Source organism: Hyla sarda, chromosome 3 (assembly GCF_029499605.1).
Source record: "Hyla sarda isolate aHylSar1 chromosome 3, aHylSar1.hap1, whole genome shotgun sequence".
NCBI classification, from domain to species: Eukaryota; Metazoa; Chordata; class Amphibia; order Anura; family Hylidae; genus Hyla; species Hyla sarda.
In genome coordinates this window covers 141,951,040-142,095,218 of record NC_079191.1, presented here as the reverse complement: position 1 = coordinate 142,095,218, position 144,179 = coordinate 141,951,040, and the positions used below count along the sequence as shown (strand labels likewise).

The 144,179-nt window shown below is 42.4% G+C and overlaps 2 protein-coding genes across 2 annotated transcripts; both read right to left on the bottom strand.

Annotated features, from left to right (window-relative positions):
- Positions 1-7,037: 7,037 nt before the first annotated feature.
- Positions 7,038-52,970, bottom strand: CLDN11 (claudin 11). Its single transcript, XM_056563197.1, has 3 exons — positions 52,647-52,970; positions 34,844-35,008; positions 7,038-9,260 (listed from the first exon to the last, which is right to left on the bottom strand). Exons 1-3 carry the CDS (start codon positions 52,870-52,872, stop codon positions 9,025-9,027), a joined length of 627 nt encoding a protein of 208 aa, XP_056419172.1. The 5' UTR covers positions 52,873-52,970; the 3' UTR covers positions 7,038-9,024.
- Positions 52,971-71,979: 19,009 nt separating this feature from the next.
- Positions 71,980-133,576, bottom strand: SKIL (SKI like proto-oncogene). Its single transcript, XM_056565165.1, has 7 exons — positions 133,163-133,576; positions 129,706-131,279; positions 105,086-105,180; positions 91,164-91,405; positions 85,012-85,172; positions 82,059-82,283; positions 71,980-79,958 (listed from the first exon to the last, which is right to left on the bottom strand). Exons 2-7 carry the CDS (start codon positions 130,750-130,752, stop codon positions 79,797-79,799), a joined length of 1,932 nt encoding a protein of 643 aa, XP_056421140.1. The 5' UTR covers positions 130,753-131,279; positions 133,163-133,576; the 3' UTR covers positions 71,980-79,796.
- Positions 133,577-144,179: the final 10,603 nt, after the last annotated feature.

The following is a 144,179-nucleotide window of genomic DNA, read 5'->3' as shown; positions in this document are numbered from 1 at the left end:
TTTCTTTGTGGGTTTTAATTCCCTACAATTTATTTTCCACGGTATTTACTAAGGTTTCCCTACATTTTCCCCTTTCCCTACACTTTGCTTTTTTTACACATGCTCTGATCTGTCTGGTTTTCCTCAGCTGAAATCCACCACATTTTCTGTGGAAACCTTAGTAAATATGTTGTTGTTTTTTGTGAAAATGTCGGGAACACGCCCCTTTTCTGTGACCACACCCCCTTTTCCTGACGGCCACGCCCCTTTTTGGATTTTCTTAGCAAAATGGAGAGTTTGTCGGGGCTTTTTTCAATTATGGCACAAATTATGTCGCAGACAGAATTTCTAGCGCAATTCTGGCACACAACCCAACAAAACATGTCAGGTTTGCAATAGTAAATGAGGGCCGTCACGCCCCCTCCCATAGAGTTGCATTGAGGGGACGGGGCAACTGACGTCCCAGACTTCCGTTCCCGTGGTTGCGACCGAGACCCTCCAGCGCTTCTGGACAATAAACAGGTGGGTACTGCATGCAACATTGCGGGGGTCCCCAGCGGCGGGCCCCCCGCGGTCAGACATCTTATCCCCTATCCTTTGGATAGGGGATAAGATGTCTAGGGTGGGAGTACCCCTTTAATCCTTCAGTATATCAATGCTCCATGAAGAAAGTTGTGCCACATTAATTTGCCCAGTCTATTGAATTGGATTTCTCACTGTGACCCTGGCTTTAACGCACATTTCCAAAATAATATTTACAAGAAAAGTAGATTTTGTTAGTTTTCCAAAATGGGGAATCAATTCTGCAATGCTCATTGGTTTTGAATTACTTTTGTTTACCAAGTACAATTAGTTGGGAAATTCATGTGTTCACATATAATTTTTCGCCTGAGGGAGATTTATCAAACTTTGTGCAGGGGAGCAGTGGAGCAGTTGCCAATAGCAACCAATCAGATTCCAGCTTTTATTTTTTAATAATTTAATTAATAATTTTTTTAAAATAAAAGCTGGTTGCTATGGGAAACTGTTCCAATGCTCCTTTTCACAAGATTTGATAAATCTCCCTCAGGCGAAAAATTATATGTGAACACATGAATTTCACAACTAATTGTACTTGGTAAACAAAAGTAATTCAAAACCAATGAGCATTGCAGAATTGATTCCCCATTTTGGAAAACTAACAAAATCTACTTTTCTTGTAAATATTATTTTGGAAATGTGCGTTAAAGCCAGGGTCACAGTGAGAAATCCAATTCAATAGACTGGGCAAATCCCCTTTGCTTACATGCACAGTGGAGAGCGACTACCATTACCTTGTTAAGGTTAGCATGTGGGACTCACTTTAGTGGGCCCTCAATGGGTAATAAACAAGGGCAACAGTTATCACAGTTATCAAAGCAATGCAGACACATGAGGTATTTACAGTAATGAAATTTAATTTCACATAATTCATTGACTAGACCTATTTTCCCTAATAGGGACATTAAAGGGGTTATCCAGGAAAAAACTTTTTTTTATATATCAACTGGCTCCAGAAAGTTAAACAGATTTGTAAATTACTTCTATTAAAAAATCTTAATCCTTTCAGTACTTATGAGCTTCTGAAGTTAAGGTTGTTCTTTTCTGTCTAAGTGCTCTCTGATGACACGTGTCTCGGGAACCGCCCAGTTTAGAAGCAAATCCCCATAGCAAACCTTTTGTAAACTGGGCGGTTCCCGAGACACGCGTCATCAGAGAGCACTTAGACAGAAAAGAACAACCTTAACTTCAGAAGCTCATAAGTACTGAAAGGATTAAGATTTTTTAATAGAAGTAATTTACAAATCTGTTAAACTTTCTGGAGCCATTTGATATATATAAAAAAGTTTTTCCTGGATAACCCCTTTAAATGTCACAGACACGTCAAAATTTAATCAGATGGGGTCTCAGTACTAAGTCTCCTTCTGATATAGTCATAGCTGGGTGGCGGACTTCATGCCCGGGCTTGCTGCTCTTTTATCAGATGGACTGAGCACCAAGCCAGGGAGAGATAGCACCTGACTTTAACTAATCATTGGAGAGGGGGTTAGCACTGAGCCCCTGACCAATGTAAACTTTTGATATGTCCATGTGACCTGTCAAAATTAAACAAAGCATAGAACAAGCAAATAGAAAAACTTTGTAATATATCTTATTAGACAAAAATGCTTGTTTCACCTCCCCAGCTCAGCTTTGTTCTGTGTTTGCAAGACAAGCCAGTACAAGACTATAAATTGCTGAGGAGGGAGCTCTGCCCACCAGCTCTAGGAGAACTGCAAATTAAAGGCGAAGCCTGCAGAGCAGAAATTTTCTAAATAATACCATATACAAGCTATATAATGGCCAGACATAGTACTCCTCCTCATGTAGACACACTGGACGGCTTATTCCAAAGTCATCTGAAATGACAGGTATGCTTTAAGTGACAGAAACACTTAAAATTTTTTGCAAAACTGAAAAGCCTGCTGTTATCTTCAACCAACAAACATGGTTACATAATTTAATTACAGGCCTAACTAAAAAAACAAGCTCCCCGTAGTGCTTATCCAAGCCAAATCTTTTTCTGTGATGGACTGTTGCCTTGAGCCCATCACTCTTAGAAAATAGCACCAATATAATAATTCAGCCTATTTAACTTAATCCCTTAATGACCACAGACGTAAATGTACATTCTGATGCGGAGGTACATTGCACACCAAGACGTACATTTACATCCTGTTCATGACCGCGAGCATCAGATGGTAATGCTGGACATCAGCAATCGCGCATCTGCGTCCCCTCCCCTGTCTCCGGCTGTCTCCAGGGGTCTTCTGCTCTGGTCTGAGATCGAGCAGACCAGAGCAGAAGATTGACGATAATACTGATCAGTGCTGTGCATAGCACTAAACAGTATTAGCAATCAAATGATTGCTATAGATAGTCCCCTATGGGGACATGAAAAGTGTAAAAAAAAAAAGTAAAAATAAATAAATAGAAAAATCCCCTCCCCCAATAAAATTTTAAATTGTCCATTTTTCCCATTTTGCCCCCAAAAAGTGTTAAAAAAAAATAATTAATAAACATATTTGATATCGCCGCATGTGTAAATGTCTGAACTATCAAAACATAATGTTAATGATCCCGTACGGTGAATGGTGTAAACGTAAAAAATTAAAAAAAAATCCAAAATGTTGTCACATTTAAATTTGTGATTTAAAAGTTTCATATACAATACATATATGGTATCGATAAAAAGTACAGATCACTGTGCAAAAAATTTGCCCCCATACAGCCGCATATATGGAAAAATGAAAAAGTTATAGGTGGTCAAAATAGGGCGATGTTAAACATAAATATTTTGTACAAAAAGTTTGATATTTTTTAAAAACAGTACAATAATAGAAAAGTATGTCAAGATGGGTATCATTTTAATCAGATTGACCAACAGAATAAAGACAATATGTCATTTTTTACCATACAGTGTAAAAAATTTGCAAAATTGTGGTTTTCATTTAAATTTCCTCACTAAAAAAATTATTTTTTGGGTTCGCCAAACATTTTATGGTAAAATGAGAGAGTTTCATTACAAAATAAAATTGGTCACGAAAAAAAACAAGCCCTCATATGGCTCATTTTTAGCTAAAGAGAAGAGAGGTGAAAAATACATATGCGCATGTATTTTGGTGCATATGTGACTGAATTGGTATAAACCTTTAATATGGCACAAGTAAAAATTGTTAGGACATTGGTGGGATATAAAACATGTAAGAGCTACTCGGAAAAAGAAAGACACCACATAGTACTTAGAAGGATTTTATTAGACCTTATATAAGGTGACTTGTTACAATAATTGTGCTTTAAAAAGTGACAGTATAATGGTTATACAAAAAGAGCACAAAGTAATGTAAAAATATCATTATTTTGTTATTTACAATCATTATGAATACGCATTTTACACCTGAATTAAAATTCCACAAGTCAATATTTTAACACAGATTTTTAAACAGTTTTAAAGAAAAGGTTTCAACCGTATGGTGAGATATAGGTTGATACACATATGCGGTGTGAAAAAAAAATCTAACACTGGTTGTCTACAGAACATCTTTTGGCACACACGGCACCTCTCATCTCATGGCTTATCACACATCATAACATGCACGACCAAAATATATTTCCATATTAAAGGGAAGACGGCTTCATATTGGTTGACCCAAACACATAAAATAAATGCAGATAGAGCTTCCACTTGGGTTCAAACTAAATATTCATACAAAATAACAATATAAACAAATAAAGAAATTTTCCAAAAGTTTTGACATCATTTTGGAATGGTGATATGACATCTCATACTCCAGCTGCAATACACACATTGGCCCTGATTTACTAAGAGTGTTGTGTAGGTTTCTTTGTGGGTTTTAATTCCCTACTATTTTTTTCCACAATATTTACACATTTTTCCTACATTTAGATTTTTTTTTTACACATGCTGTGGGGTTTTCAAATCCACTACATTTTCTGTGGAAACCTTAGTAAATATGTTGGGTTTTTGTAAAAATGTTGGGTACACGCCCCTTTTCGGTAGTCACACCCCTTTTTCGGGTTCTCTCAGTAAAATGGAGAGTTAGCTGTTTTTTTTTCTCAATTCTGGCACAAATTCTGGCACAGACAGAATTTTTTGGTGCAATGCGCCAGAATCTGGCACACAACCCAACAAAACATGTTGTGTTTTCAATAGTAAATGAGGGCCAAAATGTTTCTACTGCAAGAAGATATGAAGTAGAAGTAGCACAGACCTTTGTACAGCTGCACCATGCTTGCAGATATAAAGAGGGTACTGCTTACACTAAGTTCTATGTTAGCAGCTCGGTCCCTAGACCCACCAGCACAGAAGTTGCCATATACCCTTCTGTGCTACCTTTTTGCTCCCCTTCACTTAAAGTCTTATAGAAGGGATATTTTTTTTCTGTTTTTATCTATAAAAATAGTGCAGATTGTATGTTGTGAACATCAAGTTCCTTAAAACAGCCCATGATCATCTGTACTGTCATTCACAACGTTTTTAGGTATAGGCTTGCACAATTGTAACTTAGAGACACTGTTAAGAATCAGATTCTGCATGGGTAAGATAGCAGGCTTTAGGACACATTGTACAGTGACCCCCCCCCCCGACCTACGATGGCCCCGACAAACGATCATTTCAACATACGATGGCCTCTCAGAGGCCATAGCATGTTGAAGGCAGCATCAACATACGATGCTTTTGCATGTCGGGGCCATCACATAAACAGCTATCCGGCAGCGCTGACTGCTTCAGCTGCCACCGGATAGCCATTTACGGTGCCTTGTGTGGTCTGCTGACGATCACTTACCGGTCCTCGGGGCTCCGGCATGTCCTCTTCGGGATCCCCTGCATCGTCGGCGCTCTCCATCCTAGTCATCACGTCGCTGCGCACGCTGTCCCGTCATCTAATAGGAGTGGCGTGCGTAACGATGTGATGGCGGCGATGGAGAGCGAGAATGCCGGGGAAGCAGAGGCCTTGCCGGAGAGTCAGGGACACCCCGGGGAAGGGGCGACAGCAAGGGACATCCTGGGAAGCGGTGATGGTCCGGGGAGCGGCGGGGACAGGTGAGTACAACTTCCTCTACCAGTGGTCTTCAACCTGCGGACCTCCAGATGTTGCAGGTTGTAGACCACTGTCTTATACTTTACATTGCACGGATCCCTCAACAAACGATGGTTTCAACAAACAATGGTCCATTTGGAACAGATTACCATCGTATGTTGAGGGACCACTGTACACTAAAAATATTTGTTCCCTATTTCCATAGCCCTGGGTGCCATGCGTGGTCAATCATAAATACTGGTAAAGTTTAATTGGCCTAAGTTCATTCACAGACTGTTACCATTGAGTGGGATCATGTGTTTTTCATAAATTCTAAAAAATTACAAAATTTGGAATGTTTATCTTGTAACAGTAACACTTAGCGCAGTATAGTATGCACAACCGAGAACAATTAAACTGTAACATATATTATTTATACCAAAACTGTACAGTTCTATAGAGCAAGTGAAGATGATGACATCTCATCCACAACACTTCAGTGAATATGTATAGTGTAGTAGATGGTCTGTCGGAGAATAAAATCCATTGTTAGTTGTTCAGTCACAGGGCCTGGTACCATTTATATGTTGGGCCTCACACTCACATACTGAGTAGTCTTTATTTAATTTCTTTAGAACACAAAACATTGTTTAAATGAAACAAAGGGCAACAAACATCCAAAACCTTTAGCTAAATCCATCTTTGTTTCTCTCTTTCTATACATTGGCAAAAAGCTGTAGATGATACAAAATCTATGTAATTCCCACATCGAGACCTCTGGAAATAAACACGTTTAAGTCTTGTTATGTTCACACATCATATTTTTCACAAGTATTCCAGTGAGTGTTCTGTGTTGAATATGCACTGTAGTTATAATATAATAGAATAATAGGTAATAGAAATATACACTGCGGGAACGTAGCTTTAACAAACATATGATGCCCTCTTCAAGTATAATACATCTGTTTTGGTTTGTTGGCATATTTTCTGTACTATAATCTCTGCCATATGAAAAAAGGCTTTTTTTTTTGGTTGGCATATTTTGTTGTTGATTTTATTTAATACTCAACAGTGCCACATTTTCATGTAGATAACCAGTCAAGAACAGAGTATGTTAGCTTTCTATATAAGAAAGCTTACCATATATACTCGAGTATAAGCCCCAAATATAAGCCGAGGCCCCTAATTTCACCCCAAAAACCCAGGAAAAGTTATTGACTCGACTATAAGCCTAGGGTGGGAAATACATCATCCCCCCCCTTCATCATTACCCTATCATCATCCCCCCTTCATCATCCCCCCCTTCATCATTACCCTGTCATCATCACCCTGTCATCATCATCATCCCCTCCTTCATCATCCCCCCCTTCATCATCCCCTCCTTCATCATTACCCTGTCATCATCACCCTGTCATCATCCCCCCCTTCATCATTACCCTGTCATCATCCCACACCACCCCCTTCATCATCACCGCTTGTCATTGTCTGATTTAACAGTGGTCTTCAACCTGCGGACCTCCAGATGTTCCAAAACTACAACTCCCAGCATGCCCGGACAGCCATCGGCTGTCCGGGAATGCTGGGGATTGTAATTTTGAAACATCTGGAGGTCCGCAGGTTGAAGACCACTGCCCGGGCTTTCGTCATCATCCAGTACCCCCTCCCCCCTTTAGTTTTGTACTCACCTCCGCTCGGCAGGACGTTCGGGTGAGCTGGTCCGGGCCATCTGTGCTGCAAGACCGTCTGGTGGGGAGGGATAGTCGTTCCGGGCTGTTCATCTTCATGGGTGGGCCTCTTCTCCGGGCTTCACGCCCGGCCCCGAAATAATGACGTTGCCTTGACGACGATGCACAGGGACATTCAACGTCAACATCCCTGTGCGTCTTCGTCAAGGCAACAGCAGGTTGAAGACCACTGAGGGCAGAGAGTTCACTTGAGTATAAGCCAAGGGGGGTGTTTTCAGCATGAAAAATCGTGCTGAAAAACTCGGCTTATACTCGAGTATATACGGTACACCTAATGGTCCCTAAAATCTCCCAAGGTGTGCCTTTCAACACTGTTTTAGGGTACGTTCCCACACGGCGTATTTGCTGCGTATTTGCTGCTGCGTATTTTATTTTCCCTCTTGAAGTCAATGGGTAGGAAAATACGCAGCACCAAATACGCAGCAAATACGCAGCAAATACGCAGCAGAATACGCCATGTGGGAATGCACCCTTAGGGTGCGTTCACATGCTCTTTGTTTTTGTGGGTTTTCCGCTGCGTATTTGAAAGGTTGCAGGCTCTACTCGGCTATCCGTGGCAGATTTTCCACCGAGGAATTTACGCCGCGGACAATCTGCTATGGACAGCCGAGAAGAGCCCGCCATTTTCAAATATGCAGCTGAAAACCCGCAAAAACAAAGAGCGTGTGAACGCATCCTTAAGCTATGGAAATAATTTTTTCTACGAAAATTCCCCAACTCTATACATGAATGGAGTGGCATGGCATGAAGTGCTGGCCGACATGCCTACTCCATGCATCTCTATTGGAAAGCCAGAGATACAACGTTCATGTATCTCTGGCTCTCCCATAGAGATACATGGAGTTGGCGTGTTGACCACCCCTCTGTGCTGTGGACAACATGGCTTTTTTCATGCAGAGAAATGGGTTGCCGGAAGGGAAATTGCAGGGGGTCAAAGGTCGAACCCCCTGCGATCGGATACTTATCTCCTATCCCTAGGATACGGGAAAGATCACTGTAAACAAGAGTACTCCTTTAAAATGACATTTTTTTTAAATGTTACGTAAATACTTTCTGTTCTAAAATGTGTTTTGAACAATTAAAATTTTTTTTAAAGAAATCTTATAAATATTGAAAATTCTGTGTTAAAATTGTTTTAAAGAAATGTACATGACTTACATACAGATGTAGCCATGGTGCATTAACCTGACACAGCAATGTGTTGTGTTGGGATATCCTAATGCACCAGGGATGAAGATAAGGCCAGTAATTGAGGAGTAATAAACTTAGGTCTGTGCAACAAGTTAAGATAATTTATCTCATCCTCAGGAGTACAGTACAATATCTTAATGTGCCAGGGACCAACCTGAGGTTATTTTACCCTCAAGTTGGTGTACGAGTGGATTGCGCTACAAGTCCGGTTTTCTAAAGCCCTGATTCACCAGGGATCAATTTGAGGCTGGCTACATCTGTATTAAGTTAAAACATTCTACAAATCATGATTTTTTCTGTTCTAGGCATCCTTTCCTGAGCACCAATAACATTTACATAAGGTAGACAAGAATACAATGAAGACCTGTAAGAAAACAGTACTCAACATTTGTCCACATATCCATGGCACTTAAATTGTAGAACAGCATACATAGACACGTAAAAGGCACATAAGTTATATAAAAAGTCCAAAAATGCTGTACAGTCAACCTGGTCTGATCACTTGATCCTTACACATTGGCACTTTTAGCATGAGTAGGGGAACCGGACCCCTGAGATGAATAATAAAATCGGTTCTCCATAAAAGCTTGAGATTCCCCAGAACAGCAAACAATAACTATTCCACCAAACAAGCAGAACGCTGCCCCAATCCATCCAGCGTACAAGGAATAGCCAAAAGTCACAATGGTTGTTTCTTTGTGTGTAGACACTGGAAACCATATGGTGGCCATGATGGAACTCAATGCTATGAAAAAGAAGACCAAGACAGAACAAAGTTAGTAGAATGATAATGAATGTGTTCATACATGATACAGTACTTTTAAGTAATAGACTAATCTTTTGATAATTTGAATATGTTAAAAAAAAACATACTTTAGGTACAATGTATTCTTTCTTCTTCATTTGGATAAACACTGTCAGAATCAAACAATTTTTATATATCGTACATCTTGGCAAGACATTTACCTTTCTAATATACTTCATTAAAACATGTTATCTCCTTTTTTGATAGAAATTACAGCTTATAAAAAAAGACCACTAGGGGTCCCCATACCATTCAGAACATAATCCTGGCTGGCTGCAGCATCATCTTTGTCTCAGCTAAAGCACCGGCAGTACACATTGGCACTTGCTAGTCCCACCCTCAGTAAGTGAGGGTGGGACTAGCAACCCTCTGTGTTTACTCCTCTCCTATCAGACTCCTGTCTGAAAACAGAGAGGACAGGGTTACAGAGCAGCCTGCAGTGATTGAATGAAGAGACCCAGCACTTCACAGCAGACTCAGGGAGGAAATAAAGGCAGGGTGACACGCATCGGACACGCCACCTCCTGAGCAGTGGATGTCAGAATGAGTGAGCAGCAAACTGACGGGATTTGTGCTCCAAATACAAAAGCTAGAAATTTAAAGAATCTGCATGACCCAGTGAGCAACATTCATGGGCATTTTTTTTACTGTGATAGGTACACTTTAAACAAGCAACCAATCTATTTGATTGGCACTTCCATTAGGCACAGGTCTGCCCGTGTAATACTACCCTTTGTCCGCATTGTAGATGCCCAGGTTTGGCATTTTAATAAAACGGAGGAGCTGACAAGGATCACCCCAATAACTTGTGGTTCAGGCAGCATGAAAGTGATGATAGGTTCCCTTTAATTCAGTGCCTTTATGTGACTGTTATTATGATATGATATCAACAGTAGATTCTGTGTTTCTTTGTGTGACACATTTTTGAGCTTTGTTCATGTCTGTAATGTAAGGAATTACTGAACTAAGGATTTTACATTAATTCACATATATATATATATATATATATATATATATATATATATTAGGGGTGTGAATCGCCAAGAATTTGGCGATTCGATTCGAATCGCGATACCAGTGTGGCGATTCGATATATCGCGATATATCGCGATACCGTCTAGGTGACGATACATCGCGATATATCGCCCACCTGGGAGCATTCATAGATCCCAATAGACGCCGCTGTCAGCTTTGACAGCGGCGATCTAGTACTCCGGTGCTCACTTTTCTCATGTTATCCCGTCCGGGCTGCAAAATAAAATAAAACGCACTTTATCTTACCTGCCAACGAGCCCGCGGAGCTCCGGTACAGGTGTTCGGTCCCCGGGCTGTATTCTTCTTACTTCCTGTTAGTCCGGCACGTCACATGGAGCTTCAGCCTATCACCAGCGGAGGCGGGACATCGCTGCGGCCGGTGATAGGCTGAAGCTCCATGTGACGTGCCGGACTAACAGGAAGTAAGAAGAATACAGCCCGGGGACCCAACACCTGTACCGGAGCTCCGCGGGCTCGTTGGCAGGTAAGAAAAGTGCGTTTTATTAAAAATTCCACATCCCTAAAAGAATCGATTCAAAAATATTTTGAATCGATTCTGTATCGGCAAATGAAAAATCGCGATTATCGCGAGAATCGATTTTTTTCTTACATCCCTAATATATATATATATATGAATTTCATTTTTATAGTATCTTTTTTATAGGTGGTAGAGAAAGAACCGCTTGTAAAATCCATTTTGTTTCATTGCTTTTATAAAAGGTTAGTTATCCTTGTTCTTACAGATGCTTAGACCCACATGCCATAATTCGGAGAACTGATATCTAGTGTATTAAAGGTCAATTGGCAGATGTGCAGAACTGTATTTCAACAGGGATTTCCTACTGGTCATATATGAAGTCTTGACTATTGTTAGAATTGCTTTTAGATCTAGTAAGCCTAATTAAACTTTCATATCGTTGGTTTCCGTAAGGGGTAAGAAATAGGTCATCTATATTCTTTTTTGAGGGCACGAGACAGACTGGATCAAACCAGACAACTGACTTTGATCATAAGAAGGAAAATCGTAATTCAAGCACTGAATACCTAATCTAAATGTTCTATAAACCTCAGGGTATTGAAATACTCACGGTCTTTAAAAGTCAGACATTCAACAGAGAGTTATTTAAATACTAATGCATCTGAGGGGAATGTATTATACTTACTAATACATGTCAAACCAAATCAGCGAACAAATATCAACTGTATTCACACTTGTCTAACAAGGGAACAGAGGTAGTCACTTTACAGTGTCAATAATTTTGGAAAAACACTGGCTTTTCAAGCAAAGTAGAGAATTTATTATAACTGCTATCCATTTATACAAAGGTTTATAGAACCGAAGGGTCTTTTGTTGGGGCTTATAAATTCTTCAAACCATTAACAGTGAGTGATCTGGGTGAAATACATTTGTGATGCACACAGGATTGGGTGGGTATAGTTGGTAGGCAGGTTCTTGTCCACTAGGAGTAACTACCCTTCATGGCCGCAATTTTCCTGCTCATGTGACATATGTAAATGAATCAAACCTGGCTGTACTGTTCACAGAAGGTAGTGTATGTGAGTGGTAAATAAAGTCCAGGAGGCAGGGAGTGGGGGGTTAACAACTTGATAACTTTGCTGTTGCAGTTGCTTGGTGGTGACAACTTGTGTTTATACCCCCCGGTGTAGTCATCAGGGCTTCTCTACTTGTTAGGTTGGGCTAACTAGTGTGGCTAATCTCAGGATATGCAGCGGACTCTCTCTCTCTCTCTCTCTCTCTCTGCCTATCTGTCTGTCTCACTCTCTCTGTCTATCTTTCTGTCTCTCTCTCTCTGTCTTTCCCTCTCTCTGACTCTCTCCCTTTCTCTCTCTGTCTCTCTCTCTCCCAGGACCTCTCGGGACCTCACTCTCTCCATCTCCAGACCTCTCCCTCTCTCTCTCTGGACCTCTCGGGACATCTTTATGTCTCTATCCCTGTGGAGCTGTTCCTCTCTATCCCAGTTTTCCTAGGTAGGCAGCAAACCAACACAATGAGAAGTATTGGTGTACCCACTTAGCAAGCTGTCCCTGAAATCTCATCCACTCTACACTGCAAAGCCTTTATCTAACCTAACTGATACCAACTCTCACAGTTAATAACAGTCCTGTCTAGATTAATAGACATTTCTTACAAGTATGTGGTGGCCCAGTACGGGAGGTGTTACCCCATACCCTTGCTGCCCTGTCAGGCAGCCTCCTGCAGTGTCCCCTGGGCCTCCCTTGCACTTGTTCCCCCATGTACATATGTTTCACCAATTGTTGTATTATAAAATATGTAAACAGCTGTTATAACTGAAGGTTGTCATGTGATTGTTACCCAGGAGGTATCGGTGACCAGATGACCCAAGGGTGGCCTATGGACTCCCTGCTAGTCTCCCCCATATAAGCCCTGGGAGGAGCTAGCTCTCTCTCTCTCTTGCTTCCTACTGAGGTCCAGTGCAGTCGAGTCTAGGTGTGTGTCCAGAGTCATTGGAGGCCTCAAGTCCAGTCTGCAGCCACAAGCCGCTACAAGTAAGCCACAGTCTCAGTATTGTCAGTCACCAGTCAAGTCAGTCACAGTCATCATTTGTCAAGTCAACGTGGCCTGCATTAAATTGACCATATCTACTACAAGTCCCAGCAAGCCCTTAAGGTCTCTGAGTCACTGGTCCCCTCCGTGGGCCCTGTATAGACTTTTCCACCTGTCTAACCTCAGTAAAGCTACCATTGTCCATAACTTGGAGTCGGAGTCATTATTGCCCCCGTGCCTAGCCCAGGATCCAGCTGTATACCTTCGGGTGGTATTGAGGACAAACCACACCCCGGCATCACAAATACAAGGGGTTAATGCCATCTGCCCCTAGGGTAATTCATCTGCCCTGCATTGCACCCCATACCACAAGTATTTCTACTACAGCCCTGTGTAAGGGATCCATCACCATTTTAAATGTGTATAAGTATATTCTTACAGAACAGGCTATGTTACAACAGAATTCATTATAATGAAAGCACAATATGGCTATGTTCATGCATAGTATTTTGCTCAGTATTTTTACCAAAACCAGAACAAGGTTTTGGTTGAAAATATTGAGCAAATTCCTGACCCAAAATACCATGTGTGAACATAGCCTTATGACGTTGTAAAGGCATCATCTCCTATTCACCTTTATTGTAAATGCAATCTCAGGTACAATATTATTTTTTCATATCTTTACTACAATTAGAAGATAATAATGATGACAATTAACATATATTATTGTTATTATAAATAAAAACTGAATGGTACTAACACTTATGTGAGATGCAAGTGCAATAAATTTAGCAATATTACTGTGTGGTGTCCCAGTACTGTATTGCATCCAGTACCTAGTGCAGAGGTCCCCAAAGTCAGAGTAACTACATTCAGGTAGGGTTCCTCAGGTGGGACAGCCCCTAGTCGCCTCTCCTTAATTCTAACTTTCATGTTAATAAATGTATATATTAATAATTATATCTATAATTGTATAGGAATTTATTGGAATGTATAGTACTTACCTTGTTCAGCGTCGCAGGACCTTCGGTCATGTGACCATGCTAGTAACCTCTATGGTATGTTGCAGGACCTTAGGAGGTCCTTGGGTCACATGTTACCCAGACATCTCTGTAATGGTGATTGACATCCGTTTGAACCAATTAGCGTTAATCCAGCCCCTGCCCATCTAAGGGAGCTGCGTCCAATTATCGCTCTCTTGGGTTGCTGCTCTCGTGGATGCCGGACTAACAGGACGGTGTGCTACACAACTTTCAAAGACACGCTAGGCCTCAAAACCTACGGCCTCAGCAGAACCAAAAATCGTGAGTCATACTCTAATTCCTGCTAATACAAGCCTGACTACTGGACCGCAACTAATTCCCCTAAATCCAGTGGAACAGCGCAATAGACTAGAGACTCTTAAAGCTAAAGTCCCGACCATTGCCAATCTCCAAAACAAAGCTGTATTGATGAGAGACTGTTATATTAATGAAGTGTGCAGAAAATCTTCAGTAAAGTTAACGCTGTTTGCAGAAGCTTTCCGGTTGTGGACAATCCATTATTACTCTCTACTAAACTCAGTATCATCTACCTCCCTATCGTTCCTGGGAAGGGCAGCAGTAGGAAAAGCTTTATTGAGGAGCCCTCACCCTGGCGTCACGAATAGCAAGGCTTAACAAGCACCCTTTAATACCAGGACAGCTACACTCCCCATACCCTACACCCCCCAAGCTACCACAATTGTAAAGCAGGATTATGCCAAGGCCAAGATACACCCACTTGGGGAATATTGGACAGATGTTGCATTACATGACACCACTTCCTAATGCTGCTTTTGTAAAGAATTATAAGCTTTTCGTGAATCTGCCTAGACCTGATTTTTTCTTAAATAAATCTTATTTAAAGTATCTCACAGTAAACATTTTCTGGAGCATTCAAAGTGATTCACCTATGTCCTTCCTAAGCATTTGCTGCTCTGACTCCATGATTGGAGCCTTCACTAGATGTAACACCTATTTGTCATAAATCAAGGACAGCGCTTTCAAGAACCCAGACACAAAAGTAACAAGACGTAAACTTGCTTGTTTCGTGAACATCAGCTTGTTATGATGAAAGCATCATTGTGTTGTGCTTGTTGTTATCAGGGCTGTATATCCACCACTGAAAGCAATGACTATAGATTCCATTCAAAATGCCAGACAGGATAGCACAACATACAGCTCTATTTTGTAGTAAAAGCGATCTGTTGCCACCATTTTCTGCTGTATTGCTTCTATGATAGAGCAAAGTGATGGAACCAAAGACAGTTGTATGTAGCCTTATGAATAAATTACAATAATCTACTGAGGTGCAGTTCTGTTTTTGTGGAGTTTCACATGTTGCAGTCATGGGCATTACCTTAGCTGTAGCTGCCATAGCTGCTGTTGGGTCATAAGAGAGCCCATTTGGGTGCCCAAATGTTCTATCTACTGTCCAGCTCTATTATGTGGCTTGTCCTTTGTGGAGAAGATCTTACACATATGACACTGCTATCCATTCTGCGCTGCTGAGACCCCCTGCGATCTCCCTGCAGCACCCGCATTCTATGCGGGTGCTGAATCTCCAGTTTTGGAAACCTCTGGATTTCCGGACTGGGGACGTGACGTCCCGCCACGCCCCCTCCATTCATGTCTATGGGAGACATGAATAGAGGGGGCGTGACATGACGTCACATCCCCAGTCGCGGAAACTCAGAGGTTTCCAAAACTGGAGATTCATCTGTAGGGAGATCGCGGGGGGTCTCAGCAGCGGGCCCCCCTCAATCAGACATCTTATCCCCTATTCTTTGGATAGGGGATAAAATGTTTTTGCCCGGAATACCCCTTTAACCTCTAAGGCTCTATGCATGTGAAATGGTCTAGTTTCAAATGTACATCAAAGCTATATAGATATAGGGGGAGATTTCTCAAAACCTGTGCAGAGGAAGAGTGGTGCAGTTGCCCATAGCAACCAATCAGATTGCTTCTTTCATTTTCCACAGGCCTCTAAAGAGGCCTGTGGAAAATGAAAGAAGCAATCTGATTGGTTGCTATGGGCAACTGCACCACTCTTCCTCTGCACAGGTTTTGAGAAATCTCCCCCATAGAGTTTAATGACTACATCTAAAGATGATGGACTCAATTCGTCGGGTTCAAAATGAGCATTTTGGTGAATGAGCATTATTTTAAAGATTTGTATGTTAAATGTAATGTAAAGCCTATTTTTCTGCAATGCCTTCTGTTCAAGATAGAGCTGCAACAACTTTCAGACCGACTAATAGTGAAGAGGTGAATTTACAGGCTCCAGGGACATGGTAACCTATTCAGACAGTATCAATTCTACGTCAGCGCTGTATGTGACTCACAGATGAATCATTCTGTAAATTGTCTTGGACATTACTCATCTGTTTCCCAAACCTATCAGCAAACATAGGCGCTGCTTAGCGGATGGATAGTCAGAAACAGACACACAAGTCACAGCAACAGCCAAATAAGAGCTTTCAATGTATTTGGATAGGTATTTATTCCTAACTCTGTACTAAATGGAAGAAAAGGCTGTGCTCTTTTTTGAGGATTTTTCATCTTTTCTTGCCATGCTTGAGTGAACTGTAGTCAGTTATACTGAAAATTGATGGGTTTTTGAGATGATGAAGTAGATAATGATATTAACAGAGGACTGACTGGTGCAGCCGTGGAGAAGATGAATCTATTGTTTAGTGAGTAGCTCACATACATTATGTGATAGCCTGGGGGAGTAGAGTATATGGGGTGTAGCTGTGCGGTGACTAAAGGGTGTCTGGTTAACCCTTTCTATTCGTGATGCCAGGATGAGGGCTCCTCTGTAATGCTTGTCCTACCGCCACCCTTCCCAAGAGCGATAGTGAGGTATAGAATAATTGAATGTCCACAACCGGAGAGTTTGCTGAAAACAGTTGGAACTTTACTGAAGATTTTATGCAAGCTTCACAACAGGAACAGTCTCTATACAGGCAAAGTCTCTTGGAGATTGACAAAGGTTGGGATCTTAAGCTTATAGAGTCCATAGACTGATATGTGCTGTTCCACTGGATTTAGGGGATTTAGTTGCAGCAGTCCAGTAGTCACGCTAGCTTTAGCGGGGATTTAGTTTAGAACTCACGGTTTATTTTAGGCTGAGGCCGGTAGGTTTTCTGGCCTAGCTTGTCTTTGAAAGTTGCGCAGATCCGTTCTGCTAGTCCGGCATCCACGAGAGCAGCAACCCAAGAGATCGATCATTGGCAAAAGCTCCCTTATATGGGCAGGGGCTGGACTAGAGCTAATTGGTCCAATACTTCGGTCAATCACCTTTACATAGGATTATGGGTAGCATGTGACCCAAGGACCTCCAAAGGTCCTCTAACATTCCATAGAGGAATTAACATAGTCACATGACCGAAGGTCCTGCAACACTAACAAGGTAAGCATACTGTACATTATATTAAATGTACACATTGTTATTAAATATGTACATGTAAACTTCACAGAATTAGAATAGAGGAGAGGCGACTAGGGGCTGACCCACCTGGGGGACCCTACCTGAGCGTAGTTACTCTGACTTTGGGGACCACCATACAAGGTACGGTATGCAATACGTTACCGGGACACCACAATTGTTTAGTGAGTAGGACACATAGCAACAAGTAAATTATAAGCACTGTCAATATGATTATTGTCTGACTATAAACCATGGCTGTTTAATACAATATTACATTTCTCTTAAAATAACCCTGAACCCAGACATGTCAAAAGTTTAGATTGCATCAGGTCTCACTCACACTGAGATTCGCTGCAATTGTGAGTTCCAACAGGGTGAAGTGCGTGGCCTTACTATCCGGCTGTCACTTAAACCTGTCTCTTTACTGCATGCGTCTATAGAGTAAAAGTGTTGGACGAAGCAGCTAGTTGGGGAGTGAAGAGCAATGCCACGATTTTCACAGGATTATAACTCACTATTTCACAGTCTCAGGAGTAAGTCCCAGTGCAATCTAAACTTTTGGCATGTCTGGATTCAGAATGCCTGGATAACATCCATAAAATAAACAGATAATACAAACAATATATGATAATAATGCCTTTTTTGCATGTTTTATGGATGTATCTATAATACAGAGGCAGCATAGTCTTTTTGTGACGTCACTTGATGTAGTTTTTTTGTGTGTTTTCCTGGTCACTTTTCCTGATAAATGAGGGAGATTCAACAAAACTTGTGCAGAGGAAAAATTAACCAGTTGCCCATAGCAACCAATTAGCTTGTTTCTTTCATTTTTAAAAAGGACACTGAAAAATAAAATAAGCAATCTGATTGGTTGCTATGGGCAATTGGTAAACTTTTCCTCTACACAAGTCTTGATGAATCTCCCCCTTCCTGAATCGGCCATCGATTTAGTTAGTCTGGCAAAGGTCATTCTGCTTTCAAAATTTTCAGATTTCCTATAAAGTTTGGAATGAGACTCTGTCTCATTCTAGACTGTTTGGAATCAAAACACCCCTGTGGAGCTGTCCCTTTCTATGCTCATTGCCATCTATCCCTCTATTCCTTTATCTGGGTAGGCAGCAAACCAACACATTCAGGCATGAGAAGTATTGGTGTACCCACTTAGCAAGCTGTCCCTGAAATCTCATCCACTCTACACTGCAAAGCCTTTATATAATCTAAATGATACCAACTCTCACGCTTAATAACAGTCCTGTCTAGACTAATAGACTTTATCTACACATATTTCTATTACAGCCCTGTGTAAGGGATCCATCACCATTTTTAATGTGTATAAGTATATTCTTATAGAACAGGCTATGTAACAACAGAATCCCTTATAATGAAAACACAATATGGCTATGCTCACGTATAGTATTTTGGTCAGTATTTTGCTCAATATTTTTGGGAATTGTAGTTATGCAACAGCTGAAGGTTCACAGTTTGGAGACCACTGTATTAGATTGTATCAAATAGAGTACAAATTTTAAATGCGTATTGTTTTTAATGGCCCTGTCTTGTATATCTTTTTGATATTTCTTAGCAATCATCTTTATTACAATCTATACCATCTTTATTGTCATCTATATTGACTGCATCATTCAAGTGACAGTAGGGAATCTCAGCTTGGCTTGGAACACACGTCCTGTATCCCAAAAAAGTAATCTATGAGTTAATTATAACCACAAGGGAATAGATGTGACCTATGATGGTGCAAGAAATATAATAGCACCACTGGTGAGCTCTTTCCACAGCAGAGCTACCTTCTGGAGACGAATACTGCAAGAAATATCAATGATATTGGACCATATGGTGCTCAGTAGGCAGGAATATTGTGTTAAAGTGAGTACTGCAGGGTTTGGGGATGAGTTAAAGAAATGACTGTAGATTTAGCAAACAAGATTTAGAATTTTTACACATGAACTGGATTGCATAACATTATTTTCATGGGCTTCTCCTCCTCAGTATTATATTCACAGTGTTTAAATATGGAATCAAAGGCGAATGACCAGGGAGTCAGGAGTTTGTCTGGCGCAGAGAGGAACCATCAGACAGCCAAGTAAAATCAATGGATTTATTAGATGCAACGCGTTTCGCTGCGCATGCGCAGCTTCATCAGGCATGACAAGGGGAGGCTGGTAATTATAATTATATTATATATATTTATATATATGTTTATAGGATTGCATTGTGCTTTCATATTGCTGTCTTATTACTATTTTTGTGATTTCTGTTTATATGTATTTATATATCTTTTTCATATATTGTCATATGGAGATGTAACTCTATGTAACAACTCTTTTCAAAAAGCACTCTAATGGTTAATTCCTGGAGGTATATATACCTGTTACCAGCCTCCCCTTGTCATGCCTGATGAAGCTGCGCATGCGCAGCGAAACGCGTTGCATCTAATAAATCCATTGATTTTACTTGGCTGTCTGATGGTTCCTCTCTGCGCCAGACAAACTCCTGACTCCCTGGTCATTCGCCTTTGATTCCACACCTATCCAGGAGGGCTGCAGTGGACCTGCCTTCATATCTCTTCTGCTCCTAACCTTGTTGTGTGTGGGCGCACAACCAACTTTGGTAAGCGGCTTGGGAATCACTTTCCCCTACCCCCACCTGCAAGATCTACTGATCCCGCACATGAGGCGCCTTCCTTCCATTCTCTAGTGTTTAAATATGATCAACCTTGGTATGGTAATCTCCAATAAATCCATGCTGTTTGTTAAAGGGGCTGTACCACAAATTATATTCATTTGTAAACACTACATTTGAAATGTTTTTCTCTCAAGATTTTAATCTTATTATACCACCATAGTACCAAACATCTCCTTACTATAGTGAGTGTTTAGGCGGACATGAATGTGCTATTTCACTGCTCCTTTTGTCTCATTGCCGGGTTTCCTCGGTGTGGAGGGATGTAATACAGTCCAAAACATAAGGTCTCAATAACAGGGTTCTGTGCACTGAGGAAAAGCAGGACTCTGTGCAGTGAGGACAAGCAGGGCTCTGTGCACTGAGGACAAGCAGGGTTCTGTGCACTGAGGACAAGCAGAGCTCTGTACGCTGAGGACAAGCAGGGCTCTGTACACTGAGGACAAGCAGGGCTCTGTACACTGAGGACAAGCAGGGCTATGTACACTGAGGACAAGCAGGGCTCTGTGCAGTGAGGACAAGCAGGTCTCTGTGCAGTGAGGACAAGCAGGGCTCTGAGCAGTAAGGACAAGCAGGGCTCTGTGCAGTGAGGACAAGCAGGGCTCTGTGCAGTGAGGACAAGAAGGGCTCTGTGCAGTGAGGACAAGCAGGGCTCTGTGCACTGAGGACAAGAAGGGCTGTGTGCACTGAGGACAAGCAGGACTCTGTGCAAAGAGGACAAGCAGGGCTCTGTACACTGAGGACAAGCAGGGCTCTGTGCAATGAGGACAAGCAGGGCTCTGTGCAATGAGGACAAGCAGGGCTCTGAGCAGTAAGGACAAGCAGGGCTCTGTGCAGTGAGGACAAGCAGGGCTCTGTGCAGTGAGGACAAGAAGGGCTCTGTGCAGTGAGGACAAGCAGGGCTCTGTGCACTGAGGACAAGAAGGGCTCTGTGCAATGAGAACAAGTAGGGCTCTGTACACTGAGGACAAGCAGGGCTGTGTGCAGTGAGGACAAGCAGGGCTCTGTGCAATGAGGACAAGCAGGGCTCTGTACATTGAGGAAAAGCAGGGCTCTGTGCACTGAGGACAAGCAGGGCTCTGTGTACTGAGGACAAGCAGGGCTCTGTACACCGAGGACAAGCAGGGCTCTGTGCAATGAGGACAAGCAGGGCTCTGTACACTGAGGACAAGCAGGGCTCTGTACACTGTGGACAAGCAGGGCTCTGTGCACTGAGGACAAGCAGGTGCTCTGCACACTGAGGACAAGCAGGACTCTGTACACTGAGGATAAGCAGGGCTCTGTGCAGTGAGGACAAGCAGGGCTCTGTACACTGAGGACAAGCAGGGCTCTGTACACTGAGAACAAGCAGGGCTCTGTGCAGTGGGGACAAGCAGGGCTCTGTGGAGTGGGGAAAAGCAGGGCTCTGTACACTGAGGACAAGCAGGGCTCTGTACACTGAGGACAAGCAGGGCTCTGTACACTGAGGACAAGCAGGGCTTTGTGCAGTGAGGAAAAGCAGGGCTCTGTGCACTGAGGACAAGCAGGGCTCTGTACACTGAGGACAAGCAGGGCTCTGTACACTGAGGACAAGCAGGACTCTGTGCACTGAGGCTCTATGATTGACAAGCCAGGAGCCTGTACAAAGCCCTAATTGTCCTACCCTCAATTCCTGCATTTGGACTCCTCACAGAGACACACAGGCAATAGCTGCAGGGATGAGACCAAAAATTTTCACCCAAAAATTTACACATTTTTAACCAATGTATATTACAAGTATTTTCACCCAAAAATATACAAATTTTTTAACCATTGTATATTACAAGCATTAAGGCTAATTCATTAGCCTGCATTTGTGGGAGGGGCGGGGAGTCTCTATAAGAACCCACGGCCTTACCTGTTCCTGACGCCGTGGGTTCATCACGTGACAGTAGATCAGCTGACGCTACGGGTCAGCTGACTGGAAGCAGCTTCGGGCGGCATCGCGTGGGTAAGTGGTCGGGGCTGGCCGGGGTTGCGGCGCTCATCGCCGCCCTCACTCCGGAGGTAAGCTGGAGTTCGGAGGGTACCCTGGCCAGCCCGGCCCCGGTTGCATGTAATGTAGGGACATGCGTCCCATGTTGTGTTTTTTCAGGCGCTCCCGTTTTCGGTGTGCGCTCCCATGCTCAGCGAACCAGCTCCGGCAGGGCACAGTGAGTCAGCTCCGGCAGCCAGACCCATGACAGGGACACGCCGGCAGTCGCATGGGGATGTCTGCTGCGAGACTTCGCTCCCCCACGAGCCGGTGGTGTCGGGGGGCGGGGGGAAATTTTCCACGTCAGCACTCACTTGCTTGATCTTCCCCCCCCCCCCCCCCCCCGTGTCACACTTTCTGACCGCTAGGTCACTCTTACTGGCCTGTCTGCAGCCCATCACAATATTTGGGCATATGGCTGTGTTATACTGGGCGAGCAGGCTATATGGTACGTAAACTGCATGGGGCCAGTATTAAACTGTATTTAACTGTATGTGGTCACCAGTATTTCACGGGCTTGCCGTGCCTCATGCTAGTTAAATAAATAAAAAAATTTGTATAATCCAAAACATGTGGTTTCAGATGATCTTGCTATGTTCATGTTATTTTCAGTTATCTATGCCGTAGCATCAATACTGTTCACACGCTCGCAGCGTGTGCCCGCACTTGTAGCATTTGTGCTGTGCACACGGTCGCAGCGTGTGCGCGCTCGTAGTGTGTGTGGTACACGCGCTTGTAGCGTTTATACTATACACGCTCGCAGCACGTACACACGCTCGCTGTAGCATTTATACTGTATACACGCAGTATGTACACACGCTTGTAGCATTTACACTGTACACGCTCTCAGCATGTACACACGCTTATAGTATCCATATTGTACACGTTTGTAGCATTTATACTGTGCACACGCAGCATGTGCACATGCTTGTGGCATTTATACTGTACATACGCCAGTGGTGTTTGTTCCGTGCATGCGCCCGTGGCTATTGTACTGCGCATATGCTCGTAGCATTTGTTCTGTTCATGTGCCCATAGCATTGATACTGTTTATACGCCCATAAAAAAAAAATGATATGCCAGCTCGCTCTCTGACTGCTCCGCTCTGCACATTACTTTAAGGGGTCATTTATATGCCAGAGCACGCTCTTTGACTGCTTCGCTGTGCACATTACAGTAGGGGTTAGTTACATGCCAGCACGCTCTCTGACTGCTCCGCTCTGCACATTACTGTAAGTGGTTAATTAGATGCCAGCACGCTCTCTGACTGCTCCACTCTGCACATTATTGTAAGGGGTTAATTAGATGCCAGCACGCTCTCTGACTGCTTCGCTCGGCACTTTACAGTAGGGGTTAATTATATGCCATGCTCCCTGACTGCTCCGCTCTGTACATCACAGTAAGGAGTCAATTATATGCCAGCACGCTCTGACTGCTCCGCTCTGCACATTACTGTAAGGGGTTAATTAGATGCCAGCACGCTCTCTGACTGCTCCACTCTGCACATTATTGTAAGGGGTTAATTAGATGCCAGCACGCTCTCTGACTGCTTCGCTCGGCACTTTACAGTAGGGGTTAATTATATGCCATGCTCCCTGACTGCTCCGCTCTGTACATCACAGTAAGGGGTCAATTATATGCCAGCACGCTCTGACTGCTCCGCTCTGCACATTACTGTAAGGGGTTAATTAGATGCCAGCACGCTCTCTGACTGCTCCGCTCTGCACATTATTGTAAGGGGTTAATTAGATGCCAGCACGCTCTCTGACTGCTTCGCTCGGCACTTTACAGTAGGGGTTAATTATATGCCATGCTCCCTGACTGCTCCGCTCTGTACATCACAGTAAGGGGTCAATTATATGCCAGAGCACGCTCTGACTGCTCCGCTCTGCACATTACTGTAAGGGGTTAATTAGATGCCAGCACGCTCTCTGACTGCTCCGCTCTGCACATTACTGTAAGGGGTTAATTAGATGCCAGCACGCTCTCTGACTGCTTCGCTCGGCACTTTACAATAGGGGTTAATTATATGCCATGCTCCCTGACTGCTCCGCTCTGTACATCACAGTAAGGGGTCAATTATATGCCAGCACGCTCTGACTGCTCCGCTCTGCACATTACTGTAAGGGGTTAATTAGATGCCAGCACGCTCTCTGACTGCTCCGCTCTGTACATCACAGTAAGGGGTCAATTATATGCCAGCTCGCTCTGACTGCTCCGCTCTGCACATTACTGTAAGGGGTCAATTAGATGCCAGCACGCTCTCTGACTGCTCCGCTCTGTACATTACAGTAAGGGGTTAATTATATGCCAGCACGCTCTCTGACTGCTCCGCTCTGTACATTGCTGTAAGGGGTTATTTATATGCCAGCACGCTGTCTGACTGCTCCGCTCTGTACATTACAGTAGGGGTTAATTATATGCCAGCACGCTCTGACTGCTCCGCTCTGCGCATTACTGTAAGGGGTTAATTATATGCTCCACTCTGCATATTCAGTAAGGGTTAATCATATGCCAGCACGCTCTCTGACTGCTCCACTCTGTTTTTTACATTAGGGGTTGTTTATATGCCAGCACGCTCTCTGACTGCTCCACTCTGCATATTACAGTAGGGGTTATTTATATGCCAGCACGCTCTCTGACTGCTCCGCTCTGCATATTACAGTAGGGGTTAATTATATGCAGGCACGCTCTCTGGCCGATCCGCTCTGCACGTTACACTAAGGGGTTAATTATATGCCTGCACGCTCTCTGGCTGTTCCGCCCTGCACATTACACTAAGGGGTAATCATATGCCAGCGCGTTTTCTGTCTGTTCCGCTCTGCACATTACAAGTAAGGGTTTATTATATGCCAGCGCGCTTTCTGGTTGCTCTGCACATTACTGTAAGAGGTTAATTATATGCCGGCATGGCACGCTTCCTGGCTGCTCCGCTCTGCTCATACTCGTTGCAGGGGCTTTGTTACATACATGCAGCGCATGGATAGCTACGTTATGAAAGTTTTGTGATATATGTGTTTTCTTTACAGGTAAAAATAGAAATAAGAATTAAAAGATAAAGGGGAGGGTTTACTTCTAGGTATCAGGTAATCGAGCTTATATATATATATATATATATATATATATATATATATATATATAAAAATGGTGTCTAAGTGAAATGTAGATAAATTATTTTCTTTAGGTGCTACAGTCCCCATTTAGGCTTTTAACTGATCCTCCGTGACAAACACTTCTCCGTGACGTCAGCGAGGTTGGTCCATGGTACATGGTAGTTGAAGGGTCACTCAAGGGTATGTGTATATTGTCCTCACGCTCGCAGGATATATACTGTACACACGCTCGCAGGGTTTATACTGTACTCACGCTCGTGGGATTTGTATTGTTCTCTTGCTCCTAAGATTTATACGGTACACACATTCATAGGTTTACAGCATACATGCTCGTAGAATTTATATTGTACATATGCTCAGAGGGTTTATACTGTACACTCGCTGGCAGTATTTATACTGTAGACATGCTCGTAGGATTTATAATTGTACATATGCTCAGGGTTTATACGATACACTCGCTGGTAGTATGCATACTTCACACACGCTCGTAGGGTTCATGCAGTATACATGCTCATAGGAGTCATACAGTATACTTGCTCGTAAGGTTTATGTGGTATACACGCCCGCAGGTTTATGCTGTACATACGCTCAGGGTTTATACGGCACACTCGCTGGTAGTATGCACACTTCACACACGCTCGTAGGGTTTATACAGTATACACACTCATAGGAGTTATACAGTGTACTCGCTCGTAAGGTTTATGTGGTATACACGCCCGCAGGTTTATGCTGTACATACGCTCAGAGGGTTTATGCTGTACAGTCGCTGGTAGTATTTATACTGCACACACGCTTTTAGGTTTCATGTCGTACATACGCCCGTAGGAAGTATGCAGATTTATTTCACACTGGACTTGACAACACTCTTCATACATACGCTCATAGATTCATGTTGTACTTATGCTTGTAATTTATTCATGCTGGTATTAATTACAGTATACCGTTTTTACGCTTGTGTTATACGTTACATCGGCTTGTTACTTTTATACTGTGGATAAGTGTTTATTGCCATGGTAGTATTTTCAGTGGGCGTTCGTTCATATAGTTCATTTGTATATACGCATACATAGTTCATTTGGTCTATACGCTCAGGTTTTTTTATGCTAATGTCAGTTTATTTAGTTCTTACACTTTATAGTGTTTACAGTGCACTTTTGTAAATTCATTGTAGCGTCCGCAGTGCATTTAGTTGCATAGCATTGGGGCTCATGCGTTCCTCACTTTAGTATTTAAACAGCTGTTGCGGTCGGGGCATCATACCTACCATGTCAGCAGGGGGTGGTACTCAGTAGTTTTCTGACACGTATTCAAAGTTACAGCTTCACGACCCTTAGGTGGTTTATACCTTTTATACCTGCCATGCCTGCAGGGAGATACATGGTGTAGTTGCTGTTATTGATGCGTTTTCAGATCAATATCCAGACACATAGGCGGTGTATACCCATTATGCCTGCCACATCTGCAGGGGGGTACATTGCATTATTGTTGTTACTGACGCGTATTCAGAACAACAATATCACGACACATAGGTGGTGTATACCCATAATTCCTGCCATATCCGCAATAAAAATAAAAAATAAAAATAAAAAAGGGAAATATGCTTCAGATCAGTGCTTTCTAGTTATTGTACAGTAGGACAGACATCGTATGTATAAATTCATGTGTTGTATTATACATCAGTGCGTTATGCAATTATATAGTTGTGCTGGGCTTATGTGTGGAAAAGTTGCTCTGTGCATCTGCTCATATAGTTTGTTCAAAGCATATGCTCGCTCGTACAGTTTATTCTAGCCATACGTTCAGTTTGTTCGATGCACGCTCTTAATGTTTTGTACCTATATAGTTTGTCTGTATATAGTATAGCCTACAAAGTTTGTCTGTGTATACGGTCGTGGGTTGTTTGTGCATGTGGTCGTGGTGTTAGTGAGGTACATATGGCCTTGATGGTCATGCCGGGCCCTCGTTCATACTGTCATGTTCTGCATATGGGTCAAGGAGTCATGCTAGACTTACATTTAGATTGTTCATTTGTGGTACACATTCATAGGTTCATTAGGCACACACGCTTCATGATTTCTTACTGTGTTATGTTATGGTGTTTAGACCTTACACCCATGTCTTTGACACTGCGCAGGTTTTTATGGCATTGGGCGAATCTGTGCACGGATAATCCGGTGGGTCACCATTTTGTAAATATTGAGTTGTGCATACGTGAATAGCTGGGGTTCGGTCTATTACGTGCCAAGTCGCCAGGTCTAGCATGGTTATGACTTGTTTTAGCTTTGAGTTCGGCTAGACCAGTCACGTTTACAGGTCAGCCCGGATACAACCTGACACGACTTCAGGTTGGCGACAATGTCATCATATACGTTATGTTATTCAGCTGGTGGGCTATGCACAGGGATTTAGCGTACTTTTCCATTGTGAATTGACATGTTTATAGGCCAATCATGGTTACAACCTGTCTCGACTTAGGTTTACGTCGATACTAGTAGTCATACATGTTGGTCGAAGCTTTTAATTTGGCTAGACCAGTCATGTCTACAGGTCAGTCCAGATGCAACCTGACTTCAGGTTGGCGATAACATCTTTGTATATGTTGTGTTTATTCAGCAGTTGGGTTAGGCCACAGGGATAGTTTATGTATTCATTGTTAATAGGTCTGTCATGGTTACAACCTGTTTTGGTTCAGGTTGACGGTCATAATATTAGTGACAGATTTGGTCGAACCTTTAACCTGTCACGTCTACAGGTCGGTTCAGTTACAACCTGACACGACTTCAGGTTGGCGTCACGTTCTGGGTGGTTGGGTTTGTTCGTCTCGGCTTAGATTGACGATGATAGTAATTACATGTTGGTTGAGTTTCACGTTTGCTGCATAAGTGGTTTCATTGCCGGACACATCCACCTGTTGGTTATAGTGATAACCTCACAAAGGTTTAGGTTGGCGATTAGGTAGTCATTTGTATACACATTGTTGGCACTTTAAGGTGTGCATACAGGCATAGGGTTGTTCACCGAGTCTTTCCACATCTACAGCTCACAGTGAGCTTCCAACAGGCAGCCTGGAATACTTACACAATATTTTACATTAGAGACCCAGGGGATGTCTCACATGCCATTTTATTCCTATTTGCATTCATCGGGTTCTGACACTCTCCTTTACATCTAGCATAATACTATCAAAGTGTTTCTGTCAGGTATCCAGCATAATATCACGTTGTCTTGCTCTGACAGGGTGTCATTGTTTGCATCCCATGCCATCGAATCTGCTCTGAAGTGTGCGCAAAGAGGGAGGTTCGCAAGCCCTCTAGCCATCAGCCCTGGCATCTGGCTTAGTTAGTTGGTTAGCTGGCGCTTTAGGTGATTCCCCATTAAGACATCAGGACAGCTTGACATTAGTAGCCACGCTGTTCTGGAGTTGTCGAGGTTTCCTAAGGTTCAAGGGAATTACATGTAGGTGCATGGCAGTAGTTACATTAATTTCGTTAGGATGCAGGTTTTATGCATGGAAATTGTATAGGAGAAGAATGTCATTGTCTGGTCAGGTTATCATCATACGACATTTCCCAAGTCCCTTGAGTGATGCTCTGCTTGAGTTGGCTATCTTTTGCTTCCACATGTTTAGGATCCATTGGGATTAGTCGCTGCTATTCTTTAGGGGGCGGTACTCACTACTATGTTGTTTGTCAAACACGTACGTATTCTTGTCAAATCCTTTTGTAGTGATTCGTCCATTATATTCAGTCTTTCTCTAAGCATTGGGGCTGCTGCACCGACGTCACATCATGGTGGCCAGCATACGTGGTTAAGAAATCCGGGTCGCTGGGAGTTCAGTGCTATGTGCACTGTACCCCTATTCCATAGTCAGTATTGCACAATGCATTTCAGTCTTTGCTCACGTGGTCATTACACATATTAATAGCGCTTTGTTCTCATTATGAGTTTTGCCCTCTATTTTTCAGGTGTTCTCCTACGCGGCAGTATATGGCATAACTATAACTGCCTAGATAGGTTACAGGATTTAGTAGAGAATAGGAGTTTAGTAAGAGGTTTAGTTAGGTAGGCTCGCTATACGATTGAGCACCGACCACAAATATACATATAATTGTGTTATTTACATTATATAAAAAGTATTTGCTAACGGCAGGTACACTTTAAAAGATTACTTTCAACCTGTATTCCAAATTTCTGAATAACAAAAGTTTTTTTTACAAAGCTTCTTACCCTAGTATTATAGCTGCTATATGACCCGTCATATTTGTGCTTTGGTTTATGCTTATATTCAAGCGTAGGGCTTGGAAAGTCACACTCAGATGTGAAAGGAGAAAAAAGAAAACAGCTTGTCCATGATCCTTCCTTTGCTTGACAGATTGTTACATCCTATCATTAGTTGTGATTTAAGGCACAGGAAAGTAACAGATTACTTATCATTCACTTGATGTATGAGCAGCCAACTTCCTTGCAGAGGGACATGGCACAAAGAGATACTGCCATTAAATAGCTAATGCCAGTAATAGTTCTCTGAATAAAAAACTATCATTTATTTCATTTTTACTTGTGGTCAGTAGATTTTTAAATGGGTATATGTTTGGCGTGTGCCCTTTTGATCAAGAATTCATATGACTTATTTACATTACTGCATAAAGATCAGAGAGTCAGATGCCTAAAAGGCAAAGATTAATAACCAATTGCAAGTTTGGGTGTTACTCATAAAATTCTGTGAATAAGAAAAGATGCGTTTCCAAGACAATCAGAGTGAAAATGACTATTAAAATGCAGATTTGTCTTTTGATTTGATCCTTAAAGGGGTACTCCAGTGCTTAGACATCTTATCCCCTATCCAAAGGATAGGGGATAAAATGCCAGATCGCGGGGGTCCTGCCGCTGGGGACCCCCGTTATCTTGCACGCAGCACCCCAGTTTAAATCAGCTCCCATACACAGCAAACATAGAGAAAAGGAGATTGGGCTTCCCTGTCTCAATCTCTCTCACCTATACAGTGGCATGGAGGATATAGTGTACTAGTACAATTACAAAATGTATTGGAAGAACATTACCAAACTAATTGCTTAAAGGGGTACTCCGGTGCTTAGACATCTTATCCCCTATCCAGCGGCGGGACCCCCGTTATCTTACACGCAGCACCCCAGTTTAAATCAGTCCCCAGAGCACATTCGCTCCGGGTTTGATTACCGGCGACCACAGGGCCGTCGGCGTGTGACGTCATGCCTCCGCCCCCATGTGACGCTCTGCCCCTCAATGCAAGCCTATGGGAGGGGGCGTGGCAGCTGTCACGCCCCCTCCCATAGGTTTGCATTGAGGGGCGGAGCGTGACGTCACACGGGGCAGAGGCATGACGTCACACGGGGCGGAGGCGTGACGTCACACGCCGACGGCCCCGTGGTCGCCGATATTCAGACCCGGAGCGAACGTGCTCCGGGGACTGATTTAAACTGGGGTGCTGCGTGTAAGATAACGGGGGTCCCGCCACTGGATAGGGGATAAGATGTCTAAGCACCGGAGTACCCCTTTAAGCAATTAGTTTGGTAATGTTCTTCCAATACATTTTGTAATTGTACTAGTACACTATATCCTCCATGCCACTGTATAGGTGAGAGAGATTGAGACAGGGAAGCCCAATCTCCTTTTCTCTATGTTTGCTGTGTATGGGAGCTGGTAAAGTGGTTAAAGTACGGGACATATGCTCAGGAAAAACTGATGATTAAAGATTGAGCCTGCAGAGAGAAAAACTGGTGATGAATGCCAGATAAAAGTCAAATAATTATTAGAACTGCTGTTCCTTGTTATGCCTATGCACACTCGTATGATAGTTTATTCTAAAAACTGACCTAAATTTATTCAACTTTATAAAAATAAAAAAAAAGCTGTGAAAAATTGCACCTCCGCTGATTCCTATTGCATGCACTTCTGAGTCCACAGTATTTTGCATCAGTATTTGTAAGCGAAAACTAAAATCCTAATAGAAAGACTGGATTTTTTCCATCATTTGGACCCACTACTGGTGTATGCTTACAAATATGATGCAAAATAGTGAGCCAAATATGGTCATGTGAGGCTAGCTTCAAGAGGAATTTTAGCACCATAGTAGTTCATGGTTTATTTAGTGGGCACTCCATTGTCTAGAGGAATGATCCTATGATCGGTGATCCATTCAGGGGCTGAGGCTGAGCAGAAAGCAATCATCACATGATTTGTCAATTTCCAGAGGGGAAAGGGGACATATAGTGAAAATATGAAATAGCATAGATATATGTTTATGTTTACAATGGGCTGGTGATCCCCTAACCTGAATGCAGACTGGTGTTCCTAGGTATTTTGGAGGTGCAAATGATTGCATATTAGTCTTTTTATTATTTCTGCATATTAAAACTATACATAGGTATACTTTTTAATCTACACGTGTGACCATATTGTTTTATCTAAGGCCATGTTTACACCTTAGCAGAGTCCCGTTGAATTCAATGGGATTCTGCTGCTCTGTGCACACGGGGAAATTTCCATGCCAGATATTTCTGGCACGGAAATTCCGATTTCTGTGTCCTCAAAAAGAATGAACCTGTTTATTCTTTCTGCGGACTCCGCACGGAATGCATAGCCGTCAATGAGATGGCCCCCGCAGTCTCCGGAATGTCCGCATGGAGACTTTTTGTGCGGACATTCCAAGGTCTGAACGTAGCTGAGGCTATGTTCACACCTCGTAATTTCTGTGCAGGATTCCGCATTGTAATTCTCCACTGAGATTCCGCTGCAGCAGAGTCCCATTGAATTCAATGGGATTCTGCTGTGCTGTGCACACGGCTGAATTTTGACTTCCGTGTCTGCAGAAAGAATATACACGTTCATTCTTTCTGCGGACTCTACACGAAACGCATTGCCATCTATGAGACGGTGCATTCCCATGCAGTCCTATCACCGGTCCAACACGTTATGCTGATGCACGCAGTCGGTGGAGTGAGAACATAGTCGTGTGAACATAGCCTAAGGGTTCCAATTTGTCATTTAGCCTGGGGGTAAGAAGAAGAGAAAAGGAGGAAAAAAGGAAGATAAAAATCGAATATATAATTCTATTCACTTTAAACAAGGGAAATGAATCAATACTCCTCAATACTGACATTCTAGCCAAAGTTGTATAAGCCACAAAAAAATATACCAGCAAACATATAGGATCATCGGCCTACTGTACTTGTTGGTCAAATGAACTGTTCTCAGTTTTGTGCACATCCATTAGACATGGAACACGATGTTTTCCTGATTTCAGCTCTTGACCTTATGGAAAGGGACCATGTACCACCCAATTTTAACATATCAATTTCTCATTTTTCTATTTAATAGTATACCACTAATGATCCAATACTTTCTTCTTATAAGAAGCTAATTTTAAAACATGAAGATTAATATATATATAATCTTCATATTATCATATATATATATATATATATATATATATATATATATATATATGTATAAAACTCAATTTGTGTATGTGTATGTGTGTATGTTCCAGCAAGTCCCATGCAAATCAATGGGAAATGTATGTTCCCACATAACTTCCGTACGGCTGGAGATATTTCAATACCTGGTACACATATTACGGGTCGGGATAGGATGTTGGGATAGGAGTTTGGAATAGGAGTTTGGGATAGGAGGACAGGATTGGAGGATGGGATTGGAGGACGGAATTGGAGGATGGGATAGGAGGATGGGATAGGAGGACGGCATAGGAGGTTGCGATAGGAGGTCGGGGATAGGAGGTCAGGGATAGGAGGTTGGCATAGGAGGATGGGATATGAGGATGGGATATGAGGACAGGATAGGAGGACGGGATAGGAGGAGGGGAAGGGGGAAAGGATAGGAGGTTGTGATAGTAGGTCGAGATAGAAGGTCGAGATAGGAGGATGGGATAGGAGGTCATGATAGGAGGTCAAGATAGGAGGTCGAGATAGGAGGACGAGATAGGAGGTCGGAATAGGAGCTCGGGATAGGAGGTCGGGATAGGAGGATGGGATAGAAGGACAGGATATGTGGATGAGATGTGAGGATGGGATATGAGGTTGAGATATGATGACGGGATAGGAGGTCAGGATATGGGGTTGGGATATGATAACAGTATATGAGGACAGGATATGAAGTCAAAAGCTTCCTCCTATGTTTATTTTCCTCCCCAACAAGGATTAGGAAGGAAAAACCGGGCAACGCCAGGTATTCAGCTAGTATATATATATATATATTGTTACGCCGAGCGCTCCGGGTCCCCGCTCCTCCCCGGAGCGCTCGCTACACTCTCTCCGCTGCAGCGCTCCGGTCAGATCCACTGACCCGGGGCGCTGCGATTCTGCTTCCAGCCGGGATGCGATTCGCGATGCGGGTAGCGCCCGCTCGCGATGCGCACCCCGGCTCCCGTACCTGACTCGCTCTCCCTCGGTCCTGTCCCGGCGCGCGCGGCCCCGCTCCCTAGGGCGCGCGCGCGCCGGGTCTTTGCGATTTAAAGGGCCACTGCGCCGCTGATTGGCGCAGTGATTCCAATTAGTGTCTTCACCTGTGCACTTCCCTATATCACCTCACTTCCCCTGCACTTCCCTGCCGGATCTTGTTGCCATTGTGCCAGTGAAAGCGTTCCTTGTATGTTCCTAGCCTGTGTTCCAGACCTCCTGCCGTTGCCCCTGACTACGATCCTTGCTGCCTGCCCCGACCTTCTGCTACGTCCGACCTTGCTTCTGTCTACTCCCTTGTACCGCGCCTATCTTCAGCAGCCAGAGAGGTTGAGCCGTTGCTAGTGGATACGACCTGGTCACTACCGCCGCAGCAAGACCATCCCGCTTTGCGGCGGGCTCTGGTGAAAACCAGTAGTGACTTAGAACCGATCCACTAGCACGGTCCACGCCAATCCCTCTCTGGCACAGAGGATCCACTACCCGCCAGCCGGCATCGTGACATATATATATACACGCATACAGAGATTTTCATGCTAACATTGGCCTTGGCCTTTGTGTCCCTGAATAATGCTGATACTCTATTTTCGTTTCCTGCCTATGAAACATATAACAATTGTTAGCACAGAATGCATTAACCATTTTTAATAAATCACCATTTTTTTTATTGCTAAAACTGAGAATTATGTGTTCATTATAGTATTATACTGTATAAAGTTGAAATGCATGATCTTACTATGTATATCAGGGCTGATCACTTGAACCATTAGTTACTAATATTTGGTATTTGCCATAAATATATAGCCAAATTCTCTGTTGTCTCTTCAGCTAACCTTAGCTACAGCAGGATAATGATAGTGCCCTTTACTGTAATTCAGCATAGAAGTAATTAAGCACTTTTAAGTCTAAAACAACATCATCTATATATTAAAAATGTATTAGAAGTCTAAAGGTCACATCCTTTAATATAAAGACAACTTCCCGGTGTCGACTTAAGACTCAATAAAAACATTAGTTTCCACTTCAGACTTTTAATAAAAGTCCTTATTAAGCAAAATGTACAAAAACAGAAAGAAGAAAAACTATGATATAATAAATATAATTCATATATGGCAATCTACATGTGTCAGTGATAAAAGATGACACATATTTTACTGGCTATTAAAAGTACTGAAACCAAATTAGTTCTGCTGTACATCCCAATGGAAAACCATCATAAATATTCCCCACTGAGCATTTCTTTCATGTCTTACCCAAAATGACGATCAGCACTCCACCCAGGGTAAAGCGCTTGTATTTCTCGGTTCCAGGGTCATGGCCCATTCGGATGCAGGGCATGGCAGAGAGAAGCAGGAAGACAGCAGGAAGCCCCAGGAAAGATCCAGTTATCATCAGGGCACGGGCGGCTTGGATGTGAGCTGTCAACAGCAACAGGATGCATTTTATTGAGTGATAAGCTACACATTTACAGGCTGAAAAAAACATGTCACAGTGTTTAATAATGATTGAACATAAAGTAAATTATATGAAAAGTGTCAATAATAAAAGCAAGTTGGTCTCCCATTATGCCCTTTGGAAGTTTGGAAATTTGAGCTAAAAAATAAAAAAAAGTTATGCATCATGTACAAGGTCTTGGAAGTGCACAGCAGCCACAAATGATGACACAAACGATGAGAGCCAGATGTAACATTAGAAATAAAAGGGCTTTGTCTACTGAGATATAAAAACACTTTGAGGAAACATTTTTCCTTGAGTAGAACTCTATTTTTAATTATTTTTCAATAATAGAGAAATATACATGACAATTGCCCAGATTTATTAGATAATGTAAACTAGGGGCCATTTTATACAGACAGGCTGCAGATGATGAGCGCTGATCACTGTGTTTCCTGAGCCTTCACAAGACCTGATCAATCTTGTGGACCTATATATATATGTATATATATCACTGTCAGATGCACAACACCTGTTTACAACGGATAGAAATATATAATGGGTGCAGAACCAATTCAAACAGCCAATGAACATGCTTGCTCATTCGCTGATCACTGAACCTCATTTGACTAATAAACAAAACAGTAAAAGGGCCTTTAGGCTGGATCGTCTAAGAATGTGACAGATCGATCACAGTAGCCAAGGCTGTTTGATAAATCTGTCACATTCATAGACGATCCAGCCCAAGTTTAGACCAACTATTATTTTGTTTAATCATAACAAATGAGAGAAAGAGAGTACAGGGGCACTCACGAGTCTTCTCTAGTCCAGACTTTTATTGGATGGATACAGCAGTGGGGATGCCAGGCAGATCTTAAACAGCATCAGACCTTAAAGCATTTTTTGGCACACACTGTCACATTTTAAAGGGGTTGTCCAGCAAAAAGTAGTTTTTAAGGAAATGTGCCCAGGCTGTCTGATAAAATAAAAAAGTATCGACTTACCTTGCTCTGTAACACCCCAATGCATATGGACTCGCTTTGGCACTTACCAGTTTGGGAGTAGAGTCTAAGGCTATGTTCACACGTCCGGAAGATTTTCCGTGCGGACATTCTGCAGACTAGGACCGCACGGCAATGCGCTGTCTCATAGACAGCTATACATTCCGTGAGGATTCCACAGGAAGAATGGACACAGAAATTGGACAGCGCAGTGGGCACTGCACAGCAGAATCCAATTGAATACAATAGGACTCTGCTGCTGTCGAATCTCTGGTGGAATTCCAATTCGGAATTCCGCATGGAAATTCCAGACGTGTGAACATGGCCTAAGTGTTCCCCTGGTTTTCACCTTTATCCCGCTCCAGGTTGTGGAAGCTGGACTTCAGCTGCAGGGAAGACACCGGGTCGCTACCCCAAGAATGGTCCCGGTTAAGTGGCAGCTGGCCAGGCTGGCCAGAACGCCCCAGTGCACGTTCAGCAATAGAGTCTGATGAAGCACAGCTGACTTGGTGTATAGCTGAGCTGAAGCAGTTAAAATAGCAGCTCTGAGGAGCTCAGATGCAGCCAGACGGAGTAGGCTTGATCAACAGAGGCCTGGTCAACAATCCAAGCAGAGTCAGGTAACAGGCTTGGTCAAGGATGCAGGTTCACAGAAAAACAGACAGATACATTTGGTGTGGAGATACACAACATTGCTCAGGCACCACAGGAAATGAGGAGTGTTCTCATATAGGTGGTGCCTGGCAGGGATTGGAGAAGGACAGGAATCAAGGATGTGCACGGATCCTTGAAGTGACAGCCTGTGCACATGTGCGGCCCCTATGGGGTGTGCTGGAAACCACTGTCGCTGCCTGCAACAGTGCAGAAAAGAAAGTCCAGAGCCTGCAGCGAGGAGTGTGAACCGAGTGTGTGGCTCAGCTGAGGTAAGCAGCCAAATGCGCAATCCCCTGCAGCCTCTTGTATCATAGTGCCCAGTCACCACTGCTCTGCACTTTCTGGTGCTTTGGTTAATACATTACAATGCAGTTCAGCCAATCACTGGATGCAGCAGGACACCAGTAATCGGCTGAGAAGTGTATCATAGCACTAGGAAGCAGAGTTCTGCAGAGACTGGGTGCTGGGGTTGTCGTGACACATTGCTGCTCAGCCAAAGCCAAACAAGTTATTTTACTTGAACATGGTAGAAATACCTCACCATCATGTTTTCTATTTTTATCAACAAAAAATACATTATTTTGATTGGAGTTCACTCATGTGCCTTGTATCAGTTGTTCATTCAGAAACCAATGTTGCAAAGCAAGAGATCAACTAACCTATGAGCAGTATATGGCTTTAACTAGGTAAAACTGTATATAAATCACTTAAAGGGGTACTCCGGTGAAAAACGTTTTTTTTTTTTTTTTTTTATCAACTGGTGCCAGAAAGTGAAACAGATTTGTAAATTACTTCTATTAAAAAATCTTAATCCTTCCTGTACTTATTAGCTGCTTAATACTACATCAGTAATTATTTTCTTTTAGAAACACAGAGCTCTCTGCTGACATCACGAGCACAGTGGTCTCTGCTGACATCTCTGTCCATTTTATGAACTGTCCAGAACAGCATATGTTTGCTATGGGGATTTCCTTTTACGCTGGCAGTTCCTAAAATGGACAGAGATGTCAGCAGAGAGCACTGTGCTCATGATGTCAGCAGACAGCTCTGTGTTTCAAACGGAAAATAATTTCCACTGTAGTATTCAGCAGCTAATAAGTACAGGAAGGATTAAGAATTTTTAATAGAAGTAATTTACAAATCTGTTTAACTTTCTGGCACCAGTTGATTTAAAAAATAAAAAAAATAAAAAACGTTTTTCACCAGAGTACCCCTTTAACCTTTTTATTATTGGCTTTTTTAAGAAGGCACACAATATGCACACTGCTGTATCACACATTTTATAACATTCATTCTATAATTTTCCTTCAAAGCTCTTAGTGCACAAAAAAATCTAAGAATACTGCTAATAGGACAGGAGTGTTTATTTAGTGGGATGCCCCCATACATTCCATAAAAACACATCTTGTCTCCTCACTTATCATCTATCCAGAGAAGCCTTTGTTCAGTGATTTTGTATATATTTCCTTTTGGATTAGTTTCCTGTTCCATTTGATTTGATTTTTAAAGAAGAGGGAAGCAATGAATGAATGTTTCTTGACTGAGGTATTTCCACTAACTGGTTTAGGAACAGGAAACCAGCGCCATCATTTAGGCTTTAAATCAGTTCCAGACAAAGAGCAATCAGGTGAGCGGATATCTATCCATGTATAGGAAAAGTAACAGGCACAGGATCACCACTTAGTATAGATAATTGTTGGCTTTGATGACACTGAATGGTAGAAAACCACCTTCTTATACACTGAGTACAAAAAACATAAACAAGACTCCTCAAAGCTGCTGAATTCAACATTTTATTTCACATTAGCGACTCTTTCAGCCTTCCTAGTGACTTACATGCTATGATAGGTACGCTGTTAATGTTTTACTAAAATTGGCTCCCGGAATTTAAAAAAATAAAATAAAATAAAAAAGCATCATCACCTGTTTTACCTGCATTCTCAAATACAGTGTTCCCAATATGTTGACTTGTGGCTCTTAGGTCCCTTCCATGTGTTTCTCCAAGCTGTTAGAAGCTGCAGACACTATTGTGTACTAATCACACCATTTTCTATCGCATAAGTTGTACCATACAATGTATTATGAAGCCAGAAAAAAATAATATTTGTAGGTCAAATTGAACAAAAAATGAAACTGCATAATTTAGTGAATTGGTAAAACTGACATGTTAAATTTATTCTACAGGTAAGCACGATTCCAATAATACAAAATAAATATAACAAAGAAAAAAAAAAAAAAGGGATATTCCGGCTTTATACATCTTATACCCTATGCAAAGGACACAGGATAAGATGTCTGATTGCAGGGGTCCCATTGCTGGGGACCCTTGCGATCTCGGTGCAGCCCCTGGTATTCTGTGCAAAGATCATGGGGGTCCCCAGCAGTGGAACCCCTGCGATCATACATCTTATCCCCTATCCTTCTGACTCCTATACATTTTTGCCTCCTGCCGAGCTGTAAGAGGGCTAATTTTTTAGGCCGTGAGCTATAGTTTTATCATTATCACTATATATATATATATATATATATATATATATATATATATATACACACACACACTTTTTTTGCTTTCTTAAACACTTTTTCTATGTGATCTATACCTGTATCAATAGCCAAGCCACAGCATATACCACCTAGGCCTAGCTAACACCTTGGGCTGCACTGACAGCCCATGGGTTTATGCCCATGCACCACCAATGAAGCATCTAAAAACTGATTACATGCTGCAATTGCTATTGATTGTAGCATCTAAACAGTTATGGTCATCAGAGTGATCTCCTATGTCTGTCATTAGTCAGCAGATAGCAGCAAACACCACCTGGGTAAGGCCTGGGCATCGGTATCTTCCCCGGGCTATACTCCCTTACCCAACCTATAATGTAAATGTACATCATGGGTCGGGGGGTTAATGCTGATAAAAATAGACAATTTCCACCAAAACAACTATTCTTTGATTGAAATTCAACAGCGAATGATCAGTTTAGTTTGTCATCCTCTACAAAGAAGTCGGCTGTGTTTCAAAATTTCTGCCAATAGTCAAATGAAAAATCTTTTTATCCAGGAAAGATCTTTAGTGTTCAAACAATCTTTCAGAATGTTCTCAGAATGTTCCAGAATATTCCCAGAAAGACCATTCACTCTTTGCCTGCTGTCAGTGATTATGTATGTCCAGTCTGAATAACTATAATGGCCAATATGGATTTAATGCTGCAAACTGATAATTCCTCAGACGATCATTCATCATCCTACTGCTGTCTAATACGTATGAGCGCTTGAGAATGGCAGCGTCCTGCAAGGTGAGGGCACAGACCTGTCAGGGGTAGATGTTATTCCCCTTGATGCAGGGTGAAGCAAAGAGACCACACAGTAGTTCTAAGAACTAGAATGCTTTTATTTGAGGCCAGGAATTTAAACAACACAGCATGTACAGCCTGTCATCTCACATCCAGAAGAAAAACAACCCCCTGGTCCATCTAGTCTGTCCTTATATTATCTCTCCCTATATGTTTAACCCAGGCAGGTTTGCATTTACTTACAGCTGATTTACCAACCACATCTGCTGAAAGTTTATACCAAGCATCTACTACTCTTTCAGTAAAATAATATTTTCTGAAGTTGCTTCAGATCTTCTCCACCACTAACCTCAGATTGTGCCCCCCTGTTCTTGTGTTTAGTTTCTTACTTTTTTAATAACCTTATGAACCCCTTTAACATGTCTAAAGGTTTTGATCATGTTCCCCCTTTCTCTTTGTTTTCAGATTATACAGATTTAGAGGGGGGGAGGGTAATGGGGATTTTTTCTTAGGGTGCCATCACATATATGTAGTGATCTAGCTGGTGATCGAACTGATCCAGACTGATTCCATTGAGCAGCACATTTTCCAGCCTACAGAAATAAGTGGGTGCCAGACCATAGACAAGTCATGTGCTTGGCCATCAGTTGTGGCCAGTTTACTCAGCTGAATCGCTGCATATATTGGATGGCGCTCCAGGGGCGTCGCCGGGGGGGCTATCAGGGCTATAGCCCCGGGTGTTACCCCAATAGCCCCAGGCAGGGGTGGACTGACAACACTTGGGGCCCCCAGACCCCAAAAAAAGGCAAGGGCCCCCTGCAAAGCTCCGCAGCTCGTCAATCGTCTGTCACGCCCCTATTCCACCCAAATCCCAAACACAATAACCAAAAATTTAGTTATGTATGAAACACTTTAATGTAGGTAAATTTCCATGACCAATAATACTGGTATACAAGGAGTAAATATATACCACCACACAATAACTGGATAATACTGCCATACTGTACTGAATAAAACCACTATACACAGACCAGTATACTATAAAGAATCTGTATACAATATAAGTGATTATATACAGGATCATATGGAGGTAGATAACAGCTGTGGAGGCGAGCAGCCGTGGAGCAGAGGGAGTCTGCACAGGATGTGTACACCATATAACTGATTACAGTTACATTTTGGGACTCATAATTACGTCTTTTCTGATCAGCGCCATCCTCTTTCATTTTCTTCTCCGTGCGGATCAGACCGCCATGTCAATCTCTTAACACCTGCAGGACAAACATGTCATACTCTAAATTTTTTCAGTGTCCTCCCCTCCTCTACAAAATCTGCCCATCTATAGGCCCACAAACTGTAATAATGCCCTCCTTTGTGTCCTGCACAGTAAAAGGGCAGGTAGGTAAGTAGCCAAGCAAATAGGTAACTAGGTAGGTAGATCAGGAAGCTAGATATGTAGGTAGGTGACTAGCCAAGTAGGTAGGTAGGGGGCTAGCTAGGCAGTAAGCCAGCTATGTATGAAGGCCAGGTATGTACATAGTTAGGTAGCCAGGTATGTAGGTAAGTAGTTAGGCATCCAGGTATAAAGTTAGGTAGCCCCCCCCCCCTTCCCTGTAGGTATAGGTAGCAGAGTTAACCCCCTCCCATGTAGGTATAGGAACAGAGTTAACCCCCCCCCCCTTTCCCCATAGGTATAGGCAGCAGTTAATCCCCCCCTTTCCCATAGGTATAGGCAGCTGTTAATCCCCCCTTTTCCCATAGGTATAGGCAGCAGTTAATCCCCCCCTTTCCTCATAGGTATAGGCAGCAGTTAATCCCCCCCCCTTTCGCCATAGGTATAGGCAGCAGTTAACACCCCCTCCCCTTTCCCCGTAGGTATAGACAGCAGTTAACGCCCCCTTTCCCCATAGGTGTAGGCAGCAGTTAATCCCCACCCCCCTTTTCCCATAGGTATAGGCAGCTGTTAATCTCCCTCTTTTCCCGTAGGTATAGGCAGCAGTTAATCCCCCCCCCCCCTTTTGCCATAGGTATAGGCAACAGTTACCCGCCCCCATTTCCCTGCAGGTATAGGCAGCAGTTAATCTCCCCTTTCCCCATAGGTATAGGCAGCAGTTAACCCCCCCCCCTTTCCCCATAGGTATAGGCAGCAGTTAATTCTCCCCTTTCCCCATAGGTATAGGTTGCAGCTAATCCCCCCCCTTTTCCCATAGGTACAGGCCGCAGTTAACCCCCCTTTTCCCCATAGGTATAGGCAGCAGTTAATCCCCCCCCTTTCCCCATAAGTATAGGCAGCAGTTAATCACCCCCCCCCCCAGCAGATAATCCCTCCTCCCTTTCCCGCCATAGGTATGGGCAGCAGTTAATCCCCCCCCCTTTCCCCATAGGTATAGGCAGCAGTTAACCCCTCCTTTCCCCATAAGTATAGGCAGCAGTTAACCCCCCTTTCCCCATAGGTATAGGCAGAAGTTAACCCTCCCCCCCCCCTTTCCCCATAGGTATAGGCAGCAGTTAACCCCCGCTTTCCGTATAGGCAGCAATTACCCCCCCCCCCCTTTCCCCATAGGCATATGCATTACAGCAGTTAATCCAGGGGGGGAAGGGGGTTTCCCCATAGGTATAGGCAGCAGTTAACCTCCCCTTTCCCCATAGGTATAGGCAGCAGTTAACACCCCCCCCCCCTTTCCCCATAGGTATAGTAGGCAGCAGTTAGCTCGCCCTTTCCCCATAGGTATTGGCAGCAGTTAATCCTCCCCCCGCCTTTCCCCATAGATATAAGCATCAGTTAACACCCCCCCCCCCATAGGTAAAGGCAGCAGTTAATCCCTCCCCCATAGGTATAGGCAGCAGTTAATCCCCCCTTTCCCCATAGGTATAGGCCCCAGTTAATCCCCCCCCCTTTCCCCATAGGTATAGGCAGCAGTTAACCCTCCTTTCCCCATAGGTATAGGCAGCAGTTAAATCCCCCCCCCCCTTTCCCCATAGGTATAGGCAGCAGTTATTCCCCCCTCCCCCTGTCCCCATAGGTATAGGCAGCAGTTTATCCCCCCATTTCTTTCTCCATAGGTACAAACATCAGTTATCACCCCCCCCCCACACACACACACACACACACACACATAGGTGTAGGCAGCAGTTAAGCCCCCCCACCCCTTGAATGGTTTAAAAAAGAATGATGCTCACCTGATATCCCACGCATCGATCTCCTCAGCAGCAGGAGCCCACATCTTCTCCCCTCCACAGTGCAGGCGGCAATGAGTGACGTCATCGGCGCCTACACTGCATGGGGGTGGAGGTTACGTCTCCTCTGTGTGAGCTGTAGATGCGGATCACACAGAGTAGACGCATTCTGCTGTATGTGCGTGTACCGCACATACAGGAGAAACCAGCACTGTCTGCTTGGGATCGAGTGTCCTGGTGCTCATTAGCAGCGGCTTTACCCAGCCGGGCCCCTGGACAACATCCGATCGAACCGGCCGGTCAGTCCGCCCCTGGCCCCGGGTCTTAGCGCTGCCGTTGCTCACTGTTTTAAAGCGGCTGTGGTGCAATAGCGCAGCGGCCACTTTAAGACAGTGAGCCTGCCGGCTGGCCCGGGTCTGGCGAGTGACATCACACAAGTGACGTTCCTCCGCTGACCCACGCAGGAGGATGTCAGTGACGTCACTCGTCAGGCCTCCACCGGAGAAAATAAGCGCTAAGGTGAGTGTGTCTGTGTTTGTGTGTGTATATGTGTCTGTGTGTGTGTGTGTCTGTCTGTGTGTATGTCTGTGTGTATGTCTGTCTGTCTGTCTGTGTGTCTCAGTATACAGGATTTGGTCAGTAGCAGTATGATGGTAATATGTATGGTGATAATATTCCTCCTTGCATACTGGTATTATTGGTAATATGGGTCTCAGTATACAGGATTTGGCCAGTAACAGTATGATGGTAATATGTATGGTGATAATATTTTCTCCTTATATACTGTTATTATTGATAATATGGGTTTCAGTATAAAGGATTTGGCCTGTATACATTTGTCCCCTCCCCTTTGTGGCCCCGCCTTTACATAGCCACACCCATGCCTGCAATGGGCTGCTTAGTTTACAATGGCCGGGCCTATTTTCGGTCCCAGTCTGGCCCTGCCAGGGTGCCTCCAGCTATTGCAAAACTACAACTTCTAAAGGCTGTCTGGGCATGCTGAAAGTTGTAGTTTTGCAACAGCTGGAGGGCACCCTGGTTGGGAAACACTGGTATAAAGGCAGGTGGTCTGTTGCTTGCCCTCAATACACCCACTAGCCCCTTCTGGCTAGACCATTATCTCCACTATACTCCAGTCTCTGCCCTGTCCTATAAGCAGATGCCTCTCCGATTAACCCAAACAGTCTTTATCTGCTACAATGCACCACTGACTGTGACCTATCCCTGTAGTCTGACTTTCAGCGCAGACTGACACCTCAGTTTCCGCCAAGATCCCTCTCTACTGCAGAACTTTTGTCTCAAACGTGCACACAATCCTGTACTCTGATGTGAGCACTTAAACCATGTCCTCTGCTGAATTTATAATATACAGCGCGGCATTGGGCGAATGAAATTGTACACGACCAGTGCACGGAGCTACCCAGCCAACACTGCAGGTTGTCATCTCTCTGGAGGCAAACTCTTCCAGATACCAGGGCAACCACCACCAACCTGCAGCACATACACACCTAAAACACATGCAAACACTAAATAATTACCCTTATAAGGGTTCAAAACTGGGGAGGGCTCTACCATTGTATTTGTGAATATAAAGCCAAGTGCATCTGAACAGGGTTGCCAATGTCTATAATCCACATCATTTTACAGTTCACAGTAAATGTGTTCTTATCAGTATTCTGGTGTGCAGACCTATGTTACTAGTAATCTTTATACATGAATTCATTATGGTTTTCCAAAACATCCATAAAAACATTAGCCGTCTGCAATATTGTTCTTTATTCTCTCCAGCAAAAAATCAGGTGGCAACTCTGTGCCTGATTCTAGTAATGTGACTCAAGTGAGGAAACAATAGAGATACTGTAAAGTAATGGAGATAAGGAAGGAGGCAATGCGATAGCTTCATGCACAGCACAGAAGAAGCCTGAGGGTATTATGCCAGCAGTATTTAGGGATCCTGATGGTATTATGCCGGCAGCATTGAGGGATCCTGATGGTATTATGCTGGCAGCATTGAGGGATCCTGGTGGTATTGTGCCAGCAGCATTGAGGGATCCCGATGGTATTATGCCAGCATCATTGAGGGATCCTGATGGTATTACGCCAGCAGCATTGAGGGATCTTGGTAGTATTATGCCGGCAGCATTGAGGGATCCTGGTGGTATTATACCAGCAGCATTGAGGGATCCTGATGGTATTATGCCAGCAGCATTGAGGGATCCTGATGGTATTATGCCGGCAGCATTGAGGAATCCTGATGGTATTATGCCAGCAGCATTGAGGGATCCTGATGGTATTATGCCAGCAGCATTGAGGGATCCTGGTGGTATTATACCAGCAGCATTGAGGGATCCTGATGGTATTATGCCAGCAGCATTGAGGGATCCTGATGGTATTATGCCGGCAGCATTGAGGAATCCTGATGGTATTATGCTGGCAGCATTGAGGGATCCTTGTGGTATTATGCCAGCAGCATTGAGGGATCCCGATGGTATTATGCCAGCAGCATTGAGGGATCCTGATGGTATTATGCCAGCAGCATTGAGGGATCTTGGTAGTATTATGCCGGCAGCATTGAGGGATCCTGATGGTATTTTGCCAGCAGCATTGAGGGATCCTGATGGTATTTTGCCAGCAGCATTGAGGGATCTTGGTGGTATTATACCAGCAGCATTGAGGGATCCTGATGGTATTTTGCCAGCAGCATTGAGGGATCCTGATGGTATTATGCCGGCAGCATTGAGGGATCCTGATGGTATTATGCCGGCAGCATTGAGGGATCCTGGTGGTATTATGCCAGCGGCATTGAGGGATCCTGATGGTATTAGGCCAGCAGTGAGGGATCCTGATGGTATTATGCCAGAAGCATTAAGGGATCCTGATGGTATTAGGCCGGCAGCATTGAGGGATCCTGATAGTATCATGCCAGCAGCATTGAAGGATCCTGATGGTATTATGCCAGCAGCATTGAGGGATCCTGGTGGTATTATGCCAGCAGCATTGAGGGATCCTGATGGTATTATGCCGGCAGCATTGAGGGATCCTGATGGTATTATGCTGGCAGCATTGAAGGATCCTGGTGGTATTATGCCAGCAGCATTGAGGGATCCCGATGGTTTTATGCTGGCAGCATTGAGGGATCCTGGTGGTATTATGCCAGCAGCATTGAGGGATCCTGATGGTATTATGCCAGCAGCATTGAGGGATCCTGATGGTATTGCGCCAGCAGCATTGAGGGATCTTGGTAGTATTATGCCGGCAGCATTGAGGGATCCTGGTGGTATTATGCCAGCAGCATTGAGGGATCCTGGTGGTATTATGCCAGCAGCATTGAGGGATCCTGATGGTATTATGCCAGCAGCATTGAGGGATCCTGATGGTATTATGTCGGCAGTAATGAGGGATCCTGATGGTATTATGCCAGCAGCATTGAGGGATCCTGGTGGTATTATGCCAGCAGCATTGAGGGATCCTGGTGGTATTATGCCAACAGCATTGAGGGATCCTGGTGGTATTATGCCAGCAGCATTGAGGGATCCTGATGATATTATGCCAGCGGCATTGAGGGATCCTGATGGTATTAGGCCAGCAGTGAGGGATCCTGATGGTATTATGCCAGAAGCATTGAGGGATCCTGATGGTATTAGGCCGGCAGCATTAAGGGATCCTGATAGTATCATGCCAGCAGCATTGAAGGATCCTGATGGTATTATGCCAGCAGCATTGAGGGATCCTAATGATATTATGCCAGCAGCATTGAGGGATCCTGATGGTATTACGCCAGCAGCATTGAGGGATCCTGATGGTATTATGCCGGCAGCATTGAGGGATCCTGGTGGTATTATGCCAGCAGCATTGAGGGATCCTGATGGTATTATGCTGGCAGCATTGAGGGATCCTGGTGGTATTATGCCAGCAGCATTTAGGGATCCTGATGGTATTAGGCCGGCAGTATTGAGGGATCCTGATGGTATCATGCCAGCAGCATTGAGGGATCCTGAATATATTATGCCAGCAGCATTGAGGGATCCTGATGGTATTATGCCAGCAGCATTGAGGGATCTTGATGGTATTATGCCGGCAGCATTTAGGGATCCTGATGGTATTATGCTAGCAGCATTGAGGGATCCTGATGGTATTAGGCCAGCAGCATTGAGGGATCCTGATGGTATTATGCCGGCAGCATTGAGGGATCCTGATGGTATTATGCCGGCAGCATTGAGGGATCCTGATGGTATTATGCCAGCAGCATTGAGGGATCCTGATGGTATTATGCCAGCACCATTGAGGGAACCTGATGGTATTATGCCGGCAGCATTGAGGGATCTTGGTAGTATTATGCCAGCAGCATTGAGGGATCCTGATGGTATTATGCCGGCAGCATTGAGGGATCCTGATGGTATTATGCCAGCAGCATTGAGGGATCCTGATGGTATTATGCCAGCAGTAATGAGGGATCCTATTGGTATTATGCCAGCAGCATTGAGGGATCCTGGTGGTATTATGCCAGCAGCATTGAGGGATCCTGGTGATATTATGCCAGTGGCATTGAGGGATCCTGATGGTATTAGGCCAGCAGCATTGAGGGATCCTGGTGGTATTATGCCAGCAGCATTGAGGGATCCTGATGGTATTATGCCAGAAGCATTGAGGGATCCTGATGGTATTAGGCCGGCAGCATTGAGGGATCCTGATAGTATCATGCCAGCAGCATTGAGGGATCCTGATAGTATCATGCCAGCAGCATTGAGGGATCCTAATGATATTATGCCAGCAGCATTGAGGGATCCTGATGGTATTATGCCAGCAGCATTGAGGGATCCTGATGGTATTATGCCGGCAGCATTGAGGGATCCTGGTGGTATTATGCCAGCAGCATTGAGGGATCCTGATGGTATTATGCTGGCAGCATTGAGGGATCCTGGTGGTATTATGCCAGCAGCATTTAGGGATCCTGATGGTATTATGCCAGCAGCATTGAGGGATCCTGATGGTATTATGCCAGCAGCATTAAGGGATCCTGATGGTATTATGCCAGCAGCATTGAAGGATCCTGGTGGTATTATGCCAGCAGCATTGAGGGATCCTAATGGTATTATGTCAGAAGCATTGAGGGATCCTGATGGTATTGTGCCAGCAGCTTTGAGGGATCCTGATGGTATTATGCCGGCAGCAGTGAGGGATCCTGATGATATTATGCCAGGAGCATTGAGGAATCCTGATGGTATTAGGCCGGCAGCATTGAGGGATCCTGATGGTATTATGCCAGCAGCATTGAGGGATCCTGATGGTATTATGCTGGCAACATTGAGGGATCCTGGTGGTATTATGCCAGCAGCATTGAGGGATCCTGGTGGTATTATGCCAGCAGCATTGAGGGATCCTGGTGGTATTATGCCAGCAGCATTGAGGGATCCTGGTGGTATTATGCCAGCAGCATTGAGGGATCCTGATGGTATTATGCCAGCAGCATTGAGGGATCCTAATGGTATTATGCTGGCAGTAATGAGGGATCCTGATGGTATTATGCTGGCAGTAATGAGGGATCCTGATGGTATTATGCCAGCAGCATTGAGGGATCCTGATGGTATTATGCCAGCAGCATTGAGGGATCCTAATGGTATTATGCTGGCAGTAATGAGGGATCCTGATGGTATTATGCCAGCAGCATTGAGGGATCCTGGTGGTATTATGCCAGCAGCATTGAGGGATCCTGATGGTATTATGCCAGCAGCATTGAGGGATCCTAATGGTATTATGCTGGCAGTAATGAGGGATCCTGATGGTATTATGCTGGCAGTAATGAGGGATCCTGATGGTATTTTGCCAGCAGCATTGACGGATCCTAATGGTATTATGTCAGAAGCACTGAGGGATCCTGATGGTATTATGCCGGCAGCATTGAGGGATCCTGATGGTATTATGCCGGCAGCATTGAGGGATCCTGATGGTATTATGCCAGCAGCATTGAGGGATCCTGATGGTATTATGCCAGCAGCATTGAGGGATCCTGGTGGTATTATGCCGGCAGCAGTGAGGGATCCTGATGGTATTATGCCGGCAGCATTGAGGGATCCTGATAGTATTAGGCCAGCAGCATTGAGGGATCCTGGTGGTATTATGCCAGCAGTATTGATGGATCCTGATGGTATTATGCCAGCAGCATTGAGGGATCCTGATGGTATTATGCCAGCAGCATTGAAGGGATCCTGATGGTATTATGCCAGCAGCATTGAAGGATCCTGATGGTATTATGCCAGCAGCATTGAAGGATCCTGATGGTATTATGCCAGCAGCATTGAAGGATCCTGATGGTATTATGCCAGCAGCATTGAAGGATCCTGATGGTATTATGCTAGCAGCATTGAGGGATCCTGATGGTATTAGGCCGGCAGCATTGAGGGATCCTGATGGTATTATGCCAGCAGCATTGAAGGGATCCTGATGGTATTATGCCAGCAGCATTGAAGGATCCTGATGGTATTATGCCAGCAGCATTGAGAGTTATGTCGCAGCACACTCTTGCTTGCTCAACTCTGGACGAAGCCATCCAGGTGAAGCCCAGGGTCAGTAGAGCAAAGGGTGAGTCACAACATAACCTGTGGACTGTAGATCTGCTTTATGTATTGGCATACACACATTGCATCACAATTTCATGATTAGTTGAGTCAAATGCTAAACCTATAGTGCTTCTAAATGTTAAATGTATATATATATATTTGTATGTGTGGTTTTTGTGTCACAATTTCTACTACAATTCATTGGGGATCGACCAATTATCGGTTTGGCTGATATTATCAGCCGATATTCACGATTTTGAACTTTATCGGTATCGGCAATTACCTTGCCGATAATCTGATAATGCCCAGCCCATCGCTTTAAATCAATGATCTGCAGCGGCGTAGCGGGGGTTGGGTGGGGGGGAGAAATAGCCGAGAATTTATATCGGAATATCAGTATAAATTAACGGCTATCGGCCTTAACCTCCACAGATTATCATAATCGGCCCTAAAAAATCGATATCGGTCGATCCCTACAATTCATATGACTTAGGCAAAAAAGTTACCTACAAGGAAATGTGCAATAAGCAATATCCTAATTCGCATTTAAATAATTAATTTCAGAACTAAAGGTCATATTCCAGGGGAAAGAAAAAAAATTATGAAATTGAAAATAGCTGAACTCTAGTGCAATGTACACCATTTATCAATATGTCATGAGCATACGTGTGTAGTATGGGGGTTCAGAGGCAAATATATATCCATTTTGCATATGCTAATTATATCTCTTAATATTCCACATTCAATCTGCAAAATAAACTTACAAAGCAGTACATAGCCAATTTTGTACATACATACTACTTTTGTACACCAACTGTAACCAGAGACCCTATATTATGAATATGCAGGCTATAAATATAACAAATAATTTATAAATGTAAATAAAAATAAAGGTCAAGAACAAGCAATGACTAAAATGGACAACTATCCATAGAAGTCTATTTATGTGTCCATCATTTACAGCTCTTTATGTCTGATTCTGTATCTGTCTCTATTTGTCCTTATCTTTTTTATCTGTGTGTATTATATTTGTGTCAATCTGTGTAGGAATCCACTATTTATCTAACCATTCATGTATATATGTGTTATCTACATACCTACATAAACCATACATATAACTATGTCCATGGATTAATCTATTTACATCTTTGAATATATATCAATCTATGTTTATACATTTCTATCCATGTCTATCTATTTCAATACTCTTCATGGATATCATTTTCTATCTATCTAGCAGACTGAATGCACAATGAAAGCACCCTGGCACTGGTGCTATCCACATACCTATGTTCTATCTGTCTATCTATCTATCCGTGTATCCTCTATCTATCTATCTATCTATCTATCCATGTATCCTCTATCTATCTATCTATCTGTGTATCCTCTATCTATCTATCTATCCATGTATCCTCTATCTATCCGTGTATCCTCTATCTATCTATCTATCTATCTATCCATGTATCCTCTATCTATCTATCTATCCGTGTATCCTCTATCCATCTATCTATCTATCCGTGTATCCTCTATCTATCTATCTATCTATCCGTGTATCCTCTATCTATCTATCTATCCGTGTATCCTCTATCTATCTATCCGTGTATCCTCCATCTATCTATCTATCTATCCGTGTATCCTCTATCTATCCGTGTATCCTCTATCTATCTATCCGTGTATCCTCTATCTATCTATCTGTGTATCCTCTATCTATCTATCTATCCATCTATCCGTGTATCCTCTATCTATCTATCCATGTATCCTCTATCTATCTGTGTATCCTCTATCTATCCGTGTATCCTCTATCTATCCGTGTATCCTCTATCTATTCGTGTATCCTCTATCTATCTATCCATCCATGTATCCTCTATCTATCCATCTGTGTATCCTCTATTTATCTGTCTATCTATCCGTGTATCCTCTATCTATCTATCTATCTATCTATCTATCTATCTATCGCTACCAATATCTCTCTATGTATATAAATCAATCTGTCTGCCTGTCTATCTATCTATCTGTGAATATATCTCATAACTAATCTAATCTATCAATATCAATCTATATATCTAGCTCATATTTATCTATCTCTCTATGTATCTATCTCTATCTGCTTATCTATCTGATATCTATCTGTCTATCTCAATCTGCCTATCTATCTAAATCAATCTGTCTGCCTATCTATCTATGAATATATCTAATAACTAATCTAATCTATCAATATCAATCAATCTATATATCTAGCACATATCTATCTATCTATCTCAATCTGTCTGCCTATCTATCTATCTATCTATCTATCATCTATCTATCTATGAATATATCTCATAACTAATCTAATCTAACAATATCAATCAATCAATCTATGTATCTAGCTCATATCTATCTAGCTATCTTCCATTCTATCCAGACAAGCTTTCGGGAGTCCTTCTTTTAAGAAGTTCAAAGGACTCCTAAAAGCTTGACTCTTTAAAATACTGTTGGCCCAATAAAGAAGGTATTACAAGATTTTGCAACATTCTATGATTTTGCATCACTGGACGTATATAGATACTTAAAACTATTGTTTCTATCTAAAAAAAACAACAACAAAAAACTGCTAACAGTCCAAAGGCAGATATTTATGAAAGCACCCTGGCATGGGTGCTATCTACCTATACAACTACGCCCATCTATTAGTTTTTCTATCTATTTAAATCTAATCTGACAATCTTTTTATTATGTATCTATCTATCTCTATCTATCTCTATCTAAATCAAATCTATGTATATGTATATATATATATATATATATATATGTCCATTTATTTATCTATCAATCTATTTCTAAATAAATCGTATCTATCTGTCTAAAGAGAACTGCTAGCAGGATGGAGGCAGATGTCCATGGGCACCCTAGCACTGTAAAAAGTTTAGAAAGACCCCTGTAGAGGCACAAGGTGCTTACCAGGCAGTGTGAGGATGTCAGCCAGAGGCTTGCAGTGATAGAGTCCTATAGAGATGACACAATCTGCCCATAGTCCCCTGGAGCCCAGTTCGTCCAGTTTTCTGCAGGTGTTAATGCTGTAGTCGCAGGTCAGCACCCAGTCATTGGTGGTGGTGGCAACGACAACACCAATCCATCCTATAAAACTTGAGACAAACCCAAAAAACTGTAGGCATGTGCCAGCCATGACAGATAGTGCCCTAGAGTAGATAGCAGTAAAGAGCTCCTAATGTTCTATCTGTCAGGACTCTGGAGGAGGATGTGTCCTTTACAAGAAACAGCCAGCATCAATGACCTCCCCTGCCCACTCCTCCTCTTATAAGCTGGGGACCATGAAGCACTTCCAGCCAATAACAGGGAAAAAAGGACTCACTATGGGTGAGGGGCCAATGACATGGAAGAGGGGGAGGTGTTACACTGCGGGGGTCCCTTTACAGCAGATTCAACTGGGGACTTTCCCTAAATCAGTGGTCTCAATCCATGGCCCTCGGCCTTCGGCTGTCCGGGCATGCTGGGATTTGAAGTTTTGCAACATCTGGAGGGCCACGGTTTAAGACCACTGCCCTAAATACTATACCACAAACTTTTATAGTGAATCTGCTCTTTGATCATTTTGTTGACACAATACAAAAAGACAAAATGCAACAAATGTAAACAAATAAACAAACAAACAAATGTATTCTAAATACTCTGTATATGAATTCACTAGATATGTTCAAAACGTTTTTCCTAAAGCGTAAAGAGTTTGGGGGAATTTATCAATTCTATCTATCAATTTATAATTTGTGCGGTGGTAATGTTTACGTGCATCAGATGTATTAAATGGACGCATGGCATGTGATGGTTATGGAGCTAGTACACATTTTTTTAACACTTTAGTACACCATTTTGTATGGTTCCTCCTCTGGAACTTTTTTAATCTGTTGCGCCAAAATGTGCAACTGTTTTTAAAATGCTGTCCACAGCCACATTTGTAATCCAGGTCAGGGCTGGTGAATATTTGTAACAAATTGAGGGTTTTGTGACAAATTGTGCAACAAGACACACATAATAAAAAAATTCATGACTACTGCAAGATGTTAACCATCTATAGTATAGCAAGACCATTTTAGAAAAAGCTTCTAAAAGTCTCTAAGCAGCAAATCTTGCAAAAAAAAAAAAATCAACAACAAGAAAACAGGGTAAAACCAATGATACATTCCCCCCCTTTTGTCCCTGCATTATTACTAACTTGTCATAACATATTATAATATTCAGCAAAGCGAACGTGTCACTGAGGCTGGAAATGTCGCCTTCTTTCTCAATTAGCATGCCTGTAGAGACCACTAGTGGTCATTTTCGGTAATGCAATGATACACACAGGCTATTGAATAAACTGCACGCGTAATCCAATAACAAAATTCCAATTTAGAAAAAAAAAAAGGATGCAATCAGTCATATAAAATACTCTCTGTCATCATATTGTAACCTGGTCTTTTTAATATGTAATGACTCTGTTTATTATTCTATGTACTTTTATTTTCTTATTCTCAAATATCTGTTTTAAAGAAAAATTCTTTAATAAAAAAACAGTTATAAAAAAAATACTCTCTGTCTTGATGGCATGTGCGAGACATGATGTCCCAGATGTGCTCAATCGGATTCAGGTCTGGGGAACGGGCGGGCCAGTCCATAGCATCAATGCCTTCCTCTTGCAGGAACCGCTGACACACTCCAGCCACATGAGGTCTAGCATTGTCTTGCATTAGGAGGAACCCAGGGCACACCGCACCAGCATATGGTCTCACAAGGGGTCTGCGGATCTCAGGTTACCACTGGCAAGCACATGGAGGGCTGTGCGGCCCCCCCAAAGAAATGCCACCCCCCACCATTACTCACCCACCGTCAAACTGGTCATGCTGGAGAATGTTGCAGGCAGCAGAACGTTCTCCACGGCGTCACCAGACTCTGTTACGTCTGCCACATGTGTTCAGTGTGAACCTGCTTTCATCTGTGAAGAGCACAGGGCGCCAGTAGTGAATTTGCCAATCTTGGTGTTCTCTGGCAAATGCCAAACATCCTGCATGGTGTTGGGCTGTAAGCACAACCCCCACCTGCAGACGTCGGGCCCTCATACCACCCTCATGGATTCTGTTTCTGACTGTTTGAGTGGACACATGTACAGGTCTGCTGGAGGTCATTTTTCAGGGCTCTGTCAGTGCTCCTCCTGATCCTCCTTGCACAAAGGCAGAGGTAGGGGGTCCTGCTGCTGGGTTGTTGCCCTCCTACGGCCTCCTCCACATCTCCTGATGTACTGGCCTGTCTCCTAGTAGCGCTTCAAGGCTGTGAACACTACGCTGACAAACACAGCAAACCTTCTTGCCACAGCTTGTATTAATGTGCCATCCAGGATGAGCTACACTACCTTAGCCACTTTGGTGGGTTGTAGACTCCTTCTCATGCTACCACCAGAGTGAAAGCACCGCCAGCATTCAAAAGTGACCAAAACATCAGCCAGGAAGCATAGGAACTGAGAAGTGGTCTGTGGTCACTACCTGCAGAACCACTCCTTTATTGGGGGTATCTTGCTATTTGCCAATAACTCCCACCTGTTGTCTGTTCCATTTGCACAACAGCATGTGAAACTGATTGTCAATCAGTGTTGCTTCCTGAGTGGACAGTGGGATTTCACAGAAGTGTGATTGACGTGGAGTTACATTGTATTGTTTAAGTGTTCCCTTTATTTTTTTGAGCAGTGTAGTTAGTGCTTAGACAAGCAGGTTTGATTATGTGCTAATGTGAATCCAGCTGTATATTTAGTTTTAGACAATAAAGTGACTGTCTCTAACTGATGTTTACCCATCTCTAGTACACACACTAAGAATGTAGGGATGAAGAAATGTTTTTACACATGGGCCAATTGACTTAAAAAGCCAGATTGTAATCAATAAGTGACTACATATTTTTTTTTTTTTTTTGCCATATCCCTTAAAGGAAAACTGTCAGCCAGTTCCCTCACACTAAACCCAATACACTGGGTTATAGTGAGGGTGAACAGGAGTCTCTAAAGGGTTCACTTACTTTGTAAAGTTTTGTTGTCGTGAGAGTTGTGGGTCGGGAGAGCCGCTCTGCGCTGCGTAACTGCGCATGCGCTGGTCCTTCACTACACCCGGATGTCGGGAGTAGCGAAGAACCGGAGCATGCGCAGTTACGCAGCGCAGATCGGCTCTCCCGAAGCACAGCCCTCACATTATCAGGACATGAGAGCTGGGTAAAAAATTCAGCGCATGCACTCAGAACACAGAGCGCTGCGCTCAGGGGGCATATAACTCCACGTCACTAGGACATGGAGTAGCATTAAATGAATATTCAACAAGGGGGGCGGACTTTGGCGCCTTCCCCGGAACCCAAAGAAAGACTGGGGGGGGACACGCCTGCAGAGCGCAACACAGGAGGTGAAGTACTACACTTTAGAGGACACTAACTCAGCAGCAACAAAACTTCACAAAGTAAGTGAACCCTTTAGAGACTCCTGTTCACCCAGACTATAACCCAGTGTATTGGGTTCAGTGTGGGTGAACTGGATGACAGTTTTCCTTTAAGTATAGGTGTATTTTCTGGGTCTCAAGAGGTATAGTCTGCTGTGCTTTTGAGTTCTGAAAAACACATGTAAACATGCAGGAAATTAGCCAAATGTAGTGACTAGTTGACCATATTCAGGTCAATAAAGTCTATTGGACGCATTCTGGTACATAAATGTTTCCAACATATACATGAAGCATAGGGCACAATTGTTATGTAAATGAGCCCTAATATGGCTAATGCTACATCTATGTGGAAACAATTTTCAGAGGAAAAACTGTTTTAATAGCCAACTCAAGTTTTGGGCCCCACCATTGAAATTAGCTTTTTCATTCAGTCCTATTGCCACGGTCCCTACCAATGCCGTCTGGCGTAACAGACATTTGTGAAAGAATGGGTCATTCTAAAGAGCTCACTGAACTCCAACGTGGTACTGTAATAGGGTGCCAACACTGCAACAAGTCACTTCATGAAATTTCTTTGCTCTTACTGTAGATCTTTCAACAACACTTGTGACTGGTATTAATAAAAAGTGTAGGTGTTAGGTACCACAGCAACTTGGCCACAAAGTAGAGACCACTTAAAGCGTACCTGTCATAGTGCAAAATAAAAAAAAAAGTGATGTTACTCAGTACCTAATCCTAATCCTCAGTACCGAATATATCATGTTTGTGTGACTAGGACCTTTATATCCCTAACAAATAGCATTTATATGTTGCTCACTTGCTTTTTCTTCTTGCCTTATGGAGGGGGCGTGTCAATCTCTCTCCTTCACTGTGGATTACTCATCTGCAGTCTGGGAGCAAATTGGCAGTCTGCAAATCACTGCACAGTCGTTTTTATGCATACATTTTCTATCTGTTCCTAGTAAAGCTGGATGCTAATCAACATAGCGGTCACTATGTGTGTGATTCAACTTTCACAGACTCCTGAATGTCAGATCAGCTTCTTTGTCATTCAGGAGTCAGAGAAAGCTTTGGCTGTTCAAGCATGCTGGGAGTTGTAGTTTTGAATTGCAACAGCTGGAGTTGCAGTGTTTGTAAAGCAATATGTTAGAGCAGTGTTGCTTTTAGCTGTTGCAAAACTACAATTCCCAGCATGCCCACACATTCTTTGTAGTTCTGTAAGAGCTGGAGACACACAGCTGGTGAATACACAGCTCTAAAACAAAGTTTTACAAAGATTGTACCCCAAGTTGTTGCAAAACTACAACTCCCATCATGGGAAATGTAGTTTAGGAACAGCTGAAGGCTGTAGTGGTGCAATGGTGTTCTCCTATACTGGATACCAACACACTTTATGGACGGTATCCAGTATGCTGCAAAATACAGAGTAGTCTGTCTGCATAAAGACAGATGACCCCTAGTGGCGGCTATTTTCGTTTTAGGTTTTTTAGTAAAATTGAAAAAAGTAATCTTATCAGCAGTACTAGAAAATATAAAAAGTTTTTCATAATGACAGTGCCTCTTTAAGGTTACAGAATGGGGTCCCCAAGTTCTGATGCATAAAACTCACCAAACATGCACTGGAAGCTTAAACCCTTAAGGACCCAGCCAATTTTCACTGTAGGACCCGGCCATTTTTTGCACATCTGACCACTGTCACTTTAAGCACTAATAACTCTGGGATGTTTTTACCTATCATTCTGATTCTGAGAATGCTTTTTCGTGACATATTCTACTTTGTGTTAGTGGTAAAATTTTGTCGATACTTGCATCATTTCTTGGTGAAAAATTCAAAAATTTTATGAAAAAATTTAAAATTTAGCATTTTTTAAAGTTTGAAGCTCTCTGCTTATAAGTAAAATAGACATTCCAAATAAATTACCGTATTTATCGGTGTATAACACGCACTTTTTAGGCATGACGTCATGCGCTGCGCCGTGCAGCGCATAGCAACGACGCAGGGGACGCACGCCGGAGGCCTGCAGCAGCGCAGACCCGACCCCAGCAACAGGTAATTATGCCACCGGGGATGGGGGGAGGCAACGGTGCGCCGGTAATGGGTGCCGCTGCCCCTTCTCTCCCCCTGGCTGTCGGCGCCGCTTCTCTCCCCCTGGCTATCGGCGCCGGCAATGGGGCGCCGGCACTGATAGTCAGGGGGAGAGAACGGGCAGCGGCACCGATAGCCAGGGGGAGAGAAGGGCCAGCAGCAGGGCTCTAGACCCCAGGAAAGGCAGGGGGAGAGAAGCGGGCAGCGACGGCCTCTCTCCCCCTGCCTTTCCTGGGGTTGTATCGGGGTATACACGCGCACACACGCACCCTCATTTTACCATGGATATTTGGGTAAAAAACTATTTTTACCCAAATATTCTTGGTAAAATGAGGGTGCGTGTTATAGGCCGGTGCGTGGTATACCCCGATAAATACGGTATATATTGATTCACATATACAATTCCTACTTTATATTGCCATCATAAAATTTACATGGTTTTACTTTTGGAAGACATCAGAGAGCTTCAAAGTTCAGCAGCAATTTTCCAATTTTTCACAAAATTATCAAAATCAAAATTTTTCAGGGACCAGTTCAGTTTTGAAGTGGATTTCAAGGGCCTTCTTATTAGAAATACCCCACAAAAAAAACACATGGCATACTATTTTGGAAACTAGACCCCTCAAGGAACGTAACAAGGGGTACAGTGAGCCTTAAAGTTGGATGTGTAAATTATTATTTTATCACTAAAATGCTAGTTTTCCCCCAAATTTTACAATGGGTAATAGGAGAAAATGCCCACCAAAATTTGTAACCCCATCTCTTCTGAGTATGGAAATACCCCATGTGTTGACATCAAGTGCACTGCAGGCGAACTACAATACTCAGAAGAGAAGGAGTCACATTTGGCTTTTGAAAAGCAAATTTAGCTGAAATGGTATATTGGGGGTATGTCCCATTTAGGAAGCCCCTATGGTGCTAGAACAGCAAAAAAAAAAAAAACTATGGCATACTATTTTGGAAACTAGACCCCTCAAGTCTTAGTCTTGAGTCTTAACACCCCACAGGTATTTGATAAATGTTCATTAAGTGGGATGTGAAAAGGAACATTTTTATTTTTTTACACTAAAATGCTGGGGGGGGTTACCCCAAATTTTTTATTTTTACAAGTGGTGACAGGAGAAAATGTCGCTATAAATTTGTAAATACATTTCTTTGGAGTAAGGACATACCACAGATCTGGGCGTAAACAGCTCTGAGGGTGCACATCAGGTTTCGGAGGAGCAAGAGTGCAGTCAGGGGCCTTGAGCTTCTGCATAGCTTCCTATGGAGCCAGAACAGTGGGACCCCCCTCAAGAAGCATTACATGGGGTACATTAAATTACTAAAGCAGGGTACAGTGGGACGTAAAATCATAAAAAAGGTTATGTTCCCAGAATGATGACCCAGAGCATAGCCACAACAAAAAAAAATATGCCCACGCCAAACCCTATGCTCTGAATCATCATTCTGGGAATGTGATGTGTGTGGCCGTCCCTAACTTGTTGCCTCAAATGCGCACCCCCGCTCAGGTGGAAAGAGAGCACTGCGCATTTTAGGCAACATAAAAAAGTCCCCGATGATAGTGACTCAGTGACCCATGACCCATTTTTGGAAAAAAATACCCCCAGAGGTCTTATCAGGTTTTTTTTATAAAATATTTTTTTGGGCAATTTAGTGGTTTTATGGGGTTAAAACTTGGAATGTACTCTGGACTTTGTACATTGGGGTCAAATTATGGGAAATTTAAATGAAGAGGGAAAATTTAGTACTGCATGGAAGTGTGATACTCCCTGAAGCAGTTTTTAATGCAGAGGCCCGGATGATCGGGGTGTCACATTTAGTGGTGGTGTCCTTCCGTATCCCCCTCTTGTAACACACTCTGCATTTTTTCTGGGTTTGTCCCTTCTTTCCATTGGGGGGGACTTCACCTGGAAAGTGTTGGCATGGGACGATCCTGGCACCTATAACTTCGGTTTCTTCGGAACTCCGGCCTGCTCTTTCCCAGTTGCCAAAGATCAGGACCTTTAGGACTTCATCTTAGAACTGAAGGTATGTTCCTGTGTTGCCAGCGTGCTGGGACAGTACAAAAGAGTTGTACATGGCAACCTGTGAATTCATACTGGGCATTTGTGTGGGGTGCCTGCTGATCGATATCAGCAATCACCCCGGTCCAGTCCCTGCCCCCTGCGTGGCGGGGACCGAAATTCCGATGGGCGTACATTTACATCCTGGGACCTTAAGTACCAGGGTGTCAGGAGGTAAGTGTACTCCCTGGGTCCTTTACTGGTTAATGACATGGGTTTCCATAGCTATACTGCTGCATTCAAGCCTTACATTACCAAGTATGCCAAGTATCAGATATTCTATATCACAAAGGAAAAGCACAGGGCCTAAATTATTCTGCCATGTTAAGATTTTCATCTATTGGTTGAATGCAATTGGTGGAATTATGAAAAAAGAAAAATCTTACAATGATCACAATTTCATAATTTACTTTCTCTACCTAGGTAAGGGAGTCTTCGATTTGCCATTGTAGTGTGCAGGTATATGTTGGGAGGATTTCTTCATGTATACTTTGAACAGACGCCTCTGATGATCTCTCTAAGCACATGTAAAAAGACAAAATGGAGACCGCACTGTATCTTTCTCTTGTTGTCCAAACAAAAGAATTACAACAGCACACTGCTTGCGTTAAGATATATAATTTAACAGTTTTTTCATTGGAATACTGCTATAGAGAAAAATAGAGGTTCTTAGCTTACCATTTGGCCAGATAGTGTATACCATCCCACCATGATAAGGTGACCTCATTAGGGATGGACCCTACACTATAGATATGCCTCACTTGGGCTAGCACTAAGCTTACAGTTTCTGGGAATGTAAGATCCAGCTATTCCCTACTTAAAAACACCTAGTGGAATGGGTGGAGTGCACAAAACATATGTAACATAATAATTGTAGGCTTACTGCTAGCCCAAGAGAGGCATATTCATAGTGAAGGGTCCATCCCAAATGAGGCCACCTTATCATGGTGGGATGGTACACACTATTTGGCCAAAAGGTTAGCTAAGAACCTCTATTTTTCTCTATAGCAGGATTGCAATGAAAAAAGTGTTATATTACACACATATCTTAGCGCTAGCAGTGTGCTGCTGTAATTCTTTTGTTTACACTTGTATTTCACCCGCAGCAGCTTGCACCTTTGTATTTGATATATATAATAGTTGTGTAGGATGTGCCTTTGGTTGTCACCATCACTACTGTATTCTAAAAAAGTTTGACATATAAACTAGGGCCTTTCTCTGTATATATTAAACTTAAAGGGGTTATCCAGGAATAGAAACACAGAGTTAATTTCTTTCAAGAACAGCTCCCTGTCTTTCTCCAGGTTAGGTGTGGTTCTGCAGCTTAGTTCCATTGAAGTGAATGGAGTAAAGTTGCAATACCACACACAACCTGGGGACAGACATGGAACTGTTTTCAAAAGAAATTAGCTCTGTTTTTCTATCTTCTAAAGGGGTACTCCACTGCTCAGCATTTGGAACAAAATGTTCCGAACACTTATAGCCGGCGCCGGGAGCTCGTGATGTCATAGCCCCGCCCCTCATGACAGCACGTCCCCTCAATGCAAGTCTGTGGGAGGGGGCGTGAAAGCCATCACGCCATCTCCCATAGACTTGCATTGAGGGGGCAGGGCTTGACAGCTTTGGGGCAGGGCTATGAAGTTACGAGCTCCCAGCACTGGCTCTAAGCATTCGGAACATTTTGTTCCAAACGCTGAGCAGCGGAGTACCCCTTTAAGGGCCTTTTACATGATCCAGTTATCAGCCAAATTAATGTTTGTAGGAACAATCTTTCCCAATTAGTGACCCACGTTAAAGGGTTGAGAAAATGCTGATCTTCAAATTATTGTATTATTCATGTAGGTTTTGCACCTACAGACCCCTATAAGGGCTTGTTTTTTGTGTCACCAGTTGTACTTTGTAATAAAAACAATAATTTCATAACAAAATCTATGGTGCAAAAAAAAATAAAAAAGAAGAAAAAAAGATTTGTTGGGTGAAACTGAAAAAAAAGCCATTTTGTAACTTTTGGGGGCTTCTGTTCCTACATAGTGCACTTTCAGTAAAAATGACACACACTCTTTATTCTCCAGGTCCATACAGTTACAAGGATACCCAATTTATGTAGGTTTTTTATTTGACAACTTTAAAAAAATGAATTATAACTAAAATTTATATGTTTAACCTCTACAGGACCCATGACGTAACGTTAAAGGACAAGTCTCACAGTAAACAATTGTTCAGCTTTTAGTGCTGAAGGTAAAGTTATACAGGTTTGTAAATCACTTCCATTACCAATGCTGCTTAGAAACAAGCTTTATCTGCATTCTTCTGTCTGACAGGAAATTCAGCTGTTCCAGGTTTTCATGACTTTCGACCCCCTATTCAGGCTGTTATCAGCAGCATCCAGGGGCCGTGACGTGACAATTACCCAGAAAACCCCTGTGCTGCAGAGAGCTGCCTGAGCTCGGCCTTAGCCCCTCCCATCTGATGAATATTCACACTGTCCTCCCTCTGTTCTGCAGTGATTGGCTGAGCAGCACTGCTTATATGTCGGCTGATTCAGATCATAGTTCTCTCCCCTCTCCTTGCTAATGTTTTTACACTGATAACGGAGGAGAGGGGGGAGGGGAGGGAGCGTAGGGCTGTCACACTGAGAATGGAGGGGAGGGAGAGTAGAATTGTCACACTGAGCACTGGGGAGAGAGGAGTGCAGGGCAGAGGAGGGGGGAGGTGATTGTGCCACTGTAAAGCTGTTTCATTGAGAGGAGGAGGGGGAGGGAGTGATTTTACAGTGTAAAACTGCAGCTTCAACTCCAGGGTCCCTCTCTCTGAGCACTGAGATTACATTTTGTTTCCTCGTGGCCACCCTGCTGTATAGGGCTATGATTGGAGCTCAGTGTTATGTGGGAGTGACTAACATAAGTTAGGGGTGGTAACAAGCTCTCTGCTCAGGCAGCTGAGGGCAGGAAATGTGAGCAGTGCATGCAGGGAAATGTAGTCTTTGAGATCACAGGCATAGCCACCATAACCAGGAAGTAACTGCAATTTATGAGCTGAATAGCCAGTGAATGGGGGGCTGAAAAAAAATCACAAACATGTCAGAGAGGTGGTAGGTGAATATACTATGGAATGGCTAGGTATTTTTTTTTTCTTTGCTGCATGGGATATCTTCTTTAAGTCCCGACATCCTGGGTCTTAAGGACCAAGGACGTACAGTTACGTCATGGGCAGTCCTGGTCCCTGCCGTGCACCGGGCGGGGATCGGACCGGGATGCCTGCTGAAATCATTCAGCAGGCATCCCGTGCAAATGCCCAGGGGGGTCATCAGACCCCCCCATGTCGGCGATCGCGGCAAATCACAAGTGAATTCACACTTGCGATTTGCACGATTCCGGGTCATTCCGGGTCTATGGTGCCCGGAAAATAAGGGGGATCAGGGTTGTCTAAGACACCTACGATCCCCCTGAAGGGATAGGAGTGAGGTGGCAGGGGTGCCACCCCTCCTATCCCTGCTATTGGTGGTCTAGACGCGACCACCAATAGCAGATCGGGGGCGGGGGGTTAACTTCCGTTTTCCCCGTCCTGCCCACCCACAATAGGCGGGGCAGAACGGGGAAACGACGGGGACTTGGCGCTGAAGATCCACTTACCCATCCGGGCGGGCGACGGAGATCCGCGGGCGTCAACGTCGTGCAGCTCGATGGTACGGAAGCCGGTGAGTTGCCTAGCAACTATATAGTGGTCTCTAACTGTATCCCTCCAGATGTTGCAAAACTACAACTCCCAGCATGCCCAGACAGCTGTTTGAGCATGCTGGAATATGTAGTTTTGCAACAGCTGGAGGGCTACAGTTTGAGGCCACTATATAGTGGTCCCTAAACTGTAGCCCTCCAGATCTTGCAAAACTACAACTCCTAGCATGCCCAAACAGCTGTTTGCTGTCTGGACATGCTGGGATTTGTAGTTTTGCAACAGCTGGAGGGCCACAGTTTGGAAATCACTTTGCAGTGTTCTCTAAAACTGTAGCCCTCCAGATGTTGCAAAACTGCAAATCCCAGCATGCCCAAACAGCTGTCTCGGCATGCTGGGAGTTGTAGTTGCGTACCTCCAGCTATTGCATAACTACATCTCCCAGCATGCCCTTCGGTGATCAGTACATGCTGGGAGTTGTAGTTTAGCAACAGCTGGAGGCACACTGGTTGGAAAATAATGAGTTTGGAAACTGAAGGTTTTCCAACCCGTGTGCCTCCAGCTGTTGCAAAAGTACAACTCTCATCATTCACGGTCTGTCAGTACATGTAGTTTTGAAACAGCTGGAGGTTTGCCCCCCCCCCCCCATGTGAACGTACAGGGTACATTCACACAGGCAGGTTTACAGTAAGTTTCCTGCTTCAAGTTTGGGCTGCGGCAATTTCGCCGCAGCGCAAACTCCTAGCAGGAAACTCACCATAACACGCCAGTGCGAATGTACCCTAAAAACACTACACTACACTAAGACATAATAAAAGGGTAAAACACTACATATACACCCCCTTACACTGTCCCCCCCAATAAAAATGAAAAACGTATTGTATGGCAGTGTTTCCAAAATGGAGCCTCCAGCTGTTGCAAAACAGCAACTCCCAGCATTTCTGGACAGCCACTGACTGTCCAGGCATGCTGGGAATTTAGCAACAGATGGAGGCACCCTGTTTGGGAATCACTGGTGTAGAATACCCCTATGTCCACCCCTATGCGATCCCTAATTTAGTCCTCAAATGCGCATGGCGCTCTCTCACTTCGGAGCCCTGTCGTATTTCAAGGAAACAGTTTAGAGCCACATATGGGGTATTTCCGTACTCTGGAGAAATTGCACTACAAATTTTGGGGGGGCTTTTTCTCCTTTTACCCCTTATGAAAAGGAAAAGTTGGGGGCTACACCAGCTTGTTAGTGTAAATATTTTTTTTTTTTTTTACACTAACATGCTGGTGTTGCCCCATACTTTTTATTTTCACAAGTGTTAAAAGGAAAAAAAGACCCCCAAAATTTGTAACGCAATTTCTCCTGAGTACGAAAATACCCCATATGTGGGCGTAAAATGCTCTGAGTGTGCACTATGTACATTTGAGGCCTAAATTGGTGATTGGCACAGGGGTAGCTGATTTTACAGCGGTTCTGACAAACGCAAAAAAAGAAATACCCACATGTGATCCCATTTTGGAAATTACACCCCTCACGGAACGTAACAAGGGGTATAGTGAGCCTTAACACCCCACAGGTGTTTAATGAAAATTCTTCAAATTTGGATGGAAAAATGAAAAAAAAAAATGTTTTCACTAAAATGCTGGTGTTACCCTACATTTTTCATTTTCACAAGGGAAAATAGGAAAAAAGCCCCCCTAAATTTGTAACCCCATTTCTTCTGAGTAAGAACATACCCCATATGTGGATTTAAAGTGCTCTGCAGGCGAACTACAATGCTCAGAAGAGAAGGAGCGCCATTGGGCTTTTGAAGAGAAAATTTGTCCGGAATTGAAGGCCACATGTGTTTACAAAGCCCCCATAGTGCCAGAACAATGGACCCCCCCCCCCACATGTGACCCCATTTTGGAAACTACACCCCTCACGTAATGTAATAAGAGGTACAGTGATGTAATTTTTCATTTGCACAGCCCACTGTTCCAAAGATCTGTCAAACGCCAGTGGGGTGTAAATACTCACTGCACCCCTTATTAAATTCTGTGAGGGGTGTAGTTTCCAAAATAGGGTCACATGTGGGGGATCCACTGTTCTGGCACCACAGGGGGCTTTGTAAACGCACATGGCCCCTGACTTCCATTCCAAACAATTTTTTTTCCCAAAAGCTCAATGGCGCTCCTTCTCTTCTGAGCAGTGTAGTGCGAAAGCAGAGCACTTGACATCCACACATTGGGTATTTCCATACTCAGAAGAGATGGGGTTTCAAATTTGGGGGGGCATTTTGTCCTATTACCCCATGTAAAAATTTTAAATTTGAGGGGAAACTAGCATTTTAGTGGAAAAAATAATAATTTACACATCCAACTTTCACGAAAAGTCGTCAAACACCTGTGGGGTGTTAAGGCTCACTGGACCCCTTGTTACGTGCCTTGAGGAGTGTAGTTTCCAAAATAGTATGCCATGTGTTATTTTATTTTTTTCTGTCCTGGCACCATAGTGGCTTCCTAAATGGGACATGCCCCCCCCCCCCCCCCCAAACCATTTCAGCAAAATTTGCTTTTCAAAAGCCAAATGTGACTCCTTCTCTTCTGAGCATTGTAGTTCGCCCGCAAAGCATTTTACGTCCTAACATGGGGTATTTCCATATTTAGAAGAGATGGGGTTACAAATTTTGTGGGGCATTTTGTCCTATTATCCCTTGTAAAAATTAAAAATTTGAGGGAAAACCAGCATTTTAGTGAAAAAATAAATAATTTACACGAAAAGTCGTCAAACACCTGTGGGGTGTTAAGGCTCAAATTGACCCCTTGTTACGTGCCTTGAGGGGTGTAGTTTCCAAAATAGTATGCCATGTGTTTTTTTTTTTTTTTTTTGCTGTTCTAGCACCATAGGGGCTTCCTAAATGTGACATGCCCCCCAAAAACCATTTCAGAAAAACTCACTCTCCAAAATCCCACTGTTGCTCCTTCCCTTCTGAGCCCTCTAGTGCACCCGCCGAACACTTGACATACACATATGAGGTATTTTCTTACTTGAGAGAAATTGGGTTACACATTTTAGGAAGATTTCTCGCCTTTTACCCCTTGTAAAAATTCAATAACTGGGTCTACAAGAACATGCCAGTGTAAAAAATTAAGATTTAGAATTTTCTCCTACAATTTGCTGCTATTCCTGTGAAACACCTAAAGGGTTAACAAACCTTTTGAATGTCATTTTGAATACTTTGGTATTTCTAATATGAAGGCCCTTCAAATCCGCTTCAAAACTGAACTGGTCCCTGAAAAATTGGGGTTTTGAAAATTTTGTGAAAAATTTTGGAATTTTTCACCAAGAAATTATGCAAGTATCGACAAAATGTTACCACTATCATAAAGTAGAATAGGTCATGAAAAAACAAACAAATCTAGGAATCAGAATGAAAGGTAAAAGCATCCCAGAGTTATTAATGCTTAAAGTGAAAGTGGTCAGATGTGCAAAAAATGCTCTGGTCCTACAGTGGAAATTGGCCTGGTCCTTAAGGGGTTAAAATTGTCATCTTCTGACCCCAATAACTTTTTTTATTTACGTGTACGCCATCGACTGTGCAGTTAAACTAACATTATATTTTAATAGTTCGGACATTTACACACGCAGCGGTACCACATATGATTACGTTTATTTTTTATTTCATTATTTTATTTTAAAAAAAATGGGAAAAGGGAGGGTATTCAAACTTTTATTAGGGAAGGGGTTAATTCACTTTTTTTTTAAGCTCCCATAGAGGTGGCAGCAAAGAGCACTGTGTTGGATTAGAAATAACTACATGACCTCCCCTAAGCCACGAAGCAGCTAAGTAGTATTTTTTTTTATAGATGCAAGTTACAACTTAAAGGGGTACTCCGGCCCTGAGACATCTTATCCCCTATCCAAAGGATAGGGGATAAGAGGTCTCACCACGGGGTCCCACCGCTGGGGACCCCCGCAATCTTGTATTCGCCACCCACCCCTGTTTGAGCTGCACGCCACGTTGCCAGCTCACAAACAGGGGTGGGTGGCGAATACAAGATTGCGGGGGTCCCCAGCGGCGGGACCACTGTGGTGAGACATCTTATCCCCTATCCTTTGGATAGGGGATAAGATGTCTCAGGCAAGAGTACCCTTTAAGGGTAGGGTCACACGTGCCATAATTTGCAGTGTACTTTTAGCAGTGTATTTACCTACCCATTGAAGTCAATGGGTAGCAAACTCCGCTGTGTCTTTTGCTACCCACTGACTTTAATTGGTAGGAAAATACACAGCAGCAAATATGCATTCAGAAGGCACAATATTAATAAAACAGACAATGCATGCAGATTACTTAAATAATCCGCTGAAAGAGTAGTAGATGCTTTGAACAAGCTTCCAGCAGATGTGGTTGGTAAACTACAGTAAGTACATGTAAGCATGCATGGGATAAACATGTATCTATCCTAAGATAAAAATAAAGGAAGTAATACTAAGTCAGACCAGGTGGTCTTTTTCTGCTGACAATCTATATCTCTATTATCAGTGTGGATACCCAGCACAAAATAACAAAACAAGTGCAACAATAGAAAGTCACCACATCATGTTTTTATTAAGATCTGAATCCACCAGTGGTATCTCATATTTACAAGGAATGACAATGGAGAACAGCACAAAAATACATTTTGAGGTAAAAGCAGAAAGCACAGTATGCAATGTTGCAATATAGATTTTCCCACATTTTGTAAACTGATTGACCAGATAAATGCTTTTTGTATTGTTTCAAACCATATAAAACACCTGTTAGTTTCTTGTGAGGTAGAGGACAGTTTTGATTCATGTAATTCACAATCACAGTTACTTAAAGCATGATCTGTATATACATCATTGGCAAATATCCTAAAGATGAGAGCTGTGCTATCCGACAGCCATCTTCTTCGCTTTAGACATTTTACAGGTATCACTTGTAACAAAGCAATGTATTATACATGCTGTTTATTCAATAATTCACATTTTACATAGGTTTTCATGCAACATAAACAGCTTCTGAAGAGTATGCATGAGAACGTAATATAGCTTTACTGAAAAATAACATCTTTCTTCATCCTCAAATAGATCTCTTTTCCTAAAAGGCATACACATTAAAATAATACACGATGAGTTCCCATGTGTGTGTGCGCGTTATTTAATTCAGGAGTGCTGACTTGTGCAAATGTGCATCAAATTGCAAAGTAGGACCTTAAATGCAAAGAAGCAGCAGAAGAATTTCTACTTAGAGTCATAAAATTACAGGGCAAATACAAATATGAATTTGTATGCATATTGCATATTTCGCTTGACGCACAGGTAATTCGTATTTCTACAATACTATCAGATAAATCAGAACTATGCATTTATTCTGTTAAAAACGAGTCATCAAATGAACATGAGTTACATACAAGAACATGTAATATATTACAAAAACAAAACGTCATAAATAAAAGGATCATGATACATTTTGCATTATGGCTTTAACTTGAAGACAAATTTTCATACCACATAAAAACTAAGAAAAAAAAAACTCTCTCCAGGCTTTAGAATAGGGAACAATGGTGTTATTTAGAGGACAAATTGCACAAAAATTAGATTGGCAGCCTTACGACCAGTACTGATCCACAGGGCCCTAGCTAGTTAAAAGGCCATGCTGAGTACTGAGCAACCAAGAGTGAATGAAGAGGCTGAAATTTTGCATATCCAATGGCAATAAGGACTATTCCTAGGATTTGGCCTATGTACTTCAGCTTCACAAGACAGGGCTTTACTATATGATGCTTGAAAGAAAACTCTTCGCTCAAAAAAAAAAAAAAAAATATTATATTCATATGTTTGTGTGCATATATGTATGCATATATTTTATTTAATAAATTCTTTTTTTTAAATATAGGACATAGGGCAAAACATATCTCAGATGGTACAGTACATTGTTCCTAAAAAAAGGACATGTAAGCTCATATGTCTGTTTCATTATGTACATGAAATACAAATATTTGTGTTACTCCTCTGTTATTCCTTCTTGAAAAACAATAAGTATGCACTCACCATCCCAGATCCCCCACCACCTCTGCTCCAACAGAACCCAGTCAAACTGTGCAGCACTTCCTGGTCACTATGTCTGCTCATGCAAGTGCCTGTTATATGGCCAGTGACTGGCTGAGCAGGCACCTTCTGGTGTCCACATTGAGACCGGGAAGTGTGGCAATGCTGGACCGGATTGCTTCAAAACAGAGGCAGCAGGAGTCTCTTTTTTTTTTTATGTTTCTACCCTTTTACCCTGGCCTGAGAAGATTTTACTATAAAAAAGTATTCCCTGTAGAATCACTTTAAGCTGCCCATACACTAGATAAGTCTGTCGAAATGTCCAATTTTGGCCAACCACCATTTGAAAATTATATATGAATGAGCGTTCACGGTGGCCAACAGCTAACTAAGGTAGGCTAAAAAAATAAATAAATAAAAAGGGAATTTATCAGTATCACCCACTGTAACCTGTTACAGGTTATAGTACTGGTGACACTGATAAAAATAGATTTTTGAAACATTTGTAAAAAAAAAAAAAAAAAAAGCTGACAGGTCATCTTTAATGTAGAAAACACAATTACTGTGGAACTGAAAATAACCTTAAGGAATTAGAATTTTTTATAGCCTCTATAAAGCTGCCAATTATTGCCTGAATGATTTAAATACAGAGAAGCCCATCTTTTCACACACAGACCCAAGGCTTTTATTGCACAGAATATACATTTGCACCAAGTGAAAATTGCATGACTAAATGAAAATTGCTATTTTAAAGGAAAGAAAAAATGACATAAATAGGCTAAATAATTTCTCTTAATATAGCAAAACCATAAATAGTATTTTCATATACCAACAATATATAAAGAAAGGAAATCAATAAAAGAAAAATCTATGCAAGCTACATATACTCTTGCCTACTATCTTAGCAGCAAGGAAATAACCTTAAATCAGGTATTCCTACAATATTTTATATATATCTTTATAGACTATTTGGCAGTGCAGGAGAATGTCTCTAATAAACTGATCAACAATTGATAAATATTCTTAATTTATTTGTATACAGGGGAAAGATAATATGAAGCCAGATTTCCTGCATATGTGAGACAATGCAATATAGTCTAGGATTCCATGTGCCAATGGTTACACCCATAAAGACCCCTATGACCCTAACCTTATGAAAATGTAAAACGCCACATCACTTTTCAGGGTGAATGGATGCTGAGACTTTCCGGCGTGACTTTAAAATAAAAACTCAAAAACTAATATACACATTTTTGGCTGGGGCTACATGAAGACTGTATGTGAGCTACAATAGAAACTTTCATATGGCTTTTGCATAAACCTTTTCTTATTAATGTACTTGTGAAATGTACATGAAAATTCCGACCAAACTGCATACATATAATATAAATATATATATATATATATATATATATATATATATATACACACACACACACACACATACACATACACATACACACACATGTATATAATTATACACACACAAGTTTTGATCCGGGGGCAAGATATTTGTTTAAATCCCCCGGAAACTTTGCAGCCCAAGACTAGTCAGAGACTATTGATCAGGATACAGTTTGCTTGAAGTCCCATAGACTTGAAAGAGACTTCCGGCAAATCTGTATTTTGATTGCTTTAGTCTCAGGCAGGTCTAAGGCTATGGCATTGCCAGGGGATTTAAAAAGATATCCTGCTGCCAAAGCATCAGAGTTATTCTTTAAAAGGGGTTCTCCACTGCCCTGTCTTCCGGAAGTTTATTACTCCGGACGCTGTGTGCGGGCTTCCGTGTTTGAGGCCGCCCCCTCGTGACGTCACGCCCGCTCCCTCGTGACGTCACGCCCGCCCCCTCAACAAAAGTCTATGGGAAGGGGGCGCAACAGCGGTCGCGCCCCATTCCCATAGACTTTTGTTGAGGGGGCGGGCGTGACATCACGAGGGGGCGGGCGTGATTCACGAGGGGGCGGCCTCAAACACGGAAGCCCGCACACAGCGTCCGGAGTAATAAAATTCCGGACGCTGCGAGCGGAGCTCTGGAAAACAGGGCAGTGGAGAACCCCTTTAATGTATTCCTATGGACTGCAACAATCTAGCCCTAGTTCATTAAAAAAAAACAATATTTAATAAGAACTTCTTCCATTTCTTTTTTTTTTTCCTGAAACAGCATCAGTAAACAGTACCAGGTTAAACCTGCACTTGAGCCCCATCAAGTCCCATAATGTAGACTTCAAGGATTGTTCAAATTAACAAGAGAAATAAAAAAGGACATATTAACAATAAAAATAACATATACTTTAGATATCCAAAAGGAGTCATGAAGATAAACCCAAATCAAAAGGATGCAAAAATTAAACATTATGGAGGGTCATAGTAAATATTAAAGAAAATGGCTTTTGGGATCTCTCATAGGCAAATTGGTTGAGGATCAAGTAACAAACATTTCTCATTTATATTAATATTGATAAACATCAGTAGACTATACTTCATTTTAAAGTTCGTTTTTTCTAAAGGGGAACACGATCCATACAAAAATATTTAGTTCTGTTGTCCCCATACCTTATAGTGTGCATAGATGCAACTTTGTACTATCTGTTACCAAACATTTATCAAGTCAGGGCGTCGCAGCCATGAGTAGATATTACTTCACTATATAAAACTTTTCCATACATAGATTTATTTCCTGTATTATGTGATTTAACTTTGCTGCATTGCTTTGAGGGAATTTGTTTTCCAACAAGGCAAGTATAAGCAATTGTGGATCTCTATTCTGATACTAGAAGTCCCTGCATGTTAGGAATTCAATGTCACAATGAAGGACAGGAGATGCCCAACAATATTCTTCACTCCACCGGGCACAGGGAGGAACATACTTGCACTGTATCAATAATGTAAAGGTCCCAATATTAATCTTTTCAATAGCAGCAGCTACCTGTTTCTTAAACCCATATACACCAAGGCAATTTACATGCTTACACTGCCCCAAAAACGTGCAGCTCTTCATAGGACCAACAGAAACACTCATTTTTACCCACCCTCAATGGAAACAATACAAACATTATTATTACTTAAAGGGATACTCTGCTGCCCCAGCATTCGGAACATTATGTCACTGCCATGCCCCTAGTGACATCACGTCATGCCCCCTCAATGCTAGTCTATGGGAGGGGGCTTGGCAGTCACCACGCCCCCTCATATATAATTGCATTGAGGGGGCGTGGCATGACAGTGACTTCACGACCCCCGCTGCCCACTCCAAGCCTTCTAAACGAATGTCGGGTACTGCACAGAGATCACGGGAGTCCCAGCAGCGGGACCCCCAAAATCAGAGATGTCTGGGGACGGAGTACCCTTTTAAAGACATGCATGAAGCAAATTGTCATAGTGGGTGCAACATGAAATACATAAGTGCTAAGGGATGCTGAAAATGTGAAGTTTACTTTAATATGTCAAGCCTGGCCCAGAAGAACATTGCTGGCACATGTCCCTATGTGCAACTCTCTAATACACTGCTAAAATGCTAATTTCTTCAATCCAAAACACAGAGAAGGAAAACCACAGGGAATTCCAATCCCTCTCACCTGTTATTAGAGCACAATGACATTTATGGGAAGCAGGTCTAAGGGTGTATTCATACACACACACACGATCAGCTTCAGATTGGAATTTGCGATTCCACAATTGCAGATTTTACAAGGCAATCACTTTGGTGTGGCAAGCCAGAATACATTAGAACTACCTTGTAAAATCCGCAATGGCAGATTTTACAACTACAAATCTGCAACTGCTGATTCTCCAACTTCAGCCCCGCAGCAGATGCAGTGTGTGTGAATGCACCCTAAGGGTACATTCACATAGGCGGTTTTATTCGCGGGTTTCCCGCTGCATATCTGAAAGGGGGCAGACTCTTCTCGGCTGTCCGCAGCAGATTTTCCCTGGCGGATTTACGCTGCGGAAAATCCTCCGCAAGCCCCAAGCCCCAAGCCCCGTGTGAACGTACCCTTACACTGCTTATAGCCACTTGACAGGGAACTGCAGGCAATGGCCTGCTGCAGGACTGAGTCACTCTCACAGTCTAGGTACCTGCAAACTGGAGCTACGGTTTAAGATATAAATGTATACATATTAGCAAATAATTCCAATGGGTCTCCATGCTGGCATTTCAAGCCAAATATTGTCTCATTAGGTTTTTTATTTTTTTTTTAGGTTTTCTTTTATTTACAAGAAAGAATAATATGACCACAACACATGAGACCCATTTTTAATACAATAAAAATGGATACACATATATAAATGTAGCCGATAACAAATGTACCTAAATTTTTTGCCATAAAAGCACACATTGGGACACCCTAAAACATTTTGCTACTGCTTCCCTGAGTAATAGGTCAGTCTTTATGTACGACACAGACTTATTGCAATCTCATTGCCCTGATCACTAATAGAGATCTATTACATATAATGTATGCTTTAATAGCAAAGCATAAACATATACATAAGAGCTTTTGGAGATTTTTTAATTCTTACTCCAGTAGGGGCCTGGGTTACTCATATCAATGTTGCAAATATGTATTTCCCTATTGCTATGAGATGTCCCTAAAGACTTTAAATTAAAGCTAATATAAGTAATAAACATGGTTATCTGGGTTCCAGAAAGGTAAATCAATGTGTCAATCTTGACATGCTTTTTTTTTTTTTTAAACTTCATCTCAATTATTCACAAAACTTGCCATGTTTGCAGAATATATAGATTTTTTTTTTTTTTTTTTTTTACAACTATACGATTCTTATAGGAATTACCAGTATCAAAATGCAAATGATGTATCCTTTTCCAGCTCAGACACCCACTTGAAAATAAAAGTTAAAAACTGTATTTTAAGCCTCTTTATAAGCTGGGCTTGGCAACATTTTTTATATATTATTCTGTCTTCTTTAAAGAAAAAAAATCAATGTACTAAGAATTGTGCATCAGTATCAAAAGCGAAACACTTTACACAAATATACAAAATAAGCATGCTGTATCAAATACACCACGTGACAATACAGAATATATCGTCTTTACAGGTGGCTTAGAGAACTACATACATAAGCAATCAATGTATGTTCTGTGAAGCTTTCAGAGCAAGGTGATGTCGATCCAGCAAAAACTTTACAATATATACATTAGGGGAAAAAAAGGAAAACAAAAAAAAGTAACTGAACACAAAATAAAATGGAACCTCTATCATTCAGAATATTAATCTGTAGAAAATAGAATCATGAATTCATATAATCATTTTATATGCCAAAAAATATTCTACTTTAAACAATTGTGTATTTACACAACACACATACCGTAATAAATAGAAAAAATAAAAAAAACACAGAATAATGCTCTTTGCAATTGAAAAGGCTATCAAATACATAAGAAAGACAATGAGGGGTGGGACATCAAAGACAATATTGTTTTTTTAAATCAATTCTTGAAAATCAAATATATTGGGTTTTTACTCTTGCAAGGTACATTAAAGACCCCATGGACCTCTACGGCAGTGATGTTACAAGTCTGTACACCATAATACAGAACCATAGTAAAGCCATCTGCATGAGTGCTTAGGCTGTACGGCCCCAACCATTTGGTCCCAACTTGACTTTGTTGTTCTGCACTTAGCCGGTTGGCAATATGCTGAAAGTAGAGAGAAGGAAAAGCAGCTCAGCAGGAGTCACATCATGCAAGACCCCATCTTAGACTGTGTTATTATACAGATTAAAAATTTTTTTTATGTAAATCTAGACATCATAGCTTTTTTCAAGGGTAATGTGGTGTGGCACCTTGTTCATTTACACTCCTATAGCCGAAATGGTGCCAAAATTGTAGAGCAACCTTTCTATTGTCCCTTAATCGATGATGGCATTAAAGCCACATTAAATTGCATGACTGTGGGTGGGTAAACCATTTGACTACGGGGTTGTGATGACATAGAATGCCAAAGTACTAATGTCATGTTTACATGTAAAGGCTTTTATACGCTACATTAGAGAATCTGTCAACAACAGATCACAGAAGCAGCTATCGGATGTTCAGGTTCAATACCCATAAAATAAACCCTGTAATCTTACTAGTAAAAGGACTTAAATATATTGTTAACATTCATGAGGCCTTGCAGCAGCAACAATTGAATTAGCAGGCAACATTCTCTGACACAAAAGGGCAGATTTATCAGTGTCTGTTTTCCCAGGGACAACCACCATATTTTCATGTATATAAAACATTTTCTTAGACATCCAAGACACTCTTCAATTGTGTCCTTCATACAGAGCATAAAAAGGATGTGGTTTGCTAGTCTCAGCTACCTAAATTGGTACCCAACCTCTAGCATAGGAGAAACATAGAAAAGGAAGTAAGATCACAATCTATACCAACAGTGCCATTACATTTGCGCAACCTTGCCATGCGCTCAAGCTGGCCCAGAAAATATGTAGCATAGAAATACATAATGTATTAGAGACTACTTTGGTGAACCTCACAGCCTCTAAAAAGTATAGTTGCAGTTCTCAAATGACTGTTTCTGTAGCAATGATAAATCTGCCCTAAAGGTTCATAAAGTATCTGTGTTAGCTACTAAAGGGGTTATTCCCATCTCATAAAGTGATTGTATATTGTTATATTATGCCATTATTTTCTCATTGGTGGCAGTCCGACCTCTAGGACCTCCATTGCTTTTGAGAAAGAAGTGGCTGCAGGGCTGATTCTACACTGTGCACCCTTTACTGTCTTCTCTCCACAGCAGTGCTCCTGGCTACGCAGGTAACTACAGCCCAGCACGCTCACTTAAATGTGGCTGTGCCACAGTTCCCTGCACATTGGGTTGCTAGGCAATGTTGTACTGAGAAAGTCTATGCAAGGGCTACAGTCTCAAAAGCTTTGGGACCCCTAGAGGTTAGAACCCCATTTACCATAACCTAATGACATATCCTAGTGATATGCAATGACTTGAGGATATAAGAATAACCCCTTTAACAGTAGTGTAAATAGCCAGATAAAAGAGATCCAGGCACTTTGCTAAAGCACCAATATCATTGTTTAGGACATTTATATTACATAATGGTCTGAATTAGCTACCCATAGAAAGCCATGCAAAAGAGGTGTACTCAAGTGATTTGACTGTAGAAATCCATCAAAAATAAATGCAGAAATAGATACAGTATTGAGTTACAAAAGCAGGCATGATAAAAAAAAAACGTATTGAAAAGACTGATTCTAAGTCAATGGACAGGAAGCCGGCCTCATATACCAAAATGCTCTCAATAGAAAAAATGGTTTGATGCTCATAGCACCATTTCAGAGCTGGGCTTTGATAAAAACTGCATTAGAACCATGAAACATGGACTCTGATATCATGCTAGTGCGATAAGGCCACTTTTATACTGTTCATGTTTTGATACATGAGGCCAGCTGTGCTCTGTATATAGTAATGTACCCAAATAGATTCTCTCGTCTACCAAATTAATCTGAACAGTCTCTGAAATGCAGAGAGCAAACACAAGATAAGTGATGTCAAATAATACACTGCTCAAAAAAATAAAGGGAACACTTAAACAACACAATGTAACTCCAGGTCAATCACACTTCTGTGAAATCACAATGGCACATCAATGCGAGCTGTGGCAAGAAGGTTTGCTGTGTCTGTCAGCGTAGTGTCCAGAGCATGGAGGCGCTACCAGGAGACAGGACAGTACATCAGGAGATGTGGAGGAGGCCGTAGGAGGGCAACAACCCAGCAGAAGGACCCCCTACCTCTGCCTTTGTGCAAGAAGGAGCAGGAGGAGCACTGCCAGAGCCCTGCAAAATGACCTCCAGCAGACCACAAATGTGCATGTGTCCGCTCGAATGGTCAGAAACGGACTCCATGAGGGTGGTATGAGGGCCCGACCTCCACAGGTGGGGGTTGTGCTTACAGCCCCACACCGTGCAGGACGTTTGGCATTTGCCAGAGAACACCAAGATTGGCAAATTTGCCACTGGCACCCTGTGATTTTCACAGACGAAAGCAGGTTCACATTGAGCAAGTGACAGATGTGACAGAGTCTGGAGATGCCGTGGAGAACGTTCTGCTGCCTGCAACATCCTCAAGCATGACCGGTTTTGGCAGTGGGTCAGTAATGGTGTGGGTTGGCATTTCTTTGGGGGACCACACACCTTTCAATGTGCTTGTCAGAAGTAGCCTGACTGCCATTAGGTTCCAAGAGGAGCTCCTCAGACCCCTTGTGAAACCATATGCTGGTGCAGTTGTCCCTGGGTTCCCCCTAGTGCAAGACAATACTAGACCTCATGTGGCTGGAGTGTGTCAGCAGTTTCTGCAAGAGGTAGGCATTGATGCTATGGACTGGCCTGCCCGTTCCCCAGACCTGAATCCGATTGAGCACATCTGGGACATGATGTCTCACTTCATCCGGCAGACTGTCCAGGAGTTGGCAGATGCTTTAGTTCAGGTCTGTGAGGACATCCGACAGGAGACCATCCGACACCTCATCAGGAGCATGCCAAGGCATTGTAGGGAGGTCATATGGGCACGTGGAGGCCACACACACTACTGAGCCTCATTTTGACTTGTTTTAAGGACATTACATCAAAGTTGGATCAGCCTGTAGGGTGGTTTTCCACTGATTTTGAGTGTGACTCCATATCCAGACCTCCATGGGTTGATAAATTAGATTTCCATTGACAATTTTTGTGTGATTTCGTTGTCAGCACATTCAACTATGTAAAGATGAAAGTATTTCATACGATTAGTTCATTCATTCAGATCTAGGATGTGTTATATTAGTGTTCCCTTTATTTTTTTGAGCAGTGTAAATAAGATTACTTAATCTGGAGAAGCATTAATAAACAGCAAATTCTAAGGGTAGGTTTCTTATCTGCATCTAGTCAGTTATAGACACTCAACAATCCAGAAACTAAAAAATATAAATTTCTTAAGTATACATAATATTTGTCACACAGAAAAAAAAAATTGTTGAAAAGGTTTAAATAGAACATTATGAAATTCTAGTCTATTGCATGGGTGCAGCAACCTTTGTCTTAACAGGTGCTGAAACGTCAGAATGTGTACATAGTTGATAGAAGTTGTAGCTTATCAAAGATCCAACATGGCAAGGTATTCATACCAGTATGAATGCTGGAAAATGATCAATGAATGTTGAGATGCATAGAAGAATTTTACTGATGGTGAATTAGAATTCTTAGGTTACAATTAATATGCCCCCCTTTCCCATAGGGCTAGAGCGTTGGTATGAAAAGACTCAATGGAGAACATTTATGATAACACCCAGTAACACAGTCCCAGATAAAACAAGTAGCAGCATTTAGTATGGTTTATCTAGTAGACTGAGTAGATGTCCAGCAGCTGCCACACATATGGAGACAGAAAGTGCTGTTATGATTTAATGCTGGAGTATATGGAGATCATAAATCTCCCAAAAGAACACAAATAAGCCATGGCCACATCCAGGCTCTCTAGAGTCTTACAAGCCATTTTAGCAATGCTAACAAAGAAGGGACTTCTGGGAAACAACTTGATGTTAAATTTACTGCATATTACACAGGTCAAAACCAGTAGGACAACTTCCTTAGTTAGCTGGACAGGCTGAAAAGATGACCGATATCCCAGTGGTGATGTGAATCCATGTTAAATCCAGCAACTCCCCCTGTATGCAGCACATTAATCTGCTGACAGTTTAGTCCAAGCCACCATATAAACCCTGTGTGAAGTATAATGACTTGTCTGTGAGCTGCATCTTCTAGTCTCCTTTACCACTCTTAGCTGACTTCAGTATCTGAAGCTTCAGCTCCTTTATCATCAACTCCAACTTTTCCCTCGCTTCCCGTTCTCTCCTCAGCTCATCTTGCAGTTCTCTCCGGTCAGCTTCTGCCTGATCCAGCCTTTGTCGCAGTTCTGTCAACTGAAGAAAAATACAAACATATCACCACATTTATTATCTTATACTATATATATTTTCAATGTAACATTAATAGCAATTCTTTTATCTGACCCAGGGAAGGCCTGATATTTCCCTGATAGTAGATGTTTCAGGAATAATGGACAGTGTTATGTAGAATAAAGGGTAAATCGAATTTTTCAAAGAAATGACATTGTTAGAATGGCGGATTAGTGACTGGTAGAGCAGCAGGGGCTCCTGTCTACTGTTTCCCTAAGCCAAGCACAGCTCTCCCTGCAATAAATACAAACATCAGTCCGCCACACAACCAAGAATTATAAAAAGTCCAACTATGGCCCAACCCTGCTATGGCTGAACCTATAATGAGTCCTGAACCAGCAACCATTATTTGTACTGTGGTTGGCAGGTGACCAATGTGATAGCTGGTGTAGGGGGAAGGGAAAGAGCATGGACCACACAACAAAGACATAGACAGTATGGCACCATTTACTGTGAAGCAGTCTCTTTCACTGCAGTACAGTATTTTGGGACACTAAGCAACACAGCAGGGCACAGCAGTACTGGAGTGGGTAGAAGATGAGAAAAAAAAAAAATTCTTCCAATCATAGAAGATGTCATTATTAAAGGGGTACTCCTCCCCTAGACATCTTATCCCCTATCTAAATGATAGGGGATAAGATGCCTGATCGTGGGGGTCCCGCCGCTGGGGACCCCTGCGATCTCTCCTGCAGAACCCCCATTCATGAGCTGCACAGAGCGTAGATCGCACCGTGGCTGATGACGGAAAATACAGGGGCCGGGGTATCGTGACATCACGGTTCTGCCCCCTCGCGATCAAACCTCCTATCCCTATCCTTTGGATAGGGGAAAAGATGTCTAGGGGCAGAGTACTCCTTTAAATCACTGCAGTTACGTTTATTCTGCCTTACCCTGCGTCTGATCAGTATTTTATTGGTGTGTCCAGTCTGCAATGGGGTGATACATAATATATGGTCATGGTATTCAACTTCAGCTTGATCATCATAATCTCAATATGGTGGTCATGTTACTATTACTGCAGTCTTTTAATGTTGCAAAGGTATCAAGGTGTTATCCAGCCATGGTAAAGTGGTGCTTTCCAGTCTTGGTGTGGTGATATTACCCAGCTTTAGTATGGTAATATAATCCAGACACAGAACAGTGGTGCTATCCAGTCATGGTTCAGTGGTTAGAAAAAAAAAAACACATTCATATTATACGCTGATAAGCTTGTCATCATCAGTAAGGTTTACATCGCTGTTGATAATATTACTTGAGCTGCTCTAAACATTTAGGTTTGTCATGTATCACATATGGTAGAATTCCAAGGGAAAATTGTTTTAGTGCTTGTCTGGTAGGGGCATCTGTAATCAGAGTTGCTGGGTGTGTCAAATTCTCCAGTTTCCTTGATCACATCTTAGTATGCTAAGATCTGCAAAACATCTGCAGACAGAAGTAGCTGTGGTTGAAAGTCGAAGCTTGAAGTGCAGAACAGCATTGTCCTTTATCAAATTGTAACCAACTGCTTTTTTTCCTTGCGTCATGCTTTGATTTTTGAGCACAGCTACTTCTGTGGGCAGATGTTTAGCCAGTCTCTGCCTTCTGCGATGTGACCAAAGAAATAGTAAAACTTGATGCACTGATCAATTCAGGTCACAGGCGCCCCTTCCAGGCGTGCACCAACAATAATTCCCGAGATATCATGCCCCTAAAACAAACTGATTTTTAAAACTGCACAAGTTTATCAATAGTGAGACAGGCTACGTGACTGGGATACAAGGGGGAATTAGTGATAATGACAGGTGTGTCAGGAAAATGTTAGCTTAACCATATAAAAATGGGGTGTTCTAGTTATTCTGTCCAACCCCTGTAAGATGTGTTATCAGCAGAGCCCAGCATGAGATGGGGCGTCCCTATCCAGGAGCTACGAGGGAACGGCAGAAGGGGAGTTTAAGTGTTTATTATTTTTGTAGGCAGGTTGGGGACAATAGTAAATTAAATCATTCTACTGGATAACCAGTTTAAGTATGAAATCTCTCTATTATCTCAAGTAGACAACTAGAAAACAATCAAATGCCTGCTCACCTGGTTTGCATACTGTGTCTCCTTATCTCGCTCTACATTAGAATCACAGGAACACTTCTGCTTCTTGACTTGTTTGAGCTTCTCCTCCAAGTCTCGCTGTTCATCATACAACTCTTCCATCTTCTGCATGTGTTCTGTCTGCAAACACTCAAACTCTTTCTGCAAGTTCTGCTGCTCCACTGTCAGTTCCTTCATAACTTTAGAGCTGCTCAGCATTTCAACCTCCTATTACAGAGAAACCTTTAAGTAAGAAAGAGGATAGGAAAAACCCAGCCACAATCCTCTCCTATTAAATGTGTCTGCCTGCCTTTACATATCCTTTTATATTTTACCTGTAGAGTCATTTAAACAAAAAAAGCGGAGAATCTTTGTAAATACATTGTATTATTAGAGGGAAACTGACAGTTGGTTAACCAGCACTAAACCTAATACACAGGGTTATAGTGCAGGTGAATCAGGTTAAAATGATGTATAACTTACCCGATCTGCACAATTGATGCAGAGATACAGAGTGTATTAGCCTGCCTCAGGCCCCTCTGCTCCCTGCCTCAGGCCCCTCTGCTCCCTGCCTCAGGCCCCTCTGCTCCCTGCCTCAGGCCCCTCTGCTCCCTGCCTCAGGCCCCTCTGCTCCCTGCCTCAGGCCCCTCTGCTCCCTGCCTCAGGCCCCTCTGCTCCCTGCCTCAGGCCCCTCTGCTCCCTGCCTCAGGCCCTTCTGCTCCCTGCCTCAGGCCCTTCTGCTCCCTGCCTCAGGCCCTTCTGCTCCCTGCCTCAGGCCCTTCTGCTCCCTGCCTCAGGCCCCTCTGCTCCCTGCCTCAGGCCCCTCTGCTCCCTGCTTGTCAATATTTATTGACCCCAGGATAGGGGATAAGTCTTTTATGCTAGAAGGGGTCAGCCCTTTGGAATCCCCGCTCGTGAGAACTCAAATCTCCATGCTAATTATCACGGTGGGTATGCACAGGCTCCATTCATTGTCCATGGAAACGATAGAGATACTGCAGTGCTAAAGTATCTGCAGCACTTCCATAGACAATGAATGGAGTGTGTGCCAACCCACCAGTCCATTCAGCTGGGAAAGTGAGGGCCCTTTTTTCCTGATCGCAATATGTCCCAGAGGTCGGATCAGACAAGATAAGTTTCTATTGCTGGAATTTCCCTTTAATGTAGTTGAATAGTTCTTCTCCGATTACGATAATGTCCAGTGTTCTATGTAAATTATATGAAGAATAGCCGTCACATCAGATCAAATTCTTTGAAAAGGACCTGTAGTCAGTCTAAAAAATGTGTCTATCTACATTTTTCAATTAAGAGTCAGATGGGCAGGTACTTTACTTCAAAAACGTGTTTAAATATTAGGCTGAGGGGGTGGTAAGCCAGATTCATGCTGTATAAGCCTTACATTCACACACACCCGAGCCTAGAATGTACACTTCCTTTTAAAGTTCCTGCCCATCTGACAAAGCATATATCTTAAAGAGTCACCAAACAAAACTTTTAATATAGTGCTCCTTATGGAATTATAAGACACTTTGTTATTTACTTGCTGTTAAAGTTCTCAACCTTTATATGTTTTTAAAGTGACTGAAAAAATGGCCACTAAGTCAAACCGTTCGTTTCGTCTCCTCCCTGAGCAAAATTAATTTTTTCTTTTTTTTGTGTTATTTTCTGACAGCCGTAACTTTTTTATTTTTCATCCGACGCCATTGAGTGAGGGCTTATTTTTTGTGGGACAAGCTGTACTTTTTATTGGTATAATTTTTGTGATACATGCTACCTTTTGATCTTTTTTATTCCGCTATTTGTACCAAAATTGTAACATTTTGTGGGGTTTTTTTTTACGGTGTTCACTGTGCAGGATAAATTACATTATAGCTTTATAGTACACGTCATTACGGACGTGGCAATACCTAGTATGTATATGATTTGTGTTTTTTTTTATACAGGGCTTTTAATGGGAAAGGGGTAATTATTTTATTTTTTACACTTATTGAAGAACCTTTTATTATTTTATTTTCACTTTTTACAGGTTATACTATGCTGCAATACATTTGTACTGCAGCAAAGTATAACCTGATGAGCTGCACATACTACAGCCTGTGCGATCCAGCCACTGGCTGGATCTCACAGGCTTCCGTAGCTGGCAAACAGGAGGCCATCAGCTGGTCTCCTGCTGCCATAGCAACCAACGACGACCCGCGATCGTATCACGCTGCCGCCGTTGGTGAACAGGGGGAGCACCCTCTCCCAGTCAACACCATAGATGCCGTGATCAGGGGTTAATGCTGCTGGGACAGGCACGAACGTGGCACCGGCAGCTGCGGAGGGACCCCGGCTGTCAATCAATTGACAGCCGGGTCCCGCCGCCGATCTCCTTGGCTGCGTGCAGCAGAGCAGGAGATCAGTAGGGTGTATGCATATGTCCAGGCGCCTGAATGTGTCGGGTGCTGGGACGTATGCATACGTCCTGTAGCAGGAAGGGGTTAAAGCTCATAAAAAATTTTAAGGGCAGGAGGGGTGGTGTTTGTATTGTGCGTGGTATTGCAACCTGGCTCCTTTAACCTCAATGGAACTAGGCTTCAATACAACACATAACCTGAGGACAGGTGTGGTGCTGTTTTTTTTAAAGAAATCAGCTCTACTTTTCAGGAAATACAAACCTTTAGACTTCTCAATTATTGTCAGTGCAGGGCTAAATAAACAATCGCTGGAACATTCATGAGGCCCTTTATTTTCATTATTGTGAACTGCACATCCCCTATTTAAACAGGGAGGTGAGCAGCTAACTAAAAAAAAGTGTTTTTAGGTCTGCAAAAAATAAAAAAAAATAAAAAATAAAGGGATGTGCCAATGAACTAGCACCTGCTCATTTGTCGGCTTATCACTGGGTCTTTTATCATAACTGTATGATATCAGTAAATGCAAGCTTCTGCACAACTTATATAGGTTCTGTACTTACCATCTGGATTTGGTGCTTTTTCTGTAAAATGTAATTTAATTTTTCTTGCTGTTTTAGGAATGTCTTCACAACTTCTTCCATAATGTGACCCTTGTCGTCCTCGCATACATCGTCCTTATTACAGACTGAGCCGTCTTTCTCCCCATCACCAGAGCTGGCTTCTAAAACAGAAAACAGATAAAGCTCGGATCACGTATGTATCATACCATAGAGGAAACATATAGAGAAAGTAGTCTAAACAGCTTCACATACAGAACTGCTAGCAACACCTGATGATTTTCTGGTTGTGCAATATGTGGAGTCGGGGTGTTGCAATGGTGATGCACGGTCTGGTGGTATTAACCCTTGGTTTGTCGTGACACCAGGGTGAGGTTGTTTTGTATAGGAGGCCTTGCCGACAACCGGTCCACAAAAGGCAGGATAATAAATGGAATGTCCACTGCAGAATTTATGAGATAACTGGAACTTTTACTGATCTTCTTCTGCAAACAGTTTCTCTTGAGGTAACCGGGATGCAAAACTCTGGGTACATCACATGACCCAGGAAGGTTCAAAATATCTCTACAACCATTCTAATATAATCACGTGACCTAGGTAGGTCCTATACATTTGTACACTATACAGCAATACATTCATATGAGGCGACCAAGGGGCAAGCCCTGCAGGAGAGCCCTGTGGAATGGATGGACTCTGAGGGGATTTTAGACAGTGACAGGACAAGGTCCTGTACCAGGACACCACAAGTACATCTGAGTTTTCAGGCTTACTGGCTGGACAAAAAAAAATCGCTGACAGGCATAAAGCATTCAGGCAGCTTTTTTATAGGTATGCCCAGCTTGCTTCTCTATTTTCCTGCCAGCGTGTAGAAGTCTGGCTATTCTATTCAGAACTCCTATTACAGAGGTAATCCAGGATGTTTTCTTCTTCAGCCTTTGAGCCCATGATGCCAACTTATAATACTATGTTCTAATCTTCTATTAACTCTGTGTGCTGCTTTGTCTTATTTTCATGCATAAGACCGACACCTGGATGTGCTTTAGTGTATGGCCTTGTATTTAACAGTTGTCTCTGACCTTTACCAGCATTCCACGTGGCCAGACGTGTCACAAGTCAAATGATCTCTAGGGGTGCGTGCCTATGCTTCAGTTGGTGGGTGGATAGCATGACTTTAATAACTCCCTGGGCCGCATAGAATGCCAGGAAAGGTCAGAGGCAACAGTAAAACAATAAGACTTGCACTACAGCACTTCCTGGAGTGGGTCCTGTGCATGAAAACAAGACAAAGCAGCACAAAGAGGTAATAGAAGCATATTACATAGTACTATAACTTTGGATCATGTACTCAAAGGCTGAAGAAAAAAAAAATCCAGGAATATCCCTTTAACAGGATGTTTTAGCTAGTGACATAACTGGTACTCCCAGGATATATTTTGTATTGAACAACTATCTAAGTAATCTAAATCATCCTATTTGATACACTCCATTGCCAAAAGCATTCAGGTATGTTCATCAATAAACTTCGCATGATGTGATATGTGTGGGATTAAAAATAATAAAAAGGGTTTTTCTCATCTCCCTAAATATCTACCACTGCTGCTGCTGTCCACACAGACTCCTGGGATTGCTGGTGGACAGGCTGGGGTCAGAGGCATGTCATTTTCTACTTGGTATAAAAGCTCCCAAGCTTGAACTATGTTTGGAGCTGTCAGACATGACAAATGGGCTTAAATAAAGCCCCAGCAGGGAAGAGGAGATCTGGCTACTCTAAAGCAGGGGGTGACACAAACACTGCTTCTAAATCAGGGTGATGGTCAGGAACCTAGGCAATGAGCAAAGAGGACATAGCTACAAAACCAGAAAAGTATGCTAAATTGCAATTGCAAGCATGTGTATGCTGCCATGCTCTACTCACAGAGACATGGTTAAAGGGGTTATCCAGGAAAAAACTTTGTTATATATATCAACTGGCTACAGAAGGTTAAACAGATTTGTAAATTACTTCTATTAAAAAAAATCTTAATCCTTTCAGTACTTATGAGCTGCTGAAGTTGAGTTGTTCTTTTTTTGTCTAAGTGCTCTCCGATGACACCTGTCTCCGGAACTGTCCAGAGTAGAAGCAAATCCCCATAGCAAACCTCTTCTACTCTGTACAGTTCCAGAGACAGATTTTTTTAAATAGAAGTCATTTACAAATCTTAAGAAGAAAAGTGCAGAAGCCGGCGGTATGAAAAACTTCCCCTTTATTGTATTCCAAGATAAAAACTCGACATGGACAACCCTAGTGGCAATCCCTATATACTAGAAACACCTCTGGTTAATTCCACATATGTTACATTACAAGAGCAAACACACTTCTCACCTTATCCTTATGCTCGATCTCCAACTGGTTTGTCTTCTGTCTTATTGTGCTTGTTGCACTACCGTGTAATGTTGTTTATTCTTGAAAATGTTCACTAAAAAGATTGAAAAACTCGACATGGAAAAATCTCACATAGCAAACGATAAAACCTCCTGGACAAGCAACATGACGCGTTTCAGGTCATGTGACCCTTCATCAGATGCATACATGTTGCATCTGATGAAGGGTCACATGACCTGAAATGCGTCATGTTGCTTGTCCAGGAGGTTTTATCGTTTGCTATATGAGGCGTTTCAATGTCGATTTTATTCTTGGAATACAATAAAGGTGACGTTTTTCATACCGCTGGCTTCTGAACTTTTCTTCTCAAGTTGGAGGCTTCATATTGCCATGCGGAGGATAGGGTGAGCTGACACTTTTTATATCCATACATAATTTACAAATCTGTTTAACTTTCTGGAGCCAGTTGAAATATAAAAAAATAAGTTTCCTGGAATACCCCTTTAATCCTTTCAGTACTTATGAGCTGCTGAAGTTGAGTTGTTCTTTTCTGTCTAAGTGCTCTCTGATGACACCTGTCTCTGGAACTATCCAGAGTAAAAGCAAATCCCCATAGCAAACCTATTCTGCTCTGCGCAGTTCCCAAGACAGACAGAGATGTCAGCAGAGAGCACTGTTGTCTGACAGAAAAGAACAACTCAATTTCAGCAGCTGATAATTATTAGAAGGATTACGATTTTTTAATAGAAGTAATTTACAAATCTGTTTAACTTTCTTGAGCCAGTTGATGTATAAAAGTAATTTTTTTCCAGGAATAAGGAGATGGTATAAGTGGTCTTTCCTTAGTGTCTAGGTCTTACCCATCCTGCCCACAGTCCTGGCTTCCCCTTGACTGTTTGACATCATACAAACAACATCTTTAAATGCACAAATATACCTCCTGGAAGAGTTATGTACTTACTGGAAGACATACAAATTTGCCTTGGCATTGTTCATTTACTATAGAACATTGTCATATACAGAATCTTGTTTCTTTTTCAGAGATGTAAAGTATGTTTGGCATTGAAAATATCTCAAGATAAAACTGATACAAACGAGGACTAGTGAGGACCGTTAAACAATGATAGGAGTTGACATAAAGATGGGTTCTTACCCCTTGGTGTTGCGCTCAGAGCACAACACCTGCAGTAGCATCTGTGTGTGGTAGGTAAAGGGAAACCGCTGCCACGAGGAACAAGCCCGGTTAGACGCTCGTCAGTCCGGTGAGTAGCAATAGAGATAATCCGTGAATAGGTTCCTCTCAAGAAGGCGCTGGTACCCGGGGATAGAGGTAAAGTTCTTTTATTTGCAACGCGTTTTGATCCCGAACCGGGATCGAAACGCGTTGCAAATAAAAGAACTTTACCTCTATCCCCGGGTACCAGCGCCTTCTTGAGAGGAACCTATTCACGGATTATCTCAAGATAAAACTGATCATAGAATGTATGATTATTGCTTATGGTATTGTGTACAGCTGAATGACAAAAATACAATCAAATGTAAATATATTCTTCGCATTACATAAACCATTCATACCTTTCACTATAAGCAAAGCTGAATTTATACCACTGTGATGGTTTAACACCTGGCCGACATACATACAACTTTACAACAATTGATTATTATGTAAGCAGCTTCACTCTGAATTCTGCACAAAAGATCATAGCTGGATAAATTCTTAGCTCCTTCTCTGCCTCCACTTTTCCAATTACTGGTACTGCTCCAAATATTTTATCGGGTGCCTTAGAACACTTATTATTTCTTGTTATTCAAAAATACTCCTGCACAAAAATGTTACTTTAGGTTGGGAAGAGTGCACTGAATAAAAATGCATCAACATACGCTTTTGTTCCATACAGTCTATTGATTTTGCAACCTTTGTGAATGGAGATTAAATGGCAGTCCTGCCTGGCACAGAAATATTGGGAAGGCAGTAAAGTGCGAATGTTGGGAGCATTAGATTCTCTGCATCTTTTATAGCCTGTGATTGTTTAATAAATCTTTTTAGCTACATGCCTCTTGTTCATAAAGTGAGCTGTAAACCAGCAAATAGCACGATTCATGTGGTTTATCTTTTACTGGAGCAGAGAATACAACAGAGCACAGAGAATGTGAGCGGTGTCATGAGATTCACAAGGCAAGCCTAAAAATAGAACTCCCCGCATCTCAAATCATCTCTGCAAACAACTCAGACAAACAGGATTACTGTTTAAGAATAAACTTCATATAACTACATATACACTACATTCCAGTTATGATGTAATATTAGTAACCAACTTCCTCCCATTTAAGATTAAAGTCAGCCGAACATACCAACTTCAACAGCAACGTCGAACAATCTAATATGTACGGGGGCCTCTTGACTTGACAGCGATGTATACACTAAACATAGTCTGCCAATGGGGCATGAACAGCATTGATGGTCCTCAGATACGGAAGATTGGATTTCTTATTTTTTTCCCCCCATTTCTACTCCATAAACCAGTAGGATAATCCCCTACTTTGGGAGGTGTAGTTTGACATATCTAAATCTTTGTTGTGCTGCTCTAAAGCTAGCCATATGTTTTCAGATAGCTGACTCTTCCAATCCCCACATACACATGTATGCTTTGCATACTCCGAGTGGGGAGAGGGACCCCTGGTTGTGGCTTAAAGGGGTATTCAGGGCAAAAACATTTTATCCCCTATCCAAAGGATAGGGGATAAGATGTCTGATCGCGGGGGGCCTGCTGCTGAGACCCCCCGCAATCTCCCTGCAGCACCTGCTTTCTATGCGGGTGCTGAATCTCCAGTTTCAGAAACCTCCGGGTTTCCGGGACTGGGGACATGACGTCATGCCCCCTCCATTCATGTCTATGGGAGGGGGCGTGGCGGTCGTCCCCAGTCCCGGAAACCTGAAGATTTCTGAAACTGGAGATTTTGCACCCGCATAGAAAGCAGGTGCTGCAGGGAGTCTCAGCAGCGGCCCCTCCGCGATCAGACATCTTATCCCCTATCCTTTGGACAGGGGATAAAATGTTTTTGCCCGGAATACCCCTTTAACTGCCCTGAACCTAAAGTATCAGGCATGTTGAAATCCAACATGCCTGACCCTACTCTTCCCTTGCATGTGTAAAGTAACCAGACATATATCGTTTTTTTTTGTTTGTTTTTTTTAGAAACATTCTGAAGACATAGGGGGAGATTTATCAAAATCTGGCCAATGGAAAAGTTGCCCAGTTGCCCATAGCAACCAATCAGATCACTTCTTTCAATTTTAACAATGACTTTGCAAAATGAAAGAAGACACTGGTTGCTATGGGCAACTGAGAACCTTTTCCTTTGCACGGGTTTTGATAAATCTCCCCCATAAAGAGCACAATTTGTTCATGTGTGGTGTTTTCTATGAATGCTAGTTTATTTGACATCTACACACTATTTAATAGAGTGCAGCACAGCAAGTTATGTGCTACATTGTGCAAAAAGAGCCATTTCAGCACTCAGAGAAAGATGTATCTTCATAAAATAAATCATTTTCAGTATATTTTGTCCTGACTTCTACCCATAACATCATTCACCATCTCTCCTCTACCGCATCTCCAGTACAGCTGAGCAGCAGTTTCCATGTCTTATCACATTATGTCTCGTCCTCAGGGACAGCAAAACAATCAGGAAGATAATTCCAAGTATCAACAGAGAACTAAGCTGTTAATCAGGGCATCTTGCAATATTCCGTGGAGGAGCATGGGTTCAGGCATTCACATGCTTTACTTACGTTGTTTATTACTTGACTGTGTATCGGTTTTGAGATCTACGCTCTCCGTTTCCTCCATTGAGAGGTCAGGGTATGAGGTAACAGATTTATGTTTTGTGCTCCGGGCCTGGTTTTCAGATTCCGCTACTGACTGTTTGTTTGTCTCTTCTCTTCTTATGGGTTTGGAGTCTTTACACTGCGATACAGCAGCAGAAAGGGACACATTTGGCGCCACCACTTTATCATACATGTAGAGATAGTAACTGAAAAAACAAAAAAAAACATTAAGACAAAAAAAACAAATGGAATCATTGTTACCAAATACATAAAATAAATTATAAAACGTGTTAAAGTAAAAAAATTAACCCCTTGACGTAAATGTATGTCCTGGTGCGTTGGTACATTTATATCCTGTACATGACCACGAGCACGGGGAGGGGGGTTGGGGGAAGTGCTCGCATCATGCGTGGCAGGTCCTGGCTGCTACCTGTGCTTATGTCCGCTTGCGCTTATGTCCGCCATTAACCCATCAGATGCCGTGTTCAATACAGTTCATGGCATCTGCGGCATTGCGGTCATAAAACTGGATTATCGGACCGCCCACAGCGCTGCCGCGGGGATCCGATCATCTACAATGGCGGACGGAGGTCCCCTCACCTGCCTCTGTCCGTCTCCCGGTGTCTTCTGCTCTGGTCTGAGATCGAGCAGACCAGAGAAGAAGATCACCGATAATACTGATCAGTGCTATACCCTATGCATAGCACTGAACAGTATTAGAAATCAAGTGATTGCTATAAAAAGTCCCCTATGGGGACTATTAAAGTGTAAAAAAAAAATACAAAAAAAATTAAGAAATAAAAAAGGAAAATAAATATTTGAAAAATCCCCTCCCCCAATAAAAATGTAAATTATCAGTTTTTTCCTATTGTAACCCCAAAAAGTGTAAAAAATAAATAAAAATGAATTTACATATTTGGTATCGCCGCGTGTGTAAATGTCCGAACTATCAAAATATAATACCATACGGTGAACGGCGGAAAAATAAACACTTTATTAAACGTTTTATATGTACAACTGTGGCATCAATAAAAAGTACAGATCACGGCTCAAAAAAATGAACCCTCATAATGCCACTTATACGGTAAATTTAGGTCATCAAAATAGAGGGCTTTTAAATTTACTAATTTGGTTAAAAAGTTTGAGATTTTTTTAAATAGGTACAATAACAGAAAAGCATATAATCATGGGTATCATTTTAATCGTATTGACCCACAGAATAAAGAAAACATGTCATTTTTAGCATAAATTGGATAGTGTGAGAACGAACCTTCCAAAATAAGCAAAATTGCAGTTTTCTTATCAAACAATGTTTTTTTTTTGGTTGCACCATACATTTTATGGTAAAATGAGTGATGTCATTACAAAGGTCAACTGGTCGTGCAAAAAACAAGACGGTGAGGAGTAAAAAACTAAAATGTGAAAATAAAATTAGCTTAGTCCTTAAGGCCCAAATGGGCTGTGTCCTTAAGGGATTAAACAGATTACATAACCGATAATTCTACATACCGTATATACTCGAGTATAAGCCGAGTTTTTCAGCACGATTTTTCGTGCTGAAAACACCCCCCTCGGCTTTTACTCTAGTGAACTCTCCGTCCTCAGTGGTCTTCAACCTGCGGACCTCCAGATGTTTCAAAACTACAACTCCCAGCGAGCCCGGGCAGCCATCGGCTGTCCGAGCTTGCTGGGAGTTGTAGTTTTGAAACCTCTGGAGGTCCGCAAGTTGAAGACCACTGCAGCCTTCGACATCATCCAGACCCCCCACCCCCTTTAGTTTTGTACTCACCTCCGCTCGGCGGGACGATAGGGTGCGCTGGTCCGGTGCTGCAGGACCGTCCGGTGGGGAGGGATAGTCGTTCCGGGCTGTCCATCTTCACCGGGGGGGCCTCTTCTCCGTGCTTCGGGCCCGGCCCCGGAATTGTCACGTTGCCTTGACGACGACGCACAGGGACGTTCATTAGCAACGTTCCTGAGCATCCTCGTCAAGGCAACGCCTCTATTCCGGGCCCGAAGCACGGAGAAGAGGTCCCCCGATGAAGATGGACAGCCCGGAACAACTATCCCTCCCCACCGGACGGTCCTGCAGCACCGGACCAGCGCACCCTAACGTCCCGCCGAGCGGAGGTGAGTACAAAACTAAAGGGGGTGAGAGGGAGGGGGGGCTGGATGATGTCGAAGGCCGCAGTGGTCTTCAACTTGCAGACCTCCAGATGTTTCAAAACTACAACTCCCAGCTTGCTGGGAGTTGTAGTTTTGAAACATCTGTGAGGTCCGCAGGTTAAAGACCACTGTATCAGACATTCACAAGCGGTGATGATGAAGGGGGGGTGGGGATGATGACAAGGGGATGATGAAGGGGGGGGTGGGATGATGACAAGGGGATGATGAAGGGGGGGTGTGGGATGATGACAAGGGGATGATGAAGGGGGGGGTGTGGGATGATGACAAGGGGATGATGAAGGGGGGGGGGGGGGGTGGGATGATAAGGGGATGATGAAGGGGGGTGTGGGATGGTGACAAGGGGATGATGACAAGGGGATGATGAAGGGGGGGTATGAGATGATGAAGGGGGGTGTGGGATGATGACAAGGGGATGATGAAGGGGGTGTGGGATGATGACAAGGGAATGATGAAGGGGGTGTGGGACGACGACAAGCGGTGATGATGAAGGGGGGGTGGGATGATGACAGGCGGTGATGATGAAGGGGGGTGGGATGATGACAGGGTAATGATGAAGGGGGGCGTGTGGGATGATGACAGGCGGTGATGATGAAGGTGGGGGGTGGGATGATGACAGGGTAATGATGAAGGGGGGGATGATGACAAGGGGATGATGATGAGGATGTTAATGACGGGGGTCTGGATGATGACAGGGGGGATGATGTATTTCCCACCCTAGGCTTATAGTCGAGTCAATAACTTTTCCTGGGATTTTGGGGTGAAATTAGGGGCCTCGTATTATATTCGGGTCGGCTTATACTAGAGTATATACGGTAATTAAACACACATAAGCAATAACACACCTTTTCAGCAAATCAAGGCCCCTCATTGGGGCTGCAAGGTGCAGAAGTGTCTAAAACAAAAGTGGTGCAAGTCATGTACACATGTTGGAGCAAAATGTACCAGAAACAGTAAAAATCTGCCGCTATATATGTAATGAGTAAATTTTAAAACCGGATGACCTCTTTAAAAGGAAATATTGTTGGCAATAACCAGGACTGTTTTCCCTGCACATTCACAAGAGCATAAACAACAACTTTTTTTCCTTCCCGATAAATAAGATCTGTTCCATCATCAGAATTCACTGACTTCCAGAATGGAATCTAATTCAGACATAATTTAATCCATTAATATTTATAGAGTGCATTTGTCTCACCGCAGGTAGTCAGCATGGAAAATTAGCTAGTATGGGCTGGGTGGGAAGGATACAGACCTAAGCTACAATGAAGATTTTTACCAGCACGAAGACACAAATCGAGCCTGAAAATTAATTTAGATGCCATATCTCCTTCTTGTATCCATGACTGACTAAAATTTTCACCTGATCCTACAGCTCATTTTATTCAACTAGCAATTTATAAAATGATACATTGGTGTATCATTTATTTTAGGATTATAAATAATTTATTTTTTATATTCTTACAATTCTGCATAACTGTGTATACTGCAAAATCTCAACACCGGAGAAAGTTGTATAAAAGAGGTTACATTAAATGCAAGTGAAGAGGTAGGAAGAAAGAAAGAAGACACGAAGAAAAAAAATCTACACGTGTAATAAGCAGCGTATCTAACAATGCATTGGCAGATAGAAGCAGTCTGTGTTTGGGGAGCGTTCACGGAAAATCCACTTTCATCATCACCAGCTTCTGACACATCCCGATGACATATCAGAAGATATCATTGTTGGCAGTTCACAAGCTTGGACCTGCATTGAATCAGGAATCAAAGAAGCCATGGAACTGTGCAGCACGTGAAACGCTCTGTAGCTAAATAAATTGTCACTTGAAATCTTTGGTAAAATTCTTCCACTAACAGATATGGATCGAGCCACTTTATTAACGTGAAAGAATCACCAATGGATTGTATTGTCGTAGTAATATTGCTATCTTTGTCTAAAATCTTAATTCCCAGTATATCCACAATGTAAAAAAATAAAAAGGGAAGGGAAGCAGACCGCTTCGTATAAGTAAAAGGCCCTGCAAGGCAAAAATCCAAGCAAGTTAAGCACAAGTTTAATGGTATTGCCATCTGGGACATGTATTGTGTATTTTCAGGATATGCCCTAAATATTTAAATGGGGACTCTCATTAAAACTAATTTTTGCTATTGTACTCCTTATGGTAAATAAAAAAAAAATTCTAATGTACTTTGTTTAAAAAAAATAAAAAAAAAAAAAAAAAAGAAGTTTTCTATGTTTTATTTGCATTTAAAAAAGCTGCCACTAGGTGTCTCCCTACTTGTCCAGTGCACATTTCCCCCCCATCTCTTGCACAGAATTTGGACATTTCCCCCCATCTCTTGCCAGAATGCTGGCCTGGAAAAAGTCCAAAATCAGGAAATGCAGTCTGGAGAGCTGGGGGGGGGGGGGGGGGGGCAGCCTTAGCCAATCATAGCTCATCTCACTCGCTGAACTGCTCTAAGCTGTGTGTAGCAGAATGACCTGCATGGCTTCTGATGATGTCACGCCTGCTGGGGGAACACCCCTTCCCAGTCTGTGAATCTGAGACTGGGCAGAAAATACAGAGCAATATCAAGGTAGAAAACTAAAAAAATATTAAAAAAAAAAAAAAAAGACGGGGTGGTTTATCATGATGGGGCAGTGAACTGGGGGGATTATAAAATTTTACAAGATCATGACAGGAACTCTTTAAGGCTTTGATTTCACTTGGCTGTTTAAAAAATAAACTCGCTGTATGGTGTTTTTTTGGACAAAAAACGCTGCGACCAGATGTTAGCTGGAAGTCACTGTGGAAGTATAAAATGGCGCATTACTTTTGCCATTTTTCCCCCTTGTATGGCATTTTTTAGGCTCAGGGCTAGTTTTCCAAAATAGCAACATGCTGAAGCTATGGCGCTTTTTCTGCCTATAGAGCAAAGTGGATTTAAAATTGGCATTTTTTTATTCCCAGTTCTTCAATAGAGTAACATGAATGAATTACATTATGAAAAAAAAAAATACTGTACCAAGTCTTATTTTGCATTCGTCATTCCAGTCCACTTCTGGAGATGTTCTTATTTCTCAAATTTTTACTTTATTTGCCTATTGCCTATTCAGTGATGGCTTGCTAGCACTACATACTGATTAAAAAAAAAAAAATGCAAACACTGCACTTAATTGAAGAAAAAAAAAAGTGTCAAGGCAAGGAATACGGGAGCCAGCTGCATTATTTTTAGGCGCCAATAAACAGAAATGACTCCCACAAGTACTGTATTCTTGGCAGAATACAGGCATAACTTGCAGCTTTGTAAAGGGAACTCCGGTGAAAACGGAGGTGTCATTGTAAATTAATCATTTAGGAATCTATCATGGGGTAAAGATGGGCACCTGGCCTGGCACTGGGTTGAACAGTATACATATACAAATATTGAGTGGGAATCGTACTTTTTTTTTCTATGCCGCAGTTGGTTAGAAGCTAAGAATGCACATACACTACTCAAAAAAATAAAAGGGAACACTTAAACACAATGTAACTCCAAGTCACTCACACTTCTGTGAAATCACACTGTCCACTCAGGAATCAACACTGATTGACAATCAATCAATTTCACATGCTGTTGTGCAAATGGGACAAAAGGTGGAAATTATAGGCAATTAGCAAGACACCCCCAATAAAGGAGTGGTTTTGCAGGTGGTGACCACAGACCAGCTCTCAGTTCCTATGCTTCCTAGCTGATGTTTTGGTCACTTTTGAATGCTGCCGGTGCTTTCACTCTAGTGGTAGCATGAGACGGAGTCTACAACTCACACAAGTGGCTCAGGCAGTGCAGCTCTTCCAGGATGGCACATCAATGCGAGCTGTGGCAAGAAGATTTGCTGTGTCTGTCAGCGTAGTGTCCAGAGCATGGAGGCGCTACCAGGAGACAGGCCAGTACATTAGGAGATGTGGAGGAGGCTATAGGAGGGCAACAACACAGCAACAGGACAGCTAGCTCCGCCTTTGTGCAAGGAGGAGCACTGCCAGAGCCCTGCAAAATGACCTCCAGCAGGCCACAAATGTGCATGTGTCCACTCAAACGGTCAGAAACAGACTCCATGAGGGTGGTATGAGGGCCCAACGTCCACAGGTGGGGGTTGTGCTTACAGCCCTACACCGTGCAGGATGTTTGGCATTTGCCAGAGAACAACAATATTGGCAAATTTGCCACTGGCGCTCTGTGCTCTTGACAGATGAAAGCAGGTTTACACTGAGCACATGTGACAGACGTGACAGAATCTGAAGATGCCGTGGAGAACGTTCTGCTGCCTGAAACATCCACCAGCATGACCGTTTTGGTGGTGGGTCAGTAATGGTGTGGGGTGGTATTTCTTTGGGGGGCTGCACAGCCCTCCATGTGCTTGCCAGAAGTAGCCTGACTGCCACTAGGTACCAAGATGAGATCCTCAGACCCCATATGTTGGTGCGGTTGGTCCTGGGTTCCTCCTAATGCAAGACAATGCTAGACCTCATGTGGCTGGAGTGTGTCAGCAGTTCCTACATGAGGAAGGCATTGATGCTATGGACTGGCCCGCCCATTCCCCAGACCTGAATTTGATTGAGAACATCTGGTATATCAGGTTTCGCTCCATCCATCAACGCCACGTTGCACCACAGACTGTCCAGGAGTCGCTCCATCCACCAACGCCTCCTCATCAGGAGCATGCCCAGGCGTTGTAGGGAGGTCATGCGGGCACGTGGAGGCCACACACACTACTGAGCCACATCAAAGTTGGATCAGCCTGTAGTGTGGTTTTCCACCTTGATTTTGAGTGTGACTCCATATCCAGACCTCCATAGGTTGATAAGTTTGATTTCCATTGATAATTTTTGTGTGATTTTGTTGTCAGCACATTCAACTATGTAAAGACGAAAGTATTTCATACGATTAGTTAATTCATTCAGATCTAGGATGTTTTATCTTAGTGTTCCCTTTATTTTTTTTAGCAGTGTATATAGCAATTCCATAGTGGTGTTATTGATAATATTATATTATTCCCAGACTTAATAGGTAAAAGCATCATGACGGTGTCTCAATTTGTGCTAAAAACTGACGTACATTTACATCAAATTATGTGTTTTAGACCCTTTGCATACCTTAACAGAAAATAGAGCACAGCTAAAAAGAAGCAATGAAATGCTAGATTTATAAATTGTATGAAAAACTATTTTAGGGTGAAGTAATTCACCTAACATATAGCATAAGGTAAAGAATGAGGTGGGGATTAAATAAAAGTGTAAACGCCAGAATTTTCGTTCAACAGATTTTTATAACACATCTGACAAAAAAGAATAACTCTAACAAGGGGTTGGGCTAGGCAAAATATGGATGTGTCACTCCATAATGCCGAAATTAAGGATGGTGCGTGCAAACTAAAACTAGATGCTCTAAGGCTGGGTTTACATAATGTAAAATAAAAAAAACTGGCTGTAAATAGCTCTATAAAAGTCTATGGAAAAGCAGTGGTCTGTGCATGCAGTGTTTTAAAATACAGCATTAATTCCAATTCTGGAATCACTACAGTTTAATTTTTTTGTGTGCACCGATGCCTGCTTTTACATAGACTATAATGGAACACATTATTAGGTAAAAAAAAAATAATAATACTGACGCTTTTTATACCTATCTAAAAATGTGTTAAATTAACCTCTTAAGGACGATGCCCATTTTGACCTTAAAGGGATACTCCTTTACATATGTTCCAAATGCCGGGTGTGGGTTGTGGGGGTCGTGATGTCACAGCCAGGCACTTCTTGACGTCACGTCATGCCCCCTGAGTGCAAGTCTATGGGAGGGGGCGTGGTGGCCGTCACGCCCCCTACCATAGACTTTCATTGAGGGGGCGTGGCAGTGATGTCACGACCTGGCCACCCGCACACAGCATTCTAAAGGAACGCCGGGTGCTGCACAGAGATTGCGGGGGTCCCAACAGCAGGACCCCCACAATCAGACATCTTATCCCCTATGCTTTAGATAGGGGATAAGATGTCTAGGGGTGTAGTACCCCTTTAAGGACCAGGCCAATTTTAGTTTTTTGCACTTTCGTTTTTTCCTCCTACCCTTCTAAAATCATAACGCTTTAAATTTTGCACCTACAGATCCATATAAGGGCTTGTTTTTGTGTCACCAATTGTACTTAGTAATGACATCAATCATTTAACCCCTTAAGGACCAGGCCCAATTTTATTTTAGCATTTTTGTTTTTTCCTCTTCGCCTTCTAAAAATCATAACTTTTATATTTCCACCCACAACCCAAAAATTATTATTCATATGGGAAAATTGAAAAGAAAACCCCAATTAAGCAAATTTTGGAAGGTGTTGCTTTCACGCTGTACACTTTACGGTAAAAATGACATGTTTTCTTTATTCTGTGGGTCAATACGATTAAAATGATACCCATGTTATATGCTTTTCTATAATTGTACCGCTCAAAAAATCTCAAACTATTTTAACAAAATTAGTATGTTTGAAATTGCCTTATTTTGACCACCTATAACTTTCTCATTTTTCCGTATACGGGGTGGTAAGAGGGCTCATTTTTTGCGGCATGATCTGTAGTTTTTATGGTACCTCTTTTGCTTAGGTTTTACTTTTTATTAATGCTTTCTTAAAAAATTTTTGGGAATAAAATGTGGGATTTTTTTTTACGTTTACGCCGTTCACCGTACGGGATAATTAACAATATATTTTGATAGTTCAGACTTTTACGCATGCGGCGATACCAAATATGCTTAACAATCATTTTTTTTAAGCTTTTTTTTTTGGGGGGGGGGGGGGGTAAAATGGAAAAAACACATGATTTACATTTTTATTTACATTTTAAATTTTTTTTACTTTTTCTTTCTTTTACACTTTAATAGTCCCCATAGGGGACTATTTATTGCAATCATTTGATTGCTAATACTGTTCAGTGCTATGCATAGGGCATAGCACTGATCAGTGTTATGGGCTATCTTCTACTCTGGTCCGCTCGATCTCAGACCAGAGCAGAAGACCCCTGGTGATGGATGGAGGCAGGATAGGGGACCTCCGTTCGCCATGCTGGATGATCAGATCCCCGCAGCATCCAAAGTACCGCACTACCGACATCGGAGGGGTTGACGGCAGACATCCGCGCGATTGCGGACGTCCACCATTACCGGCCGGTCCCTGGCTGCTGATAGCACTCCGGACTTGCCGGACATGACAGGTGCACGCGGTCAAGGCAGAGCGTAATTGTACATCATGGTGTGTTAAGTACCACGGCTCCTTGACGTACATTTACATCAATTGTCGATAAGCGGTTAATAAAATCTACTGCAAAACCAAAAAATATATATTTGTGGGGTGAAATAAATAAAAAAAAAACAGCGCAATTTCTAACTTTTGTGGGCTTCCGTTTCTACACATTGCAATTTTCGTTAAAAATGACACCTTATCTTTATTCTGTAGGTCCATACGGTTACAAGGATACCCAATTTATGTAGGTTTTATTTTATTTTACTACTTAAAAAAAAAATTATAATAATCATAACTACATGCACCAAAATTAGTAGGTTTAGAATTGTGACCCCCTATAACTTTATTTTTCCGTACACAGGGCTACATGAGGGAAAATGTTTGCGCCGTGGTGTGTAATTTTTAATTGTTACTATTTTTGTTTTGATGGGACCTTTTGTTTCATTTGATGGGTTTTTATTCATTTTTCATGATCTATGAAGTGACCTAAAATGCACAATTTACATGGTCTTTGGTATTTTTTTATGAGTACGCCATCGACCGTTTAGCTAATCTTATATTTTAATAGTTTGGACATTTATGCACGCGGCGGTACCACATATGATTATTTTTTATTAGATTTATTTTTTTTATATGGGAAAAGGGGGGGTGATTCAAACTTTTATTAGGGTTAATTCACTTTTATTAACTTTTTTTTAGTCCCCATAGGGGGCTATAACTTGCAATCTTTTGATTGCATAAACTGATCAATGCTATGCCATAGCATAGCATTGATCAGAGTTATTGGTGCTCTGCTGCTCAAGCCTGGAAGCAGCAGAAGACCGATCGAATGGCGAGGTGGCAAGTAAGGGCCCTCCTGCTGTCCACTCAGCTGATCGGGACATCCGCGGTGACATCGTGGGTCCCAATCAGCTCCACTGAGCTACCAGCTACTTTGATCTCGGCATCTAAAGGGTTAATGCCAGCCATCGGCCCGATCGGCAGTGCCAGACATTAACGGTGGGTCCTGGCTGCCTGCAGTAACCCAGGACCCACCGGGTTTAAAGCATTCTCTGCTCCTGAGAACGGTATAAACCAAGTTAACAGGGCCTGCCTCCTGTGCGCAATTCGGTAAAAAAAAAAAAAAAAAAAAAAAGAAGCAGACCTTCAGAGGGACACCGCTCTGGGCTGCAGGTACATATGTTAGTCAGAGACCTCGCATTGGTCTCCTGTTGACCTACACTATAACTCAGTGTATTGGGCTTAGTGTGGTGAACGGGATGACCGTTTTCCTTTGAAGGAAATCATCATCAGTGTCACCTGCACTAACCTGTCGGTAAAGACAGAAAGTGCAGGTGACATTGATGACAACCATACTTACCTGATCCTGTTCCGTGCTCCCGTTTATCTTCCTCCCTATCTTCCGTTCTGGGGCCAACATGGAGCATGGACGGAGCATCCTGACGTCACCACTGCTGTTTGCTAGCAGCATGACCCAGCAGAGAAGCAGCAGCGGTGATGCCAGGAAGCTCCGCCCATGCTCCAAGTTGGTCCCAGAACGGAAGATAGGGAGGAAAATGCGGGAGAACCGGATCAGGTAAGTATGGTTGTCATCAGTGTCCCCTACCTGCACTACCTGTCTATACCGATAGGTTAGTGCAGATGACACTGATGACAGATAACAGTCTATGGAAGAGCAGGCATCAGAACACACATTGCATAAAAACTGTAATAATTCCAAAATTTTAATTAATGCAGTATTCTAAAACACTTTGTGCAATGACCACCACTTTCACACAGACTTTCATAGAGCACATTACCTATCTTATTGCAGTTTCTTTTTTTGTTTTCTCTTTACACAGTGTGAACCCAGCCTAAACATGCACCAGATCTTTAAGCAGCCTTTACCACTTTTAAAAATCTGGTGCATTTGCAGGATATCTAGTCTAAGCACTTTTGGTAGGAGAAGACTAATATTCACATTCTGTTCCACATGATTTCCCTTCTCCACTTCCTTGGGCAATAGAAGAAGCAACACTGACAGATCAATGATAGCTGCCATACGAAAAGGAATAATTCTATTAAAAAAGAAAAAACTCACACTTTAACAAAGTGTTGCATTTGTTGTCTCTGCAACTGGTAATCCTCCCCACTAAATATTTATATGTTTAACGGAATGTTAGGCATGTAACAGAGTTTGAGGCCATGGAGGACTAGCAACTACTCGATCAGCTTTGACAGGGTTCAGCTTACTTCCCTAATGCATTTTAATGCTTGATTGATATATTGCAGGAAGAGGAAAGATAAAGTGAGAGCAAGCACAGCAGTCACAAAATAAAAAGGTGTTATGCCATCCTATTAATGAATAACTCATTTGTCACACCCTATACTATTTTAAATGAATGTGTAACCCTTCCATTTATTATTTCGCAAAGATACCAACAAAAATCCAAACCTAAATGCTCATACCCACCATGGGAACCTGTCATCACATTCATGCAGTCTGAACCACAAGTCATTGGGTGGTTCCTGCAGGCTTCTCCACACCTCACCATCCTTCATTGAGAGATCTCTCCACGTCCAAGTAAAAGGAGAGATCTTTCAATCAAAGCTATAAGGGACTACCCAGATGACTCATAGTTCAGGCAGCATGAAAGAGATACAGGTTTCCATTTAAAAAAAAGTTGGCTTAGTGGGAGGCATGCTGGATCTGTAGGCTGCGTATATTGTCACCACATGGCCTAAATGAATCCTCAGTTTTGCAACCTTTTTGTGGTTCAGTATCTAAAGATCATTCCTCAGCTCAATCATTCCTCAGCCCTAGAGTTTGGTTTTTAGTTTTTAATATTTGCATCTAAAATGTTTTTAACCATACATTTTCTGTATTTTTTATACACACCACGATGATACATGGATTCCGCCATCTTGGGATGTATCCGGGACGTTTCTTCTTTTGTAATGAATTCCTTTAATGATTTTTGCATTACTATATATTTGACAAATTTTTTTGCACTTCATAACATGTTTTGCTATGTCTCAGCACATGACGTGTACCACTTCCAACACATCAATTGCTTCACTACAAGGTCTTATTATTTTACTTTTTGTGGATATTTCCCCACACACATCACATATATTTCGGAATATATGGTGTTTTGTTTGTTATAGTTGTTTATTGAATCTTCTCACACCCACTATGTGTCTTGCATTTTTTCTTTTACCATGAATTTCTTTCATTCACTGCATCACGTTTAGTTTGTATTCATTGTGCTTCATCCCTCTTACACCACGTATTTTGGTAATTTATATTATAATTATCATAATTGTTATTTTTAATATAATATTTATTTTTGGCACTAGGTAGTTGGCTCCATGTATGCACGGCCCTTGACTTCTCTTGCACAGGCGCATTGAGCTACCTCCAGTCTGAACCATAAATAACATCTATGTGATGCAGTGGTAAGTAATTTCACACGCTGTGTCACACGATGCCAGGACCTGAAGCAGACATGGAGGGAGTGCCGCACTCTGCGCCATTACATGTTTTTCTGCCTTACCAGCTGTGTTCTATTATCATAATGAAAAGTTATCCAACACTAGGGAATGCCAACCCCGGAAGAAGAAAGCCATTCCGAAACGGAAGTCAGGGCGGGGGTTCTCTCGGTGTCTGTGTGCTGTTACTGTGTGGGTATTGTCCATTGCCTCTGTAACAGTCCTGTACCATTTATTTTTGAATGCACTTGCACTTTTAGGCAGTTTATAGGGAGTTGTTCAATGTATTATGCCCCCTATTTGCATTTATGCTGCTTATTACTACAGCACGTGATTAAGTAGTATTTCACCAGTTCTTACGGTTACATCTGACATCCGAGTAAGCGATTCTTTTCAGTTGTTGCTTTGCTTTATTGGAAAAAATTCTGTATTATTTTTCTGCTGCAACCTTATTGTCCTCTGTTGGTTTTTGAATAGTATGTTGTGTATAGCAGTCTGAATACCATGTATTAATGTAGACTGGCTTGGGAGTATACATCTGCACATGTTATTGCATAGCCAGCAGTTCACGTTGTAACTTGAATTCGTATAAAAAAAGGTATAGAATAGTGGTCTAAACAGCTAGTCATGTCCAGCACCTAGCCAGACTCCGAATAAGATGATCAAACCTTACAAGATCAGTGAGGAGAAGGAACATTAGAAAGAGAAAGCTTAAGGGCAGAATATCCCAAGACAGTGAGCTTCAGCAGTAGTGATGCGGGGCTCCCTGCTGCGATATCACCACGGCCAATGAGCTGTCACTGCCATTTGTAGCTGCAGGATAGAAGGTAATGAGTAGAGAGCAGGAGGTAAGGAGAACGACTAAGCAGTGGAGCTGTACAATGCCTGTCTTATTGGTCAGAGAAGGAACTAATTACACTCATTCCCAAGCTATAAGAGCTTCTTTCATTTATTCAATAAAAATGTAGAAAGTATTGTGTATGCAGCTGTTCCTTACCTTGGGTGCAGCAAATGTGGTCGGCTGGTGCCATCATCTTCCTGCTTTATAACTGGGTACCAAGATGGCAACTCCAATGTCTGTATATGTTCAGTCTAAGAAAAGAAACAGGGAAAGGATTTATTGAAAGCAGAGAGTTCAGATCAGCTCACATGTTCTGTTTGAGTAGTGCAATGGACAGGTGCAGGACACAAGACCTCATGTATGAAGACTAAAAAGAATTGGAGGTCCAGCGCAGGTTCTCATGCTTTAAAGTAAAAATGACAAGATATACACCCACACTAAACCCAATAAACTGATTTACAGTGCGGGTGAACAGCATTAAAATGCGGTGGTTACTTGTATTAATGAAGTATATGCAGCATTATAGGTCTAAGCTAGCTGCATTGCTCCCCTGCTTCCTCCATATTCCCCGATCTAGACTGCCCTTATAATGAATATTCTAAATATTTACTCATGTTTCTAGGACGTGAGAGCTTGCCAGCGGCTGTGCTCTGCTCATAGCAAAGTGCAGGCTCTCAAGTCCTAGCGATGTGAGAGTGAATATTTTGAATTTTCATCACGTGGGCAGGCCAGAGCAGGGAATATGGAGGAGGCAGGGGAGTGCAGCAAGCTGGCTCCCTGCCTCCATTGTCTAAAATGGGAGAAATCCATACCAGGTAGCTCAGTGGAGCTGTTCGGGACCGTCGCGGTGAAATTACTGCATCCCGAACAGCTGACAGCGGGAGGTGCCTTACCTTCTTTTCAGCTGTCCGATCGGCATTTGATTGCTCCAAGCCTGAAATCCTTGAGCAATCAAGCGCAGAAAACACTGATCAATGCATTCCTATGGCAATGCATTGAACAGTGCCTGCAATCAGTGTATTCAATGTTATAGCCCCTAGAGGGAGCGTTTGAGGCTCTTTTTACACTGCACCCAAGAAATCACATTTGGTAGAACCTCCCAACATACATTTTTAAAGAAAGCCTGTGACAGATATTTCCAATAGGAATAACAAAGGTACAAAAACAAGTTTCAATACTGCCATTGGCATTGCCCTGCACACTAACTGTTAAACAGTAGTTAACTCAGATATTTTCTGAAGAAATAGCAGAGGAATGACACAATGTTAAAGGGGTTGTGCAGCGAAAACGAACTCACCAGCCAGAGATACATGAGTACAGCGCCAGTGTATCTCCGGCTCTCCGATGCATGGAGAGCGCGTGCCAGCCCCCGCTCTGTGCAGCAGGAGATCCGGAGCGCCATGCAGGGGGTCCCAGTAGTCAGACCCCACCCCAATCAGCTACTTATCTCCTATCCTGGTAATAAGGGATAAGTTTGTTTTTGCAGCACAGCCCCTTTAAATAAATAAATAATGCTCTATTAATTATATACAGCAAACAGAAGCTTCTGACTCCCACTGTCAAAAAAAAAAAAAGGGGAAAAAAAAAAACAAACAAACACTTTCCTATATAACAAACTTTTCACACATATGCCAAGGAAATCTTCTGGCATGCTCTGGTGACATGAGCCCTATGGACACATCTTAAGAATACGTCAGCAACACTCCTGAAGTACACCTCTGATGTTACAGAAAATTCTAAGTGAACAAAGCCTCAGTTTAGTACAACATATTTTGTCACTACCAATGATTAAATTGCTGCATTAAAGAACCACTAAACCTTTAAAAGGGTGCTGCACAGCCGGAAAACTCGTCAGTTATTGAACCTCAACTGATCGAACATGTGACGTGTCTGATCGACTAAACCTATGTATCAATATATAAACAGACCTTTAAAAAAATTATCAATAAGAAATGTAATGTTCTGTGTAAATGCTTTTAAGCACGTTCAGACTCATCTGTTCACATCTGTGCACATCTACTATAAATGATGGACCGTGGCAGCAAGGAATCCCATCGACTTAAGTAGCCATTTTTTCCCACAAAAAGGGCAGAATTTGCAAAGTGATTGTAAAGAGACCTAGATAAAAAGGTCATGATGTGGTTCAAATATGGGAATATATATATAGGTGACAATTTCCCACTAATATAGCGTAAGCTATAATAATGACAGATCTGATATGAAGTCTAACACATGAAGTATAAGGTACAGATATCTTTTCTTCTATAAGCACAGCACAACAAATCACCAAAATACTGCAAGATAATAACACAGCCAGCCATTCACAACTATAACGATATATATTTGGCGGTATACTAAATGTCCCCTGCACAACATGGCACTGGTCTGCACTATTTAACTGTCCTGTTTATCATTTTCTCCATGTTTTTTGCTATGTTTGTCTAAGGGGAAATGTAATTCTTACAACAATAATAATCATATACAGGAGAAAAAGCTTTTAAAATAACGCATTGTGACACGTATTATATCTCAAAGTCAGTGTGACCTTTCGTAGGTGCATCTAGTTCTCCAGCCGCCCTAATCACACACAGCAGTTCGGTAGGAGGGGATGGCAGCTGCATCCTGCTGCTTCAGCATAAGCACGTGGTCAAAAAAAAAAAAACAGCACAAATGAAGTTTGGGGCAAAACCTTCAGATTATGTCCACACTAGGTTTTCAGAAATGGCGCTCCGCTCTCAATGTAACCTGCAAATTGTCTGCACTCTTCTGCTGTGGATGTGTGAGCAGGTGAAGCATCAGCATGTTGTTCTATTACATAATACATGGTGCAGTATGCAGAGAAGAGAGCATGCTCATACCAGAGCAAGTTTCTTGTGTATGGTACAATTACATATCAGTGGGGCCTCCTTATAGATATATATACACGCGCGCACACACACACATTATATATATATATATATATATATATATATATATATATATATAATCTCAATGTATATAAAAGTATGTTCCAGCATAACTTCCAAATGGCTGTAGGAATTTACTTCTAGGTCAACTAAAAGTATAGTAGCGTTAAATCAATTTAACCTACCCCCTTATGCAAGGATAGGGGTTTTCCTTTAAAATCCCATGCAAGTCTAAGGGGCTTCCTATTCATTTCCTGACAGCGTCACGCTTGGGCTGCAGAGATTAAAGGGGACTTTTAGACATCCTGCCAACTGTCCGGCACTCAGGTACAGAGAAAAGTTAGTGTGGGGGATATGAGAACACTGTAACTGTTGCTATTCCTCTTCCAAAAGGCTTACGTAGGAAGAACAGGCATAAACCAATATAATATATCAACGTACATTGTGTTGACCTGGGATTCCAAAGATTGCCCTTCTCCTACACCCAGTATGACCATATGTGCTGTAAAGTTACCATTATTTCAGGATTTGTTCAGGCACCTGATATGTTTTCTGCTGCAGGTTCTGATAGAAATTCACATGTGAGAACCCATTTACATGAAGTGTTGGGGATACATTGTTGGATTATGTCGGCATATCGGCAAAAAGATATGTCAATGCATACCCCAATGCACAACCTCTGACTTTAATAGACAAAATGTAGTCAACTAATGACTATGTTTGATTTGTTTCCAGAATGTAAAGTGTTTGTGGGATTCAATGGTGTAGTCTACTGTTTTTAAGTCCAGCAACAAATAACTAAAGGTTATGGAAACAGACCAATAGTAGTCACTAACAGTTAGTAGTCACTAACAGTCTATTTAAGTCAATAGGTGTACCACAGGTATGTTGTGGTACATGTTGTCATACCTTTATTCAGTATTCTGATGTACACTAGGGACGTTCCCAAAAGATATTTTGTGAATAGGGCAAAGCATGTTTTTATAATTTCTTTGGAAAAGGCGAAATCTTACTTCAACAAAAAATCCTCAATAGAATAGGCATATAAAAGGCATTTCCACAACACAACATGAAATCTAGGGAAGGGAAATCTGCTATGTGAAAACAAAAATGTAACATTTCTACCCCATACTGAATGTAGGAGACAGGATCATGGCATAGACACTGCTGGACCTGTTTCTACTCGGTAGGCTGCAAAGACCATGGGGGAGATACATCTGCAATATCTTTGTAAATGATTTACTTTACATTGTGCCCAAATGGTAGGTTCAGGATTATCTCATCTATGTATCAAGGTGAAAATCTAATAACAGAGCCAAACTGTCAATACAAATCCCAGTAAAAAGCTTAGGAGGAGTCTCGTCTGTATCATTTGCTGCTGAGCGGTGATGAGTATCACTGGGGAAACCTCTTACCTGGTTTTATCTAGTTGCTTCAAACAATGAATAAAACATGAGAGAAATCTAATGGGAAGAATAACTGATATTAAACCCATAAGCGCTAGGAATCTTTCTGAAGACTCCTTAATCCGAACATTACTCCTACAAATAATGTAACTGCAGATAATTTATACGCTCAAAGGGGAGATCAAAACCTGTGTAGCAGAAAAGTTGACCAGTTGCCCATAGCTACCAATCAGATCACTTATTTCATTTTTAAAAGAGGCCTGTAAAAAATTAAAGAAGCAATCTGATTGGTTGCTATGGGCAACTGGTCAAACTTTCCTCTACACAGGTTTTGATAAATCTCCCCCAATAACTCTACAGGTGAAACTGGAAAAAATTAGAATATCGTGCAAAGTTCATTTATTTCAGTAATGCAACCATAAAAAGTGAAACTAATATATGAGAGACTAATTACATGCAAAGGAAGATCGTTTAAGACATGATCTGTCATAATTGTGATGATTATGGCTTACAGCTCATGAAAACCCCAAAGCCCCCCCCCCCCCCCCAATTAGTATGATTTGGGGAGCCATGTCATCTGCTGGTATTGGTCCACTGTGCTTCATTAAGTCCAGGATCAACGCATCCGTCTACCAGGAGATTTTGGATAACTTCGTGCTTCCTTTCCTTTTAAGTTGCATTAATGAAATACAAATGGACTTTTGCACAATATTCAGATTTTTCGAGTTTCACCTGTACATCTGGAGTATTTCTTCTCCAACTACTGATGTTATCACAACATCCTTTAAAAGAACATATTTTACTAAAACAATGTATTATTAAGTGTTTGAAACAAATCCTTTTATATAAGGATATAATATATTCTGCACTACATGAAGGTTACTACCTGTGAATAACTTAGATCAATAAGTCGTAACATTAAAACCACTGAGAGGTGGTGTTAACAACATTAAAGGGGTACTCCGGTGAACTAAACCAATTGCCTATCCTTTCCCTCTCCCCAACCTATTTGTCTAAATATAATTTATTAGCTATATAGAGCAGTTTCCCTCTTTCAGCTCTTACTTACATGCAGGGAGTGAGAGAAAGACGTCATTATCAGATCCACCTTGTCTTTGTGCAAAGCCCTCACTGAGGCTAGCCCCCACCCTCCTGGAAGACAAACATCATGCGATTTCTGTCAACTAGGGGTTTGGCTTCACAGCCACAGCTCCTCTCCCCTTCCTGTGTGAGGATCTTGCCGGCAGAGAAACCCAGTGTCTCCTCAGCACATAACGCTGCTCTTTGCCTGCTGTAGATCTTATCACTGACTACTGCCATTCAGAGCATAGCATGATTTATTGCTGGGGGTAAGGATAGTTTGAAAGAAAAGACATGTACAGTGTGTTCAACACAGCATGTACACCAATATTAAGAGCAATGGGCTGGCAGCCATTACACAAAGCAGCACTGACTGCTGGGAGTTGTAGTCTGGGCTGCAAGCAAGGAAAAGAAAATTCAGGTGACAACAGGGGCCACAGGAGCTGGCAAAATCACAAAAATAACTAGAGGGGACACAGCACATGTATTGTGGTGTCTTTGGGGCGTTTCTATTTTCTTAACTTCCCCGGAGCACCCCTTTAAATAATATCTTGTGACAATGACACCTGTCAAGGGGTGTGATATATTGGGCAGAAAGTATACAAGCAGTTCTTGAAGTTTATGTATAAGAAGCAGGAGTAATGGGCATAGTAAAGATATAAACAACATTGAAAGGGGTCAAATTGTGAGAAGACAACCAGGACACCTCCAAAATGGCAAGTCTTTTGGGGTTTCCCAATATGCAGTGGTTAAAGGGGTTTCAAGGACGGACAACTGGTGAACTGTTGACATGGCTTATTAATGCTCGTGGGGAGCAAAGGCTAAACTGTCTGGCCTGATTGTACAGAAAAGGCACTGTAGAACAAATTGCTAAAAAAAATAAAAAAAAACAACTACCGTATTTATCGGCGTATAACACACACTTTTTAGGCTAAAATTTTTAGCCTAAAGTCTACCTGCGTGTTATACGCCGATAAGCCGCTGCAGTTCAATGATTTAAAGCGGGCGCTTTAAATCAATGAACTGCATCGGCTTTGCAGGTGCAGAGACCTGCCGTCGCTGCCGGCTTCTCTGCCCCTGCCTGTCCTGGGGTCTAGAGCTATGCTGCCGGCCCTTCTCTCCCCCTGGCTATCGGTGCCGTTGCCCGTTCTCTCCCCCTGACTATCGGTGCCCCATTGCCAGCGCCGATAGCCAGGGGGAGAGAAGCGGCGCCAGCAACGGGGCAGCTGCGCCGATAGCCAAGGGGAGAGAAGGGGCAGCGGCGCCGCTGCCCCGTTGCCTCCCCCATCCCCGGTTGCATAATTACCTGTTGCCGGGGTCGGGTCCGCGCTGCTTGAGGCCCCCGGTGTGTGTCCCCTGCGTCGTTGCTATGCACTGCATGGCGCATGACGTCAGTGCGCCGCGCCGTACAGCGCATAGCAACGACGCAGGGGACGCACACCGGAGGCCTGAAGCAGCGCAGACCCGACCCCGGCAATAGGTAATTATACAACCGGGGATGGGGGAGGCAGTGGCGCCGGCAATGGGTGCCGCTGCCCCTTCTCTCCCCCTGGCTATCGGTGCCGCTGCCCCATTGCCGGCGCCACTTCTCTCCCCCGGCTATCGGCGCCGGCACCGATAGTCAGGGGGAGAGAACGGGCAGCGGCACCGATAGCCAGCGGGAGCCAGCGACGGCCTCTCTCCCCCTGCCTTTCCTGGGGGTGTATCGGGGTATACACATGCACACACACGCACCCTCATTTTACCAAGGATATTTGGGTAAAAAACTTTTTTTACCCAAATATCCTTGGTAAAATGAGGGTGCGTGTTATAGGCCGGTGCGTGGTATACCCCGATAAATACGGTAACTACTGGCTTTGCCAGAGAGGTGTCACAACACAGAGTACACAGCAGACTGTTGCATATAAGGGCTGCATGGCCACAGACCAGTTAGAGTGCCATAGTGACTGTCTTCTTACAAAAGTGCCTACAATTGGCATATATACATCAGAACTGGACCATGGAGCAATGAAAGAAGGTGGTTTGGTCTGATGAACAATGCATTCATTACATGTACAGTTGCATGCAGCACCTTGGTAAACCGATGGCACCAGTATACATTAGGGGAATAAGACAAGAAGAAGACATACTCGAAGGACTCGGCAAAGAGGGTTCAACCTCTCAAAACGCATAGGGGGAGATTTATCAAAACCTGTGCAGAGGAAAAGTTGACCAGTTGTCCATAGCAACCGATCAGATCGCTTCTTTCATTTTGTAGAGGCCTTGTGAAAAAATGAAAGAAGCAATCGGATTGGTTGCTATGGGCAACTTAGCTTTTCCTTTGCACAGGTTTTGATAAATCTCCCTCAGTCTAAATAAAACACTTTACTCATTTTATGTAAACCTGTCTGCTGACAATTCATATTTTACCGGTAAGTGCCGTTGATACCTCCAATTGTTCAGCGATCCATTGGAATTCTCTTCTTTATATCAAAAACAAGCTCTGGGCAATGTGCTGCTGGGAAATTTTGAGTCATGACATTCAAGAAGACGTTACTATAAAAACTGTACAAGAGTTCTGATGAATTGGCATGCAAATTCCTGAAAGACTATGGCTCTCATTTACTATTGCAAACCCGACATGTTTTGTCGGGTTGTACGCCAGTTTCTGAAGATTCTAAGAAAACCTGAAAAGGGGGCGTGCTGTCTGGAAAAGGGGGCATGGTCACCAAAAACGGTCGTGTTCGACATTTTCACAAAAACCCAACATATTTACTAAGGTTTCCACAGAACATGTGGTGGATTTCAGCTGAGAAAAACCCCACAGATCAGGGGAAAGCAAAATGTAGGGAAAGTGGAAAATGTAGGGAAACCTTGGTAAAAGTGGTCTCTAAACTGTAGCCCTCCAGATCTTGCAAAACTACAACTCCTAGCATGCCCACACAGCCGTTTGCTGTCTGGGCATGCTGGGATTTGTAGTTTTGCAACATCTGGAGGACCACAGTTTGGAGATCAAGCTCCAGCTGTTGCAAAAGTACAACTTCCAGCATGCACGGTCTGTCAGTACATGCTGGGAGTTGTAGTTTTGAAACATCTGGAGGTTTGCCCCCATGTGAATGCACAGGGTACATTCACACAGGCAAGTTTACCGTAAGCTTCCTGCATGAAGCTTGAGGTGCGGCAAATTTTTTGCTGCAGCGCAAACTCCTAGCGGGAAACTCACTGTAAACCTGCGCCAGTGTGAATGTACCCTAAAAACACTACACTCCACTAACACAAAATAAAGGGTAAAACATAACATATACACCCCTTACACTGTCGCCCCCAATAAAAATGAAAAAGTATTGTACGGCAGTGTTTCCAAAACAGAGCCTCCAGCTCCAAAACAACAACAACTCCCAGCATTTCCGGACAGCCACTGACTGTTCAGGCATGCTGGGAGTTTAGCAACAGATGGAGGCACCCTGTTTAGGAATCACTGGCGTAGAATACCCCTATGTCCACCCCTATACAATCCCTAATTTAGTCCTCAAATGCGCATGGTGGTCTCTCACTTCGGAGCCCTGTCGTATTTCAAGGAAACAGTTTAGGGGCACATATGGGGAATTTCCGTACAGATTTTGGTGGGCTTTTTCTCCTTTTACCCCTTATGAAAAGGAAAAGTTGGTGGCTACACCAGCCTGTTAGTGTAAAAAAATAAAAAATGTTGCACTAACATGCTGGTGTTGGCCCATACTTTTCATTTTTTATTTTCACAAGCGGTAAAAAGGAAAAAAAAGAACCCCAAAATTTGCAATTCCTCCTGAGTACGGAAATACCCCATATGTGGGTGTAAAATGTTCTGCGGGTGCACAACAAGGCTCAGGAGTGAGAGCGCACCATGTACATTTGAGTGGTTCTGACATGAACGCAAAAAAAAAAAAAAAAAAACACGTGACCCCATTTTGGAAACTACACCCCTCACTGAATGTAACAAGGAGTATAGTGAGCCTAAACACCCCACAGGTGTTTGACGAATTTTCGTTAAAGTTGGATGGGGAAAAGAAAAAAAATAATTCACTAAAATGCTGGTGTTACCCTAAATTTTTCATTTTCACAAGGGAAAATAGGAGAAAAGGCCGCCAAAATTTGTAACCCCATTTCTTCTGAGTAAGAACATACCCCATATGTGGATATAAAGTGCTCTGCAGGTGCACTACAATGCTCAGAAGAGAAGGAGCGACATTGGACATTGTGTTTACAAAGCCCCCATAGTGCCAGAACAATGGACCTCCAGTGGACCCCTCCACATGTGGACCCCTCCACATGTGACCCCATTTTGGAAACTACACCCCTCACAATGTAATAAGGGGTACAGTGAGCATTTACACCCCACAGGTGTCTGACAGATTTTTGAAACAGTGGTCCGTGAAATTGAAAAATTTAATTTTTCATTTGCACAGCCCACTGTTCCAAAGATCTGTCAAACGCCAGTGGGGTGTAAATACTCACTGCACCCCTTATTACATTCCTTGAGGGGAGTAGTTTCCAAAACTGGGGTCACATGTGGAGGGGTCCACTGTTCTGGTACCACGGGGGCCTTTGTAAATGCACATGGCCCCTGACTTCCATTCCAAACAAATTCACTCTCCAAAAGCTCAATGGCGCTCCTTCTCTTCTGAGCATTGTAGTGTGCCAGCAGAGCACTTGACGTCCACACATGGGGTATTTCCATACTCAGAAGAAATGGTGATACAAATTTTGGGGGTCATTTTCTCCTATTACCCCTTGTAAAAATGTTAAATTTGGGGAAAAACCAGCATTTAAGTGAAACATTTTTTTTCTTCATTTACACATCCAACTTTAACAAAAAGTCGTCAAACACCTGTAAGCTGTTAAGGCTCACTGTACCCCTTGTTACGTTCCTTGAGGGGTGTAGTTTCCAAAACAGTAGGCCATGTGAGTTGTTTTTTGCTGTTCTGGCACCATAGAGGCTTCCTAAATGCAACATGCCCACCAAAAACCATTTCAGCTAAATTTGCTTTCCAAAAGCCAAATGTGACTCCTTCTCTTCTGAGCATTGTAGTTCGCCCGCAGAGCATTTTACGTCCTAACATTGGGTATTTCCATACTCAGAAGAGATGGGGTTACAAATTTTGGGAGGCATTTTCTCCCATTACCTTTTGTAAAAATGGTAAATTTGGGGGAAAAACTGCACTTTAGTGAAAAAAATTTCTTCATTTACACATGCGACTTTCACGAAAAGTCGTCAAACACCTGTGGGGTGTTAAGTCTCACTGGACCTCTTGTTAAGTGCCTTGAGGGGTGTAGTTTCCAAAATGGTATGTCATGTGGGTTTTTTTCTGCTGTTCTGGCACCATAGGGGCTTCCTAAAATGTGACATGCCCCCCAAAAACCATTTAATCAAAATTCACTCTCCAAAATCCCATTGTTGCTCCTTCCCTTCTGAGCCCGCCGAATACTTGACATACACATTTGAGGTATTTCCTTACTCGAGAAAAATTGGGTTACAAATTCTGGGGGACTTTTTCTCCTGTTACCCCTTGCAAAAATTCTAAAATTGGGTCTACATGAACATGCGAGTGTAGAAAATGAAGATTTTGAGTTTTCTCCTTCACTTTGCTGCTATTCCTGTGAAACACCTAAAGGGTTAACACAATGAATGTCATTTTGAATACTTTGGAGGTGTGCAGTTTTTATAATGGGGTCATTTGTGGCATATTTCTAATATGAAGGCCCTTCAAATCCACTTCAAAACTGAACTGGTCCCTGAAAAATTCCGATTTTGAACATTTTTTGAAAAATTGGAAAATTGCTGCTGAACTTTGAAGCTCTCTGATGTCTTCCAAAAGTAAAAACATGTCAACTTTATGATGTAAACATTGTATATGTATATCAATATGTATTTATTATGTATATTTTCCTTACAAGCAGAGAGCTTTTTCATAAAATTTTGCACTCTCACCAAGAAATGATGCAAGTATAAATGAAAAATTACCATTACAAGTAGAATATGTCCCGAAAAAACAATCTCGGAATGAAAGGTAAAAGCATCCCAGAGTTATTAATGCTTAAAGTGACAGCGGTCAGATGCGCAAAAAATGGCTGGGTCCTACAGTGAAAATTGTCTGGGTCCTACCTGGGGTTAAGGTAGGAAAAGGGGTTTTTAATGTTACGGCTGATCGGTGTACATTGTGATCCTCCTGAACTTCATCCTTATTTATCAAAATGGCTGCTTATCTGCAATACCATGAGTTTAAAATGTTCTTCCATCTGATGTTCAGTTTCCTCAGTGCAAGAACTCCCTGTTAAGAGCACATGAAAGGCCAACTGTTTCTAAATGTATGCTTATTATGATCAAAGCAAGATGTGGTCAACTTAATAGTCATTAGCCAGCAACTATTATTATCTTCTCAACATCTTCATTAGGACCTCCATTATTGCTCAGCCAAACAACATTATTTTGGCTGCCAGACATCTTGTCATTACTTGTCACTGGGAAAGAAACAAGTTGAGATGGAATCGATCATCGTTCCCTCAGAGAGAAATCCTGTCCCCATAGAGACACCTAAGCCAGAAAATCATATGAAAATGCAAGGAATCTGGCAAAAAAAAAAACTGTGACCAACATTACAGTCAACCTGTCTCTCCATGATGACCATGTCCAAAATCATTCTATCTATAATTTAACAAGCAATAGAAAAATAAAGCAAAACTTACACACTGGCCCAGATCTACTTTAGATGCTGCTCCACAATTGTGGCACACAGTAAATGCTCCACATTATACACAGTGCATCAAATAATACAAAGAAACTTGCAAAAAATGTGCCAACATTTTAGTGCAAACCTTTGCCATAAAATAGGTCAACTAAGAGTTGGTCTAAACTTAAACTAGATAGTACCCAACTTACACTAGACAGTCTTAGGTTACAATCGTAACCCGCTTCAAGTTACGCTTCCATTCATTTCAACGATTCCACTGGCAATCTGCATATCTGCCACTATTGCAGACTTGGGCGGACCCATTGAAGTGAATGGTCTAGTCTAGGTTTACACTAAGGGTATGTTCACACTGAGGAATTCGAGAGGAATTCACAAGGAATAATGTTGCTCAGGAAATTTGAACTTGGAATTTGAGCAGAATTTGTGTGGAATTTGCGCGGAAATAAAGAGGAATGAAGGAGGCGGCTATTCAATTCTACTTTTCTAAATTCCGCACAAATTCTGTGCAAATTCCATGCCCAAACAGATTTTGTCAGGAAAAAAAAAATTTCCTTGACTTCAAATGGGCTTTTACTCGAGGATTCCGCCGAAGAATGAACATGTTCTATCTTCAGGGGGAACTCAGAATTCAGCATTGGAATTCTGCTAGTGGAAATTGGACAGGGGAAAGTCCATTAAAGTCAATGGAAAATGACAATGAACACATTGGAGCAGAAAATGCAAGCAGAATTACTCGAGTAAATTCCTCTTGAAATACCGTAAGAATTAGACAGTATTAGTAATTTCCCCCGAAAGGCTCACACTTCCTAATATACTTGCTGTTAGCCTTTTGCAGACTGTAAGCATAGGAGACCCTCGTTCAGGTGGAAGCAGCACTGCATATATACAGCTACATCCATGCTTGCAGCAGCTTTACACCCTGTTCCAAATTATTATGTAAATTCTATTTAAGTGTCACAAAGATTAAATATTTAGTTTTTCAGTTTAACTCATGGATGGCATTGTGTCTCAGGGCTCTTTTGTTCACTGAATACAATCTCTGACACCTGTAATCGATTGCCAGGTGAGCCCAATTTAAGGTCCATTTGCGTTAAGGGGTTAAGAGATTTGTGGCTGATTCAGAGCACAGACGGGTTCATGCAGATAAAGGCACATTGAGGAAGATTTATTCCAGATCCATGCATCGGATCAAGAGAGCAGCTGCTAAAATACCATTACATACAGTCATGGCAGTAAATGTTGGAACCCCTGAAATTTTTCTAGAAATTGAAGTATTTCTCACAGAAAAGGATTGCAGTAACACATGTTTTGCTATACACGTTTTTATACCCTTTGTGTGTATTGTAGCTAAACAAAAAGGTAGGGAAAAAAAGCAAATTGGACATAATGTCACACCAAACTCCAAAAATGGTCTGAATAAAATTATTGGCACCCTTTAAAAATTGTGGATAAATAAGATTGTTTCAAGCATGTGATGCTCCTTTAAACTCACCTGGGGCAAGTAACAGGTGTGGGCAATATAAAAATCACACCTGAAAGCAGATAAAAAGGAGAGAAGTTCACTTAGTCTTTGCATTGTGTGTCTGTGTGTGCCACACTAAGCATAGACAACAGAAGGAGGAGGCGAGAACTGCCTGAGGACTTGAGAACCAAAATTGGGGGAAAATATCAACAATCTCAAGGTTACAAGTCCCTCTCCAGAGATCTAGATTTGCCTTTGTCCACAGTGCGCAACATTATCAAGGAGTTTGCAACCCATGGCACTGTAGCTAATCTCCTTGGGCATGGACAGAAGAGAAAAATTTATGAAAAGTGTCAACGCATTATAGTCCGGATGGTGGATAAGCAGCCCCAAACAAGTTCCAAAGATAGAAAAACAAAACCGTGTGTGCAGCTCACGACTAAAAGATCCAACTAAGTGGTTAAAAGGCAATCCCCACCGGCCAGAAAGGGAAATAAATAAATGTAAATATTAACCACACCTCAAAGATCTCACCATATCATATGGTGCATAATGATTGACAGAATGGTTAGGAAAAAAAAAATGCAGAATTTTATTGCAATATAAAAATATTTTTAAACATATATAACAAACAAATATACGACAATATCTATATGACCCCTTCCTCAGTAGATAAACTTGTATTACTTGGTTACAAGTTTATCTACTGAGGAAGGGGTCATATAGATATTTTATGTACCCTGAAACGCATCTAGATATAAACATATATATAGCACCAACGACATTCCCGAGGAACCACTATTCAAGCCATCCAGGACTCCTCTGTCTTCAGAACTTCTAATAGCTGCTGATGTCACCCGCTGCAAGTGAGACCGCAAATTTCAATTCGCTATCTGCCGGAGCTCCAGCCAGATTGGGTTTGCTAACAGTGCGCTCCTGCCAGAGCCCCAGTTTGACGATTATCCTGCGTCTGCCGAAGCCCTGATGTGTCATCTGCAGTCGGTACTCACAGCAACACAGCACATCACCGACTGTCTCCGCAAACAATCCTCCCAGCGTTAAAATACCTACTACATCTACGAGGTCCGTCACAGAACAGGACCACACTGGTGAGTTAATATATCTGTCTCAATTACAGCAACAGCGAGTCTGCATGGGTGCTCCTATATACAAGAACTTTTATTGCATACTTAAGAACTGTATTCTATTTGTATTCTATTTGGATCCAATACAACTAGTGGATTCCTAATCGGGACATTTATGTGATTAACTATCGCAGTGCCGGTACAAATCAGTGATCACTACCATCAATCACTAGAGCACAGTGGTGGAACATTTAATTGGTGCTTCTTTTATTTTATTTTTATTTTTCATTATATTATCGTATATTTGTTTTTTATTCATGTTTAAAAATATTTTTATATTGCAATAAAATTCAGCATTTTTCTAACCATTCTGTCTTCAATCATTATGCATCATATGATATGGTGAGATTTTTGAGGTGTGGTTAATATTTACATTATTTAAGTTCCAAAGATATACAAGCTGTCCTTCAGGCTCAGGGAGCATCAGTGTCAGTGCGAACTATCAGTCGACATTTAAATGAAACAAAACGCTATGGCAGGAGACCCAGGAGGACCCCACTGCTGACACAAAGACATAAAAAAAGCAAGACTACATTTTGCCAAAATTAACTTAAGTAAGCCAAAATCCTACTGGGAAAACATCTTGTGGACAGATGAGACCAAGATAGAGCTTTTTGGTAAAGCACATCATTCTACTGTTTCCCAAAAAGAGAATGAGGCCTACAAAGAAAAGAACACAGTACCTACAGTGAAATATGGTGGAGGTTCAATGATGTTTTGGGGTTCTTATGCTGCCTCTGGCACTGGGTGCCTTGAATGTGTGCAGGGCATCATGAAATCTGAGGATTTCCAACAGATTTTGGGTCGCACTGTACAGCTCAGTGTCAGAAAGCTGGGTTTGAGTCCAAGATCTTGGGTCTTCCAGCAGGACAATGACCCCAAACATACATAAAAAAGCACCCAGAAATGGATGGCAACAAAGCGCTGGAGAGTTCTGAAGTGGCCAGCAATGAGTCCAGATCTAAAACCCATTAAACACCTGTGGAGAGATCTTAAAATTGCTGCTGGGAAAAGGCGCCCTTCCAATAAGAGAGACCTGGAGCAGTTTGCAAAGGAAAAGTGGTCCAACATTCCGGCTGAGAGGTGTAAGAAGCTTATTGATGCTTATAGGAAGCGACTGATTTCAGTTATTTTTTCCAAAGGGTGTGCAACCAAATAATATATTAATAATTTTGTCCAGCCCATTTTTGGAGTTTGGTGTGACAATATGTCCAATTAGCTTTTTTCCTCCTTTTTTTGATTTAGTTCCAATACACACAAAGGGAATAAACATGTCTATAGCAAAAAATGTGTTACTGCAATCCTTTTCTGTGAGAAATACTTCATTTTCTTGAAAAATTTCAGGGGTGACAACATTTACAGCCATGACTGTAGCAGCAAACAGATATTTGAAGCTGCTGGTGCTTCTGAAGTCCCACGGACATCAAGGTGTAGAGTCCTCCACAGTCATGCAACTGTGCATAAACCTATTCGGCCACCACTAACCAATGCTCACAAGCAGAAACAGCTGCATTTGGCAGAAAAATACAAGAAGACTAATTTTCAAACAGTCTTGTTCACTGATGAGTGCCATGCAACCCTGGATGGTCCAGATGGAAGGAGTAGTGGATGATTAATGGATGGTCACCCTGTTTCAACAAGGCTGCGATGTCAGCAAGGCGGTGGTGGAGTCATGTTTTGGGCTGGAATCATGGGAAGAGAGCTGGTTGCCTCTTTTAGGGTCCCCAAAGGCGTAAAGAGGATCTCTGCAAAGTATGTGGAGTTTCTGCCTGACCACTTTCTTCCCTGGTACAGAAGGAAGAACTATGCTTTCCGTAATAAAATCATCTTCACGCATGATAATCTCATACTGCAAAGAATACCTCTGCATCAATGGCTGCTATGGGGATAAATAGAGAAAGACATGGTGTGGCCTCCGTCCTCCCCTGACCTCAATCCTATTAAGAACCTTTGGAGCATCCTTAAGCAAAAGATCTATGAGGGTGGGAGGCAGTTTACATCCAAACAGCAGCTCTGGGAGGCTTTTCTGACATCTTGCAAACAAATTCAAGCAGAAACTGTCCAAAAACTCAAGTTTAATGGATGCAAGACTTGTGAAGCTTCTATCAAACAAGGGGTCCTATGTTAAAATGTAACGTGACCTGTTAAAATGTTTAAAATATTGTTAAAATGTTTGATTGAAATACCGTATTTTTCGCCGTATAAGATGCACTTTTTCTTCACCAAAACTGGGGGGGGGAGTTGGTGCGTCTTATATGGCGAATACACCCCTATCGCAGCGGTCCCTGCGGCCATCAACGGCCGGGACCCGCGGCCAATACAGGACATCACCGGTCGCGGTGATGCCCTGTATTAACCCTTCAGACATGGCGATCAAAGCTGACCGCTGCGTCTGAAGCGAAAATAACACTAACCCGGCTGTTCAGTCGGGCTGTTCGGGAACAGCCCGACTGAATAGCTGGGTTAGTGCTTACAGGACACCGGGAGGAACCTTACCTGCCTCCTCGGTGTCTGCTCCGTGCCGGGATCCCCTGTATGGCCGGCTTTCTCCTTCCTCGTAATGACGTCGCGTACGTGCGTCGGCGTGCGTAATGACGTGATGGAGGCAACGGAGAGCGAGGATACCCGGCCGGCAGCAGAGATGTTCCGGAGCGACGGGGACACGGCGACAGCAATGGAGTGACATCCAGGGCAGCAGTGACGGGTCCGGAGCGGCGGGGACACGTGAGTATTACCTCCTATACCAGTGGTCTTCAACCTGCGGACCTCCAGAGGTTGCAAAACTACAACTCCCAGCATGCCCGGACAGCCAACAGCTGTCCGGGCATGCTGGGAGTTGTAGTTTTGCAACATCTGGAGGTCCGCAGGTTGAAGACCACAATTGGGTTCAAAATCTTTATTTTTTTTAGATTTTGCACCTATAAATTGGGTGCGTCTTATACGCCGGTGTGTCCTATACGGCGAAAAATACGGTAGCTTTTGATTTCAGTAAATATGCTGCAAACACAACAAATTACAATTTTCAGTTATTTACAACCTACAAAGTGTTTTGAAACTTACTTTGCGTAATAATTTGGAACAGTGCATTGTAAGTTTAGGTTAAAAAAAAATACTGTTATTAGGAGGTTTGTTCAATAAAATTTGAATTGTACTCTTAATAGTTGATAACATGAGAATTATGCTTACATCATGTAGGTAAATGAGAAAAATATAATTTGCATAATAATTTGGAACAGGGTGTAATAGAAGACAGTGCAAGCACCTCTTCACTCCAAGGGACAGATAAGGCAACCTACCACTTGGCATCTGGTATACAATTTTATAATGGACTTATCTTGCCAATTAATGCACCACCATGTACTCCTATCCTTATTCATGATGGAACAGACATGTCAATTTTAGTCTGTGGTTTTGCAGTGACCTCCATCTTTCACAGGAAATGTTCATCACAGCAGACTACAGAATGTGTGCACTGACTATTTCCCATAGTACTTCAAAAGGTCTCTTACAATAGGCAATAGTGGCTGTTGCATACAGCAGGAGTGGAAAGAGTTAAGTCTATTATGGTTGCAGAATTTTGTCCAAAAGGAAATAAACAGATAATATAAAGGCACTATAGTCTAATAAATGTGAGGGGGGGGAAAAAAAAAAAAAAAAAAAAAAAAATGAAGATGTAGTATAAACTTCCTTTCACAACACACTACCCACCCAGCATGATGCTTTTATCATACCGTAATTATTCAATCCCTGAATGTTATTCTGATGACTGTCTCATGTCTAGCTTTATATATAACATGTACACAATTCTCATGTACAGCCTTTTGGCTCTGAATCCTACTGTGCTTCTATTCTCATTTTACATCTTGACATTTGCAAGTATGAACAAAAACAAGACAGCGCTCTATGTAGCCATGCATTCGGTCTACAGGGATCAACAAATGTATATGAACACAGCAACACTCAGAGTGTGCAATAAAAACACAATGGAGCAGGATTTACTGTTGAAAATGCGCCAGACTTTTACCACAATCTGCACATTAATTATGTGTTTAGAACATCTTTTCTGTTTTGGTAAAAAGGTTGTGACTTAAACTAGGGATCGACCGATTATCGGTTTGGCCGATATCGGCCGATAATCAAGATTTTGGACATTATCGGTATCGGCAATTACCTTACCTTGCCACCCAGAGATGACCGTCGCCGCCGCTGCCCCATTGCCTCCCCCTATCCTCTGCCCACATACCGCCGCCCCATTGGCTCCCCCCATCCTCTGGCCACATGCCACTGCCCCATCGCCTCCCCCCTATCCTTTGCCCATATACCGCCGCCGCTCCATCCCCCGTGTTATAATTACCTGTTCCCGGGGTCCGCGATCCTTCTGGCTCCTGCACTGTTGCTGTGCACTGCGCAATAACGAGTGACGTCCCCAATGCGACGTCACCGTCAGTGCGCACAGTGACAGCGCAGGAAAATTTTGCCACAAGATTCTGTTGCAAATTGAGCCAGTAACAGCTGGTCTAAGCCTAGACTAGATAGTATAAAGATCCTTCAAATGTAAAGAATAGCCTGAGCCACTGTGACTGAGCCACTCTGAAAAATTCTTAAATGGGCACTGTCAGATACAAAAACTTTTTATACATTGTAAACCTTTGCAAAACCTTAACCTTTCTAATATATTTCATAAGAAAATTAGCTTTCCTTTTTATAGAAATCATGGCTTTGTCCAAGCTGAAGCACAGGCATGGACAAATTCCAGTAAGTGAGGGTGGGACAGGAGAGAGCACAGAGGAGTCCTACCAGACAGGAGAGAGCAGAGAGAAGTCCTACCAGACAGGAGAGAGCAGAGAGGAGTCCTACCAGACAGGAGAGAGCACAGAGGAGTGTTATCAGACAGGAGAGAGCACAGAGGAGTGCTATCAGACAGGAGAGAGCACAGAGGAGTCCTACCAGACAGGGGAGAGCACAGAGGAGTGCTATCAGACAGGAGAGAGCACAGAGGAGTGCTATCAGACAGGAAAGAGCACAGAGGAGTGCTATCAGACAGTAGAGAGCACAAAGGAGTCCTACCAGATAGGAGAGAGCACAAAGGAGTCCTACCAGAGAGGAGAGAGCACAGAGGAGTCCTATCAGACAGGAGAGAGCACAGAGGAGTCCTACGATCATACGATACCTTCAGAGTAGTAAAAGACGTCTTCTACTAGAATAATACCCTTATAATAAGAAGTTGGCATTCTGCAATCCCTTAATACAGGTGGGTAGTGACTGAGGGCCTGGTGTGTTATGGCTACCGTCAAATTATTCCTGTTAACAAATGCTTGATTTCTACTCAGCTTATGACATATGTATAATAAATGAGAAGCTGCTACATCTATATTTTATGACATTTTAGTACAGTTTTTTAATTATCTCCCATAGCTCTCATAATAAACAGTCATTTATTTACAGTACAGTTGTACAGTATCAGGCTCTATAATGTAAAAATACACTTTCTTCAAAAATAAATGTTTAATTGGGAATGGCTTCTATAAATATTACTTTAACTGAACAAATACATTAGTGACAGAGGACCTGCGACAGGCAAATCCATCATAATTACCAAAAGAGGCTGTTAACTAACATAACGCCGCCATTGATCTGATTTGCTCAGATGACAGGTAGACAAGAAACGTGTCGCAACACAGGTCAGAGGGGAGGCAGTACTTGGTCGAGACATCTCCATTTACTTCATGCAATAAGCAGAGTGTGAGGAATTCAAAATAAATGAAATGATGAAAAAAATAACGACCGCCACCACACAAATACACACACACATACACACACGATAAGAAAGAAGAGAGCCTTCACATCTGTCCCTAAACAACATGTGTTATCAGCAAACAAATCACTTACAATGTGTCAGTAAGGCTGAATTTACATACAACACTCCATCAGGGGTATTTTTTTGTGCAAAAACTAGCCCATCCAATGTCACCAGTCCTTTTTATCTTTTTTTTTTTTTCTTATAAAAAGGTATTAAAGCCAGATAAGAGAATGCTGCAAGAGAACATTTTCATATTCATTGTCTGGACTAATCCTGCATCCCCACTGAAGCGTTAGGCTATGTTTACATGTATTGGGGGCTCTGTTTGGGGCCTCCGATGCAGATTCCATTTAACTAAACGGGACAAAAAAAGCTCTGTGGAATATTGCAGAATGACAGACACCAGATGAAAATCCAACAGACCCCATTTAAGTCAAACAGGGTTTCACATCATCTGTTTGTGTGTCAAACAGACTCTCTGGCTCCGTTCACTTTTCCTGAATGGAATCTACGAGAAATGCCCTGAGCAGAGGTATGCAGAAAAGTCAAGGTCCCAAAGTTCTGCTAGAAATGTTGCTTATTGAAGTTTCAAATATAGGGGTATACAGTACTCGTTTCGGGAAACAGATTGCCTTACTCAGATGTTCGACAGCTGAGGAAGGCAAAGTGTTTGACAAAATGTGTACTGTATAAAAAAAAAAAAAAAGGATAACAAAAAACCTTGTTATCAGCACATAACCGAGCCATTTGCTTTACGTGTACCTGTCATTAAAAAAATCTGGGTGTAAAGTACACACTTAGCGTTCTCTCTTTCGTGACCAAGATGGACTCAAGTCTATTGGGCTATCTTGGTCTTCTAGCAGCACACTTTTCTCCCGGTTCACTCTAGAAAATATTTTTTGACATGTTCCTAGAACATCCAAAAAGTCCATTGTAACAGCATCCAAAGTTTTGGATCAAGTGAAAATCTTTATTCCCCATAGCATACAACTATGGGGAATAGTTTTCAGGAACTGGTGACTATGCATTTGGCTGGATTTTGAATAATCTGGGAGTGCTGTGGCTATCTAAGTTTTTGCTTATGTTCCTAGGACATGTGTCCAGGTTTGTTTTTGTTTTTTTAAACAACAGATACACTTGAAGACCCTAGATGAAACCAGTCCCTAATCTGTGTGCTGTCATATGGCAGCTCTGCATGGTATTAACAAGGTTATTCCTTCCTAGAACAATGGGGGAGATTTATCAAAACCTGCCCAGAGGAAAAGTTGCCCAGTTGCCCATAGCAACCAGATTGCTTCTTTCATTGTTAACAAGGCCTCGGCAAAATGAAAGAAGCAATCAGATTGGTTGCTATGGGCAAGTGGGCAACTTTTCCTTTGCACAGGTTTTGATAAATCTCCCCCAAAGTCTTTAGAATAAAATACCAATCTAACATCTGATGGAGCATAACACAATTTATTTTCTCCTGAATTCCAAATGAGTCAGACAGAAGAAACTTCCATGTGACCCCCAGCCCCCCCTTCCACCCTACATAGTGTTCCCTTAACTTATTACATATTTTTTTCCCCGACTTAAATTCTAAATCATGGAAATGTGCTAGTAAACATTAACATTTTTCACATATGGTTTAAAACATCTCTCTGTAGTGGTAAACATTTACAGACAAAGTTTACATACATGAAGGAAGCCAGGGTACAATATTTCCATCCCTCACATTGTGCGTATTCTCTGTTTGTGTATGTCCCTGTCTTGCCATTATAAACAGCAAAACATATTGCAAATTGCTGAGAATGGGGTCACATTTTTCGGTGTATACATCCAGTCTAAGGATCCTAGAGCTTTTGCACAGGAGAGGAGAAACAACTGCTTGTTGTTTTAAAAGGGGTATTCCAGGAAAAAAAATAAAAACTTTATATGTCAACTGGCTCCAGAAAGTTAAACAGATTTGTAAATTACTTCTATTAAAAAATCTTAATCATTCCAGTAATTATCAGCTGCTGAAGTTGACTTGTTCTTTTCTGTCTGGCCATAGTGCTCTCTGCTGACATCTCTGCTCGTCTCGGGAACTGCACAGAGTAGAATAGATTTGCTATGGGGATTTGCTTCTACTTTGGACAGTTCCCGAGACACGTCATCACAGAGCACTTAGACAGAAAAGAACAGCTCAACTTCAGCAGCTAAAAATGATGAAAGGATTAAGATTTTTTTAATAGAAGTAATATACAAATTTGTTTAACTTTCTGGAGCCAGTTGATATATAAAAAAAAGTTTTTTCCTGGATAACCCCTTTAACATACTTGCTTGTAGTCCCACCAATGTCGTGGGTGTTCCCTGTCGTTCTAGATTTAAACATATGTTACAAGTTTATATGTCTACTTTTCTAAATATATCTGAAATATGAGCATAACTACATTTGTAGCAGAATGCAACCACTATGGTTCTCAACAGCAAAGGGGCCTAACTCCAATCATAAAAGGTGCAGTTAGTGTGGACTACGACAGTAATAATTTAACTGAGGCCCTACTGTAGCTTTCACTATATAACATCTAAGTGATCCCTGCTGTGTGCATGATTCCTTCTATGTAGCATTACTTTTTGCACTAATACAGTGTAGGGATAACTGCCTAGGACATTTTTTTTTTTTCATGCTGTGACCTCACTGAGAGCATCCTCCCTCTCTGTGGCATGACATTAGCGTATGCATCCACCCTCCTGACTTCAATGTCCGCATCCTCCTAACCTAGTGCTATGACATCACTTTATGCATCTGCCCTCCCTGAACCATAACATCACAGTGTACATCCTCCCTGTACACATCCTCCTTCCCTGGGCCATGACATCACTGCACTTCCTTCCTCCCATGACATCATCCCATGACAATAAACCGTGTGTATTCAACAACCCTGTGCACTTCATCCATCACTGTGCTGTGACATCATTGTGTGCATCCTTACTTCCTGTGCCCTGACCTTCCTGTAACTATCCTCTCTCACTGTGCTGCAATATCACTGTACACCTCCTCCCTGTGCCATATCATCACTGCGTGCATCCTCCCTGTGCAGGGACATCACTGTGTGCAACACCCAATCCTGTGCTGTGACATTACTGTATGCATCTTCCCTTTATGTGTGCAACCCTCAATCCTGTAGCGTGACACTACTGTATGCATCAGATAACCCTGTGCTGTGACATCACTGTATGCATCCTCCCTCAGGGAGTGCAACCCCCACTCCTGTGAAGATACTAATGCATGCATCCATGACATTATGGTGTGGAACCCCCAATTCTGTGACGTGACACTAGTGTATACATTTTTCATAACCGTGTACTGTGACATCACTGTATGCATCCTCCTTGTAACATAACATCACTTTGTGCATCCTCCCTCTCTGTTCTGCAACATCATGGCATGCATCATTCATGTTCTGTTACATCACAATGTACTAAAATAGTCATAAAGGTTTAATGTTCTGAACCTATTGTTGGTAAGGAAGTTATTTGTTATGTCCCAAACCAAGGGAAGTAGACCAACAAAAGGTTATGGTAACATAAAAAAAGAATCTAATGATATTATGTATTCCTGAGCGTAAACATTTCTCCTTATAATGAATATGTTTCCTAGAGCAAAATCAGATCACCAGATGCAATTTCATGGCAGGCTTCATAATATGAATTTTAAGCTCAAGCTTTGCTGCTTCTTCAGAAACCCTGATGGGATGACTTGTAACATACTAGAAACAATATTGCATATATAGTAGCAGCAAATCATACCAGATGTATTGATAAAAGGGAGCCACAACTGGTGAGAAGAAGGAAATTCTCACTTAAAAAGGAGATTTTCTTGAAGGCCCTTAAAAACACACATGGTTGCCTGCTACTTCCTAGCAACCACCTTCAAAAACCCACAATTTTACTACAATGCAAGCAATGCCATTGATCTCCATGGATCAGCAGGTACAGACACAGGAAAGAAACATAGCCTTTCATGTATGCAATAAAACATAGTTACTTACCTAAGGGGGCTCAATCTAAAGTAGAAAATACATAATTGGTTAAATCCCTTGAAATAATTGACAAATACAGTGAAACTACTTTGAAAGAAACATTGAAAATTGGCTTTCTATGGAGTAATGGACAGTAGACAAACAAACAATCTGTTCTGAATAAGGGATGGTCTTCAAGAGAGGTTTCACAAGGCATGGTCCAAAACCTGCCATAATCACAATACATATATTACATCTTGTAGACACAGATCGAACAAAACCAGACTTACTTTGGGTTGTATTCTCTTGGGTTGGTTCTTCTTGCTGAACTTCTCCTTCATCTCTTCTAAAAGAACTTTCATCTTTTTTCCTTCTGGGGTATTCAGACACTTTGGGCTCAGGTGGAGATAACAATGCCACTTGGCAGAATCAAAGCCCCAATGGCAGGTCCTCTTATCTGGCGACCGGTGAGAGTGCATGACAAATGTCTGTGTTGAGAACATCCCATAGCACTCCAAGCACTGAATGCAAGTGGCATCGGGTTGGGTATAAAGTTGAGGTGCAAACAAACCCTGGCACTTTCCTAAACAATCATGTTCAACTTCAAAGGCACTACCTGTTTCCTTTAACTGAGCCAAAGAGTTTTTTGCAGGCAGCAAGCTGCCATTTTGTGGGTAGGTATGTGGCCGCAAAAGAGCATTGCATAGTCTCTGAGCATCTGTCAAAGTGATCAGTCCACAAGAAGGGGCATTAAACGGAAGAATTCCCAAAACTTTTAATATGTGAAGCTGGTCTGATGTACAACGCGAGCAGTATATGTACATTTCATCACACACAATATTAATCTGCTGGAGAGAGTAGTCCCGCAATACAGAGTTCAACACTTGAGGCAGGCAAAGTCTTTTTTCACCTCCTACCATAAAGCAAGAAATAGACTCCCCTTCCAGTTCTGTCTGGGTGAGCTCTGTGGAACTGTCTGATGGAATGAGAAGTGGACCAGGATGAATTTGTGGGGAAGGAAGAGGCAAGAACACGGTTGGCGACATGTTTTCTTGCGAAAATCGAGCAGAAAATGCAGCAGGACCACCTAGGGAACTCCGGCTACTTAGATTGAACTGTGCTAGCGTGTGTTTGAGTCCAGGATTTAGCTCCGATGACCCACCAAGTGGCACACTGGTAGGCTTGGTAACATCTTTATTCTCCTCTGCAGCGGTGTTTTTAAAGTCATCTATCTCCATCTTGATAGCTATTACTTTGTTTGCAACATCTGGAACATCTACACTGACATCAGTCTCCATGGCCACTTTCTTTAATGGGGGTCTTCCGTCTTCCCCCATATTTACAGTTCCTTCAGATACCAAAACTTAAATGGTATGACGTTGGGGCTTTATAATCTAAAAAACAGCATTGCATTAGAAATTAAATACAAATGATTTGTTTCCAGAGCACATCTATGCTACATCATTTATGGATGTAAAGATCTAGAAATAAGTTCACAAAAATGGCATCAATGTCACGCCCACAAAAGGAAAATCTATGAATCTGGGCTTTCCGATCCAATCTTTCATTGAACCACAAGTGCAGAGTGCAACAGATTTCTCAAAGTGCCTGCAAACAGTTAATGTCAATTTAATGGCTTATGTTCTTCTATTTGGTCAAGTTCACATCAGAAAATTGCATCCACATGACAACATAGGGAGAGGAGAACGAAGTCAGTCTGTGAAATGAAGATCTAATGGCGACAGAGCTTCTAGCGTGGTGTTTTCTAGGATCCAGTTCATAGGAGTTATTTCTGAACACATATCCGAGAACAAAGAGTCGTCCTCTTCTGCTGGTGTTTTATTTCAATAAGTTGCGGTTTCATCTAGAAAAAGAAGGAGAAAAACGTGTGTTCTTTAACACTGTCAAGGTCAAATCCAGAAAACGTGCACAAGCATTATTCTATATACAAGGCATTTTTATGACCAGCAAATTAACATGCCCCTTTGGACCCCATAATCTGCATGGTAGGTGAAGATGTGAGCATGCATTGGCATGTAACAGAAGGTCATGATGATTATCCTTTGTGTTGGCTTTTTACATGATCTCAGGCATATCAATCGGCGTGCCAAGCCTCGCTCTCTAATCTACGAGCCGTGCTCCAGATTGCTGGAGGTGCTGCAAGCTGTATTTCAGGCACACAATAAAGACCCGTTTAATGGCAAACACTGAAACAGGAACGTGACTGCAAGCTTAAACACATGGAAATACTTGGTTTAACCCAGTAAGTGGGAAGGGAAAGAAAAGCAGCAGAAATCTCCCCGAAGACTGTCATGTGATAATCCATGTAGTCAGCTAACAGTTCACTGCAGTCCAGCAGGAGGCTGATAACTGGAGATGCTGATGGCAGGACCCCAGGAATGAGCATCTTCATCCCTGCCCACGCTGTGCTAGCCCCCCAGGTGTTTAACCCTGTCCTTCCTAGGGACTGGAAAAAAATCTGGTTTAGAATCAAGGGCTGGAAACTAAAAATAAATAAACAAAGAAAATTGCATTTACAGGTGAAAGATGCTGATAAGTTTAATAGCAGGAGGCAAATCTGCAGGAAAATAATAAGCAATGACTAAAAGGCAAGCAAATTCAATGTGCACAACACACAATAGCAATTGGAGATGTCCAGCAATATCCACGTGATAACGAATCCAATGCTGGAGGTCAAGCCCCCATACATGGACTACATAATAAGGACGTTCTAACTCACTGACAGACAATAGACACCGACAAATGGATCATTTTTATCTCTAGATAATATCCCATTCTGGATAATGCTGTGGTTCTGCCAGTGCTTGCAGTGCATCATAGAATCATTAATAAAGCAGGGAGAAAACAATAGGCGAGGGAATCCCCGGACCAAAGAGGCATTTAATTCCGCAAGCAGACAAATCAATGACTGATGCTGGGAAGTCTAATGTGAGCGCTGTCACATCCCAGGCACTGGCCACAGACGGCTGCTGCTAGCCCCGACAGCTGGCCCTTTAACCCCTAACCTCTGAAGACGGCCAGGGACAATCAGGTTTCTGAGACACATGAGATAAAAAAAAATTCTGCAGACGACTGTATTATCATAACAATCTATCAACATAATGTAGTAACATAATGTATCAACATAAATATTATCTACAGAGCCCAATGTCCCAGCAACTAAACAATTTCCCTTCAGATCCCCTCTAGTGTCCATTGTGCCTACCCTGGAAGAATTCTGACCATAATAACGGGTAACACACAATGTTCTGATAAACATAAGGGCGCGCAACATTATTTCATATGGCGTGGACGCGTCCAATTAATAAATCCGATATCGGGATCATTAATAGAGGGATCCATTACTGGTCTGCAATAAATAATGTCAGGATCCATTACTGGACTATTATAAATCAGCTATAGGATTATTATCGCTTGGAATGACAATTGAGGGCATTTGGGCATCACTATGCCCAGCCTTGGGTTCCCTGTGTGGTTAGCTGGCACAGGACATGGTACAGGATAAATGGCACAGCGGTGGCACTGTCAGTGTCCAGCACAGGCGCAGTGGCCGTGTCCTCCAAGGGCCCCTGTTCACACGGACACCTGGGGCCCCGCACAGTTACCTGCCACCCCTGGACAGGTGTCTTAGTGACGGAGCCGACAGCCTGTCTAGCAGCCCGCAGTGACCTCTCACCCCCTGAGCCTACAAGAGCCCCCAGCACGACGACCTCCAGGGCTTGTTACCTTGGTAGCTCCGGCGGTCCAGTTCTTGCTTCGGTGCCATTGCTGTTCTGGCTCGGTGTCAGGCAGCCACCCTCCTCCTCCTGCCGCTGCTGCTCTCCCTCCCCGGGCTACGGGGCGTGACGTCACCGCTGCACACGATCCGCCTCCCTCCTGCCGTCTGTCGGCTCAGTCTGCGGGGCGCAGGAAGCAGTGACGTCACTAGGAGGAGGCGGAGGAGAGGGTGAGGAGAGGGCAGACGCGCTGCTCACGTGACGTGTGTGTGTACGTCTCCCTGCTCGTGGAGGATGTGTCAGGGCGGTGAGCGCTGCTGGGAAACAGACGGGGGGCACGCGGTGTCCTCTGACTGCACCTAGGCCTGGCCCGCCGCCCTGTACTATCCACAGGGGCACACATACAAAGCGTTTTCACCTGTTAAATATTAACCCCTTAGCGACTCAGCCCTTTTTTTTTTTGCAATTCTGACCACTGTCACTAATCATTAATAACTCTGAAATGCTTTTACCTTATTCAGATTCCGAGATTTTTTCTTTCGTGACATATTCTACTTTAACCCCTTAAGGACGAAGCCCATTTGGGCCTTAAGGACGCAGCCAATTAAATTTTTATGTTTTCGTTTTTTCCTCCTCGTCTTCAAAAAATCATAATTCTTTTATATTTTCATCCACAGACTAATATGAGGGCTTGTTTTTTGCGTGACCAGTTGTCTGTTGTAATGTCATCACTCACTTTGCCATAAAATGTATGGCGCAACCAAAAAAATACTATTTGTGTGGTGAAATTAAACAGAAACCGCAATTTTGCTAATTTTGGAAGGTTTTGTTTTCACGCCCTACAATTCACGGTAAAAATGACATGTGTTCTTTTTTCTTTGGGTCGATACGATTAAAATGATACCCATGATAACATACTTTTCTAATACTGTTGTGCTTAAAAAAAATCGCAACCTTTTTAACCAAATTAGTACATTTAAAATCTCCCTATTTTGAAGACCTATAACTTTTTCATTTTTTCGTATAAGCGGCGGTATGAGGGCTCATTTTTTGATATCACATATGCTTAATCCATTTTTTAGAAATTTTTTGGGAATAAAATGTTATAAAAAAAAATCTACTTTGGACTTTTTTTTATTTTTACGTTCACACCGTTCACCGTACGGTATCATTAACATTTTATTTTAATAGTTCAGATATTTACGCACGCGGCGATACTAAATATGTATATAAAATATTTTTTTAACACTTTGGGGGTGAAATAGGTTAAATGGGACAATTTACGTTTTTATTGGGGGAGGGGGTTTTTCACATTTTTTTTACTTTTACTTTTTTTACTTTTATTTTTACACTTTAATAGTCCCCACAGGGGACTATTTATAGCAATCATTCGATTGCTAATACTGTTCAGTGCTATGTATATGACATAGCACTGATCAGTGTTATCGGTCATCTTCTGCTCTGGTCTGCGGGAAGGCAGATCAGAAGACGCCGGGAAGGCAGCTGAGGCAGGTGAGGGGACCTCCGTCTGCCGCTCTGGATGATCGGATCGTCGCGGCAGCGCTGCGGGCGATCCGATCATCCATTTTAGTGACCGCGATGCTGCAGATGCCAAGATCTGTATTGATCACGGCATCTGAGGGGTTAATAGCAGACATCTGCGGGATCGCGGCTGTCCGCCATTACGGGCGGGTCCCTGGCTGCGATCAGCAGCTGGGACCTGCCGCGCATGATCCGGGCATCGCTACAATGCTCGTGGTTATGCTTAGGACGTAAATGTACCTCCTGGTGTGTTAAGTACCACCTCACCAGGACGTACATTTACGTCCTCCGTCGTTAAGGGGTTAAGGGTACGTTCTCACGGGCGGATTTTCGCATAGTATTTAGCTGCAGATCCGCTGATGAAGGCCCCGCTGTATGCTGGCTTTATATGTGCCTGCTGGTAGCGGCAATACGCCGCTACGAGCAGACAAAGTGCAGCGATGTGCACGGCACACTCGCACATCGCGGCCGCTCTCCCTGCTCTGAGCTAGGCAGAGAGCTCCCACGATGTGCAAGTATACTGAGACTTGTCCATCGCAGTGTGTCTGCTCGTAGCGGCGTATTGCCACTACCAGCAGGCACATGTAAAGCCAGCATAGAGCGGGCCTTCACCAGCGGGTTTACAGCGTAAAATACACTGTAAATCCGTGCATGTGAACGTACCCTAACATAGTGGTAAATTTTTGTCCTTACTTGCATCCTTTCTCGGAGAAAAATCCTAAAATGTAATGAAAATGTTTGCATTGTTCTGACTTGGAAATTCTCTGCTTGTAAGGAAAATAGACATCCCAAATAAATTATTTATTGATTCCCAAATACAATATGTCTATGAAATGTTTTAACTTTTTGAAGACATTAGAGGGCTTCAAAGTATAGCAGCATAAATGACCCCATTATAGAAACTACACCCCTCAAAGTATTAAAGATGACATTCAGAAAGTTTGTTAACCCTTTAGGTGTTTCACAAGAATTGCAGCAAAGTGGAGGAGAAAAATCTAAATCTGCATTTTTTAAACTAACACATTTTTGTAGCCCCATTTTTTCTTCATTTTTATAAGTGGTATAAGGAGAAAAAGCCCCCCAAAATTTGTAACCCGATTTCTCTCGAGTATGGAAATACCTCATATGTGGATGTAAAGTGCTCTGCGGGCTCACAACATGGCTCAAGAGGGAGAGAGCAACTGTGGGATTTTGGAGAGCGAATTTTGCTGTCATTTGCATGTTGAATTTAGGAAGCCCCCATGGTGGCAGAACAGCAAAAATCCCCCACATGGCATACTATTTGAGAAACTACACCCCTTAAGGAACGTATCAAGGAGTACTACGGGACTGATCAGCAGCGGGTGAGCTTTAGAGCGGGTGAGCTTTAACTAATGGTGGCCGGTCACACTTTTATATGGAAGAGGGATGGCCACACAGTTTAGGGGAAAAAAAAAAAGTGCTGCGCCCCCAAAAAAACTCTGACCTACAGACGGTACGCTGACCAAAAAATAAAAAAATATCTTTTTTTTTTTTTACCATCTAAATCTGTCCCTGCCTAATCTAAAGCTGTCCATAATGGCTACTGTGCCAGGGGGGAGTAGAGTGGGGAGAAGAAGCACAGGGCTCCGTCCTGCTGAGCACCAGACACAAAATGGTGCTGATCAGAATGGAGCAACATTGTTAGGATTCGGCAGGCAGGAGGTGGATCCTCTGTGTCAGAGAGGGATTGGCGTGGACCGTGTCGGTGGACCGATTCTAAGTTGCTACTGGTTTTCACCAGAGCCCGCCGCAAAGCGGGATGGTCTTGCAGCGGCGGTAGCAACCAGGTCGTATCCACCGGCAACGGCTCAACCTCTCTGACTGCTGAGATAGGCGTAGTACAAGGGATAAGGCAAGAGCAAGGTCGGACGTAGCAGAAGGTCAGGGCAGGCAGCAAGGATCGTAGTCAGGGGCAACGGCAGGAGCTCTGGAACACAAGCTAGGAACACACAAGGAAAGGCTTTCACTGGCACAAGGGCAACAAGATCCAGCAAGGAAGTGCAGGGGAAGTGAGGTAATATAGCCAGGGAGCAGGTGGAAGCTAATCAGACTGATTGGGCCAGGCACCAATCACTGGTGCACTGGTCCTTTAAATCTTAGAGAGCTGGCGCACGCGCACCCTAGAGAGCGGAGCCGTGCGCGCCAGAACATGACAGCCGGGGACCGGGACGGGTAAGTGACTTGGGATGCGATTCGCGAGCAGGCGCGTCCCGCTATGCGAATCGCATCCCCGCCGGCAATGTCAGTGCAGCGCTCCCGGTCAGCGGGTCTGACCGGGGCGCTGCAGAGAGAGAGACGCCGCGAGCACTCCGGGGAGGAGCAGGGACCCGGAGCGCTCGGCGTAACAAACATGCTCCTGCTCCCCCCTCCTCATACACTGTGATTGGTGTAGTCACTATAACCACCCAATCACATTTATCATGTGGTAACATTGTGAATTTTTTTTTACTTTTTATGCTGCAGAATTGGGTGTAGGTTGGAGTGGTCAGCATCTTTAAAGGGTACCTTTCATCAAAAAAACTTTTGATTTATTATAGATTAATGTATGCAGAATAACTTTCCAATAGCATGTCATTAAAAAATATGCTTCTTTCTATTTAATTTTCCACTTTGAAAAAATGTCCACCAGGGGTCTCCCTACCAGTCCTTTTTTATAGATTTCTGACTCATGCTGGAGTCCTAAATCTCAGACTGCAGCTGGAACACAGACAAACTCACCACTGCTCGCTGCCAGGGAGCAGTGCTGAGCTTGTCTGTGTCCCGGCTGCAGTCTGAGATTTAGGACTCCAGCATGAGTCAGAAATCTATAAAAAAGGACTTGTAGGGAGACCCCTAGTGGACATTTTTTCAAAGTGGAAAATTAAATAGAAAGAAGCATATTTTTTAATAACATGCTATTGGAAAGTTATTCTGCATACATTAATCTATAATATATCAAAAGTTTTTTTTTTGATGAAAGGTACCCTTTAAGAATAAGTTATCTGACTTGGACAGTCCTGAATTTATCAAGAGGTGCAAAACACTTCCTTTTTTACAGGACATTGTCCGAAACCACTAGTACATTGTCCACCAGTTCATATTAAAAGCTGTTTGTGTTGGTCACTATCAAAAAACAAATGTATAAACCTGTCATCTTCCTGACAATTACCTGCCTGCAAAAAATGGTGCTATTTGAGTGTGTGATGTCCACCAGATTCATTAAAATTATATCACATAGCAGAATGTGGATTTGAGATAAATAATAAAGCTGGCTGTAGGCTGCACAGCAGTTTTGGTGGTGTGTTCACATCAGCATGGTGCTTCATTGGAAGAATCTACGTTGCTGAGTTTGTCTAAATTACAGGACTTTATTATAGAAAACAAATCCTGCAAGCGGTAATTTTTTCTCCGCTTAAACAACTGACACTTGACAAAAAACCTGACAGACTCCATACAACGTTAATGGGGCCCGGTGTTGCCTGTTGTGCTCCAACCCATTCAGGGTTCGGTGCAAAAAAAAAGAAAAAAAAAGAAAAGATGATTGAACATCGAAATGGATGGAGCACAACGCTGATGTCAACTTAGCCTTAGGGTCAGGGACTACTGAAGGGCCCATATTTAGCAATCAGCCTTAGGACACAAACTGTCTGGTTTCCCATAGTAACCAATCACAGCTTAGATTTTATTTTACGCAAGATTAAAGGAGTACTCCACTGAAAAATATTTTCTTTTAAATCTACTGGTGCCAGAAAGTTAAACAAGTTTGTAAATTACTTCTATTAAAAAACCTCAATCCTTCCAGTACTTCAGTTGCTGTATAATACACAGGAAGTTCTTTTCTTTTTAAATTTCCTTTCTGTCTGACCACAGTGCTCTCTGCTGACACCTTTGTCCATGTCAGGAACTGTCCAGAGCAGGATAGGTTTGCTATGGGGATTTGCTCCTACTCTGGACAGTTCCTAAAATGGACAGAGGTATAAGCAGAGAGCACTTGTAGTCAGACAGAAAAGAATTTAAAAAAAGAAAAGAACTTACTGTGTATTATACAGCAGCTGATAAGTACTGGAAGGATTGTAATCTTTTAATAGAAGTAATTTACAAATCTGTTTAACTTTCTGGTACCAGTTAATTTAAAAGAAAATGTTTTCCAGTGGAGTACCCCTTTAAATAGAATCTGACAGACTGTTCACTCACACTATACCCAATACATGGGTACAGGTAAACAACTTTAAAAAGAGGGGTTACTTACAATAATCTGTGGAGTAGTTGTAGAGTTATTATTGTTTATTTATTCATTGCTATTGCGCTGTTGTGCGTAATGGAGACGGGAAGCCAGCTCCTCGAGCTCCCCAACTCCTCTATATTTCCCACCTGGCTCGCCTCCTTGGCGAATATGCAAATGTCTTGCTCTTTGAGCTGAGCAGAGCACAGACGCCGCTGCCTCACTACACCCTTGAGTAATAAATGAGTGTTCCGGCACTGTAGAAATAATAATATAGGTGTCCCGTTTCTGCTAGTGATTGGCTGAGCTGAAAAGTTCAGCTCCAAGCCCTTGTCTTGGCAGCAGGTTGAAGAAGAACCAGAGCTGCAGTGTGACCAGTGGAGTAACCGGGTAGGTAAGTATAGTTTTTTTTCCAAGGCCCCAACTCTGTATAATTTTTTTTTACACTGCCAAAATACCCCTTTAGGGTGCATTTACACATACAGTATCCTGCTCATATTTGATGTGCAGGATTTGAAGCTGCAGATTTGATGCTGTGCTCAGCAGTTAGTTTACATTGAAATCTGCAGCTTCAAATCCAACACATAAAATTATGCTCAGGACACTGTAGTGTCAATACACCCTTAGGGAAGGAGCATTCAGTAAGTGTGATCCAGAACATTAATGAGGAATGTTCTTATTTTTAACATCAAGAAAAATCCTTATAAAGTAATGAGCTATACAGATTTAGAACCTACTTGATACTGTATGAGATGAATGAGATGGTAATAAACATCTAGTATGTGCTTATTCTCTTATGTCAACATATATCAGCAAATGACTAACATTTACCTGACAAGCCTAATAATCATAAACCAGACAGGCCTGGGGAGGTTACACGAGAAAACTGCTTATTATCAGCCTAGCCGATCTATTTATATATGGGGAGCTGAATCATTGTCTAGAACCCTGTCTAATCCTGGGCTTATGTCTGTCTACATGGTCATCATTGATAATGTGTCCTTACACAGGGCCTTATTTTTTGCTGCTCTGTTTGCCCTTTTTGTCTGTCTCTTCCCCAATTTACACTGTCTCACTGAATGTGTCAGTGCCTTTCTTTGTCCTGTTTGTGTGTCTTTGTCTGCCCTTTCCTATCTGAGGATGACATACAGGCAGATGCTCTGACCAAGCTGATGAGTAATAGAGATACAAGCCGAAGAAGAAAGATAACAAGTACGCAAGCAGATAGATAGATAGAACAGACGTAAGAACAAGACACAAGCTATGGCATAGCCTGATAAATACAAATAAAGAATTGCAGAGGTAACAGGAAAACGCTAGCACATGCAGTTCATCCAGCCCTGTGGGGATTACTCCTAAACAGATGGGCGCAGTCTCTGTATACAATGACCGACATTCTGGAATAGCAACAAAAGTCCTAGCGGACAGGACAAAACAGTAGGACAAATAAAGAATGACAAGCTGGTAGGCAAACACAGACACAAAGATAAACAGGCGGCCAGAGGTAAAATAAAAACAAAGGCCATGGTGTGGCTCAGTCGAGTATGCAACAAACTGGTTTTGCATGAAGTCTAGACATATCTGAAACAGTGAAAACACTACTGAAAGCCACACCTTATCAACATTATATATTCCACCTACTATTTTAGTTATTTGCTTGCATGATATCAATAACACTATGAAAAGGAAGTCTACATTGGTTAGAATTTACTTTATAAATCTGACACAGACATGCCAGTTCTCTGGTGTGAATCATTTAAAAAATCTTACAACACATCTATTAAGCCTAGGCACTACTTTTCCCCACATGTGTTGGGAGAAGTGGGTGGTTCTTTGCAGTCTTGCACAGTGTGACAGTATTAATAAATCTACCCAGAGCAAGTGCTCGCTTAGGCCATCTCCTGCTGAGGGGGGTCACCACCAACTACACTGAGGTGTTACAAATCATCCTCAAAATTTTTGCATTGAGTTCCACATGGAATTTATGAAGGGTAACATACAATTAGATTTTATTGTGGCTAATATATTTCTTTTTAACACCGAACAGGGTCTATCGACCCAGGTGGAACTGAACAACCAGGTACAATTGGGCAAAAGACATAAGTTAACTCACAGAGACATAGATAGCATTTAAAAAAATTGGTGCAGTGCCACATAGTCAATAAGGGCTACGTACAATATTGGAGCAGGAAGGAATCTACATATCCAGGGTTAAAGACATGTATGAAAGCATATTCAGTATAGAGAAAAACAATGACTCATATCAGGACAATAGGTCGAAAGGAGCCATGGTTCCCAGACCAAGTTGAAATGGTCCACTTGGTCTTCCCTTATGACAGACAGTTTTTGGTTGAACATAATTACATTAATTTGTTCTATCACCCTCTGCAGGTGCAATTCAGGCTTTCTCCATTGGGAAGCTATTTGGATACGGGATGCCAACATAAACTAGAACAACTTAAAAACTCAATAAGGCATTCTAGCGGGTTTATGTCCTAGTAAGCAATATGTGGAAAGCCTTGGTGTAGGGCAAGGTAGAATCATGGAGAGCATATCAAGCACCTGTCTCCAGAAGGTCACTACCATCGGACAACTCCACCATGTATGATACATAGTTCCCCTCGCTCCACATCCACGAAAGCAAAGTGGTGAAACAGTAGGGAAAATATTGTGGAGAAGGGCAGGCACCTTATAAGACCTATGTAATACTCTCAATGAGGTCTCAATTAGGGAAACCTGCCAACCACCTCTACTAACTGTAGTGCAACATTCCCTCCTTTGAGATAGGGTGAGCATGGAGCGCAAATCCCCCTCCCAGGGCAACATAAATGGGAGCTTAGTATCCACCAGAGGTGCATTAAAGGAAGCATATAAAACAGAAAGCCCTTGCATGTCTGGAGAATACAGCATGTGCCTTTCATAAGAAGTCGTGGCAATCTGGAGAGCATGGGGTACCAGAGAAGAGTAGTAGGACATCATTTGACGGGCTCTAAACAATTCTCCCACCGGAATGGTATGACGAGACATCAAGTTCCCCAAGGAAATCAAGGTCAATCCTTCTAAAAAATCCTGTAGACGAACTAGGCCAGTCGTTCGCCACCAGCAATAAGAGGAAACATTTATACCAGGAGTGAAAGAGGGATTACTTAGGAAGGGTAGTAAAGGGGAGGGCAGAGATTGCAAAGAAAACTTAAAGCTAACCTGACGCCAAAGAGAGAGAGCATATGAAGTGACTTGTGTGGAAGAGGGAAGAAGAGAGGAGATAGAAGAAGCGATCCACATAAGGGCGGAAAGAGATTATGGAGAGACCAAGGATTCCTCTAGGCTCACCTCGGGGCTCCCCTCCGACAATTAATCAAAGAGAGTTGTGCAATGCGAGCAGCATAATAATATTTGAGATTTGGCACCGACAGGCCCCCCATCCGTTTGCGATAGTATATGACAGCTCTACCTATCCTCGGCCTTTTATAAGACCATATCTATAGGCAAAAATGTCCTTCTGAAAAGAAAGGTCTTTTTTTTATAACTGGTATTGAAAGAGAGCAAAATAAATATAAGAGGCAAGGTAATAACACCATTTTTACTACATTAATTCTCCCAATCCAAGACAAGTAAGAAGAATTTCACTTCAGCCAGTCAGCTCTCAAGGTGCAATATAAGGGGGTATAATTAGCAGAATATAGAGTCGGGAGGGTGGTGGTGAGCTTCACCCGAGGTAGTGGAGACCAGAGAAGGAGTCTCAAAAACCTAAGTTTAAGAAATAAGGTGCTGAACCAAAGTGGGAACATTACAGAACATAGCTTCAGATTTAGACGCATTAATGCGAAGTCCTGAGACCTCTGCAAAGACATCCAATATGTGCGCAAGATTGGGTAACGTGGTAAGTGGTGCCGTTAAAGTGAGTAAAAAATCTTCAGCAAACAAATTACATTTGTAGTTGTTCTCACCCACTCACACCCCCTGAATATACGGAGTATTCTGAATCTGTGCCGCTAGCTGCTCCATCATAAGGGCAAACAGGGCCAGCGAGAGCGGGCATCCCTGGCGGGTACTCCCGAAGTATAGAGAGAGGTTGTGGTAACTTAAGAAAAGCTTTTAGGGAGGAGTACAGGTGTCATAGAATACTAATGAATGAACCCCGGAAGCTGAATTTACTTATAACAGCAAACATATAAGGCCAGGTTATGCTATCAAAAGCTTTCTCCATGTCCAATGCCAAAGCAACCATAGGAGTATTAGTTGTGTTGGACCACTGTATCAAATTCACAATCTTGCGCACATTATCTGGAGCCTAACAGTTGGGAATGAATCCCACCTGGTCAGCATGTACTAAGAAAGGAAGAAAACGATTAAGACGACAGGCTAGAATAGAAGTGAGTAATTTAGTGTCAATGTTGAGTAAGGAAATCGGTCTGTAATTAGCGGGATGGAGATGATCTCTATTGGGCTTAGGAATAACTGTAATATGAGCATCTAGAAAGTATGAGGGAAGAGCGTCAGAGGAGCGAATGGAGTTAAAGAGAATAGTAAGGTGGGGTATTAATAGTGGGGCAAATTTCTTGTAGTATGTTGCCATGAACCCGTCAGGGCCAGGAGATTTCCCATTCTTAAGACGAGCTGTGGCAGTCTCCACCTAGTCCGGGGTAATAGGGGCATTAAAGACTTTCACTGCGTCAGTTTCAAGCGTGGGAAATGTGGTAGAAGAAAGGAAAGAAGAAAGTATAATCGAAAGCGAGGGGGGATGGGAGGGAGCAGAATATAAGGCAGAATAAAAAGAATGAAAAGCATCATAAACTTTATCAGGGTTAGAGGTGGGTACACCCGGGGAGGAGCTGGAGAGTGTGCACCTTATTAAAAGATGCCGTGTCACGTAGCATAGATGCCAATAGGTGATCCGGCTTGTTGGCATAACGATAATATGTAGCATTGGTCCAACCTACCGCCTTTTCCACTGAATGTGAAAGGAGTACATCCAGCTGCGCCCTGGTGTCACTGAGAGACTTGTAGAGATAGAGAGAGGGAGAGTGCTGGTGTGCAAACGTCAGTCTAGCTAACTTGGCCTCAGGGGCGGTCCTAGTGGCCTCGCAGTCTCCCTCTTAATGCCTGAAGCAAAAGAGATGATACGACCCCTCATTATAGATTTATGCGCCAACCACACCCAACTAGGGACACGAGCAGGACAGGCATTAGTAGAAAAATAAGATGACAAGTCAGCCTCTAATTGTGACTTAACTCATGGCATAGTAAGTAAAGACTCATTGAG

Excerpts from the sequence above, each read along its gene's own strand:
- SKIL (XM_056565165.1), bottom strand. The coding sequence starts at position 130,752 with ATGGGGGAAGACGGAAGACCCCCATTAAAGAAAGTGGCCATGGAGACT. Across the intron at positions 82,284-85,011 it reads AAAAGCACCAAATCCAGATG|GAGGTTGAAATGCTGAGCAG; the intron begins GTAAGTACAGAA and ends TCTCTGTAATAG. Across the intron at positions 79,959-82,058 it reads AGACACAGTATGCAAACCAG|TTGACAGAACTGCGACAAAG; the intron begins GTGAGCAGGCAT and ends ATTTTTCTTCAG.
- CLDN11 (XM_056563197.1), bottom strand. The coding sequence starts at position 52,872 with ATGGCTGGCACATGCCTACAGTTTTTTGGGTTTGTCTCAAGTTTTATA. Across the intron at positions 35,009-52,646 it reads TGACATCCTCACACTGCCTG|CTCACATCCAAGCCGCCCGT; the intron begins GTAAGCACCTTG and ends TGCTGTTGACAG. Across the intron at positions 9,261-34,843 it reads AGTGCTGATCGTCATTTTGG|CATTGAGTTCCATCATGGCC; the intron begins GTAAGACATGAA and ends TCTTTTTCATAG.